The sequence below is a fragment of the Cyprinus carpio genome, chromosome B10, assembly GCF_018340385.1.
Source record: "Cyprinus carpio isolate SPL01 chromosome B10, ASM1834038v1, whole genome shotgun sequence".
Lineage (NCBI taxonomy): Eukaryota > Metazoa > Chordata > Actinopteri > Cypriniformes > Cyprinidae > Cyprinus > Cyprinus carpio.
Window position 1 is genome coordinate 8,829,411 of NC_056606.1, and position 144,179 is coordinate 8,973,589.

General features: G+C 35.7%; 5 protein-coding genes, 1 long non-coding RNA gene and 1 pseudogene across 14 annotated transcripts; 6 read left to right on the forward strand and 1 right to left on the reverse strand.

Annotated features, from left to right (window-relative positions):
- The first annotated feature begins 227 nt into the window (after positions 1-227).
- Positions 228-24,769, forward strand: LOC109097301 (serine/threonine-protein phosphatase 2A 55 kDa regulatory subunit B alpha isoform). The gene is made up of 11 exons (XM_042732352.1): positions 228-468; positions 1,584-1,715; positions 4,087-4,164; positions 6,236-6,333; positions 6,422-6,587; positions 9,383-9,495; positions 10,384-10,561; positions 10,696-10,860; positions 10,989-11,158; positions 14,740-14,831; positions 23,500-24,769. Exons 2-11 carry the CDS (start codon positions 1,709-1,711, stop codon positions 23,777-23,779), a joined length of 1,347 nt encoding a protein of 448 aa, XP_042588286.1. The 5' UTR covers positions 228-468; positions 1,584-1,708; the 3' UTR covers positions 23,780-24,769.
- A 1,110-nt stretch (positions 24,770-25,879) lies between these two features.
- LOC109097302 lies at positions 25,880-35,552 on the forward strand (annotated as a pseudogene).
- Positions 35,553-51,420: 15,868 nt separating this feature from the next.
- LOC109097186 (dihydropyrimidinase-related protein 2-like) lies at positions 51,421-64,157 on the forward strand. Its single transcript, XM_042732353.1, has 13 exons — positions 51,421-51,571; positions 51,767-51,951; positions 54,775-54,939; positions 55,083-55,144; positions 56,528-56,608; positions 56,968-57,036; positions 57,127-57,247; positions 57,586-57,742; positions 59,239-59,380; positions 59,598-59,768; positions 62,046-62,225; positions 63,196-63,361; positions 63,528-64,157. Exons 1-13 carry the CDS (start codon positions 51,552-51,554, stop codon positions 63,617-63,619), a joined length of 1,611 nt encoding a protein of 536 aa, XP_042588287.1. The 5' UTR covers positions 51,421-51,551; the 3' UTR covers positions 63,620-64,157.
- A 4,938-nt stretch (positions 64,158-69,095) lies between these two features.
- Positions 69,096-76,343, reverse strand: adra1ab (adrenoceptor alpha 1Ab). 4 transcript variants are annotated; one of them, XM_042732357.1, is made up of 4 exons: positions 75,893-76,149; positions 72,619-72,686; positions 71,573-72,504; positions 69,096-70,009 (listed from the first exon to the last, which is right to left on the reverse strand). In XM_042732357.1, the coding sequence occupies exons 3-4, from the start codon at positions 72,489-72,491 to the stop codon at positions 69,612-69,614; spliced, it is 1,317 nt and encodes a 438-aa protein (XP_042588291.1). In that variant the 5' UTR covers positions 72,492-72,504; positions 72,619-72,686; positions 75,893-76,149; the 3' UTR covers positions 69,096-69,611. The 4 variants fall into 4 exon arrangements, with proteins under 4 accessions (XP_042588291.1, XP_042588289.1, XP_042588290.1 ...); XM_042732355.1 differs by lacking the exon at positions 75,893-76,149 and adding an exon at positions 76,180-76,343 and having other exon boundaries at positions 69,097-70,009; XM_042732356.1 differs by adding an exon at positions 76,180-76,343 and having other exon boundaries at positions 69,097-70,009; positions 71,573-72,686; positions 75,893-75,942.
- A 1,493-nt stretch (positions 76,344-77,836) lies between these two features.
- Positions 77,837-78,975, forward strand: LOC109097307. Its single transcript, XR_002019087.2, has 3 exons — positions 77,837-78,189; positions 78,329-78,379; positions 78,517-78,975. It is a non-coding gene; the product is annotated as an uncharacterized LOC109097307 (long non-coding RNA).
- Positions 78,976-81,608: 2,633 nt separating this feature from the next.
- LOC109097308 (transmembrane protein 230-like) lies at positions 81,609-83,456 on the forward strand. Of its 3 annotated transcripts, none has more exons than XM_042732360.1 (4): positions 81,609-81,626; positions 82,373-82,501; positions 82,581-82,703; positions 82,775-83,456. In XM_042732360.1, the coding sequence occupies exons 2-4, from the start codon at positions 82,403-82,405 to the stop codon at positions 82,913-82,915; spliced, it is 363 nt and encodes a 120-aa protein (XP_042588294.1). In that variant the 5' UTR covers positions 81,609-81,626; positions 82,373-82,402; the 3' UTR covers positions 82,916-83,456. The 3 variants fall into 3 exon arrangements, with proteins under 3 accessions (XP_042588294.1, XP_042588293.1, XP_018966476.1); XM_042732359.1 differs by lacking the exon at positions 81,609-81,626 and adding an exon at positions 82,001-82,222; XM_019110931.2 differs by lacking the exon at positions 81,609-81,626 and adding an exon at positions 82,004-82,222 and having other exon boundaries at positions 82,301-82,501.
- Positions 83,457-85,025: 1,569 nt separating this feature from the next.
- Positions 85,026-114,549, forward strand: LOC109071159 (protein turtle homolog A-like). Of its 4 annotated transcripts, none has more exons than XM_042732363.1 (22): positions 85,026-85,523; positions 90,496-90,580; positions 90,711-90,905; positions 98,341-98,490; positions 101,141-101,292; positions 101,729-101,846; positions 103,102-103,243; positions 103,332-103,477; positions 103,987-104,129; positions 104,389-104,529; positions 105,194-105,310; positions 105,881-106,031; positions 106,293-106,404; positions 106,757-106,944; positions 107,414-107,631; positions 107,764-107,848; positions 108,549-108,716; positions 108,881-108,917; positions 109,027-111,243; positions 112,683-112,846; positions 113,405-113,592; positions 113,663-114,549. In XM_042732363.1, the coding sequence occupies exons 2-21, from the start codon at positions 90,523-90,525 to the stop codon at positions 113,560-113,562; spliced, it is 4,860 nt and encodes a 1,619-aa protein (XP_042588297.1). In that variant the 5' UTR covers positions 85,026-85,523; positions 90,496-90,522; the 3' UTR covers positions 113,563-113,592; positions 113,663-114,549. The 4 variants fall into 4 exon arrangements, with proteins under 4 accessions (XP_042588297.1, XP_042588298.1, XP_042588299.1 ...); XM_042732364.1 differs by having other exon boundaries at positions 113,405-113,571; positions 113,671-114,549; XM_042732365.1 differs by having other exon boundaries at positions 85,027-85,523; positions 109,030-111,243; positions 113,405-113,571; positions 113,692-114,549.
- Positions 114,550-144,179: the final 29,630 nt, after the last annotated feature.

Here is a 144,179-nt window from a genome sequence, read left to right on the forward strand (position 1 = left end):
TATATATATATATATATATATAATATATACACACACACATAGTTATAGGCATTTCACTATGTTTACACAAACATTCAACCACATTATGATAATACAGGCTATATGCTGAATGCCTTGTAACTTCATAGCCGCCCACACAGCCAGGCAGAATCCTTGTAGTTACGTCACTACCCCCCAGCATCCATTGATGAATGGCCAGTGCCGATGACGTCACTCCAGGGCGGGGTTGCGCCATTTTGAATGTTGAGAGAACAGAGAAGTGTAGGAGGATAGAGCTGTGAGGAGGGTGGGTTGCAGGAAGAAAGACTTAGGATCTTAAGATTAAGGCGTAAACGAAAGGACTACCGAAAAGAGCTTCTTCCTGAGGTCCGTCTTCATCCATTCCCAGACGAACTGCGTGCAATAAAATTAATCCGGCCAAGTTATCTGGACAGTTCTGTTACCACAAATTAGCAGCAGCAAGCGAAGGTAAGAGCCGGAAGTGACGTAATAGCGGGCCCGAAAGTGTAATTTTCCTTCAAAATATAGCTAGATTAATCTAAGCTTTTAATAATGTTTAATATACACATCGTTATAAGTTTTAATATGCCTACATTTTAAGTATACATACTTTAGAGAATTATCTCAGTCTACTTTATTGTAATTGTGACAAAATAATGTCAAATAAAGACGTATGACAAAATAATGTACTTTTTTATGTAATGGAACATAAATATTTTATTTTCAAAATGGTGTAGCCCCGTTTTATACGGTATATCAGTTATTTATCTTATCTTAATGTCATTTTTTTAATAATTAACAGATTTAAGGCAGATTGATTACTGTAGTAATTTAATGTTTTCAAAAAATATGATTATATAATATATATATAATTAAAAATAACATCTAATGTTGGCTCATCATGCATCTTTATGCATCATTAGATATAATAAAATGGGCATTGCTCCCCTGCACTGTGGCAATTAAATCTAAACTCTAGAGATGCCTGTCATATGAAGCTCTTTGGCATCATTTACCTTAACCATATCAATATGTCAGTATTGTTTACCACTAATATGTTTTATATGATAAATAATGTATCAGTTCCGCTGGCTGCAAAAACATCAGCAGTATTAAATAAAGTGCATGAATACAAAGGTACAGTAGAAAGTACAGATTTCCAGAAACATTGCATTGTGAAGATATAACCTGCATCCCAATGTGCATACTATCCACCCAATCTGCCCTAAATAGTATTGAAAATTAATAATATCACATAATTTAGGATGGATAGTATGCACACTGGGACTCAGGCATATAGATTATGAATGCATGTAAAGAGACAGGACCCTAGAAGTGCCTCCTGGAAAATTATTACGGGGAAGAAAAAAAAAACACGTGACTTTTGGTGCTTTGCAGAATAATTAATGGAATCGCTGCCTTGCAGGGTGGACAGGAGGACTTATGTCAGTTTGTTTTCCTGTGTTTACTTGCTTGACTAATTCATAGAATTCAGGATATCTAGCTGTTAATTTGATAATCACTCACTTTTAATATTAAATCTAGTTTTATGTTATTAATTGCATTTCTGTTCCATTTTTCAGAACATCACGTCCAAGCGCTTTTATTTTGAAAAACTGCATTTCCGGCGACTCTCTTGGAAACCTTGCTCTGGTGGCTGCCTTCACACTGCTCATCAAGACTAGGGTCCGACATCGCCACTCTCGCCATGGCAGGTAACTCGGCAAGTTTATGAGCTGCTCAAGGAAAATATTGTATGAAATCTATTATATTATAGCAATAGCTTCTATTTGTTAAAGTGAGCGCAGCGGTCGTGCTGAAGCCACCGTCGGAATTACTGCTCCACTGACAGTAGCCTAGCCACTTAGCTGCCTCGTTTCCCTCCAGTTCGCCCGCAAATCAGCAAAACTGATTTCGATCGGGCTTTACTCACAGTTTGACGATCATTTGAGTACTGAGGCACCTGTGTGATCACGAGTGGCCCAGAGGGCGAGGTGTTTTAGTGATGAGCTGCATTTGCGTGTAAATCCGTCCGGCTAAACCCACTCATCGTTTCTTAGCGGGATGCGCGTTTGGGCTAACGTTACGCGATGTCGGGTGTACAAATGAATGGGCATTGACTAACGTGTACCGCTTCTCTTTCTCTGTGTTTTTGCATCATCTGGCCTGGTGTACAAACGTGCTCGACATCTCGGCCTCTTTAAATCACCTCCACTAAAGCAGCGAAGTTTAACCGGCTTCTGCAGAGTCATGTGCAGTCAGACCGCCGCGCGCTGCCCTCCGTCACTTTAAACCGCTAAAACCACCTCTTTCCTCATGTATGAATCCTCAATATGTTGCTGGTTATGATATTTCAGTCTTCACAGAACAGAATCGTACAGATCAGTCGTTACGCTACGGGGTGGGAGGATTCACTTGGCACTGATTGGAAAAAATAAATAAAATAAACTCTCCACAGACACAATTATTGTCGATTATGGGTTTAATAACTTGTATATATATGTGTATGTATGTATGTATGTATATATATTTATATATATATATTTATTATTATTTTTTTTTTCATCATGTATTTATCAGTGCTGTCAAACAATTAATCGCATCCAAAATAAGTTTTTGTTTGCATAATATGTGTGTGTGTTCTGTGTATATTTATTATATATAAATACACATACAGTATGTATTTTGAAAATATTTACGTCTATATTTATATTCATATAATTCATATTATCAATATAAAAAGATACTTTCGGAAATTGACTCATACGTCTCTCTCTATATATAGCCAAGTGAATAATTTGTAACTTTAAATCATTTCTAAAAATGCAGCATTTATTTTAATTACTGTAAAATAATGATTGGCTGGGTTGCTAGTTATAATAGGATAAAGAAAAGTGCTGTTTTTATTTTTAAATCTTTGAGAAATGTCCTGATGACCTATGGCATGAATTTTATACTTTTGAGTTTACATGAATTTAAGGCTGCTAGGGATGCACCGAAATTAATGTTCTTGGTTGAAGAATTATTGGATGAAGAAATGAGAAGTGGGAAGAACACTGTGTGTCGAAGGCCGAACACTGATTTTTTCCCCCCATGTAAGCCTATTTTGCCTTTTTTTTTTTTCCTTCTCACCATTGCATAAATTAAATAGCCAAAATGTGCTTTTTACTGTTTTGTCCTGCTTTTCAAATAATAAAAAAATCAATGAAATAACTATTTAAAAATATTAACTTAACGCTCAACATTTTTTAACATTCTCGCAGACATTATACCAACAAAGCACAGTTTAACTTAAAATTAATAAGTTAGTAAAATAATATATTTTTGGCCATTTTTGAGACTTGAATCAGGCAGACTTTTATTTTGAGCGCAGTTAATCGCGATAAATCGTTTTGTAGCCCTACATGAAATTGTGGTGGAGTAAAAAATTGTTTTATTATTTTTTCCTTGTAAATGTAATTTAAAAAAGATAATTCATTCCATCAAGTAAATAGTGCGCTCGATATAATAATTTGTTCCCTCATATTGGTTTTAACAGAAGTTTCTCAGAATGATACTCAAGTATAGTAGTGAAGTACTGTTACTCAAATACTTTTCACCTCTGCTAGCCTTTTAACTCGTACTAGGGCGGTTGTTGTTCCTCTTATTGGGTCTCCTGTAGTCACTTGTCTCGTGAACAAACCCAACCAGTTTGACTGTGCCTCAAACGGCTACTCGGGAGTTGCCTCGGCCCGTTCCTCCGCTCTCATTAAAAAAATGATGCAAGACCTGTCATTTAAATCTGATATGGATTATTGCGATTATAGACAGTATTTTCATTGTTTTCTTTTTTGTGTGCTGAAAGGGCAAATTTTGGTCAGCTGAGAATGTGCTGCTCTGCGATGTATTTTTCACTGCGTGAGAACGTGTGTAGTGTCACTGACAGTGTAATTGTTTGTTGGGTTTAGCAACAGTAACTAAGGAGGTGGGTCCTTGCGAACGGTCAATTAAAAGTTCCTAATAGATTTGAGATTTGTAAAAGCATCAAAAATATGCTTTTTTAAATGTGGGCTGCAATAAAGTTTAACTGGTGTTTTATGGTTTCAGGAGCCGGAGGCGGGGGAAACGATGTGCACTGGTGCTTTTCACAAGTGAAAGGTGCGATCGATGATGACGTAGCCGAAGGTGAGTACCTGTCCGAATAGTCTCTTCCAGTCTAATCATGCGATTTATGGACCAGACTTTATGTGGAGAATCAAAAGTGTGCAGAAGACATTAGTGTCCCCAGTGACATGATAGGCACTATAGAGTGCAACAGATCCAGAAGTAAAAACCATCCTCTTTCTCCACAGGCAAATTGATTTTTATAATAGCTTATAAACCTTAAAGGCAGTTCTGCTTATATTAGCTTCACTGTGAAATATTCTTATGGCTCTGAGTTAGATTGTTGATGGTTAGGCCCATGCAGAAATTTGAGTAGATTTCTTTTGTCTAGAATAACTTAGATTATTCAGCATAGAGGGCTGGGTGATATAGCTAAAATCATCCTTTATGATTTATGTGTGATGATTTGAAAGGGTGTTTACCACTCAGTCATCCACGGTTTGAATCAAACAGTCAAAACACATTTTTAAAATAAATATATCGGTACAGCATTGGTTATGTGCCAGCATTATAGTGTGGGTGAGTTTCTCCAGTTGATATTGTATATTTAATTGTGCATGTGCATCTGTTAATATAATATAATTTAAGTTTTTTTTTTTTATGTTTTCTTTAATATGAATACTTAGTTATTTATATCAATATTTATGATCATACATTTTTTACAGAAAAAAAAGAATGTAATACTCCGCGTGGTGAATTTCCTGATTTTTTTCCCACCACAAGATAATCTTATTTCAGTGGGTTGATTAAAAAATGATTAAAAAGAACAGATTTGTTCAAATTATTTGAACTTGCAGCTCTCTGCATGTTTGCGCCCGAGACTTAAATCAGAAAATGGAAATATTCCAATCTGCTAGTATTTATAAGAAGCCTCATAAATAGTTTGGCTAATTTAATCTTGCTTTGTGCTGCCAGTAATGTAATACTTGCAGCTGTGCTTAACACGTTTAAATCCATTTTTCCATTTTTAAACAGATTTTCCTTCAAAACTATTGCAAAAATGCAGTAAAATGGTCCAGATGAGAAACTATTCTGCTGACAGCAGTCTATTTTCAGTAAACTTCATGACCCAAAAATGTCATACTATTCATGATGTTGGTTAATTATATTACAGACAAAATATAGAATATACAATACACTTGTCATGATTTAGTTGAAAACATGATGCAGATCTCACAACACGATACAGTACTAATAGTTAAAATGTTACTTTTTATTATTACTTCTAAGACATACAATAAACAGTTAACAAGGATAGAAATATTCATGGTTCTGCTTGACTAAAAATACCGAAATATGTTAGACACATATGCTTGCAGTCTCTCTCCCTTACAACATATGTTTAAAACGTTTTTGATTAAATAAAATCCTAAATTAAATGTCTAAACTTTCATTTTGGGTGAATTTTACACAATACATGTTGTCGTTTTCTTGCATTTTTGTGTTGCGACACAATATATTGTTACACCCAATTATATTAGACCGAAAATATCATAAATATTCAATATAGGACCCAGCCCTACTACTGCCTGCCATTTATAGCTGCACATTTTTAATATTTCATGATGCCACATGCATAATAAGAATGTTCATATGCAAACCTCAAGTCTAAGCAGATCTTCATCTCAAGTCTCCAGTTTGTATTTTACAGGCCTCTTATCAAAGTCTTCTGGATTGATTCAGTGACTTTGTTTCAGTTTTGGCCCCCGGGGAGGTCAGATTTAAACAAAGGGCTGTTGCATTCTTCTTTTCTTCTGCTTTCTTCTGCTCTACTGGTTTGTAAAGGGTTAAACTGCTGTGAGTCAGTCTACAGCCCATCGTCTCAGGATCATATATTGTAGCAGGAATCTGGGTTACAGATCTGCGTGTCACGGTGTCTTTTTATTTAAAGATTCATCTCGTTGAGTCAGTCAGCGACTCTGACTTTTGAGGCTAAATGTGTTTGAAGGAAATCGCACATTAAATCATGGCGGCGGAGGGTGTTTTTGGCAAGATCCCAGTGGCTGTTGAGATGGATCAGTTCTATGTATTTTTTGTGGCAACGAGGGTTGAGTAGATCTGACAGATGTTTCTGTTTCTGCCCGTCCTACAGCCGACATCATCTCTACTGTGGAGTTCAACCACTCAGGGGAGCTGCTAGCCACAGGGGATAAAGGCGGTCGAGTTGTCATCTTCCAGCAAGAGACTGAGGTGAAGGATCAGGCTGTTTCATAGTAACATTATCTCCGCTTTCATTCTCGCTTATGTCTCTCACAAAAATGTGCTTTTCTTTTTGCAGAACAAGAGTCAGTCACAGTGGCGTAGTGAATACAATGTTTACAGCACATTTCAGAGCCACGAGCCTGAGTTCGACTACCTGAAGAGCTTGGAAATCGAGGAAAAGATTAACAAGATCCGCTGGCTACCACAAAAGAACGCTGCACAATTTTTGTTGTCCACAAATGGTTAGTGGGGCTGTGTGGAGTCTTGCTGTTAGTGCAGACCAATCAAATCTCTTTATTTTACTAAGGGATGGAGATGAATATGTACAGGTGCATCTCAATAAATTAGAATGTCGTGGAAAAGTTTGTTTATTTCAGTAATTCAACTCAAATTGTGAAACTCGTGTATTAAATAAATTCAGTGCACACAGACTGAAGTAGTTTAAGTCTTTGGTTCTTTTAATTGTGATGATTTTGGCTCACATTAAAAAAAAACCCACCAATTCACTGTCTCAACAAATTAGAATACTTCATAAGACCAATGAAAAAAAAAAAAAAAACATTTTTAGTGATTTGTTGCCCTTCTGGAAAGTATGTTAATTTAGTGTACATGTACTCAATACTTGGTAGGGGCTCCTTTTGCTTTAATTACTGCCTCTATTCAGCGAGGCATGGAGGTGATCAGTTTGAGGCACTGCTGATGTTGTATGGAAGCCCAGGTTTCTTTGACAGTGGCCTTCAGCTCATCTGCATTGTTTGGTCTCTTGTTTCTCATTTTCCTCTTGACAATACCCCATAGATTCTCTCTGGGGTTCAGGTCTGGTGACTTTGCTGGGCCAGTCAAGCGCACCAACACCATGGTCAATTAACCAACTTTTGGTGCTTTTGGCAGTGTGGGCCGGTGCCAAATCCTGCTGGAAAATGAAATCAGCATCTTCAAAAAGCTGGTCAGAAGACGGAAGCATGAAGTGCTCCAGAATTTCTTGGTGAATGGGTGCAGCGACTTTGGTTTTCAAAAAACACAATGGACAAACACCAGCAGATGACATTGCACCCCAAATCATCACAGACTGTGGAAACTTAACACTGGACTTAAAGCAACTTGGGCTATGAGCTTCTCCACCCTTCCTCCAGACTCTAGGACCTTGGTTTCCAAATGAAATACAAAACTTGCGCTCATCTGAAAAGAGGACTTTGGACCACTGGGCAACAGTCCAGTTCTTCTTCTCCTTAGCCCAGGTAAGACGCCTCTGACGTTGTCTGTGGTTCAGGAGTGGCTTAACAAGAGGGATACGACAACTGTAGCCAGATTCCTTGACATATCTGTGTGTGGTGGCTCTTGATGCCTTGACCCCAGCCTCAGTCCATTCCTTGTGAAGTTCACTCAAATTCTTGAATCGATTTTGCTTCACAACCCTTTTAAGGCTGCGGTTCTCTCGGGTTGGTTGTGCATCTTTTTCTTCCACACTTTTTCCTTCCACTCAACTTTCTGTTAACATGCTTGGATACAGCACTCTGTGAACAGCCAGCCTTCTTTGGCAATGAATGTTTGTGGCTTACCCTCCTTGTGAAGGGTGTCAATGATTGTCTTCTGGACAACTGTCAGATCAGCAGTCCTCCCCATGATTGTGTAGCCTAGTGAACCAAACTGAGAGAACCAACTGATTTTGATGGCTCAGGAAACCTTTGTAGGTGTATTATTGAGTTGATTGGCATGTCACCATATTCTAAGTTGTTGAGAGTGAATTGGTGGGTTTTTGTTGAATGCGAGTCAAAATCATCACAATTAAAAGAACCAAAGACTTAAACTACTTCAGTCTGTGTGCACTGAAATTATTTAATACACAAGTTTCTGAATTTGAGTTGAATTACTGAAATAAAATGTACTTTTCCACAACATTCTAATTTGAAATGCACCTGTAATGTGAACCTTGAACCCTAGGAGTTCATAATAGAAATGCTGGGGGTTTATTAGATGTAAAATGCCTGATTATGTCATTTATAATTTAAAAGCAAAACAATATAAAAACGTATAATTCTAAATTCAAAATTGCAGTCCTATAACAGAAACTAATGTTTCATTAATTTATATGGCAATGCATGCTGGGATTTATTGTTGTTATAATTTGTTTAATCTCTTTTGAATTGAAATATAGAACGATTACTTGAAATCTTTGGGTTTACTTCTTTTGGTCCTATGGCTTTAAAAGTGCAGCACTATTCAGACTGATTTATACTTACAATACAGTCAATACCAAATCGATATGTTCAACTGGAGATGCATTTAATATTTAAAAGTGCAGCATGAAAGTGACAGTGACATTCAGCACAAGTATGGTGACCCATACTCAGAATTCGTGCTCTGCATTTAACCTATCCGTAGTGCACACACACAGAGCAGTGAACACACACACACACTGTGAACAGCCACACCCGGAGCAGTGGGCAGGCAGCATTTTTTTATGCTGCGGCGCCCTGGGAGCAGTTGGGGGTTCGATGCCTTGCTCAAGGGCACATAAGTCATGGTATTGAAGGTGGAGAGAGAACTGTACATGCACTCCCCCCACCCACAATTCCTGCCGGCCCGAGACTCGAACTCACAACCCTTCGATTGGGAGTCGGGATTTGTAATCTTTAGGCATTGGGTTACGATTTCTCTTGAGATTTGTTTTGATATCTTCTAAATTCTTCAGATTTTTCCCTGACTCACTGATGCGTCTCCATGCTGTCTAAAAATACGAACTCTCCGACGTGTTATGTAACCGGTGTGTATTTAAGATTTGAATAGACTGAGTGCACACTGGAGGAAGATATTTGTGGGACAGAGTTCAGATTAGATGTGGGAAAAATTTCCAGATGTTTTCAAATTTTGGTGAACTGTCTACTTAATTTATGGCAGTCAAACTACCTCTTATTACTCATGGAAAAAGGCTTTTTTTTTTTTTTTTTTTTTTGTGGCTCTCACAGTTATGTTTAGCATGAGTCAGAGGGCAGATCCCACATTAGAAGGTGACGTTATTCTGTACTTTCAATTGCAGATAAAACTATAAAGTTGTGGAAGATTAGTGAACGAGACAAAAGACCAGAGGGATACAATCTTAAAGAGGAGGATGGGCGCTACAGAGATGCTGCTACCATCACAACTCTACGGGTGAGTCATGCACACTTTTCCACACTATACACTCATGAACACAAAACCAAATATAACTATAGAGTTTATAGCAAAAAATAGATACAAATCTGGTATAATTCTCTAAAAAAAACTTTTTGCTTAAAAATAGCCAAAAACTGGCTTGGTGTTGGAATAGGGCTGGGGAAATGAATCGATGCATTGCAAATCGAGAAATAATTCAGCATCAATTCTGAGATTTTCTGAGTGCATCGCGATTCTTTCTCGAGTCGATTCTAAACTTAATTTTGAACAGCAAATGGCACTGCATTCTTTAGAAAAAGCCATACTTACACACACAGCCGTACTTGCACACACTTGCATATAATTTATTTTTTAATGAAATTGGGACTGCATTCTTTAGAAACAGCCGTACTCTTATTGTTTAATCTCACGTCATAAAAGCATTCTGAGCCGAGGTTAAATTACAGGACTCAGCCGAACGCACAAGTGCTCTTCAGCACTCTTCTTCTTGAGCATTTGAGTGTGCGGATAAAAACTAGATAAGAGCACCATCTGCTGTTAAAATCTAAACTAAATCTTTTCTATTTTTTTTTTTTCATATTGTTATTTTTTTTTTTTTTTTTGAACTGTATCAGCAACCATTACTCCAGTTTTTAGCGTTACATGGTCCTTCAGAAATCATTCTAATATGCTGATTTGCTGCTTAAGAAATTTTATCAATGTAGAAAAAAAGTCTCGCTGCTTAATATTTTTTGTGGAAACTGTGATATATTAAGTTAATTAGAAGATTCAAAAGAGTAGCATTTAAAAAAAATTGATGTTAGTTTGTGTTTTTGGTTTTGTTTTTTTTATATTAATGACTGTTATATATTCATAAAAAGAATTATGTTTGGCCTCTTTGTGCAGGTGCCAGTATTCAGGCCTATGGATCTCATGGTGGAGGCCAGTCCACGGCGGGTCTTTGCCAATGCCCACACCTACCACATCAACTCCATCTCGGTCAACAGCGACAACGAGACCTATCTGTCTGCAGACGACCTGCGCATCAACCTGTGGCACTTAGAGATCACAGACCGCAGCTTCAGTATCCTATAAAGGGAAATATGCATTATTTTGGAGGATATAAAGGAGCATTGTTGTTGATTTGGGTTGTGAATGTCATGTTGAAATGTCTCCTGACACCTCTCAGTATGTTACGTGGCTTTAACTCTGCATCAGACATTGTGGACATAAAACCAGCCAACATGGAGGAGCTGACGGAGGTGATCACAGCTGCAGAGTTCCACCCTCACCAATGTAACACGTTTGTCTACAGCAGCAGCAAAGGCACCATCCGCCTGTGTGACATGCGTGCATCAGCACTTTGTGACAAGCACTCTAAATGTTAGTTATATGTGCTGGCGGCATCATATATGCCACTTAATCCAATTTGATTGTTTTCCAAATAGTGTATACTGTGATGTCATGTGTTAGTCGTATAAAGATGTTTGTTTCTCCTCTGCTTTGTCTAGTGTTCGAAGAACCTGAGGACCCCAGCAACCGCTCTTTCTTTTCTGAAATCATCTCCTCCATCTCAGATGTGAAGTTCAGTCACAACGGCCGCTACATGATGACCCGAGACTACCTGTCTGTCAAAATCTGGGATCTCAACATGGAGAATCGACCCGTTGAGACATACCAGGTGAGTTCATAAATGGACAGAGTAGCTAGCTATAGCGATCTTCATTTCATTTGTTTTTTGCTCAGTTTTTCCAACTAAAATATTACCTAAAAAGCCACAGCAGAGCTGTAGTGCTTTTCCAAGCAATGCACAATTTTTAAATAAATCCACATTTTGAATGAATGGGTGAACCAATGATTTAATGGCCCATTCATAAACATTTACTTAATTCCTGAATGAATCGCCTGTTTAAACTTTAAATCGTGAATCATGAAATGAATGATTTAAGACATTTATTGCCATCCACTGGCAGTTTTTGGTTTTTAAATTATAATATTCTATTTAATTTATAAAGTAATAATTTCATATTTCCATCATAATAATAATAATAAAAGCATTAAAGGGAAAGTCACCTAAAAATTAAACCAATTTTATTTAATTTAGTGATTTTGCAACTGTTTACTATGTCTTGTCCAAAGAGGTGGACTTCTTTTGCAGCAAAAGATGATTATATTTGTTAAAGGGTTAGTTCACCCAAAAATGAAAATTGTCGTTAATAACTCACCCTCATGTCGTTCCAGCCTGTAAGACCTTCATTCATCTTCGAAACACAAATTAGGATATTTTGGATGGAATCTTAATATTACTGACCAACAACCGCTGCTCGTTATCCAAACATTAACCGCTAACTGATAAAATTAGAATAATAAATTAGTGTTAAATAAAAATAGAATGGACAAGCATCTGTGACGATACATTAAAAATACAAACAAATATTTTATTTTAACGTGCACCAGCAGCGCTTCTGAGAACAGAGACCAACAGAATAAAATAATATAAACAAAAAATAATAAAATCAGTAGGCCTACACTAAATATATATCAAATAAATAATTAACAAATTAAGATGACAAAACTAAAACACACACTGAATCCTTCTATGTGCTTCGAAGAATGGCATAGTTGTTTTCCCGTCAGACATAAAAATTGAATCCTTCTATGTGCTTCGAAGCTAAAGACCTGCAGCAAAAAAACATACCGTCAGTGGTTTATGTTTTCTATTCATGGCGTGTTTCGCAATATAGCCAATCATGTATCTTTGATTTCATGAACGCAATCCACTCACAAAAATATATAGCAAGTAACATGTCGACATGCTGTACGGATAGACTGGAGTGCTGCCTGCTAACTGTTAGACCTGCAGCAAAAAAACATACAAAAATCCTGTCAATTTGCGGTTCAGGACTTTTCATCCACTGGTCATGTGTTTCTATTCATGGCGTGTTTGCAGCACCGTTGATTTTTCTTTTACCATGCAGCAAAGTTTGCAGCACCGTTGAGTTTGCAGCACCGTTGAGATGTATGGAATATAATAGATGTCCAAAATACCGGCGTTCTGAATTCTACACATTTGCGAATTCTCTCATTAAAACAAAGTAATTGTAGACATAATGTAAATAAGAGATTAACTGTACAGTGTAAATCTTCCTTGATGCTACATAGCAGGACTGTAAAATTTTAATTAACATTTTAGTTTGTTGTAAGAGATTAACTGTACAGTGTAAATCTTCCTTGATTATTTTTAATTAATTTAATTGTGAGATCGCAATGATCTGCTAAATTTATATTAGTTTCAGATTTTTTGTGTTTATTAATTTACGTATTCTTCTCTCTGTGATTATTTGTCTGTTATTGTTTGTTTAATTTTTGTTATTGCCATTGTGTTACGTATACTACATCAGTTAACTAAGTGAAGGTGAAGCAGGTGTTTGTTTTTATGAATGTCACACGTGTCAGCATTATTTTTCTTTTACCATGCAGCAAACTTAATATGTCTGTATGCACGCCACACGTGTCAAAAAACATAAGGTTTGTGCTCTTGTAAAATAAAAAAAAAAAAAAACAAAAAAACATTTTTAAACCGTATAACTGATAGTAATAATCAGTTGTTAATATTTCTTACTTTCAGACATTTAAAGTTTAACAGTTATTATAATAATTAATTATTATGGGTGTTTTATGATCCTTAGTAGACAAGAATATTACCATGATCAACGCACAAAGTAGCAGCAAGGACATCGGTAAGAATTTACAGTTAAACAGTCATTATGAAAATACCTAAGAAAGTAGTATTTATTTCGTTAATAATATAATAATAATACTTTGTATAATATTTTTTCATGATCAACACAATAATAATAAGAAAAGAAGTGGCAAGGACATCGGTAATCTTTTTGGAGAGTACCTAAATAACGTAATCAACGTGAATGATGCTTTTATATACCGTCACCGTCATTGCCGCTAAAAGTATTGTAAATTTTTATTTATGTTTTGTTTTCGCTGGGTGTCTGTTTTACTTAATTTTGGAGAGTATTTTATTACAGTATTAATTGTTTTTATAGTTTTCTTTTTGCTCAGTGTATTCTCGTTTTTTTCTGTGATGTCACATGGACTATTTTACTGATGTCCTTGGTATGTTTTTGTGTGTTGATCGTGGTAATATCCTTGCTGTCTATGGAGGGACAGAGAGCTTTCAGATTCCATCAAAAATATCTTAATGTGTGTTCCGAAGATGAACAAAGGTCTTATGGGTTTGGAATGAGGGTGAGTAATTGATCACAGAATTTTTTATTTTTGGGTGAACTATCCCGTTAAATACCAATGAATTGACTGAAGTGACATTTTTGAAAGTAAGGCATTTCAATAACTGACTAATAATATTGTCGTTGCCATTTAATTGAAATTACTGAACCTCAACAGGAGTCTGATTGTAAGATGTAAGATGGATATCATTCAAAATATGTGTGTATGGATAGACACACACACAGACAGACTCTCTCACACACACACGTCATCAAAGAATCCTGGAAAAAATATTGTTTAAAAAAATGAAAATAAAATCACAGTTTCAACCAAAATAATAAGCAGCCAACTGTTTTCCGATCAAAATTCATAAGAAATTTTTCTTGCGCAGCAAATCAGCATTTTAGAATGTAATGTATATTTAATGTGGTAAATATAAATTGACAATACATTGGTATTTTGCTCTACAACACATGCCTATATCAAAATTGTGAATTTCGAAACGGTTATGTTCATTTTTTAAAAATGTATGTTTGTAATAAGCATAAACAGTATGTTTAGTTTACTTTTTACAACAAAAGATCTAAGTATCATCAAGTTATGTTTCCCACAAACCGTATTTTACTCATGAATTGAAAATACCCATAAAATTATAAAAACCCATAGGAAATCCATGGAAAAGTAGTCGTCTGGGTTTTGCTGTCACTCATTCAGCAATCTTAACAGAAAATTAAAACAAAATTCCAGTATATGTATGAAAAGACTACTTTAGGCAACATTAGGGGGCGCTACCTGCACTTATTAAAAGTGTAGGACTAAGGTTGAACCTACAAGTCAGCAGTTTTGCCTCAACTGATTGGGAGTATCTTGACACACCCAGATATTTCTGATTAACATTGATGGCTTTGGATGAGGTAATCATGGATTCCGAAGTAATTTTTCTGTACTTGAGCATCAGGTTGATTCATTGCCTCTGATGCAGCAGTGAAAGTTATAGTGTTGTGTGTTTGTCTTCCACAGGTCCACGAGTACCTCAGGAGTAAGTTGTGCTCTCTCTATGAGAACGACTGCATCTTCGATAAATTTGAATGCTGCTGGAACGGAAATGACAGGTTAGACTTTTTACGATCCTGTATTATATAATTTCCATAATAGAAGAGTGTCCTAAATTTTAACACAATTCAAGTTTATTTGTATAGCGCTTTTCATGATGCAAAGCAGCTTTACAGAAAATGAAAGATTCTACATTATATTTAGCAATAGCTTATCAGTGGTGACTATCTCAAATTGACGTCTATATAGCAAAATTTGGTAGTTTTGTATGTTGTCTGAGGGTTGGCATCATCTGAGGTCTTCTGGGGGGTTGGCATCATCTCTTCTCAGGTGTTTGTTCATCTCAGTTCTTTGTAAGGGCTGGATCCAGACTGAAGCTTGTGTAGTTCCTAGTGACAGAAACAGAGAAGGTAATTGAGAAATTTTAGCATAGCTGCTGTTCCAACTAAGCAAAAAATGATGTTCAACCTAAGCAAAAGAATGAAAATGTGCATTTGATCAGATGTAACTGAAGTACAAGGTTATGAGATACATTATGTGAATGCTTGGCCAAAGAGATCTGTCATTAATCTAGATTTAAACGGAGAGAGTGTGTCTGAACCCCGAACGCTTTTATGAGGGATGTTATTGAGTGTTTTGGGAGAATATTATGAAATATCTATATCTTTTTTTGTGGTCTTTGCTATCCTAGGAACTACCAGGAGTCCAGAGTTTTGTGACTTTAGGGAGCATGATGGATTGTAGCGTGATAGAAGACTGGTTAGGTACGCAGGAGCTAAACCATTTAGGGCCTTAAAAGTAAGTAGTAATATTTTGTAACTGATACAGAACTTAATAGGTAGCAAATGCAGAGACTGTAGTATTGGGGGCGTGTTTTCTATATATATGCATATTTTCTTGACCTGGGGGTACTCTAGCCGCTGCATTTTGGGCTACCTGTAGCTGTGTTTTATTGAGGATGCAGGACAACCAGCTAGCAGTGCATTACAATATCAAAAAACCAGTTCTAGAGGTCATGATTGCACATATGAACTTTTTTCTGCATCAGAAACAGGTAACATGTTTAATGTAGTTATAGCTTGGCAATGTTTCTAAGATAATTCAGAATGCGTGAGTTCAGTGTTGGACAGGTCAGGTGTTTTTTAAATTTGAATCGGTTCAAACATTAGTTGGAAAAATATGTAATTTTCAGTTTAATAGACAGAGTTGCTGTCATTTCATCAATATAACACACCAGATTTTTGACTGTAGAGAGAAGTAACTGCGTGAGTGAGTTGAGTGAGTGCGCGCTCTCTCTCTCTCGCTCTCTCTCTCTGCTCGTATATGCGCCCTGTTTCCGTCTAGATTCAAATTAATGTAAGCTGGCCCGTACGGTTAATGAATTACTAGATTGTGTATCGTTGTACATTTTTTTCGTTTCTAGAGGTCCAATATGCTCAGGTCTGTTTCCGAATGTTTTAATAGTATGGGAAAATGCTTTTTATTGGTCATCCAGATCTTTTTTACATTTTTGTAAACACACTCTGTTAGCTTTAGATAGGAGAAAAATTTAGAAGTTTCATCTGGTAATTTAGAAGTGCATCTGGTCTATAGTTGGGTATTATCAGCATAACAGTGGAAACTAATCCCATATTTTCTAATAATATTACCAAGGGGCAACATGTATATTGAAAACAGCAGAGGGCCTAGGACAGATCCTTATGGCACTCCATACTTTACTGGATTTAATTGAGATGATAGCGGTCAGAACGGTAGGATCTAAACCATCTTAAAGCCAGCCCTTGAATACCTGTAGGGCTGTGCAAATAATCGAATGCGATGATCATGCGCATCTTGTCAGTAAAGCCGGTTCTGTGATTAGTAGTAAATCTAAATCACATGCATTTAGATGGAGCAGCATTTACTACACAGAATAGTAGTTCACTGACAAGCCACGCAATATCGCGTTCATAATCGCAGGTGATACATCGCCGATAATGAACACGATATTGCGTGGCTTGTCAGTGAACTACATAGTTTTGTAATCGATCTATGAGTATGTTTCCTCCTGTGGTTTATAAAGTTGTTTTAATATCCAGTAAAACTAGCAATGAGATGCAGCCGTGGTCTGACACAAGAAGCAAGTAATTTGTAAATTTAACAAGTGCAGTTTCTGTGCTATGGTGGGGCCTGAAACCTGACTGAAAATCTTCAGATATCTTTTTTTTTTTTTTTTAAGCAGAAAGGAGCACAATTGAGCAGACACAACTTTTTATAAAATTATAGACACAAACGGAAGTTTTTAAATTGCTCTGTAATTTGATATTCACTAGGATCTAGTTATGGTTTCTTAATAAGAAGCTTAATAACCGCCAGTTTGAATGGTTTTGGGATGTGACCTAGCAATAAGGAGTTAATATTGAGAGTGGTTCTTCTGCTATAGGTAACAGCTTCTTTCAGTAATTTCAGTAAGCCAGCAGCCATATAACCCTGCAGCCCAAGACTGGTTGCCCACTGAAGCTAAGCAGGGCTGAGCCTGGTCAGTACCTGGATGGGAGACCACCCTGAAAAACTAGGTTGCTGCTGGAAGAGGTGTTAGTGAGGCCAACAGGGGGTACCCCAGTGTAGTGATGGGGACACTATACTCACAAAAAAGCACCGTCTTTCGGATGAGATGTTAAACTGAGGTCCTGACTCTCTGTGATGTCATTAGGGGTGCAATAACCGTCGCATCGTCCAGGATGTCAGCTCCACCTCGAGAAAAGAGTAGTGCTATAGAAATGTGTAGTGGGTACAACCCATGTTGTTGCATCCTGATGCCAGTTTATTTATTCGTCCTGTGTTGTAAAGCACAGCTCCTAACTGAATCCCCACTGATTCTAAATTGAAATATCATTTTTTTCAAAGTCATATTGAAATAAAGTCATCACTACTAAACTGTAAGGGAATATTTAGTTTGGGTGAAGTGTGATTATTTGTTTATCTAGCCTCTGTGCTAAATAAAAACCTTGGATTTTTGTGGTTATTTTCTATGAGTTTGCAGATAGGCTCAGCCCTGGCGGTTTTTAGAGCTTGTCTATAGCTGGACACACTGTTTTTCCATGCAATTCTAAAAACTTAGTTTTAGTTAGTTTTTCTCCATTTGCATTCAAGATTATAAGTTTCTTTCTTGAGAGAATGGGTATTGCTGTTGTACCATGGTTTTTTGTTTTTCTCTAACTTTTTTTATTTTGATAGGTTTTTTAATTTTATGGTGTATTAGGGTTGTTATTTATTAGAGAAGATGGTGCCCAATTTGCTAGTCATTTTGTCTTGTTCATGTGTATTTATGGGTACAGAGAGCGTTTTTTATTTGTGAATCTGACTTTGGTGGTTGGAACAATAGTTCTACCCGGATGATCGCACAGAGCCATATAGTTAATATAAGTTATAGGCAGCATGCACAATACAAGTTAGTGTTCAGTAACATTGTCACTCTGAGGTACTATATTTCTATATCATTAAGATTAATTCCATGCGATATAATTAAATCTAGTGTATGATTAATGTATGACTGGGTCTGGTTATGTTTTGCTTGACTCCAAAAGAGATCATTAAGTCTGTAAACGCAAGTCCTAACGCATAATTTATATTATCAACATGAATTTTAAAGTCTCTGACTATTAGTGTTTTATCAACATTAACCAATAAGTCTGAGAGGAAATCTGCAAATTCTTTTAGGAAATCTTTTTACGGTCCTGGTGGTCTATACACAGTAGCTAGAGCAAGAGATACAATAGATTTCTTTTACATATTTGACAGTGTAACATTAAGTAGAAGTATTTCAAATGAGTTAAACCTGTATCCTGTTTTCTGAGTAACATTGAGAATATCACTATATATTGTTTTAACACTGCTGCCATGACCAATCTGATGGGGCTCATGTTTATAAGAGTAGTTTGGTGGAGTAGACTCATTTAGACCAATATAGTCATTTGGTTTGAGCCAGGTTTCAGTCAAGCAGAGTACATCAAATCTATTCTCTGTGATCATTTAATTTACAATAACTGCTTTGGATGCGAGTGGTCTAATGTTTAGGAGCCCAAGCTTTAAAAATGTTTTTTTGTTCATTTATTTAGCATTTTTTAATTTTAATCACGATCAGGTTTTTTCTAGATCAAGCATTAAATTTATATTTTGGCCTCGCTATTCGGGGGAACAGACACAGTCTTTGACTGGACAGCATAAGTACTTCTATCATTTAAGCAGGTAGAACAAAAGCCATCATAGCAGTTATTTGAGAATTGGCTTACTAGTCATATGGAGCGTAGCGTCCTGTAGGGCTGTGCGATTAATCGCATTTCGAGACGTTACGGTTTTGCTAATCGCAAAGCCTGTGATGTGGAAGCGATATTTCTCTGTTCCAGAGCATATGCGTTACTGCCAGCCTTGAGTAGCAGCCTTACTAACCAATAGAGTGAGCGCACCTCCGTTCTCCCCGATCAGCTCTGCTCTAGCCAACTGCGTAAACACCCTACATTAAAAAAAAAAAAAAAAAACAACAAAAGAAGCACAGAGAGAGTGTGTGTGATTGTCGTCTACAGGGTCAGATCGATAGTTGGTAAATTAATACTAAAGAAAAACTTATGTAATATGAGATTACTTCGGCTTCAGAATGACAGACGCCAAACAAAAAAGGTAACGTTAATTTGCAAGAGCTGCGTCACAACACACATCAAGAGCTCCCTTATCGGTTCTGCTTTCAGTACTGGAGAATAAAAAATACATTCTTAGATTTTTTTTATTAGTACATGAACATTATCTTGCACATTTTATCTCCCCAACAGATTATAATTTTATTGGTTTATATTGTTTGTTAGGTTTTTATTGTTTGTTAGATATTACAAATTGAGTGTGTCTAGCGGAGGATTTTTTTTGAGGAGCCATTTAAAATTCTGTAGAAGTAGTAATACCATTATAATATTCCCTGCTGAATAAACAAACAAAAAACAATAGAACCTCTCCCAAAACACAATAGAAAATGTAATGGATTTATATATACTGGGAATTATATTGGCTTTAACGTAAACTATAATGGTGTCTACTGGTATTTGATGGATTCTATTGGTGGGATGTAATTTGGCAGATGGCAAACAATAGAACAATAGTAATTCCTATTGGAATAATGGCCAAAACACACTGCAAAAAGGAATTTTGTAATTGTTTTAATGGAAATCATAAGAATTTCTGTGATGGTTTTTTTTTCAGCAGGGTAACGATACCCATACTGTGCTTCACACTATTGACAAAGTAAGCTGAAGCTTGACCTCAAATCGCAATAGCTGTCAAAAAAAATCGCAATTAGATGTTTTCCCCAAATCGCAAAGTCCTAGCGTCCTGGAGATGTTGTCCGACAGGAGTTCCTCTCCAACTCTACTAGGGTACAGGCCATCAGCGCGAAAAAGCCTAGGACGCTCCCAGAAAAGATTCTAATTATTATAAAAGGGCAGTTTCTGTTCTTTACACCATGACAATACTATTTGTTTAAAGCAAACTGTCTACTGAATCTTTCATGTCCTCGTCAATATGTGGGAAGCGGTGCTGACATTATAATCGTCGTTGCGGGCGATGTGCTGCATACCGTCTCGATCAGGCTCCTGAAGTTCCTCTTCAGAGTCTCCGTCTGCCATGGCTTGGTGTTGTTAACCCCGGCGTGAAGCACGACTGCTCAGATGCTTTCGTCGCCCTTCAGAATTGTGGGTATCTGTGCAGAAACATCGAGAACGTGAGTGCCAGGGAAACAGTGAATGTGCACTTTACCTTTAGCAAGGGTAGCACGGACGTGCCAGACGATGTCTCTGACGATCACAGCGTCGCATTCCATCTGATTTTCATATTTTTCAGTTGGACTTTATATTCATCCAAGAATCTTGAGTACATATTACAAAAAATATTAAGCGGCACAGCTGTTTTCAACATGGATAATAATAAGAAATGTGTCTTGAGCAGCAAATCAGCATATTAGAATGATTTCTGAAGGATCACTGAAGTAATGGAGTAATGATGCTGAAAATTCAGATTTGGATCACAGGGATAAATTACTTTTGGAAATATATTAAGTACAAAACGGCTATTTTAAACTGTAATAATATTTTCACAATATTGTTTTTACTGTCTTCTTAAATAAATACAAGCCTTTGTTAGTATAAAACACTTCAAAAAAATATTTTAAAAATGTTACCAAACCCCAAACATTTAAAAGGTATTTCATAATAGGTATTTTAGCTTGATTATACTATAGCTGCATTGAAATATAGGAAGTCATCATTTTAGCTAGTAAATAAATTATGAATAACGAAGTTTAGGAGAGTACAGAAATATTTCTGGTTCTATTAAGTTAGCTTTATTGTTTGGTTTGCGTTTTTTGGGAAAATACAGCAGGGTAAAATGTAGAAGCAAGCGTTAAACCGCTGTGTATAGTTATATAATGAATTCAAGATGAAGTTGGAGTTATTGTAGGTACGTATGTAATAAAGGATCATTTTCTATTTAAGACATACTTCCTGAGATTTAAAAGCTGACCATAAGTCAGTCAGTAAGGTGGCAGTCAACATTTAGGCCAGCCGCTGTGCCTGCGTGACTCCGTTGGGGCCCAGACTGGCTCTTATCTGGAGGGAACCTCTAATCACTCTCAGACAGACTGAATGCTGGTCAAGGGCAGTGGAAGATTGGGTTAGCATGTCATGAAGACACATTAGTGCTATCGAACACACTCTTCCTCAACTAAATTAGTCACCAACTTCAATCAGGCCCATAATTGGACTATTAGCGAACCATCCTTCCTGTTCCATTCCTAAGAATCTGCAGTTTTCCCCATTACTAGCCTAGAAGTAGTTGAGGCAGCACTAGGGGTGTTGAAATTAATCATTACTACGATGCATCGCGATGCAGATGAGGACGATTCGGTATCGGTTGGGTGATTCAGTGATAGATTATAACGTATTGTTGCGTACTGTTTTTTTTTGGATTTTGTTTGATGCGTGCTTTGTCGCGGTAGCATACAATGGCGGAGAGAGGCGAGAAGCAAGTGCGAGTAATTAAAATTGCTCCAACTACTTTAAAAGCCGACATCTGGGCACATTTTGGCTTTTATGCACAACCTGGTAAGCACGACCTGGAGAAGACACCTGCTGTGTGTAAATCGTGTCATGCACAAATAAAATATACAGGGGGTGATACCCATAGAGATGTACAGATGCCCTATTTGACCGCTCCAGATGACACGTCTGCCATTTTGGAACAGTCAACTTGACGTCATTCACCATAATAATCAATGAATATTCAAAGATATATGTGCATATAACTTGCTGTTGTTGACGCACACAGTTTACTTGTGCTCTAGGGTTCGCAGACCGTTCCAAAAATGGCAGATGGCTTACGTATCGCGGCCCATAGAAACAGTCGCTAATGAGGCATCTACGTATATATATCTATGGTAATACCACTAACTTGAGAGACCATGTCAGCTGTTTTCACCCTGAGCTGTTAATGCCTGTGAGTGCCAAGGTGAACCCAGCTTAGACAAAAATTATTAATTCAAGAAGCATTTTTTCTTTGAGTAGATAAAATTAAAGGTTCAGTTCACATATCTGACTGCTTGTATTTATTGACAAAATTGTATGCTATACATGTGAAGTACAATTGAAAATTGAGGATGCAGTGCATCGTGATTTCGAATTGAACCGAATCGATGATATGATAATCGTAATCGAACCGAACCATGAAACCAGTGTAAGTTCACACCCCTAGGCAGCACTGTAACAAAAAAAATGTATATGTGAATTTTACTTAAAAAAAAAATTTATTAATTTGAATTAAGGATGCGGATGTAACGATTTTTATTTTTACCGATCCGATTTGATTTTGATCGTGATAGTATAGTATTAGTATTATCGGTATTTGGTTTGGTTTTGTCTTGTCTGACCGATACCCGATCCTGCGGAAAATGCCAGTATCGGAGCCGATACCGATACTGAGTATCAGATTGATGCATCCCTAAAAAGATGGCAGCTGTGGATGCTAGAACTTTACATAAAAATACAATAGCAGCTTTTTATTTTTTAAGTGTGACACATTTAACTTTAAGTATTTCATAAACCTAAACTTTTTTTTTTTTTTTTTTAGTTTTTTTATTTGATAGGTTTTAAGTGTTTTTTGTACATTTTGAGGTAGATGATGTTATATAGAAGGTGTGCTCGGTGTCATGTAAACGAACACAAAACACCATCATGGTGACAAACATGACACTAAAATAATGCAATAAACATTAATTTAATGCAAGGTGTATCAAAACACTAACTTACATAATTGAAAAATGAAAGATGATACTTATTTCAATGTAAAAGCATCAAATGTTAGCTGGGATTCAGATAATGTCAAATTTTTACATTTTGACACTGTAAGCTAGTGTGTATAAAATGTTAGTTGGGATTCAGATAATGTCTAATTTTTAAATTTTGATGTTAAATTGCCTAAAATGTCTCATTATAGATAGGGATATATAAATCATTATTTTATTAATACTTTTATTTAGCAAGTATGCATTAAATTGATCAAAAGTGACATTCATGACAAAATAATAAAATAAATGCTGTTCTTTTGAACCTTTTAACATAGCATTTTATAGTCTTTTACCATTAAAATTCCAATCATGTTTACAGTGAGGTTTATTAACGGTATTGTCTGTCCGGTCCTCCTCTTTTGTCCTAGTGTGGTGATGACTGGATCCTACAACAACTTCTTCCGAATGTTGGACCGCAGTCAGCGGCGGGACGTCACCCTGGAGGCTTCGCGTGAGAGCTGCAAGCCCAGGCAGGTCCTGAAGCCGCGCAGGGTTTGCGCGGGCGGCAAGCGAAAGAAGGATGAGATCAGCGTGGACAGCCTGGACTTCAACAAGAAGATCCTACACACCGCCTGGCACCCGCAGGAAAATATCATCGCCGTGGCAACCACCAACAACCTCTACATCTTCCAGGAAAAAGTGAACTAAAACTGTCGTCATGGGGAAAGAAAACCTCCGAACCTCTCTCTCTCTCTCTCTCTACGTGAAAATGAAAAAAAGACCTAGCAAAAATAATTTCTGTGACAGCCACCATCATCACATAACCAACCTTGGCCTACTCCAGGACAGAATGAACTAGTCGAGCCAACTAGCGTCTGCCAATACTGAGTAAACTGGTTCAAACTGGTCTGGAGAAGAGCGCAACCTGGCCTCGGCCTCTGTGGCACCATGACACGCGCCTTGCTCTGGTGATGTTGTGCCAACCTGTGTCTGTACCCTCCATCCCTTTCCCTTTACCCACAAGTCTGAGCCCAGGGACGAAATGGGCAACAATCTGACAGATTTCAACCATGCGCTTTTTTTTTTTTCCTTTTGTTTTTTGCCTTTGGTTTATTCAAGTTGTCTGTATAAAAACTAATTTGAACTCATGTGGATGTGTCCCTGTGTCCTTTAATCCTTCATATGTATTTTGTGCCATTGTAACAGTTTTTAACCTTCTCAGAGAAACTGCCAAGTTGTTTAGTTTGTTTTAATTCTGTTTCAAGAATAAGTGTTTTCTTTCTCTCTTTTTTTTTTTTTTTTTGGATTTATTTTTTAGATCACTACTTATTACATTTCATACTGTCCCGTTACACTCCATTAGAGCTACAAAAGGTTTCGGCTGTTACTTTTCAGATATCCACACTCACCATCACATCGGCCCAAAGAGCTTTTCCTGTTCCTTTTCTTTTTTGTGGCACAGACGGCATTGCCGTGTTTGCTGTAGTTGTTTAACATCTACACTTGTTCAAGCACATACACTCCAGTTGGACTGCTCGCTCATGTACGAGTCATTCAGCCTTACAGGGTTTATTTTCCTTTGTGATCCATGCCTGATTTCTGTCTTCACTCTCTCTATCTCAAGAGTTACAAGTTGAGAAAGATTATAGAGATTATGATATCAAAATGGTATTTATAAATGGAACAAACAATGAAAAACAAGAGTCATGTCCTCTTCTTTGAATTTGCAAAGCATGCCTGGTGCAAAACTGAAAAGCTTTTTGAGTGTGACGTCAAACTAATATAGGATATTAAAGGCTTTTGAGAACCACAAGGGATGTTCTGTAGTTGACCGTTTGCATATGATGATTTTAAACATTGCTTCAAGGATTTTGGAGCTAAATATCCACTCTCAGATTTATAAAATCATAATAGATTAACAGCATTGATAGAATCTTTTTAATACCGGATTAAACAAAAAAAAAAAAAAAAAAAAACAGCATGGTGAGGGCAGAAATATGCCCACCAAATGAGACCTCAACATGCCAGGGATGTATGGCAAGCTATTTTATCATTTCCGTTAGTCACTGGTACCAACTTTTAAGTTTTACTAAAAAATATTTTTATTTTAAAGTAATTTTGCTTAGTTATTCATTCTTTGAATGGTCTCAGGGGATGATTACACACTTTTTTTTAACTAAAAACTTAAAACTATGGGTTGTTATTTTTTTGAATTTTTTTTTGGGTTGATTATTAAATTTTTTTTAACTAAAAACTTAAAACAAATTTATATTATTGATCTAATTGTGAACGAATCGTACATGCATAGCTTTCTGCCTTCATCCAGTCAGCAACCAATTTAGTGCTAGAATCAAGTGTATATTATTAAGTTTTTTCGAAATGCCGTTTCACTCAAGTATACGTCAAAATATGGGACAACAGTTGCACCATAGATGCACATAAATTTCGATGGCTAAAGTTTGCAATTTGCTACCAGTATCAGTGAAGGGGGAAATCACAATTGGGGTAGTGACTAGTATAATGGAAAAGTACTAGTGACCAAAGAAAAACATACTTCAAATGAAAAGTTACTAATGACATTTTAAAAGATAGTGGTCATTATTGGATGACTTGCAGGTAATTATAAAAGTATCAGCAACAACAATAGATGCTAGTATGTTTTAAAAAATAAATTAATGGGGCTTACCATACGGCATTTTAGTATATTGACATAGACTGCGTTCATATACACGGTGCGATGTTATTATAAATAAGCAGCCTGAGTCCATTACGTAATGTAAGTATCTTTGTTATCAGATACGAGTCCATTTGCGTCATTTTAGCGCTGCAGGAAACCTGCGCTCCCATAACAGTTCTGAGGTCAGCCACTGAAAACAGTTATTAACGAATTTAAAAGCACCCCCTCCACAAAGCGTCCGATCCGTGATCAGGCTCCGTCATGCCTGAGCGTGCAGGTCCAAATGTGCGCGTGCGTGCGTGCGTGCACAGAGTGTGTTCGTGCGGCGCTAACAGTCTTGTGCAAGCCGCCCTACACAGAGCCACGATGTCCGACGCTGCTGCTCCAGCAGACAACAACGGGGAGCCTGGGTTAAACGGTATGTACAGCCGTGGCACCTCGCTGTATTGCACTGACATCTATAAAATCTTTTAGATAAGCCTTTGACTTGTATGTTATTGGTGTTTTTGATACTTTTTATTATTTTACTTCATGTAAAATGCTTGTTTTTTTGTTTTAGTTCCAGTCAACATTTTTGAGCTATAAGGAGGGCGGGGTTTGCTGTAATACTACTGCGTCATGTTTATTGGGACGGCTGTTCTGTCCAATGGCCGTTGAGGTTTTGTGTTGAGGCGGGTCTTAAAAAAGCGATTTGACTTGAATTTAAACCAATAGTGTGACTATACGTTTTCAGTAGGCTGGCCTAAGCCGATGTCAACAGGCGAGAACTAGAGCAACTCGATAATGGAGATTGTGGATGCTTGAGGAAACCCCATTTTTATTCGTGTAATAAATATGTAACACATACCAGTGTTTCTCCGGTGTGTTTATAAGAAGAGGCTCAAAGAAAAAAAAATGTTTTTGTTCATATTTGTTTGACATGTAATGCATGACATGGGACAGCAAATAAGGTCTTTGTGTGAACTGCGAGATTGCAAACAAACTGATTCAGAAAGTGGCCTCTGACACTTAGATTTAACTCGTTAACTAATGTTTAATTGGCGTAGTAGACGAAAAACCACATGAAATGCATTTAAAAATAACCTGAAAGCGAAAAAAGTAGACAGACAATAGTTCATTATCATACAGTATGTGTGGATTTGCTAAAAACATTATTTGTCAACCTGCTATTTAAAATCCATATCAGTTAATTCGTCGTTATATATACAATTTTTGGATACAAATAGTGGGGATTCCTAAAGATGCGCTAAAGTTACAGGAGACTAATCAGTCTTGTTGAAATTCCTGGTATGCTTTCTGAAATGCGAAGAGCAGACAGTTAAATCTCGCTGTCTAAATATTAAGACCACTGATTTTGGGCAGTGTACTTAAACTGGCATTCACTGTAAACAACCAATATTAATGTAAGCTGCGTGCGCACTGTGACCAAAGCTAGTTAAGCGTCACTAGTCCTTCACAGCTGTTGACCCTAGTTCAGGACGCCAATTAATACATTCTACCATGGAAAGAGTGACTCATGAATATTAATTAGCAGTGAGCCAGTACGCCTTACTGATTGGCTGAAAGGCAGACATTGGCAAGCGAACGTTAGTAAGCTGGCCAATTACCTAATGGCGAAGACTCGCGTAATTAATTTAGAATTAGGCTACGTGACCAAAATGTGCAGGGAAGTTAAAGCGGTCTCAGAAGAACATAATTAATATTCATGGGCTGCGCGTTCACCATAGTAGAATTCGTAATTCTATTTGTAGCGGCAGCGAATATGGTCAGGCTATGCCTACGTGTGGAAAGTGTCAGAAGAAAGCCAGGAAAATAGGAATTGGGAGTGTGAGTTTAGGGCGGTGAGTCATGATATTTTGAGATCGTGAAGTAGCAGCGGGTTTGCTTCATGTATGAAACAGGTAACTCTTGAGGAAGGCTGGTGGAAAATGCATGGAGATCTCGGCTCATACAGAACATTTTGATTTGCGTGTCTGATGTTTCCTATCTTTCATTTTCATATATATTAAAAGTGTCCTAAAGGCTTAACAGCAAAATAAAATCAAATTAAGTATCATTTTAGCCTTCACGTTTAATTCTAAAAAGGGAAAGAGCATGGAAAACGGCAAAATTATGGTTTTTAATGCTCAAGGATATTAGAAAGGAATAAAATGATGTATATAAAATTTATGATATATATATATATATATATATATATATATATATATATATATATATATATATTTTATTACATTTTAACAAGAGATGCCTGTAAATTATTATTTTTTACAGGGGTTTTATCAGCTAAAGCAATAAACCAATTTCTTTATTTGAAATATGCATTAACTAAAATGAAGTGTAGTTACATTTCTCATTTTAAGTTAAGATGAAATGCCCCTAAAGTAGACTAAACCTAAAAACGTAAAAAAAAAGTAGATGTTTTAAAATTTTTTACAAAATGACAAAACAATACAACAAAATTGATAAAAAAAAATAAAAAGGGTGATTTTGTTTCCTCAATATGAATTTTATGGCGTTGTGTTTTATACTCATTCACTGAGATTACTGAAACTGTATCATCATCACCACAGCTCCATTAACTCATAAAACTTCCCACAGATGAGACTGACTTTTTTTGGCCAGTTTTCAATGCAGTGATTTGATGACCACAGCTTTCGCACGCACTAGTTATATAGGGGAAGTGAAATAACATCTTAATGTTGGCCAAGTTCTTTTAGTGTAACAGATGGGCAAATGTGGGCTCAGCTTAACAGTCTTTGTTTGACCATTTGGATGCATCTGGCTGTGTACTAGACATGATGAGTGCTAGCTGGAGGACGTGTGAAGAGACTTTGCCCACAGCCAAAGATCTAATACAACAAATCTCTCAAAACCAGTCAAGAACATGTCCGGTCTGACTGGGTCATAATTCTTCCATAAAATCAAAAGCAGGGACGAACTTTCGTGGCGATCTTGTTTTAATGAAAAGTTGATAATGTTCTGTATTTGTTCTGAATAAACAAATGTAGTTTGGTAATCAGCAGTTTAAGCATAAATCATGGCTTTTTAAATATAATGTCAATTGTCTACAATTACTTGTCTCGTATAATGTGTATGTGAGTGTGTGAAAGATAATAAAATAAAAATAAAATATAAGAAATACTAAAAAATAGCAACATGTCCAGACTTAATTTTTGTCCTTTTTTAAATATTTTATTTTTTTAGTTTAAGATTAAATATGGCCTGTTTTAGTAAGTTTCACCCAATAGCTTATTTGTCTACCAGAGCCACACATTGATCACTCTGCAGCCGTGATGCTTTAGCGTTTCATAAACGAGCCTGTGTAATACTATCATCTGATCTTTTGATCTCTATATATTCCCTGATGACAGCCAAAGTAATGTTCCACCGTTGGCCAGAATGTTCAGCTTGTCCGCCGCTACAGCAACACTGTTTGTGTCAGTGGATTGAGACAAAGGTCAGTCGTCTCTAGCAGCGCTAGAGGATGGGACAGAGACATGCATGCTCATCCATACTGACAGGAAGATGTATCCGAGTAGAGTTAAAGCAGGCCCTTGTCACATGATCCATGTTTGCTCAACCCAAGGAAGTCATGCTGACCTTCTTTGTCTTCCTCTTTTTGTTTTCCTGGAAGTGGCCCGCGAGGCATTTGGTTAATACTTAGCTCATCCTGGTTGGTCAGCAGCATGCGCTGGGGAACCAGAGCGGTGTGTTGAGCCGGTGGATTGACTGTGCGATAACACAGACGTTTGTGATGAGACAGCACGGCAGATGTGGGTGAAAGGGGAACATGGGAAGCTAAGTGCACATCCCTGACTCGTGGATAAAAGGAGTCTGTGTGTTTGTGTTGATCAGGCCATGCGTTCAGGAGTGTGTCCCTGCTCAGACTCACGTAGAGCATGCAGCAGTCGGGTCAGGTGTGACTCATGTATCAGTGAGCTTGTAATGAGTCTGAGAGGGAGGCATTTACAGCCCGTTCACCACACAGTAAATAGAAGTTGAGCCAGACCACCAACGATTTACAGTGAATCCCACTGTCTGCCACCGTCTGCCTCGGTTTGTCTCAGTGCCTTACTGAATGGTGGATATACACTGGATGCAGTATCATTACCAGGTCACTTTTCACCTCAAAATCAGATATATTAAAGAACATTAAGTCTACTTTTATGACTTTTTTTTTGTTTTTGTTTTTTTGCATCACAACAACGTTTCTTTTATTTTAAAGTATATTTCCCTATCAGGCTGTCTTTGCAAAAATCAACCTGACATTTTACTTTTGTAAATGATTACCTTTTTTATTAATTATTTTATTTATTTATTTTTACTGTATACTGTACCTTTAAAAATTCAATGCATGCCAATATTTTTAAATTTTTTTTAATGGAAGTCCAAGGAAGTTTTTGACATACCTTTTTATCAAAAATAGGAAAAGATCCAAAGTAAATATATATAATATATTATATTATGCTCATCAAGGCTGCGTTGATTTGACAAAATACAGTTAACAGTAATACTGTGCAGTGTGTATATATAATATCTTAGTGGCTTTTTTTTTGATTCATTCATTTTTTTCCATCTTTGATGTGTGTGATGAAATAAGAACCCAATAGTATGTTCTTGGATTTGGGTCTATGCATAATTTTTTGCAAAACTAAACACCCAGTTTTGTTGAAAAAAAAATATAATATATATGTAAATAGATATATATATATATATATATGATATATATAGATACTTATATAAATATATATATATCTCATATATATATATATAAATAAAAAAAATAGTAAAATAAAGCTTTATGATTATGTTATTTGGATTGTTATGTAATCTTTTTTAGGTCATGGTTAGAGTTGTGGCGATGGAAGCAAAATCCACATCTCTCTCCTTCCTCCGCTGCCCCGGGGGTTCAGTGCCGCCCCCTTTAGCCCAGATAGTGAGATGATGATGATGGGATGTTCGGGGCTCGTTGAACATGTTCCCTCATCATCTTCCATCCACAATGGAGACATGGAAAAAATCCTGCTAGATGCCCAGCACGAATCCAGCCGCAGTAACTCCTCATGCGGCAGGTAGACACCATATTTATGTTATATATATGCCACAAAACCCAAAAACCTTACTAACCCTAAAAACGTAACACATGCCAAGCATGTATGAGAAATGAGTGCAAATTAGAAAACATACAACATGAAAGGACACAAGACACAATTGTTATTTTTGGGTGAACTATCCCTTTAAGATGTTGTTTACATAGTCCACGTTTATATATAGTGAACAAAATTATAAACGCAACACTTTTATTTTTGCCCCCATTTTTCATGAGCTGAACTCAAAGATCTAAGACTTTTTTCTATGTACACAAAAGGCCTATTTCTCTCAAATATTGTTCACAAATCTGTCTAAATCATGACACTTCTCTCCTTTGCGAGATAATCCATCCACCTCACAGGTGTAGCATATCAAGATACTGATTAGATAGCATAGTTATTGCACAGGGGTGTGCCTTAGGTAGCCACAATAAAAGGCCACTCTAAAATGTGCAGTTTATCACGCAGCACAAGTACTTACAGATGTAAAGCGAAGTTTTAGAGAGGAAGCATGCAATTGGCATTTTGACTGCGAGTCTCACCGACTGTTGCCCGTGAATTGAATGTTCAATTGAAATAGGCCTTTTGTGTACATAGAAAAGTCTTGAATCTTTTGAGTTAAGCTCATGAAAAATGGAGTGTTGCATTTATAATTTTGTTTCCATTCATATATTCAGCTGATAGGATAAAGACATAAGGCCCTTATCTGCTCCGGCTGAGTGAGTTTACAGTAGAATACAGTGTTCCTCTCTCCAAATGTACTCAGACTAATGTTCTCTCAAGCACTGTTCACACAGAAATGAAAACTGCCCGTTCCTAAACCTGTATGAATGTCTTTGTGCTGGGGAACACAAAAGGGAGATTTTAGTAGAATATCAAGCTGCTCTTTTCCATAAAATGAAGCTGTTGGGACAAAAAAATGGCAGCAAATGATCAACAAGTACCTTCTTAAGTCATACAAATGTCATGTTAATGACAATTCTTAGCTTTACTTCAGAAGCTGCTGTGTCCCCAGCCCTCCTCGACCTCACACTCCTCAGGATGAAGGCCAGATCATTTTACGATGTGTACATGAGGAGGGGACAGTCAGGTACTTCCTCTTGAGAACATTGTGGATTTTTCTAATTGATGGAATGTACTCTGGCTTATATATACAATCTACAAATGTCACCTAAGGTGAGTTTTTGGTATGAGTGGAGTGTTCCTCTCTCATATGTACACAGACTAATGTTCTCTCAAGCACTGTTCAAACAGAAATGAAAACTGCCGTTCTAAACCTGTATGAATGTCTTTGTGCTGGGAAGCACAAAAGGAGATTTTTAGCAGAATGTCCAAGCTGCTGTTTTCCAATAAAATGAAAGCTGTTGGGACAAAATGGCAACAAATGATCATAAAATTACCTTCTGAAGTCATACAAAGGTCATTTTAATGACAATTCTTAGCTTACTTCAAACTGCTGTGTCCCACAGCCCTCCTCGACCTCACAGTCCTCAGGATGAAGGCCAGATCATTTTCGACGTGGACATGAGGAGGGACAGTCAGGTACTTCCTCTTGAGAACATTGTGGATTTTCTAATTGATGGAATGTACTCTGGCTTATCTTCATTACCTGGCTGAGCTTGTGTTTGGGTGTGTGTCTGTGTCCACTCAGGAGGAAGTCATGGAGGAGATCAGAGATGAGGACATCTTAATGAAGGATTCAGACTGGGTCGCAGACTGGTCAAGTAGACCTGAGAATATTCCGCCTAAGTAAGCACTAGAGATTACTGTTAACTACTATTATAGTATATATTACTATATATTACTATACTATAGTATATAACTACTATTATAGTAGACATATTTTTATGTCTATTTTCATTATGTTTTGTTTGTTTTAGTTTTGTGACACACCTATGGTGTTTTTTTTTTTGTTGTTGTTGTTGTTGTTTTTTTCTGGCTCAAAACAAAGTTTGCAGGCGGTAAGATGTGTTGGATGATTTATCTTTCTGCCAGGGAAGTTTTCATTTCCGTCACCCGCTGCGTTCAGCAGTGACTCTCAAAAATGAGGAAGTCAGGAGCCATGAAGAAAGGGGGAGCATCTTCTCTGCTGAGATTTCCTCAAAGGTTTTAGCCCCTCGCCTGCTTCTGTCCCACATCCTGGTCCGTGGTCTCGGTAGACACTTCTTAAAAACACCAACACACACTCCACACCATGTGTAGTTTATTCCCGCCTTCAAGCGCTAACATTTTGGGAGTACACAAAGCAACCCGTGACGTGTTAGTAAATAACTTGTTTCCTCACATCAGGGCCTTGAAAATAATTGTCACACGCATTTAAATTACAAAATACTTGCAAAATTATTAATTATAATTCCATTATAATTTTTGAATGATTGTTAGTTCTAAAGAGAGAAGAGAGAGAGAGATTCGCTGCTCGCTGATCGTTTTATGAGATTTACGTTTATTATATGATATTATAATCATAGATCAGTTTTTTCCCACAGTGTGTTCTAATCAACACTAGGCAATTCATGCGTATGTATAATTCACTTGAATTTCCCAGATCGTACTACAAGGTTTTGCTTGGGTACTCCTTTCATTCGTACTCAAAACTTCTTGTAAATACAGGCTACTTTCTGAACGCCAATTGAAAGGATGATTACTTCGACTACAAACGGCCCATCAACACTCACATATCCACCTTTTTCCTGAGTACCCAATGACGCTCACCATTATTGATTCTAACTTCCTTTGGATTTTCCGGTTCCATAGAATCCTGGTTAAGGGGATAAATTAGATTGACAAACATTACCTGTAAACAGAAAAGTATATAAACTATTACACTTAAGATATTACAAAATGTGTGCAATGTAAGCATCTTTCCCGCTTATGCAGGTGACACTACGATTCTGCGTTCAGGAAAACAGGTCGGGATATTGACAGCATACCTCATGCAATTTTGTCAAAGCTCACAACTAGTTTTTTTCAGACTAGCTATGAAACACAACTCTCATTCCCAGTGAAACAATAAATAAACTCAAAACTGTTGAAAAATCTGCCTGGAAAATCTTTGCCCCAACCCCAACCGTAGATTGCATCACAAAATCTTATTCCCGTCAATAATGGTGTAACAGTGTTCATATTACACCACCGACGACTAACACACCACTGATTAGTATGTATCTTAAAGGAAAGTTCACAGTTCAAATGTAGTCATCATTTACTTACTCCCTCATATGGAAGCCTGTTTGCTCCACTGAATAAAAATAAAACAGGTTATTGCGACTTTTATCTCACAATTCGTCTTTTTTTCTCAGAATTGTGAGATATAAACTCGCAACTGCAAGTTATAAAGTCCAATTTTGAGGGGAAAAAAGACTATGTTCCCAGAATCGCGACTTTATATCCCACAATTCTGACTTTATAACTCGCAATTGAGAGCTTATATCTCGCAATTGTGATTAAAAAATTCAGATATGTGAGATAAAAAGTCGCAGTTACCATTTTTATTATTCAGTGGCGGAAAAGGGTTTCTATACCCTCATGTCGTTTTAAACCTGTATGAGTTTTATTTTTTTTTTATTTTATTTTTTATGTTAGACACAAAAGAAGATAGTTTGAAGACTTTTGAAGAAACAAACAGTTGTTGGTCTCCATTGACTTCCACAGTAGGTAAGAATTACTATGAAAGTCAATGGGAACCAACAACTGTTTGCTTCTTCAAAATATTTTCTTTTGTGCTCAACATAAGAAAGAAACACATACAGGCTTAAAACGACATGAGGGTGAGTAAACAATGACTAAATTTGTATTTTTGGGTGAACTATTCCTTGAACAACAGTGCAATATTTCACATATGAAGTGTTTGACTTTTGAATTCCTCTTTCTTTTGTCTTGTATCTCTAAAACAGGGTCTATATTGGGAAAAGACTGACAACTCCCCCTGCAAGCTCCATTTGAACACAGATCTGATCAAGTGCCTCAGGCATGGCGCAGGTGGATTAGGGAGAAGGTTGCAGTTTGTACGAAGAAGCCCCCTGCTGCCCCTTTCTACCCCTTTTAGTCGTTTCAGCAACATTTCTCCCTTTTTTAGTAATTCCTTTAATTAGCCTTTCCATTTTGGAAAGCGAAGTAATAAACTTCTCCTCATTTCAGGTCCTTTTCTTTCACGTTACCATTGTCTGTATCCCTTTCCAGTTGTGAATGTTCTAACACCCCTTTAGTAGTACTATTACATTTTGGAAGTATTTGGAGTATTGCATGAAACCAAATGCACACATGCTAGCTCCACACTAGCTCGATTCAGCTAGGAGGCAAAAAACATCCCGTTTTGGTCCACTCAGATGACCCAAAAGGTGATAAAGAATCCCCCCTAGTTTTCCCCCCTTAAAATGGAATCAACCAAAATCTATAAATTATTGAAGTTATACGAGCATGCCTAAGCGCATTATTTATTTCTACAAATGCTACCAATTTAGTTTTTTTTTTTTTTATTGACTTCAAGGGCGGAACGCCAGGATGATGGACTTGGAAGTGTTTTGGGAAGGATAGGGCTCTCCGTAGACCCCAAACTCACTTGGTGAGGATGGAAAATTTAATAACTCGGACATTATATGTTTATGACTGAATCACATGCAATTTTATACCAAGGTTTGCATAATCTTTTACACAACCCTGACAGAGACAACACCTGTTACTCTTTTTTTTTTTTTTTTTTTTTCTGGAACAGAGAAACAAACAACTGTTTAACTTCTTTTTTGTTTTTTTTTTCATACTCATGAAACATAACGATAAAAAAATAAAAACCAGTTCTAATGGGGCTGACGGAGCCCTGTATGAAAAAAAAAATAAAAAAAAGTTATGGTTTTATCTGGTTTTATCTGTTGGTTGTGTGTTGTTTTTGTAGTTTCCTTCCATTAAAACATAATCAGGGACCTGTGGATTGGTACTTAGGCATCAGGCCATACTTTTGCACTATGCACAGTTAACCTTAGCTTCAGACTGAGAGGAATTCTTGCTACAAAAGGGGGGGACCTGGTCCAGTTGGGTCAGGGGACTTCTTGAATTGGTTTTACCACCAAACCTTTTCAATTACTCATAAAACAAAAATTACATTTCTGTCCATATTTACTCAAAAAACTTATGTGTTTGGCAAAACCTATCTTGGATTTTCTTATCTGTGGTTTTTACTTCCACAAAAAAAGTAGAAAGCTTGAAGAAAATGTCCGTGCTACTTCTTTTTTCCATTTGACAAATGTGTGGGATAGTAATTTAGGACGATAAAACTGGAAAACAAAAGAGAAGCTTGGGGGTTTCTTCAATAATATCTCTAAAAAGGTTGGAATAATGATGGCAGGGGAATTTGGAAATTATTGGGCGTGGGAGGATTTACTATTGAAAAAACAAACTTACACAGTAAAACAGTCAAGCACCACAATTTAGTTGAAGAAAACCAACGAAAAACACTCCAGCACCACAGGTGACTGTGCTATCCTGGACATGAACATCCATCTTTGAGAACAGGGTTTAATTTAGAGTGAATTATCCTCAAGTCTAGCTGTGTTTTTGTCTCTTTTTAAGTGTGTTTTGGATGTGTGAGCACATTTCCTTTGGTCTATATGAGGATCCACTTCTCGAACACAGCTGCCAAAACCAACTGAGAACTCAACTCTTATGAACTTTGTGCCTCGTTTCCTTCATCATGTTTGATAAGGCGTCCTGTCATCATTTCCTGTCATCATGTGCGTGTTTTGTGCCACAAGCTCGTTCTTTTTGTTGTTTTGCACCATCTTGGTGAACATGAGTTTTGGAAGGTTTCTTATATGCTTTGGATTTTTTAAAGTCTTGAACAATCAAGGCAAACTAGAAGAGAAGGTACATGATAGTTAAAGGTTTAAGTTCTTTCTTTCTCACAAAGAAACCTCCTTTGTGGAAATACTTCTTTAGACTTCATTCGATGATTAAAATTAATTGTAAGTTATTGATTTGTTAATAATCTTTTTTTCTTCCCCGTTGGACAATGATAAAAGTTTTCGAAAATTAAAAATTTTAAAGAACAATCTGCATTGTTTTGTTTTGTTTGTGTCACAGTTGTCACCAACATCTTTTTTTCATGTTTGTGAGACATTTCCAATGTGCTCAATATTTATAAATATTCTCTTTAAAAATATTCAGGAACCATGTTGTTAACACTGGTTATTAAGGGAATTTTGTTAATGTACCTAAAAAAAAAAAATAACTCTGTAGGCAGCTTCCAGTCTCATGTCTTTTTATTTTTTTGTAAGTTTAGTTTAATAAAAAAATAAACTTTATTGTTTAAGGTCAAGCATCACTATGACTGTTGCTCAGTGTCAATCTTTTTTTTGTTTTGTAACAAATTTACTTATCAAAATGCATTATAAAATTTAGTTTTAATGCATTTAAATTAATGCCTTGTAAGACACCTCCTAAGACATATAATACTTGTAACCCCCATTACACTTATCAATTCATTGGTAAACTAAGCCATTTTTAAACATTTGGTTATAATTACGGCACAACAAGATCTAATGTAGTCCAAAGCACGTTATGAATTACTTGTATGACTTTTAAAAACCCTTTATATACGCATTATACTTGAAAGACTTTAAAGGTGCCCTTTTTTGTATACCAGTATCTAAGCATCCAGCAATACTCGCAACCACATCAGAACGACAGCATCAGCCCATATTTTATCTCCTCCAGGCTGGGAAGGTCTGGGGAATTCGACCTGGTGTCAGCATCTTGTCTTCCCGGTACCTATACAAGTTCACACACCCAAAGCCGATCCCGTTGTTGCACGACTTCCGTGAGATGGATTACTTTTGGATCCCGACTGACACCAGAGACAGGATCGAGATGGTGGGGAACGTCATGAAGGTCCCGTTTCAATCATAAATCAGTTGTCTATAATACACACAAACTTCCAAGTTAGACATCGATCTCAGCCCCATTCCTCCCCATTAGTATGTTGACTTAATTCTCATTGACATGTGATGGTTAAGCATGCGCCAGTGCTCCTCCTAAACATGAATTACGAACCATTCTGGCGACCTCTCCGGCAACACTATCTTACATCTTAAATCATGTTAGCCTTGCAACGAGTTCATGCCATCATCATCACTATTTGTGGCTCATGTCAATTGATTTCTGTCAATTAGTTCACAGTCTCTTGCTGGCAGCTCCTTAGTGAGTACTCACGGAGCGTTAACAATGAGCACCACAGTATCAATTATGAAGGCCCGTTATATGATATTCAGTTTGATGAAATTGCTTCATCTTCCCTTTGATTGGTTATTACTAGTCAACTGTTCGCAGAACAGCTGATTATGTATGGAATCGCATGTCATCCATTGGTTTTTGCTTGCACAAATTTAAATGTTGGTGCCTATAGGACCTATTATAACCGCTCGGCGCATTTACCCAGAGCTAAGAGATAAAACACCTATTTTACCCGACCTAACGCCTGACTTGCCTTTATGAAAGTTCACCATGGCTTTAATTTAATTAAACGAACAACGAGTTTAGATGCTTTGACAGTCTAAAAGCGATACTTCGTCTGCCCTCTAGTTGCGCAAATGGGAAATTAGGGTGTGTCCCTCGTTTTCTGGCTGAAACACGCACTGGGTGAGGAACGACATCATTGTAATTCCAAAACGTTGGTGTCTGTTTATGGATACGTGTGCCTACAACTACACGTCTTTTTTTCCCCCAGTTTGCCGCTGTCAGGTCCTCATCACGCTTTTAAATAGCATTGCAAAGCCAAATTTGATGATCAGCAGTTGTTGCAACACCTGCATTGGCGTTTCATACTGAGCCAGAGGATGCAACATTAATCACAATACAGTGGAAATCCGCAGAAGTACGTACCATGACGTTGTTTTGCCATGATTAATTGCATCTTATTTTATCCAAGTGTGCCATATTCACACAGCTATACAACAATCAAAAGTATCCGAGGTTAAATGTTCTAAATAATTTGTCACATGTAGCGACTTTGTATGTAAATTTAAGCTTTTTAGCAGTAAAATAAGCATGCTCCTTCAAATAATATAGGTAATAAAGTGAGTTCCTGTGAGTACCATATTCTACCGCATAGGCTGTAGTGGGAGGAGCTGTGATTGAATTCCCGTCTGTGTGATTGGCTGAAACAGGTGTTCGGAGGTTCCGTAGTCAATGATGACTGAAGTATGCATGCTTATTGATAGTATGTGTGTGTGTGTTGTGGTGTGTATGTGTGTGTGTGTGTGCTCCCAAAAGACCATTATCTAAGCCACATAATGACTTCTGTTAACCAGGGAAGTGGTTTGGAAGTGTCTGCTAAGTTCTCTCTTTGCAGCGTCAGTTTTATGTATACAATTTTTTATGCATACAGTTTTTATGTCTGAGAATTGAATGAAACGGGTTGATCTTTTGTGGGACAAACTGTCTTTCTCACTTTCTCCCCCTCGGTCCGACAGCCTCAGAGACAGTAGCTAAAGCAGGAACTCTTTTGAGTGTGAGGACACATGCTGTTGTTATGGAAACTGGGCTTTTGGAGCTATTATTGTGTGGCTGCTTTGGAGAAGCAAACAGAACTGTGGGTCTCTAGTGAGTGACTCTCCATCGAAATGTTCCACCGCCTAATATTTGTTTATAAACATACACAGCAAACAATACCAAATGAAAAAATAAATAAAATGTGCGAAAAAACGTCTTAGCTTTTTTACTTTCTAAGCGAACTCTGTATATTCTCAGAATAATTAGATTACCCAACGAATGACTCGTGTGTTTTGATTCTTTTTAATTAATCTTTGTTATAGTTCTTCTTTTTTAATGCTATCGTCCAGAACGATGACTTAACGTGATTTGGTGTTTTGATTTTTAATGAATCTTTTTCATGTCTCGTTCTGAAAAAGAATGATGTCAGCCGTTCTTCAGTGCAGTCGACTCACGCGAGCTAATGAATCTTATGAGTCCGATCTTCCCAGAGGTTCAAAACATGGCTACTAGCACGTGACCAGTATTCCGATTTCTGAACACGATGAGACGGTTCTTTTACCAGCTCAAGAAAAAAAAAAAAGAAAAGAAAAACATTGAATCAATTAGAGCAGTTACTGACTCTGCTTAGACTCACTGAACCACATATTATTATATATTTATCAGTTTTGTTTCGAATCTAATTGCAAAAAAACTGCTAATGTTTTTTTATTTTTGCCCGTGACTTAGGTAGCTTCACTGAAAGTAGGCTATTTGGCTAATTGGTTAATACATGTCAACATGTACAGACACTGATACTAAGGAGTTTGCTGGTAACTATTTTTATGCATATATATATATATATATATATATATATATATATATATATATATATATATATATATATATATAAAGAACAAGAAATATCACCATATTTTGTTAATTTAGTGTTTTATGTATATATATATATAGTGAGGATCAATATGCTATTTAGCACATTTGAATAGAATATAAAATATACAATTAATTTTATATATATATATATATATATATATATATATATATAATATATATACATATATAGATATAGAAATAAACTTTATTTTCTATAAGCGCGCCTTTAAATTGGAATCTCAAAGCGCTTAACAAAAACAAATAATACACTTTATAAAAAAATACAACAAGCAAAAATATGAAAAGAAATACAAATCAAAACAACAACAACAAAAAAAAAAAAAATAAATAAATAAATAAATAATACCCTACAAATGTTCAATTAAAAGCTAGCTTGCCCAATAAAAAGAATTAGTTTTATAAGGCAGAGATTAAAAATATATCTATTTCAGTTTTAGCTATGCACTTTTTATCTCAACACGAAAGTAAAAGAATTCCAGGGACAAGAACACAGTTTATATATATTAAATTACAAAAATGGCTTACCGACATAAAAAACCAGATGAAAACACCACAAAATAATCTACAGAAAAAAAATGTTTTCCAATTTTAACATTAACAATTTTTTTTCTTTTCCCCTCTTTTAATTATTAATTCTGCTTAAACAACACTAAACAAAAAAAAAAATATATTTTTTTTTTAATATATATATAATCTAAATTGTCCCCATAATGTAGCTACAGACAGTAAAGGTAATAGAATTACATTTCCCCCAAAAATATTTTCCTCATAATTACCAAAATAATCCAGAAAAAAAATAAAATAGAATCGTTAAATTCCCGCTCTTTAAACAAGACGTAACACGGCGGCCAAATACTGTACATATCAGCTACTGTACGCCCATCTGACACATGTGTGCATAAAAAATAATCCAGATGGAGCATAGAAGCATACGCGTTCCTGTGAGGCTTCCACTCATAACCCAGATCATATAAACAGTGGATCATTCCTATAACCTCCGCGCGTGGTGCTGAACGGACAGCGCCCCTAACTTTAACCTGCATGGGCGTTTGGCTCTTCCAGCTATCGACGGGGACGGCGAACTCAGGACCGCGGATAAAAATAAATAATAATAAAAATTAAGAGTCATTATCTGTTCTACAACGCTGCACCGACCATACATTTTCTCTTTGTGTACCCACATCCGACCCACCAGCGCGTGTTCCCCAAAAACACAGCGATTGCTTACAAAGGAATCTCTCACAGCCAGGCATTAAGGGTGACCAAGTCATCCGGGGGAAAAAGCCCTCCAGATATGGACACATTACCACATCTTTGCAACTCCCTCAAAACCCCGCATCGCTTCCGCTGTTTCTCCTCTCTCCTCTCTCCAGCAGAGCGTCACCTCATCCTCCGTCGGTCTCGCGCGTCTAATAAATAAACGGTAACATCTCTGGATTTTCTCTGAATGTTTGTCATCGCTTCAGTAGATATAATACTATCAAATCATGATGTGTATGGTTTAATAACAACATCATTTGCACGGTGCACATTTATTTGCATTCGTTCTTTGTGTTATTGTATTATTCAACAGATTGTTCAACATGAGTAGGCATCTTTTCTAAAGGGGTTTGCGATCAATTGCATATTAATATGCAGGGCTGAATGGTGTGGATAATAAAATGTATTGTTTTGGCGACTCATGTAGTAAAAAATCCTGAAGAAATGCTAATGGATTGTTTTTATTATTTCACTTCATTTAAATGTTTACATTCCGTTAGTATTCTTTTAAGATTTCTCTGACATGTACAGGAACCTCCTCGCCCTCCACATACAATGTTGTTTCTCACCTCTAATGGGAAAACTAACATTTAGTGTCCACAGAGCTCTCAGCCGGAGGTTTACACGAATTTGCATCCATCTGACAGTATTCACTGAGAGAGAAATGTCTGCTGCGGAGATGTGCCATTCTTCCAGAACATGGGGAGCTCCAGCCCCCAACCAGCCACGGCAGAAATTCTGTGGCATGTTCTGCCCGGTGGAGGGGGCTCGGCTGAGAACAAGACGCTGGACTTTGAACTTCGCTGTCCTCAGGAAAGGTCAGTGAGTCGTAGGAGGCAGAAGGATATCTCCCAAACCACGAAAGGTGGAGAGATCAGGAGAAGTACTGGAAAAGAGATTCTGCCAGAACCTAAGCGACGAGGTAAGAGCTGCAGGGATTGTGCACTGTCGTGTGGGTGGAAACATTAACACTGTGCATGGAAAACATCTTCATTCAGATGCAGCCTCCTTTGATTATAATAACAATCAACCAGACAAAAAAGCTGTGATTTTCAAAAAAAGAAAAAAAAAAAAAAAACCTTGCTTGGAGTATATTTATGTATCTAGATTTGAAAATATTTCCATATTGTAGCTAAAAGGGGAGCTGTAGAATTCAATTATGGTTATACTGGTTTACAAATCATTCTAAAAATATTTTAAATTTTTTTAAAGTTGACACCCTAAATTGTTTAATGATTGTTTTTGTACTTATTTAAAAGTAGTACTTTTTTATGTTCTACTAATTTGCAGTCTATATTACATACACAGCTAATAATTTGCAGAATGCTTGATTCTGATCGGTCAGTCGCAATGTTGTTGTCAAATATTTATGCACAATAACCTCTAAACTTTATATTTGACTCAATCAATCTCCTAAACTGCTAGTTTCACTCTGCACTCTCTTTCGTCTCATATGACAGAATAATTTCAACTCATTGTCTATTTACTGAGTATGTAGAAATATGTGACAATGTACAGTGAGGTGATCACTATCATGAAATATGTCCCTTTAGGATGTTACAGAATCGGATCACCCTGTCTGGGCTTATTTTGTGATAACCAGCTGACTTTGCAATATTTCTTGTTGAAGTTGAATAAAATTATGAATATTTTAGGCTTGAGATATTTGTTTGTTCTCAAAAAAAAAAAAAAAAAAGGTAAACTATACATAAAAAAAAAAATGAGTCATTATACATAGTTTAGAGACTTATTTTATTTAGAAATCCAGGATGAAGCCCTTCTAACAAACAGGTCATTTTTCAAAATAAGTGTACTAAACCTTAAAAATGATGAATGATTAAAACATTCAATAAGGTTTTTTTTTACAGTCCAGTTGTTGTTCCTAAGAGCCCGAGTATTCAAGAGGCTGTATGTGTGTGGGCCTGTGGATCTGGATGCAGTAACCATAGTTACAGTGACAGTGATGCTGAGCTGTGATTGAAGTCACGCCCCAATGGGGCTGAATTAACTTGGGACCTTTATTTCATATTCAGGAGACCAAAAGAGGAGAATAGTATATAGTCTTTTCACTGAATGTTGTCAGAATGATATGAGCTTTTATACATGGTAACATGATCCTACACAGTCAAGAAAAATGTCTCTGTCAGCCAATATACCATGCAGGAAATTGCTCTATGTTTGGCAGAAGTGTGATTTAAAGTCACTCTTTGCTTCTTTTGTGTCATAATTAGGTTTTGTTTCCTTCACTGATAGGCCCTTATGACTGCAGGAGATATCAATACTGTTAGGTCTCCTGCACTGAGCCCAGATCAGCCGAAGACCCTGGATATGTGACTGTATGGTTGCATGATTAAAAACTAAGATTTGGGCAAAAGATTAACTTTAAGAAGGCATTATGTGGGGTAGTAACTACTGTTCTAAATTTGGTAAGCGCTAAACTTGCAAAACATAAATTGTTGTGTTGCCCATCACAGTTTATTTTTTTTGTTTTTATCTAAATTTAAATGTCTTTAAAGAGTCACATTTTATTGATTACTGTGCACACAGCTTATCGAAAGCACTTATTTTCAAAACATAAGAGTCAAAGTAGAAAAATGATTTGACACACATCCTTGCAGCCCATGATACAAGAGAGTTACTTAGGGCTACTTTTAATTTGAATACTAACACAAAGCTTTGCAATAAACTTTGTGAAATTGTCTTTCTCTATCGTATTAATTTATTTTTATGTTTATATTGTATTATTGACTGTGTGTCGAGATTATTAAGGTTGTTTAGAAAAAATATATTTTAACATAATTTATACCTATATCTGACAATGAATAATATAATGATAATACAGTAGATATATATATTATTATATATAATATATATATATATATATATTATTATATATAATAATATATATCTATTATATAAGAATACTTATTTGTATAGCCTACTATACGATTTAACCAACTTACATTCCCTAAGATCCATATGCCTTTTACTTTATATCGTAATATATATATATATATAGTATAGATATTATATATATATATAATATATGATTATAGTAAGAGAATGATGTTAATCTATTAAACACATTTTAATGTATTTTTTAATTAATACTCAATACAAATGCCAGGTCACTGACACTCGTATTAATCTCCATAATCGTTTTTGCATGCAAATTATGTTTATTATTCATCACACAGTTTTTGTTTTCCGTCATTTTCGATCAGGTCATGCAAACACTGATCCGTGTGTGCCATTAAACCCATTGTCTGAAACACTGGTCACCCTCTCTGTGGACTCAGAGGAGGAGCTGCAGGCTATCCAGGGCGGGGTTGTGCGCATGCGCGCGCTTTTGCTCTCCGCTATGAAAATCTCTCGTTTTGTCTCAGACTGTCTGGGTGGACTTGGTGCATCAGTGGAGAGGAGATTATTGGGCACTGGGTCCTTTGTCCTTTACATTTCTAGCGCTTTTACCTCCTCAGTTCGCCTCTTAATCCCTAAAGGACTAGAGAAAACTGTCCTAAACCAAAGCCATTTCCCTCCCAAACAGATCGTTGCATCCATTCTCACAGTGATATGGCGGTTCATCAAAGGGAATAGAGCATAAAGAAGATGTCTGGCTATCAGGGCAAGAAGAATATTCCCCACGCATAACCGTGAGTTATGGAATATCTTCTTTATTATTTACTTAGTATAAAGAATGTTTTATAAATAGTTAAAATATTGTGATAATAAATGCAGCTATTTGATTTGCACGAACGCTGATCTAAACGCAACACTCGCTGATCCCCTGCTCCCGCGTAGCTGCGTTTACATTACGTTGCTCAGGTGCTTTGGAGCCGGTAAACGTGTGATGTTTTAGCGAAATTAAGCTGTCAAAGTGTTTAATGTATGTCTTGAAGCAGTACTGCAGCACGGCATTGCGTTCTAGGACTCTGATGAGATTCACGCCCCATCTCCAACCGCGACGCAACAAAACCGGAACGCTTCCCGTTTAATTAATGAAGCTGTTTTTCTGCTTGCGTCGCGTCGCTCGCGTTAAGCGTGACAATGTGTAGCGAATAAACCGAAAACGTTCCAAACTCTCTATTTAATAATTGCATTAAATCAAGCAGTTAGCGATAAATGACCATCACTGTGACCCAATTGTGACTGACGCGAACACAACGTGTTTGGAAAGAGAACGTACAGGATAATTGGAAACGCATGGCAAACCAGGGGGAAAAGTAGCAGAGATTTCCTTCACGCACTCTAAGGCTTGTAGGTTTGAATGTATAATAGCTGCATGGGCCCATACTTCTCATATAATGTTTGTTTGCATTTTGCTTAAGCCTTGTATTGAAATGGAGTTGTCACAATAGAATGAGACTTTTATCTCTGCTTCCCCACCCCATCTGTTATAGCATATCCACGCATGACATCACAATGCTTCTAATTTGATCTGTGTTAGAGTAAAAACATGCTGAAATAGCTGGCGGGAACGGAATCGGTCGAATGGAGCTCCACTCGGCTCGGCTGGTGGCGGGTGTGCCTTTGTTTCTTTTCAAAGGAAATCTCTTTGGCGCTGCAGGGAAATTTCGGGGGAGAAGCTTTAGGACACCCATTTTAGATTCCCCTAAGCGATGTTGAATGTCTGCTGAGAGTAGGTGGGTTGTGGTTTTCCATCCAGCATGTTGAAGAACCGCATCCACTTCTTAGTAGATCTAGAGAGGTTGGAGATGAAACCATCGGAGAGTTGCACGTGCAAAAAAAAAAAAAAAGACCGAAATGTGCCGCTGGTAGCGAAAACATTCAGATGGTAACAAGGGAAAAAAATAAGCAAGAAGAATGAGATATCTGAGAGAAATGCTTGTAGAGTTGCCTAAAGCTGTGTGTGTGTGTGTGTGTGTGTGTGTGTGTGTGTGTGTGTGCCACACCATCTGAGAGAAATGCTTTTTTTTTTTTTTTTTTTTACAGTGGCCTCTATTTAGTGTCGCGTCTATGGCACATCAACGTTTGGGAAAGTAATGGGAATGGAATTTGACTCACTTCCAAATGGATCTGTTGACATCAAATAGCGCAGCGGTCACTCGGTCGATTTTTACTTGTTGCGTCCGTTCTAACTGTAGTCACAGCTTGGCCCCGTCAGTCATCACCCCTTGTACTGTAGTGGAATTCATGCAGACCTCCCAAGCACACTGTGACCCAAAGACCTCATGCATAAATATTGTCCTCCCGGCACAATTAGGTGAATTGTTCGTAGAGCGGATATTTAAGAGCAATTGGCTGTGGAAACGATGGACTGTCCATCTTAGATCTGTATTTCCTGTGATTTTGTCTCCTGCATAAATAGACCCAGGCGTGGTTTGGATGCACACATAGTTGACACACAAGCATATGGCAGTGTAGCTGGTCGGCTGGAGGGCGGCTGGGATGGTTAAAGGGTGGGTCGGTGTGAACCAGCTGCATTGGTCAGCTGGCGCAGACAGGAGGCAGAGGGTGACACCTTCTTGAGCCTCATTAAAGATGAATGTTAGCTTTGATTCTCCACCTGCCTGGTCACTTTCAGCTGTAGTTATGAAGGTCAGACATCAGAGAAAATTTTTACATTTCACAACATCTTTGACTGTATAGTCAGATTCACTTGTTTTCATGTTAATCACTGACTGGCATTGTTATGTCACCACTTATTGCTTCTGCTTTCTGCATCAGACCTACTGTAAAAGATAAAAAGATAAAAATTCATGAGTAAATAAAGAAATCGAAAATGAGTAAACAAGTGTTATTTTGGTATTTATTTATTTTTGTAAATATTTATATTCAGTGTTTATTTTGATATATTTATTTACTAAACAAAGATGAAAGTTTTAATATTAATGCATCTTACTTATTTATTCATTCAGTCATTTATTTTCACTTTACTCAATTATTTAGTTACTACAGAAATTGAAAGTTTTAATATTAATGCATCTTACTTATTTATTCATTCAGTCATTTAGCTTACCTAATGTAAATGTTTTACATACATATTGATTCACAATGGGAATTGTATTATTATATATGTGTGCTACTTTAACTCAATTATTACTTACTACAGAAATATATATATATACTATATATATATATATATATATATATGTTAAATATGTTATATATTTTCTTTTGGTAAATTTAATAAATAATTATTTAAGTAACGACCAAATCTTAACACAAACAGTTATTACAATTGTAATTTTTGTGAAAAAAAAAGTTTTTTCGAGTAAAATAAAACAATTTTGGTTTAATTTTGTAAAAATATTTGTTACATAATATGCATTATGTAGTATGTGTAATATATTTGTATTTAGCAATATGTACTTAATTTAAATTAACTATTATATATTAATTTAGTACTCATTTATTAATTACTCAAGTAATTGTTTATTTATTTACATGGGAAGAAGAGCCTTTATTTTTAAATATTTACTTCTCTTTCCTGTGGTGCTTAATTGCTTTAATAAATAAATAAATATATTAAAATATCCTTTTTTAATTGAATGAATACATATTTAAGATAAACTATTTTACGTATTAAATATATTTGATTATAAATATTATAAAATATTATATTGTATTAAAGTAAACCTTCATATTTAATTAATTATTTACTAGTATTTATTAATTTATTTAACAGATGATATAGTTTATTTTATTTACATATTTATTGCGTTACTCATTTATATCATTTACTTATAATGTGTAATTACATAATAAGATAATTTATTTAATTAGTAATGAAAGATCATCTTTTGTTGAAAAGTACATTAGTATGTAATAAAGTAGAGTAAATTGAATTTATTGCAAATAAGTAAAAAAATTATTATAAATAAAATAAAATATGATCTTTATTTAATAAATAATTTTAAGTAAATAATTTTAATTTATAGATGTAATTGTTTATGGATTGTAATTATATAAGAAATGTATATAAAAATAAATAAACAAAAATGTTTAAGGAATTAAATATTTATTAAAAAGAAAACTACATCATCTTACTTTTGCATGTTTTTTGTAGTTTCGATTGTAATACAGTGTAAAATTCTGTGATTCCAAAAAAATAAAGCCCTCCTCAGCCCCGTTGTCTGGTTTCCATGGCAACCGCAGCAGCTCCAGTGCAACCCAGTAATATCCCGCCAGAATGCGCTGGCTGACCTGCTGTTGGCCTCTCTTATCACCCCCCACCCGCAAGCCCGATACCCTCTGACTCGTATCACATTCTGCCCGGAGTGTGTTTTTTCTTACACATACAGAATTCCATTCATAACGGCCTATCATTTGTTGTCTCATAGGGAAAAGGCACCAAGCACGCAAACAGTCAAGCCACACTTTCGGTTTTCCTTTAAGAGGATCATAAACGGATCGACCTGGCAGCTAGAATCCGGCTCAACTAAATCCGTTTCTAAACGACCGAGGGATGGAATCCCAAGCGGTTAAACCCAAAGCCTGGAAGTCAGTCAATATGGATTATTATTAAGGCGCAAATTTGCTTCAGATCTTCAGATGTGACGTCCTTTTATCGGTTTGATGTTCATGGACCACTAATAGTTGTCCTGTTTAAACTTCCATTATCATTTTCACGGCATTCAGTAAAAAAACTGCTGACCTGAAGACTTCCTGTCAGTATCCACCACTTTGGTCTCCTGGAAAAGATCCAAAACAAAACACCTAGTTCAGGTCCTAACGAGTCCACATTTTCCTCTAATTCCAACATTTTGTTTACAAAAAACACACCAACCTTCGAAAATGGCCTAATTCCTTAGCCCAGCACTGATGACTCTGATTGGTCGGTTTGTGCATGCAGACAGAGGAAATGGATGGCAGTGATTGTCTGGGTTATGTAATGCATGTTATGAAGGCATAGCTGTTTGAGTGTGGGCCAGACCGCCAGAAGACCACTCGCCTGGTCCCAGAAGCACAAAGATCTGGACGTGAAAAGTAGAAGGCATTCTTCTTCTGTAGAAGCTGGTGTTGGTTTTTCTATAAATTGAAATGGTATATGAGAGAGATCTGGACGTGAAAAGTTTGGGTTCAGTAGTGTTGTTTTTCTTGTTGTGGGATGTGTAGTAGGAGATGTCAGGTCACTGGAGTATTTGCTTTCATCGCTAAGTGAATCAGGGCAGGGCTTGGGAAGCCACCCAGGGCCTCATGTTGCTGGGTTGCCAACAAGCACGCAAAGAGGCAGAAACGCAGACAGAGCTGCCTTTGTCCCCGTGCGGTGCAGAAGGCCTTGTGACTGGAATTGTTCCACCGCTCCCCTTTCAGAAAAATGTCCGTTCTTCTGGGGCCCTGAATGTAAAGAGATTCCTGGGTGGTGGCGGCGGGGTCTGTGCCAACTTAAGCCTTCATACTGCATGATGCTGTGGGGAAAGATCAAAAGATACTATTTTCATCTAATTCACTTATTGCTTGGAAAATGTAGAAAGCGCACAATTCAGGAAACACGTTCCTGAGGACATGTTTTGTCATTAAGATAACCCAATGAGTGTTTTTGAACTTTTTCCGTTCTTTCTTGTTTTTCATTCACTGAAGCATGAGACTGATTTCATGCCTCTAAAGCCTGAATATAGCACAAATCAATAGCATTTGGGACCATGTTGTGAAGAAGCATTTTACTGGTTAAACCTATTAAACAAACACGTTCCCTTCACTGAATGAGACAGTTTTTTATTCTATATAAAGATGATAGCTTGTTTGTTAATTATTTACTTAATTACTACAGAAAGGTGAATGTTTTATTATAAATATTGATCATTTTTCTGTAGCAATAAAGCAAATAAAGAAATATATATGTGTATATATATAAAAGAATTTTATTATGTATATTTTTTAAAAATATAGATATAGATGGTGTTTGAGAGTATATTTTTTTTTGGTAGTTAGAGTGTTTTTTTTTTTAAATAAGAACCGTAGTTAAGAGTTTTTTTTTTTTTTAATAGATAACAAGTAGATAGAGTGTGTTTGTGTTAGAGGGTGAAGTTTTTTTTTTTTAGATGGTGTTAGTGTTTTTTGTTTTAATTGAATTTATATATAAATATATATAAATAAATACTTATTAAAGCGAATATATATAAAAATTATCTAATAAAATATATTTATTTAGTAAATAAATCAATAAACATTTATTTACAATAAAACTATTACATATATTTAGTAAATAAGTAACAATTAATTCTTGTTCACTTCTTTGTACTGTCTCATATTTTTCATTCACTGAAGTGTGATTGCTTTTCTGACTTTTTCCGTGTTTAAGTGCTATAATCGTGTCTCTGGTGCATCTACAACCTAGAAAATGTGACATAACGTTTCTGCTTCCACTCAAAACTGATTATATAATAAATGATATGTGGGGTATTTTGAGCTGAAACTTCACTGACACATTCTGGGGACACCTGAGACTTATATTACATCTTGTAAAAAGGGGCATAATGGGTGCCCTTTAAATATGCATACAATTATCAAGTCTTCTTGGGTTTTTAAGTCTTGTGTTTTATCAAATAAGTTGAGTGCATGATTCAGTAACTCACTCATAACACAAACGATTCTCTTGCCGCAACACAAGGTAACCTATGGTCACTGAATGAATCAGAATGAATAACTTTGATGAACAGCTTTGAAAGGTTTGAGTAACTGAGATGTATCACAATCCCCTTCATTAATACAGTACACATTATACTAGAAATAGCAATCAGCTCAGATTGTAAGGGTGAATCATTGTCTTCCAGGTTCAGTTGAGCACATTGTAGTGCAGTGACAGATAAATGTTCAATGGTGAACATGTGTTTTTAATTGTAAAGACCAGGGATCCACTGATGCCGCTTATAAAGAATGTGGGTGATGCTATACAGCTGCTTTATAAGCTCTGATTTACTGGCTCCTGGATACATTTGTATTTTACTTGAGTCTATATTCACAAAGAGTCTGTATTTATTGAAGTCAAAAGACAATTTGCACTTGTACTGCAATAGGATACTAAAGCGACCTTTCTCTGGTGTTGCAGAGTGACCGTCTCTTGATTAAAGGGGCGAAGATTGTGAACGATGATCAGTCGTTCTGTGCCGACATCTATATGGAAGATGGCCTGATCAAGTGAGTGTAAAATATATTAGCTGAACTGTTCCTTTAGTAGTCTAAGATTATAAGGTTAATGTGTGCATAATATGCCCTTAAATCATGTGACACATGAAGAGATAATGAAATAGCCCTTGAAATTTGTCCCTTAAAATTAAATTTAGATTGCTCAGATTGTATAACTCATATTTCTTTTTTATATCTCACTTACAGGCAGATTGGAGAGAATCTGATAGTGCCTGGCGGGGTGAAAACCATCGATGCTCATGGGCGTATGGTGATGCCGGGTGGCATTGATGTGCACACACGCTTCCAGATGCCTGACAGGGGCATGACTGCTGCCGATGACTTCTATCAAGGCACCCGTGCTGCGCTGGCTGGAGGAACCACCATGATCAGTATGCATCCAACTGTGCTTAGTGTGATGAGTATGCTGAAGAAACTGAGCCAGGACTAGTTGCTGTTTGCATATCAAACACCCAGAACATCATAGCAGCAACTTAGCAATGCCATAGCAACCACTCAGCAAATGTCATTGCAACTACATACAACACATAGCAACCATCCAATAATGCCTGTGCTACACCCATGGCAGCCATCAACAATACCATAGCGACACCCTAGCATCCACACACAATGCTATAGCAACACCCCAGCGAAGCTGTAGCAACCAGCCACAACACCATAGCAACCACTAGCAATGCACTGGCAACTGAGCATAACACCTGTGCAAACATATAGTATTTCGTTAAACCATACTCAAAACAACTCAGAAACATCTTACATCTGTGGACTAGAAATTCATGGACTTCAAACAATCATATGCCAGTAAATAATGCCATAGCAACCATCTACCAAATGCTATTGCAGTGACCTACAACACATAGCAAACATCTAATAGTCCCCTAGTTACACCCTGACAACCAGCCAAACAATACCACAGCAACTGCGTAGCAATTCCTGATCAACCAACCACAACACCATATCTGCAATCTAGTAATGTCCTAGTAACACTCTGGCAGCCACTAACAGTGTTTTATGAACAACCCATCCCACAATAGCAACCACCTAGCAATGTTCTAGCAACCACCCTCAACACGAAAGCAACATCCTAGCAACCACCCACAATTCCATTGTAACACCCCAGCAATGCACTAGCTACCTCCCACAGTTACCTAATCACCAACTTCAACACCATACAACCAGCAATACCCTGACAACCACCTACAATTAAATAGCAATGCTCTAGAAACCACCCACAATAGTAACCACTTAGCAATGCCTTAGCAACCACCTACAATGCCACATAACAGCAACGCCTTGGCAACCACCTAGCAACTGCCAACAATGCCTTAGCAACCACCTAATAACACCCTGGCAATTACCCACAACACTGGAACAAGTACATAGTAATGCTTAAATGATATTAAAAACACTTAGCAACTGCTAATATATAGTTATCAGAAAACCATAGACCTTTTCTAGTAAGCAATGCCCTAGAAACCACTCATGGTGTCATAGCAACAACAGCAATGTCATAGCAACCAGCTAGCAAATGCCATTGCATCTACCTACAACACTTTGCAACAGTATAATGACCAGCCACAAACAATACCATAGCAACCACCAACACCACCATAGTAACCACCTAGCAATAATCTAGCTACCATCCGCATCACCATAGCAACCACTTAGCAACACTCTGGCAACCACCCACAATGCCACATAGCAGCAACACCACCTAGCAACTACCAGTAATGCCATAACCTGACAACTACCCACAACATCTGAACAAGCGCATAGTAATGCTCAAATGGTATTAAAAACACTTAGAAAATCACAGATCTGTGCCAGTAAGCAATGCCCTAGAATCCACTCACAGTGTCATTAAACCACAACAGTGCCATAGCAACCTCCTAGAAAACGCCATTGCATCTACCTACAACACAAAGCAACTGTCTAATGACCAGCCACCAACAATACTATAGCAACCACCTACGCCACCATAGTAACCACCTAGCAATAATCCACACCACAACAGCAACCCTGACAGCAACCCACAATATCGTAGCATAGGGTAACTTCATGAGCATTTTACCATTTCTTTTAAGAAAAACAATCGTCATGTTATATACAAACAGAAACTTGAAGGTCTTCACAGCAACCTGTCAAAATAAAAGTTTGGTTTAACTTGAAGAATCCGTGACAGAAAAAATACTTAATGTAATTAACTACTACTACTAATAAAAATTATTATTAAAAACATTATTTTTGAAGGAATATTTTTCAGAAGAAGTATTTACTAGACATTTATTTAGCAGAAAAAAATGTAACACACACACACACAACACACACACAAAAATAAAAAAAAAAAAAAAAAAAAAAAAAAAAAAAAAATATATAACCTATATATATTATATATATATATATATATATATATTATATATCTATATATATATTATATATATATATATTAAATCAGTTGATTAGAGATGCTTTGGATTATTATTATTTAATGAAACAATTAAAATGGAATCTATAAAATTAATAGAAAACAGAATTTGGTAAAAAATAAAACTTAATTTGAGAAAAAAAAAACATTTCATTGGGCCTTCAAACGTAATTTTTTCTTAACCTTTTAATAAATTGCTGTTTAAGATGGTAAGTTTTATGATTTTAATTAATTATACATGCTTTTTTTATTAATACAATTTAATTTTACCATTAAAACAGAGTCTAAAATAATAATAATAATAATAATAAAAAACGGAATCTAGAAAAATTCAAAACAAAACCAAAAAAAATAAATAAAATGAAATTTGGGAAAAAAAAAAACAGATTTCATAGGGCCCTACATAATATGGATGTCAATGGCTACCAGCAACTGACTGGTTACCAATTTAAATTTTTAGGTGAACTATTCCTTTAAGCTATGATTAGAGCAGCTTTTCACAAACTATGCTGCCTTCTCTTAAGTGTTATGAAAGCTGTATTGTTTTGCTGAGTCACCTGTATTGTTTATGATGCAGCCGTCATCAACAGTGCCTGACAGCAGTGCAGACAGGATGGAGACAGTGTGCTTAAAATAGCACGAGACAGTTTTAACATCTCCGTTGTCCTCATTTCAGAGCAGCATTTTTAACTGATTTGAGGTACCTATTAATCCGTAGGAGCTCTTTAATATCTGCCTAACCCCCGTGTGTGTTTGTGTGTGTGAACAGTTGATCATGTGGTTTCTGAACCCGGGACGAGTCTGATGTCGGCCTTCAATCAGTGGCGGGAATGGGCTGACAGCAAAGCTTGCTGTGACTATTCTCTTCACGTGGACATCACCGAATGGCACAAGGGTGTTCAAGAGGAGATGGAGGCACTCGTCAAAGATCACGGTAAACCACTGTCAACATCTGTATCTGCTGTACAAGCCCAGCAGAGCTGGCGAATACTGCATCGCTCAGGAATTCTGCTGCTGCGCTGTTTTACTGATGTCTCACGGACTCTCTCTAATTTCATCCCCCGGCTTTGTGTGCAGGCGTTAACTCTTTCCTCGTCTACCTGGCTTACAAAGACGTTTTCCAGCTCACTGATTCCCAGGTATGGCTTCCTCCATGCAATCTTCCTACTAACATGTATCTTACGATTAGTCTCATCAAACCTGTTAAAAACAAACCCAGGTCATATTTAACCACAAAATCAAAAGAGAAAAATAAAAATGATGAAAATTAAGCCTGTTTTTTGGAACAATAATGCAAAATATTTGAATGGTCCTAAAATATACTTTATATATTTATATACAAATAAATATATTTTATAATTATTTACATTTTATATATTTAACTAATATTATTCAGTACTTAAATGTATAATCATACTGTAACAAGGACACCTTAAAATAAAGTGTAAACAAAATATATAATATATATATAATATTTTGGCTTAGGGTTACTTACATTGTGCATAATTTCTTGTTATTATAATAGTAAGTACATGTAACGTGTAACAAGGACACTGTAAAATAAAGTGTTACCTATGTATTTTTTTATTTATTTTGCAATTTAATGTAACTTTGCCTGCCTGTACACTTACAAAATATCATGGTATTACCATAGTTTTAGACATGCACCATGGTATTTTTAAGTACATTCATTCATTACACTTACAAAATATCATGGTATTACCATAGTTTTTCGTCTCTTTCTTTTCTTTCTTTTCTTTCTTTCTTCTTTCTTTCTTTCTTTTTCTTTCTTTCTTTCTTTCTTTCTTTTATTTATTCATTTTATTTTATTTTTTTTTATATTTTTTTTTTAACATATATTCTTTTTAAATTTTTTTTTGTAATTTTTTTTATGTTTTTTTGGTTTAGTGTGTTTTTTTTTTTTTTTTTTTTTTTATTTTTATTCATTTTTTAATTCATTCATTCATTTGGTCATTCATTTAGACATTTAATTTTATTTTTATTTTTTGGAAAAACCTGACAACAAAAACTACCATAATAGTACAATGGTTTTATATGTACCATATTGAAACAGCTGTATTTTTTTTTTTTTTTTTTTGAAGTATATTACACTATTGTACTCCAGTGTATCTAAAAAAATACCATGATTTCTCTCAGAGAATACCTTAATTCGTATCCGTCAAGCATGGAATTTGGCAGTCAAAATGTTTTTTAAAATAACAAAAAATTCTGCCATCTGTTAACATCACAGTACCATGGTAACACTTTTAGGTGGCACAGTACCAAGTTTTGGGAGGGTTGGGAGTTTGTGTTGTAATTACTAATGACAATTGTGCCAAAAAAAAAGAACAAGAACAAGAAAAATTTAGAAATCTAAACAGAGTCCCTTGGCAATTTATAAACAGATGATGCTTGAATAGTCTGCCAGTGACCGTTGCATCTGTTTTAAGCATGCTTCGCCATTTGCCATTCCTTTCTGAGTGTCAGCATTTGTGTGACTTAAACTGTGTGTTTATGTGCAGATCTACGAAGTGTTCAGTGTCATCCGGGACCTCGGGGCCATCGCTCAGGTCCATGCTGAGAACGGAGACATCATAGCCGAGGTGAGATCTTCAGAGAGGCTGCACCGTCCAGCACTGAGCTCCATTACTCAGAGTTACTATCAACAATAAACTGTTTGGAGATGTTAATTCAAAACATATGCTCCACAATGAACGCTCAGAATTTATACTGGCAAGCAAAACCAACACAAATATTCCTACGTGAGGCTGATGTAATTAATTCAGATGACTTTTGGCCCACGGTTATGTGTATTTGTCAAGATAAGCAAACTCTTTGTAATGAAGACATTTTTAATATGTAGAGTATATATTGAGACTATGACATCATTATTGAAAGATTCAGCGATCTCATGCTACTCGTATCAACCCATCCTGCTTGTTTTCTGTCTTTCTTTCAACAGGAGCAGCGCAGGGTTTTGGAGTTGGGGATCACTGGACCAGAGGGACATGTCCTCAGTCGTCCAGAGGAGGTGAATGGCAGGGAATTCTGGGAAAAGTCGTCCATTTTCTCATGCTTTTCCAAGAAAAGGTGTGCTGACTTGGGTTTGTCGATCATTTAGGTGGAGGCGGAGGCAGTGAACCGCTCCGTAACAGTGGCCAATCAGACCAACTGCCCTCTTTACATCACCAAAGTGATGAGCAAGAGTGCCGCTGATGTCATCGCCCAGGCCAGGAAGAAAGGTGGGACCCAACTCCATTTTCAATATGGCGAGACTTCAATGGATCCAAACCTAGTGGAAACATTCAAGGTTGAATTACCACCATGGAAGAACATTCTGAGGCGGTTTGATCTAATTCCATTAAAATGAGGTATTATTATTAAGTCTGGACAAGCAAGGCAGGTTTTATGAACTGGGATGCATTGCAGCCTGCAAAAAAATTATAATAATACAGCATCTATGACTCAGCTGTTCTTGGCTAGACGGCAAGAAATGACATCAGGCTCCAGAATCAGGGCAAGGGAATTACAGTGAAATTATATATGCCTATTCCTAATTCGGTATCTTTGAACCATTTAGGCACCGTTGTGTACGGAGAGCCAATCACAGCAAGTCTTGGTACGGACGGCTCGCACTATTGGAGCAAGAACTGGGCCAAGGCCGCCGCCTACGTCACGTCTCCACCCTTGAGTCCGGATCCCACCACACCGGACTATCTCAACTCGCTTCTGTCATGGTAGTATAATGTTTATTTGTAGCATGCATTACTGATTTGATTTGCTACGGTGGTGGAGCCCTGTAATAAGTGTACCATAAGAAATGAAGCTGGTTCATTTGTGGGATCTTAGAGCGATTCATTTAAAAAAAAAAAGAAAAAAAAGAAGTGGCTAATGTGTGTATGTTCCATATTATCTCAAATGACTTTAAAGTGAACTGAAGGGTTGACTTTAAGATTAGGAGTTGACTTGAAGTCTGCAGTATAGTTTATTTTTAAAGATGTGTTAAGTAAAAAAAAATAAAAATAAAAGTATTATTATCGCAAAATAATATTTAAAGTGAAAAATTAAATTAAATTAAATATCGTTTTGTTTTTGTTTTTATTAGAAATATAACAATTATTATTAATACATGTTATTTATTACATACATTATATTTATAATATAATATGTATTATTAATATTATTATATTAATAATTATTATAGTATTTTATCACGAAATAAATTAATTACAAAATAATATTCCACGTGAAGCAAAAAATTTTTTTTTTGTATGTATATGTATTAGCAATATTAATTATAACAATTATTATTATTAAGTATAAAATTGAACACGCAAGGTATATTACAAAATAATATTCTAAGTCAAGAATTAATGATTAAATTAATGAAATAGACTGATGAAATTATTGTTTTGTTTTTTTATTGGCAACATAACTACTATTATTATCATCTTCTTCATCATAATTATTATTGTTATTATTATTACATATGTTTATTATATACATTGTATTTATTTTATGTAATACAGCATACTATTAATATTATTAATTGTATTATTTTAATGATTATTATAGTATTTTATTACGAAGCAAATTAACTACAAAATAAAATTATTCTATTTTTGTATGTGTTTATATTAGCATATTAATAATAATATTAATATTATATTAGTAGTATTAGTATTAATTGAAAAGCAATAATAATAATAACAATGTATTCTATTAATAATTTTTATATGATTGTAATACTTATTAGTATTTCATTTATTGTTATCAATTTAATAGTGCAAATAACTATGATATTACTACTACTAATAATAATAACAATATCCAGATATCCAATGGAATAACCAAAATATAATCTTAAATAATTTAATAAATACCCATTATTAATATTATTTACAATAACAATTACAGTATTTTTATTATTATTATATTTTATTACAATTATATTTTTATTATTATTTACAATAACAACAATGACATTATTATTATTATTATTATTATTATTATTAATAATAATAATCATAAATCTGAGGCACTTTTAGGGCCAAAAACAGTGTGAATTAAAAAAGTGGGATTTTAGAACATGTTTGCTCTGAGATTCTTTCATTTAAAGAGGACACTATTGTGAAAAGGGTTCGTTAAGTGGATAAATATAAATGTTTGTACAATAGACTCAATTGTTTGGTCCCAACTTGAAATTTGTCTTCTCACCCACTTCCTGCTTCAGTGGAGATCTGCAGGTAACAGGAAGCGCTCACTGCACCTTTAACACTGCCCAGAGAGCTGTGGGCAAAGACGACTTCACCCTCATCCCTGAAGGAACCAACGGCACTGAAGAACGGATGTCTATCATCTGGGACAAATGTGTGGTGAGGCAGAAATACTAGTATGCAAATAATAAGTGGAGACATTTAATCACAAGCTGCAACAGTGCAGCATCTACACTTCCTTCAGTCATATAAACAAAATCAGTCAGTGGTCATGTGAGTCTAAATAGTCCCAGCCGAACAGACAAGCACACTCAAGTGAACACAAACACAACCGAGACAAACTGTCATCTCTCCCTGTGGTCCCCCTCGTTCGTAGGTAACTGGAAAAATGGACGAGAATCAGTTTGTGGCCGTCACCAGCACCAACGCCGCTAAGATCTTCAACTTGTACCCGCGCAAGGGCCGCATCGCCGTGGGTTCAGATGCCGATCTGGTTCTGTGGGACCCTGATGTCACGAAGATCATCTCAGCGAAGAGCCACAATCTGGTGAGTTAGTGTGCAGGATTCATTGGTGTTTATGTGATTTACGTCCCCCCACTGAGGAAAGTTGTGTTCTTGTGAAGGTGGTATGCAGTCCTGACCAGAGCACTCTGGTTGTTCTGACCGAATGTTGGGTGTGGGTTATGTTACTCATGCGAGTGATGTCATTCTCAGCTCTGCTGGGTAATTGATGTCTCCCTCCTGCTTTGGAGGCGTAACAGTGCACACAACACACAACCATAAGGATCTTTTTTTAATGTCTTCTCTTTGTGTTTGTGAGATTATAACACACTGGCTTTCGAGAGTTGTGTTCTTTTGTTTGGAGGATTTTGTTTAACTATATGTCTAAATATTAGTTTAGAAGCAAAAGTGTGTTAGATAAATATTGTAAATAATGTATTAATATAATATAAATATTAAAGGGATGGTTCACCCAAAAATTCTGTCATTAATTACTCACGCTCATGTCGTTCTAAACCCGTAAGACTGAACACAAATTAAGATATTTTTGATGAAATCCAGGATCTTTCTGACCCTCCATATACAGCAATGTAACTACCACATTCAAGACCCAGAAAGCAGGCAAGGATATGGTTACAATAGTCCATGTGACGTCAGCGGTTCAACCTTAATTTTATGAAGCCACTCAGACTATTTTAACAATGTCCTTAATACCTTTCTGGACCTTGAACATTTCAGTTGCATTGCTGTCTATGCAGAGTCAGAAAGCTCTCAGATTTCATCAAAATATATTTTTTTACAAATATCTCAAAAGGGATGGTTCACCCAAAATGAAAATTCTGTCATTATATGTAAATGATACCTGTAATGTATAAATAATTTGTATAAACATTACAGGTATTATTTACATTTATAATTAATAATAGCATTACTAATTAATTCATATATGTAATTTATAGTTTAATATATTTATTTTTTAAAGCTGTTTAGATTTAATATCAATAATCAATTTACAATAAGTAATGTAATGTATAATAATGAATAATATAAAATATGCTTGTTTTTTAAAATATGTCTGGAATTATTAAAATATATATCTGGGCTTTTTTTATCACATATACAAATAGTTTTGTCCCCTTAATTTTAAGCGTAAACCTCACTAAATATTGTAAGAATTATGCTTTAGACAAGAAAAAAAATGTTTTCTTTTTTTTAATGAATAAAACAGAAAACTATTTTATTTAAGATACAGTATAATCACTGAAAATACACTACTGTTCAAAAGTGTGAGGTCACTAAGAGTTTTTAAAAGAAACTTTTACTTTTATAAAGCAAGGATGCATTAAATGGATCAAAAGTGGAAGTAAATATTTTTACATTGTTACAGAAGAATGTTTCACGGTGTCCACTAAAATATTATGTTAAGGAAAAACAATGCTTTGATTTCTGCACTTATTATTATTATATGTTTTTCTTGAGCAGCAAATCAGCATATTAGAATTATTTCTGAAGGATCATGTGACACTGAAGACTGGAGGAATGATGCTGAAAATTCTATAAAATAAAACATATTGAATAAGAAAATAGTTATTTTAAATTACAATAATATTTAATAATATTACTTTTTACTGTATGTTTTATCAAATAAACAGCCTTGGTGAGCATGAGAAACTTCTATGACTTAATATATACGCAATTCTGCTTCTCAAGTAAATTTGTATTGTTTATTTTGTTTCATAAATGTCTAGAAAATTTTCCTGGGAAACAAAACAAAAGTCCTGATTAAGAAAATTTTTATTTATTTATTTATTTTTATTCAGAACTGTGGTGTAGGTGTGTTAGCATGTGTGTGTTGGTTATCAGACTCTGTTTTTAGGTCTTGTGGGATGAACTGTATTGCTTTTAGCGAAGCTCCAGTAGCATTTAGAAGGGTGGTCACACTTTTGCCAGCACACACACACCCTGTAAACTTTAATGTACTTCCTCCCTCATTCGCTTCCTCTCATTTCCAACATTCCTTGTTTTCTTTGCACTGTATTTCTAAACTGGTCTGGGTTCTGACAACTTGTGTTTGACATATTGTTTAAATAGCTGTCTGAAAGGATCAATAGTGATTTCCGACATGGAACATCACTTTCATTTCCACTGGAACATCATGCTTCAGTATGCGGAAGGGATTTGGATTGTCTGTGCAATGATTTCTTGCTTCTTAACTGTGGAAAGCTTCTAGAATGCTAGCATGCATGTTGGAAATGTTTGTAAATCAGCAGGAGGTTCTTGTTCTGTGCTGTTAGTGGGATGTTGTTGCTTCTTGTTTTCCAGGCGGTGGAGTACAACATCTTCGAGGGCACTGAGGTGCGTGGGGCGCCTCTGGTGGTCATCAGCCAGGGAAAGATCGTCCTGGAGGAGGGGAACCTCCACACCACTGAGGGGTCCGGCCGCTACGTGACCCGCAAACCCTTCCCTGACTATGTCTACAAGAGGATAAAGGCTCGCAGCAGGGTGAGTTATAGATTCGACTTACTTTATTTTATCAGCTTTTCTGAAATTTATGGATAAACAGTATATTAGTGACCATATTCTGTCATATTCTGGTTATTATTACTAGTATTATTATCAGATTTTTTTTTATATAATGTATATATACTGTATAGTGCCGTGGAAACGTTTTTGCACCCTTCCTGTTTTTTTTTTTTTTTTGCATATTTGTCATACTTAAAAGATTCAGATCATCAAACAAATTTTAATATTAACCAGAGTAAATACAAAATGCATTTTTGAAATAATGATTTCATTTATTAAGGGACAAAAGCTGTCCAAAAGATATTTTTTGGCAAATGTGAGACGAGCCTTTGTGTTCTTTTTGGTCAGTAATTTTTCACGTAGGGCCAGGTAGGTTTGGACAGCTTTTTTCCCTTAAAAAAAGAAATTATCATTTAAAAACTGCATTTTGTATTTACTTGCATTATCTTTGTGTAATATAAAAATGTATTTGATGATCTGAATCTTTTAAGTTTGAAAAATAGGCCGAAACGGAAGGGGGCAAAAAACTTTTTACGCCACATATATATATATTGATTATATTGGGATATTGATTATTATTACTAGTATTATTGTAATGTATTATTATGCTTGAATATATATATACTTTTATTTTTGTTTATTACTATTACTATGAGTATTGCTGCTGTATATTTTTGTTCATTATATATCATTTTTATTGTTGTTTTTTATAGAATACTGATTTTAAAAAATATAAATATTTATTTATTTATAAATAAATAAATAGATTACCCATTTATTCTGTAAATATACTTATTCATAAATTAAAATGTCATGCCTGTTAATATAAATATCAATTCATTTCTATGAAATGTTTTCTTCATTAATGTTTAACTGTAGGTTTCTAAATGTTCGAGGTTATCAGATCAGCTGTGTTTTATTGACAGTATCATGCACTGTTGTTTTGTAGCTTGCTGAACTGAGGGGCGTCCCACGGGGTCTCTACGATGGGCCGGTCTGTGAAGTCTCAGTGACACCCAAAGCTGTGACCCCTGCTTCCTCTGCCAAAACATCTCCTGCCAAGCAGCCCTCTCAACCGGTCCGCAACCTGCACCAGTCCGGCTTCAGCCTCTCCGGTGAGCACTTTGCAAAAATCAAAACCAAAAAATCAATAGAGATGCATGATATGTCATTTCCATATATATATATATATATTTAAATGAATCATTAAATATAAATTAAATAAATTAATATTTTTTATGAACAGTGTGGTTGTTTTTAATTTTTTTTTGTCTTTTTGGTGCTCTCAGATTGATGACAACATCCCCCGCCGTAACACTCAGCGCATTGTTGCGCCCCCTGGTGGCAGGGCCAACATCACCAGCCTGGGCTAGATGCCCTCTTCCAGCCGACAGGAAAATAGGGGGTTGGGGGGGAGGGATGTCTATAACGGAGGTGTTTGCTGAGGCCACCGTGCCACATCAACAACCCTCCACAGGGCCTATGATTCTCCACTCCCTAATCTCCCAACCCCTGAGCTCTCACCCGATCCCCTTGTTTTTCTTTCCCCAACCTTGCACCACTTCCTAAAGGAGACATCTATAGAGAAAAAAAAACAAAGTATTTGCCTCATGTGAAGAGAGAAGGAAAAAATGTAACATCCACATTTGAGCACTTCTGATTGTATGATTTTTATACTGTACTTTCTACCCACAACAAGTCATGTTATCATTTTTGTATTTAACTTTATTTGCTTTTTGAAATCAGAGGGATCAAGTGCGTGTATTAGAAAAGCTGTTTATCATTGTTACTTATTAACAAGGTAAGGGTTAGAGTACTGGCTTTCTTGTGTCGTTGTGGCTAAAAGTCTATTATATTAGGAATGTTGTTATTTCTGGGAATCTTTTATTACGTTTTTTATACTCAATCATTCATTTTGTTTAAGTATGTATGAATGACTGGTATTATTCCGGTGGTGTTTTTTTGGTGTTATTTGATGTGATTTTTTTTGTAGTAGATAAAAGAAAGCTTTTCCAGTGGTCGCTGATTAAAAACCATGTGTTGTTACACAACTAGAGATATTTAATTAACACTGCTAATGTTGCTGAAGAAGAAACCGCATGTAAAAACAAGCAGCTTAGCAAAGTTGGAGAAAATAAGAGAGGACCACAAATGGTTATAGCTGGAAACCTCCCCTGTTATGGCCTTTTTTTTCTTTTGCGCAAGTTACTTTAATACGTAAAGTTTAAGAAGAGGATAAAGTCAAGTTTGTATTTGGTCATGAAAAAAGTGAGCTGTTTGGCTACTGAAGTGAGATAAAAAGTTGCAATTTCTTTTTAGCTTCCAAAGTTAGCTAAAGGAAATGCTGTTACGTCACTTTTAAAGAACAACGTGAATGTAACTCCATGAAATTAGCAGCAATTTCCTAATGCACTAAAGCCCAAAGTATACTTAAGTCTTAACGTAAACACTTGCCGAATGTTTACAGCCGAACATGTTGCCTTTCAAAGTATATTTCATTTCATAGCGTGTGCTGACATAGATGGTGGATGGATGCGTGGTGAGTATTGTTGTAGTAAATTGTTGTGTTGTTGACATTTTGTGGAAAGTGATTAGTTAGACGCTGGACGAAAGCATTTGAGATGATATTTTAGTGTTTACTGTTTGTTATGAGATTTTGGATTTACGCATGATTAGTAAACTTTGGGCTGAGAGTCAAACCCCCAGGTGGATGGTTCTGTAAGTTTGGTTGCAGCGCAAAACAAATGTGCCATGTGCGTTATGAGATCTGACAGAGTGACTATGCCGCTACTTTCTATGTCAACTAATGTGATATCGCAGACCTTACGCTAATGTGTCTTTTGTATCTTTAACTCCAAGCTGTGCCTCAGATGTGCTGATCATGTTGAGTACTTCTACAAGAGCTTGTTCATGTTTTTTCTTCGAAACAACTCAAAGGCTGTTAAAAGTCAAATAGCCGGTTAACCGATACAAAGGTGCCAGATTTTTCTCTTAACTCGTCATAGTGCTTTTGAAAGGCTTTTAAAAGAATGAGTTATCACAGCGCCATTTTTAATGTCGACATCCATTTTAGTGCTGTAGTAAAATGCTACATACTGTAATAATATCATAAAAATAAATGTTAAAAGTTAAAGGTGATTTTCAACAATTGCACCTGTGGCAGCTCCATGTTTTTGTGGTGTTATTTTATTTGATCAAAGAATGAATGAGTTTTTTTTTTTTAAATCTGATTGTTTTTCTTTCAATTTTCTTCCAACCTAAAAAACATGTCCTAAAAAGCTAGTACTCTAGGTTAGCTAATACAGCTAGCACAGTATTAGTTTTCTTCTGTGTTTGACACATTTCCTTTTGAAATGGATACACTGAAGGGATCATCTCTTTATTTGAAAGAAGCAGGCTTTAGGTATGCCAGTCATTTATAATGATTTGGTATTTAGTAAAACTAGTTGGTTGCTTGGTATTGGGGGAGGGACACTGTCATTCTAGAGAGCATTTGATTGGACAAATATCAGTGTAGTACAAGATTAGTCATCAATATTTTTTAATTATTTTGCTGTTAGGAGAAAGATGTTTGAAGTGTTTTATCTGCTTATGAGTACACTTTGTTTTATTTATATATATCAAAAATATTAATGTTATGGTAATGATAATTTTGTTTTTGTTGATGAAGCTTATGTTTCAGCTCAGACAAAGAAGGCATGGTAGAAAGGAAAAATGGTAATAAAAAGACATTAACTGGTTTTAATGTGCCTTGCTTAAATCTCACTATGGATTAGCAATGGCGGGACTTTTTTTTTGTATAGGCTAGTCTGTTTTTCATTTAGTAAACCCGTCCTCCAGCTGTTTTCTTTTCCCTCATGCACATCGGCAAAATCTTGGCCGGTATCATCATTCTCCATTGCTTGCCTTTTCCTCTGTGACTCAACAGAGAAACACACACACACAGCACACACACACACACACACATACTCAATTGCACACACACACACACACACACACACAAACACACACACACACACACACACACACACACACACACACACACACACACACACACACAGCACACACACACACACACACACACACACAAGCTCTGATTCATTCCAGCGCTGACAGGGTTTAAACTTAAATGTTTAGTGCTGCTTGGTTGTTGTATACTTATTGTGTACTGGAAGACACACAGCTGACTGTTCCAAACTGAGGATATGGAGCTCCTGAATGGACTTTGTGTTGGGGGAAAAAAATGAGCTGGGGATGTCAGTGTTTTTTAATTTTTGCGTTCCCCAGAGAAACTTTGCATTCACTTGTAAAACATAGGCCTAATAAAGTTTAGTCAAATGTGGTTGGAGGAGAAACTATTTTATTAATTAATTTTATATATATATATATATACTTTTGGGCAAAAGCAAATAGCCTATTTTAAGAGCTAATGAAAAATTTATCTGGGAATGCAATAGGCTTTTTGCGAAGGAGCGCTAAAGTTTATGTGTGTTAAAGTTAAGTGAATACAAAAGTATTTAAATACAATTTTTCTTTGCGCATATTTTTTCCCCACTATAACATGTCCTCTTTGGGGCGCTGTAGGAAATTGAAAAAAAAAAATTTTGCTCTACAGTAAATATGTTGCAACATTCATAAAAGCAGACTTCCCTTGTCACAGAATATAGGGCCTACGTTTTTCTTTATTGTGTAAGCCTGTATTAATAGGGTAAGAAAAATGCATTTAATTCAAAATAAAAGTTATAATTTCTTACAGACCAACCCTGTACTCACTCAAATGTCCCATTTTAAATTAGTTTCAGTCATGTCCTTTAGGGTCATTAAAAAAATCGTGAAACTACATCAAGAGAAATGTCGGGTCGTCGTTTCACCTTGAGTCTTTGTGCGCTGTCGGAATGTGCCTCTCAAATGGAGGCGGGTCACGCGAGGTTATAATGATTCATTCGTCTGTTCGCACGGACTGATGTGTTAATAATGGCTGTTGCAGGCCCCATAGAGTCTATCACCTCATGATTGTTATGATTGTTTTCTTTCTTCCTGTTTCTTGTTCATTTCTTGCTGACCTCATTGCTTTTCCACTGTTACTATGACGACTGTCCCTGCTAGACAACAGGATCTAACTCTTTTATTTGTCATGGCAACACGTTACACATCGGAAGCATGCCCTTAGCAACCCTTCTGGGCCTGGTGCTATTAAAACAACACTGAATGGATGGATCATTTCAACTAAGTTGTGATTACAGTGTAACACAAACCATATACAGTAGCCTACCCACTGTTAAAAAAAAGACATCGTCCTTTCCCGCCTTTCTTGCATGGTGGCACATTCTAAATTGTATGTTGATGGTTTGAAACAATTTTCTTCTTTATTGGTATTTTTGTCTTTTAAAAGAAAAAAAAACCTTACTAAGATAGAAAACAGAATAAAAAAGTTAAGGTAATAAATTTAATTCAAGATAAATTTTTTGTGTTTTTATGTTTATCAGATTTGTGCTTCTCCGATTTAAATGTAATGATTAGTTTAATTTTTATTTTAAAAAACAAGTCAGAAATGTGAAGATATTTTATTTAATTGAAGTTGGTGTGAAGATATGGCATAAATTGAAAACAGAATTGTCCTATGTGAGATCTCAATGTCTTTTCCTTATCGATCATATGAGCATATGCAAGAGTTCAAATGAAACATGCCTTAAGCATTTCCTCTGATCCCAGAGCAGCTGCTGGCACTAACACTACACACACACACACACACACTTTGCTATATACGCTTGAATGTTCTTCTATGCGTGGTATGTAATCTATGTAAAATGCAGATGGGAACTGAAAGATTGTTCAGTCTGAGACTGCCAATGATTTATAATCCCAAACCCTCTCTTTCCCCACTCCAGAAGTGAACTTGTCGTGTGCTGGTGTTTATTCTGTTGGCTGTGCAGTTTGAGGATGTTTGCTTGCTATTGAAAATGTGTCAAAACTCCTTGGATGGTGATGTTACAAAAAAAAAGGAAAATTAATAAAAGGAAGAAAAGACATTTTTTTCTTCTTGGTTCTTACATTTCAGCTATTTGTACAATTTATACAATAAATACTAATGCATCAGGAATTAGAATGCACCAGAATTAAGTAGATTAATGTAGAATTAAGTAGACATCTTACATACATTGGATCCTTTCATAGTCTGTTAACATTATATCATCAAATTCGTCATATGATATCATGAGATGTGATGTTTGAATCACACACACACACACACACACACACCTGTTAAAATTATATAATCAAATTCGTAATATGATATAATGAGATGTGATGTTTGAATAAGTCTTTAGGTTTAAATGTATTTTTTTTATTTAATGTGTGTTTAAAAATAATACAAAATATAAGCATTTCCACTGATTTGGACTCTATTGTACACAACAATTAAATAAAAATTGTGTGGTGTGACCAAAATGTAGAAGAAAACAAACAAAAAAGAAAAGCAAAACAAACAAAACAAAACACAAACAAGCTTTTTTGTTTTGTAGCTTTCAAGTTGCTCTTAAAGCTTGTTTGTACTTTCACATTTAAACAGGCACATTCAATCCTTAATTAATTTGCCATTATATTCTTTCATTATTTACTAAAAACAAAAGTAATATTTTAACAAAACAGCTTAATATTTGAAAAAAGTTGTGTAGTGTGTCCAAATACACAAAAAAAGATTAATATTTAAAAACGCAAAATATAAAACAAAAATCTAAACAAAACAAAAGGCACTAAAATTATTTCATAATTATTTTATGACAAAAACAATGTTAGTTCAGGTTGGAAAATGTCATGTGGTGCGATTCTAAAAAAAAACATGTAACCATATTTACAAATGAATATTGTACATTTATAAATTAATAAGTACATGTATAATATAATATTTGAATAATACTATTGTACACTCCAAGAAAAAAAAAAAATCTGTAGAAAAATTAATACTGTCCCGGCAGAAAATAACAAGTACATTTTCTATAAGTTTACAACAATTCATTTAACTCTAAAACACAATACAATGCAATGCGTAATTTAAAATATGCAAAACACGTGAAAAATCAATACGTGAAAAACTCCTTTATATTAACAAAGTACATTGGACTTTTCTTAGAGTGTGTCTGTATTTGCACAAGTCAAATAACTTTTCATTACCAAGCTAAATTTTTACACTCCAAATTGTGAATCTTCACAGTTAAACTTCACAAAAGTGCAGATGCATGTTATAGACGTTGCCACACGGTGGTGCTCCTGTATACAAGAATTAACTATCCCTGGTCATTTTTGTTCCATTCCATAGTGGCTTTGTAAACTCCTTGAAAGGTTGTCTTTTATTCTTTCTAAAGCATTTCATACAGCCTCACCGTCCATCTTGCATATGGAAACCTGATGAACTTTCATTGTCAGAGATGTTTCAGGTGCATTCAGAGCACTGCTGCTATGTGCAGTATATGAGTTCTTATTAGTTATAAATGATGCATTAGCAGGCTTCCAGGAGTCAGTAGATGTAGAAAGGAAACCCTGTGCAGATTTGGGGACATGCATAGGGTCTCGAGCAGAGGCCGGAGGGCTCCAGGTCCTGTGTGTTCTGCTGAGGCAGTGGCCACGGAGAACGTTCTTGAAGGCCTTCTTGAACTCCTGACTGAAGCAAGGGTAGATAATGGGGTTGAGGCAGCTGTTGAAGTAGCCCAGCCAGAAAGTAATTTTGAAGACAGTTTCCGGGGGTCTGTAGGATGGGAAGTTGGAGCCTTCGGAGACACAGAAAGAATAAAAAAAAAAAAAAAAAAGGAAATTACTATATGCTGCAAGAGATCTCCATCATTCATAAGGGTCACCTCAAGACGGAGGGTCAAATGGTTTTGGATGTTTCATATTTTCAAAGGCTTTGCTTTGATTTCCTTCCATTTATTTTGAAAGCTTTCAATCCGACGCACAAATGACTGACTCATAGCATCTTAGCTGTCCAATTACTAAACACACAGACTGATAAATAAGCTGTACTTCCATTAAACATTCAATGAAAGCTCAAATGATTCTACTGCAAACACATGTGGAATCCTTACAAAAGACTAGGGCTGCTGTTTAGCATATAAAAGCCTCTTTTCTAGGTTGAAACAGAGTGCAATACTTTCTCTTTCTTTCATAATTCATTCTTTTGTTGTAAACAAGCTCGTTTAAATGCAATCTAAAAGGCCCAGCAAGGATTATGTCAATGCTGTTTACGCACATAGACGTATTGTGGGAGAACATTGGGTCGTTTGGAAACATGGGTGAGAATAAACAACAGAAGATTAATTTAATGTTTTGCTGGAAAACAGTGTGTCTATCAAATGCGCTCACATACCTCATTTAAAATAACAAACGATTTAGAGCAGTATGTTCTTTGAGTTATTGCAGTTAAAGGTTCAACAAAAACCAGTCATTGTTTACTCACCCTCATGTCGGTACAATTTAGATGTTTTCTTAGCAATGCAAATGAATGAGGAGGAAACAGCTAAAATGACACTTAGGCACTGTATTTCTGCTGAAGCTGTACAAAAGATTTGTATGAGGAACAGACCCAAATTTAAGCTATTCATTTGTGGCTGTTGATATTTATGATCTCCCCTCTGCAGTAACTCTTAAATCTCATCTCATATTTGGCATAATCATTTATCATCTTTATTTTGAAGAAAAACAAAACTAATATTTAAAAACAACAACAACAACATTTATATTTGAAAAAAAAAAAAACAACAATTAAATAAAAATTGTGGTGTGACCAAAATGTAGAAAAAACAAAACAAAACAAAACAAAACAAAACAAGCTTTATTGTTTTGTAGCTTTCAAACTAGTAGCTCTAAAATCTAATTTGTGCTTTCACATTCAAACCTTAAATAATTTGCCATTATATTCTATCATTTTTTACTAAAAACAAAAGTAATATTTTAACAAACCGCTTAATATTTGGGGGGAAAAGCAAAGTTGTGTAGTGTGACCAAATACAAAAAAAAAAAAAACAAACAAATAAAAAAAAAAAAAAAAAAAAAACAACTAAAATAAAATAAATTATATAAAACAAAAAGCAAAACAAAACAAAAATTCACTGAAAATTTTACATAACTGATTCTTTTTTGACACAAGCAATGTTAGTCCAGGTTGGAAAATGTCATGTGGTGCAACTCCATAAAAATGTAACAATTATTTACAAATTAATATTGTACAATTATAAATTAATAAGTACATTTATAATATAATATTTTAAACTATTTTATTTTATTTTTGGATGGGATTTGCTATATGTTCACAAAAACATTTAGCTTATACTCACTTATGGGCAGCACTAGGAAAAAAGGCAGCCAGCAGAGCACGAAACATCCCACCACAATCCCCAGAGTCTTGGCCGCCTTCTTCTCCTGTGAGAACTTAAGCAGACGCATGAAGGCGAAGTGCGAGTTCTTTGAGCGCGCTGCTTCCTCCTTCCCGGCGGCCTGCTGGGCGTTGTGACAGTGGATCCGCAGGGTCACTCTGTGCTCATTAAACCCATTCGTCTGCCTGCCCTTACTCACAGAACGAGTCTTTTGCCGGGCCACCACATAAACCCTGCAGTACATTACCAAAATCACTGCCAACGGCACGTAGAAGGAGCATGCGGCAGAGAAGATGGCATATCCTGGCTCTTCGTTCACTTTACACACCGACTCGTCCTCTGGCATGGGCTCTCTCCAACCGAACAGCGGACCGACGGAGATGGCAGCCGAAAGAGCCCATAGAGCTGCCACTGCGGCCAGAGCCCTTCGACCTGTAGCCAGAGAGGTGTACCGCAGCGGGTAACTGACAGCCATGCAGCGATCCACAGAGATCATGCAGAGGCTGAGGATGGACGCCGTGCAGCACAGCACGTCAAGAGCGGTCCAGGCGTTACATAAAGGACGGCCGAACACCCAACAGCCCAAGGCTTCAGATGCAGCGGAGAACGGGAGCACCACAGAGCTCAGAAGCAGGTCTGCAACGGCCAGATTGGCGATAAAATAATGCGTCACGGAATGGAGGTGGCGATGGCACACCACAGAGAGGATGACCAGGATGTTGCCCATCACACCGAATACTATAAAGAGTACCAGCACCAGGCCCAGAGCCAGTGTCTTGGTGATGTCTATGTCAAATGCAGGTATCGCAGTACAGTTGGGACCGGTCTCAGGGAAAACGGTTAAACTTATGTTATCTTCTGCTGGAAGCACGTTGGTCATGATGTGAGAATCTCTGTGTGCAAGTTATGGGGTTGAGAGCTATTAATAACCATCCATGACTTTTGATATGTTTGTGGTTTCAACACAAACATGCTAGTAGTGTCACACTTGAAGACATTTAAATCACATTTCATCTTCTCAGGTATCTATTTTGATATCAGCCATTAGACATCATAGTTTTTATGATCTTGCAACCTTAAAAGAAAAGAAAAGAAAAAAAAAGTAAGCACTGTTTCTGGCAGGACCAAAGACTACTGAGTTAATTTGTGTATGGTAACATGCTAAAATAACAATGTTAGCTATTTTCCCCATATTTTTTGTTTCCAACATTTTTTTTTTACCCTAACCCTAACCTTAATGAATTAGCATTGCAGCATTGCTTTCCAGAAGTACAAATAAAACAGTTCTTGGCTTGAGTCAAGCAAAATAACCTGTGGTTCAGTGAGCGAATGATCCAGTTCAGTGAGAGAGTGAGTTGTCTGAATGATTCATTCAGTAACTATGCTGTATTTAGACTGATTCACTAATAAATTGGAATGAATCAGTCCATGATTCTATTCAGATTGATTCACTAGTCTTAATAAAAAGCAATGTTTCTGACAGGATTTAGTTTTTTGCACCAACCCTCAACAGGCAGTTTGGTGTATGCTAACATGCTAAACCAAAAAATAATGCTATTTTTCAAAAGTTTTTTTTTTTAATGTTTACTTTTTTATGCAATCCTGTGGATATGTATCTTTACCTACAAGTTGACATATCAACACTTAATAAATATCTACAGTGATTTAAGTTCCATTAACCTTATGAATTAGCATTTTAGCTTTGCTTTCCAAACAGTGGCAGTTATTTGTCATCGGTTTCATTCCATATCTTAATATGGCAGAAAAATTCTGAATTCAGCCATTGTGTTCTGTTCAGACTGATTCATTAGAAGGAACCATAGACTGACTGATTACAACTGAAAGTTGTGTTTATTTTTAGTATGTATTATTTCAAGGCACTTACCAATCACAATCTCACAATTCAGATCAAATATATACTATTATAAAAATGTCTCAATATCTGGCTGTTTTTAGCTCCATGCGGTTGATTCTTAACCCCTCTGCGATAAGTATTAAGATGGAAAAGTGCCAGTTTCTTCACGTTACTGTTTCGGTTTAGCAGTCGTGTCCTGCGGATGTTTAGGCGCCTCAGTCCACAAAAGCAATTTAGGACTGATCTTTGTGTCAATATGGTGTAATGAACTAACTGCAGGAGCTCATATACAGGCCAAAATGTATTTCACTGAAACAGAACTAAGTACCTGTTCCAAAAACCTTGGGAAAAAGCCATTTAAGGTGTGTTGCCAGAAATCATACAGAAAAAGCTTTTAAGCTAATTAAGCAAAGCTTGGGGAAATTTATAGAAAGATTTATACACAGCAACACTGACATCTATAATGTCTTGGCAAGAGCAATATTTCAACAAACCATGGCAACATGGAAATTAATATGCCCTGTGCTTACAAATAAAACCTAGATCAATACATTCAAACCATAAAATGTCTGATTAAACAAAAGTCATATTTTGTTTAAATCAGGTGTGTGCTGACTCGGAGTCTGTCTATCATTCATCGGGTGCCCAAAATCTTAAGGATAATGAATTTATTATATTATTATACAGTTTAATGTTTGACAAATTATGGACTGGACTGACCAAAAGGCTTCCTGTATTATATTTGTTAGAATCAAAGGCATTTAAATGGGAAGTTGTCACAATGGAAATTGTTATTTGGAGAAAAAAAACAAAAAAAAACATGATGATACTGTAATTATACATATATATATATATATATATATATATATATTATATATATATATATATATATATATATATATATATATATATATACATGTGTGTGTGTGTGTGTGTGTGTGTGTGTGTGTGTGTGTATACAGTGTTGGGGGTAATGCATTACAAGTAACTTGAGAGTTATGTAATCAGATTACTTTTTAAATTAACTAGTAAAGTAACACATTACTTTTAAATTTACAAGAAAATATTTGCAGGCTGACCTTTGATGATCCAGTTCAACCACACTAATAAGCAAAAATGACTTTAGATAAACTAACAATTGTGCTTCATTGTTGAATTTACTTTTCCTTCAGCCTGTTTATTCATTACAATTTTTGGTGTGAAAGGGCTTTTACATTTGCTATAAATAGAACTTCTTATGTTAAAAACAATCAAGCCCTGCTCATATTTAAAAAGTAATGCAAAAGTAACGTAATGCGTTACTTTACTTAAAAAGTAACTAAGAAAAATAAATAGTTACTTTTTAGGGATTAACACAATATTGCAATGCATTACCCAACACTGTATATACATGTGACCCTGGACCACAAAACCAGTCATAGCACAGGGACTTGTGTCAACCCTAATGGTTTTGTGGTCCAGGGTTACATATGTGTGTGTGTGTGTGTGTGTGTGTGTGTGTGTGTGTGTGTGTGAGTGACCTTGGACCACAAAACCAGTCATAGCACAGGGATATTTGTAGCAATAGCCAAAAATATATTGTATGGGTCAAAATGATCAATTTTTCTTTTATGCCAAAAATCATTCGGATATTAAGCAAAGATCATGTTCCATGAAGATATTTTGTTAATTTCCTACCGTAAATATATCAAAACTTAATTTATGATTAGTAATATGCATTGCTAAGAACTTCATTTGGACAACTTTAAAGCCAATTTACTCAATATTTAGATTTTTGCACCCTCAGATTCCAGATTTTCAAATAGTTGTATCTCAGCCAAATATTATCCTATCTAAAGGAACCATACATAAATCTCAATTTTAAAAAATTGACCCTTATGATTGGTTTTGTGGTCCAGGGTCATGTATATGCAAATTCTGACCACATGACCATAGCTGTTTAATTCCAGTTGTAGCCTCCAAAAGATGATGTCTGTTAAAGCGCCATAAAACACGTGTAGGCTATATGCTTTATTATTAATGTTGTAGTAAAATAAGTCATTATTACAAGACATCACATTTGTGAGCCCAACTTTAAATTGGCAGATTCATTCACATTACGAAAATCATAATCAAAGTATTTTACATTAAATGCAACACAGTCAAAGTAAAAATAAATAGCCTTTGCATGTTTTTGGTTGCAACTTTCCTTTTCATCGTATGGAGCTACTTTGGAATTTCTCACCATCTTTCAGTATGTGACCAGGAATAACTTTTAAAACTTTTCAGATGCAGTTTTATTTCGACTATCCACGGAGTGAAATGTTCTCAGCTAGAATAATATGGGGATTAAAACAGTTAAGAAAACGTGTCGTTTTCATGCACCAAAACCACTCCAAGAGAAAGCATTTGTGTGACTGAACATTATGGCAGTTGTGACAACTTACCCCGTCAACACCAGTAGCCTGCTAGTTCTACCAACTGTCCAAAGATTAGACTGTAAACAGTAATACAGTTTGAGCTAAACAAACTGATACAAATTCAAATCACAATTTTAAACGAACTCGAAATTGATTAATTATCATACAGCTCTTCAGGTAGGAGATAATCACCAAGCCTACCATAATAATTGCGTGCCTCGTTCGCGATTATTCATTCAATCAATCAAACAAACTATTTGCGTGTGTTTTCTTCATTCCGAATAAATATCCGTCTCAAAATAAATTACACTTACCATCATTTGGCGCAACATCTGTGAAAGCGTATGAGTTTTATTTTCACTCGCCCGTGACTTTTGAAGCAAACAATAACACGAGTCTGATGAGGAACCTGATGGGATGCAACAGTGTTTGTGCAAACATCACATAGTCACTTCCATCTCTCTCTCTCTCTCTCTCTCTCTCTGTCTCTCTCTCTCTCACACACACACACACACACACACACACACACACACACACACACACACACATATTCACTTATAGATGATTAAAAAGATGAATCTTATAAAAAAATGTTTAAAACACGAAGGGGTTTCTTAGAAATACTCATATCTTGACATTTTTAAATATTTTTTTTTCCAAACAAACAAATATATAGACTACTAATTTCCACAAAAAAGTTCACTTTTAAAAGATGGGTATACAATGTAATCATTAATTAAAACGTTTTCAAACATGTATTTAGTGTATGAACAGACATAAACATTGTAAGCTATATTTCAATTAGACACATTAAATACAGACATATTAAACACACACACACACACTATATTTCAATTAGACACATTAAATACAGACATATTAAACACACTATATATATATATATATATATATATATATATATTACATACATTTTGAAGAAATAATAATAAATGATTATTTCAAACTAGCTTTGACATTCTTTTTTTTCAAGAATATGAGACTTTAAGTGAAACATTTCTTTTCTTGCTATTACACAAATTAGTTTGACAAAGATGATCAAAGTGAATTTTTATTCAAGTCATTGTCTGTAGTAATTGCACTTTTAATGTATTATTTGAATAACAATAAATATGAACTAAAAAAAAAAAAAAAAACGTTATGTCAGTGATCCATGTGCATTTTAAAACTGAAGTGCTTTCTTGGGCCTCTAGGACTTAGGTCTTTGTGTTGTGTCGTAGAAGGTGATTCATTAGATGTGGAATTTCCCATCCACGATCGATTCTCACTCGGTAACTGTAATAATGAATCAGGTAAACTAGAAACTGACTTTGATGATCTTCTCGAAGAAGCGATTCAGAGGAACTAGAGCAAAGAAGTCAAAAGACAAAAGAAGAAGAAGAAACGTGGGGGAAACATGACAGAATCTCAACTGATGGAGCAGCAGGAAATGTTTTTAGAATAAGAAGAACAATTCAACTTATGCGAAAACGGGAGGATTTGAATAAGAAAATTATGAGAATGCTGAAAGAAATGATTGAATTGGTGAACTTTAATTTTGAGTTACAATCTCTCGCAAATGATATTAGAACTGTGACATTGCAAACTTCTGCCACAAAACCCGAAAAGCCTTAAAGAGTTTGCTCAACAGTTAAGACTGCCACATATGTATACTTTTTGCTAACTGTATCATGATTGTGCACGGAAGTGCATTTTGCAATAACGTTGCAGAATGGACCTTCTTTCTTAAAGTGTTGTATTGTGATATGTTTTATCTTATCTTAAAAGAAATGTTGCTACGCAGTTTAGAAATATTATTTGCTTAGCCTACGCCTTTAAGATTTTGTAATTGTTTAGATTTTAAATATAGATTTATTTTATTTTGTTTTAATTATGATGATGTTGCTTTTTCTTAATTTGTGTTTTTGTGAGTTTGATGTTTGTTGTTGGGTAAGGGTCATGCTTCCTGTGTACGTGTATGTGTGTGGGTGTTCATGTTCACCGAAAAAGGAATTCGGAAAAAGAAGACGTATTGTTTTTTGTGACTATAAAATGTTATGGTTGAACGTCATCATCAGTTCGGAGTGAAGACTTCATGCTATTTACTTTCATTGCTATTTGCTTAGGAGTTATTGTTTTTAATAAAGCGAAACCATTTGATATGGTGATGCGTTAAACTTATTTTAAACAAGTCTCTGAGTAATTTATTAAGGGTAAATCTATTATTTTACTTTATACCTGAACCTGCATCACGAGTTCCATAGCGGCATCTGGACACCGGTGGGAAGAAGTACTGAAGCTTCTATTGCATCTGATAAATAGCAGAGGTAAGAGCCATATTTATATATGCTTGTGGGAAACAAAGATGTGATTAGAGGGTTTATATATATTCTTTAATCGGAATAAAAATTTTGGATTTTTTTTTTTTTGACCATCCTCAATTAAAAGGAATTTCTGCATGAACAGTCCGTGGATAATGGTGTAATTCATCAGCACTGATCATTGACATCCCTGAAGGTCAGCTTTGGTAATGAATGTGAATATCACTGCCAAAGAAAATAAATGATTTATGTGGCTTTGTGAAATGGCAATTCCACCTGTGGCTGTGAATGTCGCTTTGTATTTCTCTAACCGTCCATTGCTTTCTCTCGAAGATCCATCATCATGATTTGTTTCAGAGTTCTTTCCACAATAATCCATGCCCTTAATCTATGAAATGAACAAGAAAAGTCCTGCAGCTCTTCAAAAGATATGTGCCTCTATTTTCACTGCATGGGAACATAAACTGCCATGTAATTTTTGTAAGACTTTCTTTAGTTACATTGATGATGTTCTTTAGGAGTTGACAGCTTCCCATCAACTTCCATTGTATGGAAAAGAGCAGCATTACCATTCTTCAAAACATCTACTTTTGTATTCAACAAAAGACTTTTTGAATGACATTAAAATTCATTTTCATTTAAACATTTTCTCCAAAAACAAAGAAATTAAGAACATATACTCTTTGTTCTCTTTTTGTTTGTTTTTTTGGCTACATGCACCATGTCCATCATAAAACGTTTATTCATGCAAGATCATGTGTCCATGAGCTTTAGTAAAATCAATACAATGAACACTGTCCATCTATTGTTTGTTTTCTTTCTCGGGTTCTTCATATTCCTCCTTGCTGTGCTTGATGCAGAAGTTTAATGCAAGCATGACTGATTGCTTGCACTGGTTTTGAATGCCTTGGCATCCATCTCCTCCCTTAAATATTTAAGCTATTGAAGCACTTGCCTCAAAGCTGCAGTCTCAAGACGTGCTGTGAATGTTAAGGGTCCTTCATTGTTTGGTTGTAGGGTTACTCTGAAAGCCAGCCAACGTCAGCAGTTGCACAAAATCATAAAGAATATATAGGAAGGAATGAATCTTCGCTTAGACGCTAACAAACAACAGATCAAGCGAATGAGGTTTTGCACCTGAAAAGTGTCTTGGCCTGTAGAAAACACATCTGGTCCAATGAATCCATTACAGAATATTAGAATAAGCAAAAATACCAGTACATTAGTGTTTATATTCTCACTGTATCAATATAATAAAATATAATATAAAAAGCTGTGAATAACTGGTATTTTAGTGCAAGAGCTGGTGTTTGTCCAATTCATTTCACACTGAATCTGCATCTGATGAGCAGTGTGAGGTAAAGCCTTTCCACACACACTTACTGTATGTTACATTTTATTTATTTGATTTATGTTAAATGTATTTTAAATGATTACTATTACTGCTGTTATTATTATTATTATTAGCCTATTATTATCATAATTTGGTTTTTATTATTATTGGTCTAATCCAGTATCGAGATCCATGGCAAAAGCAGGTTAATTCTCATATCTAAGTCCATTTTAAAGTCTTTGCTTGTTTATTTATAAAAAGAATATTTATACTGTTTACTCAACTGTATATCTCAACGAGACCAGATGAAACGTCTAAATTATCTAAGATAACAGAGTGTGTTAAAAATGTAAAAGATTGTATGACCAATGATTTTCTCCTATTAAATTTGGATAAGACCGAGATATTACTTATTGGATCAAAAAACATTACACAGAATCTCTTGGATTACAATTTGCAACTAGACGGATGTACTGTTACTTCCTCTACTGTCAAAAATCTGGGTGTTATATTAGACAGTAACTTGTCTTTTGAAAATCATATTTCCCATGTTACAAAAACAGCATTCTTCCATCATAGAACCATTGCCAAGCTACGAAACATTACCTGTTTCTGATGCAGAAAAGCTAGTTTATGCATTCATGACCTCTAGACTGGACTATTGTAATGCACTGCTAGCTGGTTGTCCTGCATCTTCAATAAACAAGCTACAGGTAGACCAAAATGCCGCGGCTAGAGTCCTTAACAGGTCAAGAAAATATGATCATATTACCCCAATTCTACAGTCTCTGCACTGGCTACCTATTAAGTTCCATACCTACAAAATATTATTACTCACCTATAAGGCCCTTAATGGTTTAGCTCCTGCGTACCTAACTACCACGCTACAATCCATCACGCTCCCTAAGGTTGCAAAACTCTGGACTCTTGGTAATATCTATGATAGCAAAGTCCACTAAAGGAGGTAGAGCTTTTTCACATTTGGCTCCCAAACTCTGGAATAGCCTTCCTGATAATGTTCAGGGTTCGGACATACTCTCTCTTTGGCCAAGCATTCAAATAATGCATCTCATAATCTTGTACTGCAGTTATAGCTGATCAAATGCACATTATTATTCTTAAGCTTGGGTTAAACTAATTAATTTTACTTGGTTGGAACAGCAGCTACGCTAATTATGTCTCTATTTGTTTCTCTGTTTCTGCCCCACGATTGACATCCAGCTCCAGTCTGGATCCAGAACACCTGAGAAGAGATGATGGCAACCCCTCAGAGGACCTCAGATGATGCCAACCCTGAAACAACATACAGAACTACCAAATTTTGCTATAAGTTTGATTGCATCCTATAATAATTGCTGTTAATAGTGTTCATCGTCTGTTTGATTACATCTTTGATTGATTTTTCCATACATTTCTACCATATGCACATAAACAGTCATCACTGATAAGCTACTACTAAATATTGTAAAAACTTAATTTTCTGTAAAGTTGCTTAGCAACGATTTGTATCATAAAAAGCGCTATACAAATAAACTTGAATTGAACTGAACTGAATTAAATTATTGTTTTCTTCTTACATTTGTCTTTGAAGTATTTTTAACCATAAAATAAAAATGCTTCTGGCGCATGTTTATTAATTGTAGCCTAATTATAGTTTTTTTTCTAATGAACTTTTTATCGATTTCATGTGTCATTCTTTAATGAAAGTGATGTGACATTCAGCCAAGTATGGTGACCCATACTCAGAATTCGTGCTCTGCATTTAACCCATCCGAAGTGCACACACACAGAGCAGTGAACACACACACACACACACACACTGTGAACACACACCCGGAGCAGTGGGTAGCAGTTTTTATGCTGGGGCACCCAGGGAGCAGTAGGGGGTTCGATGCCTTGCTCAAGGGCACCTAAGTCATGGTATTGAAGGTGGAGAGAGAACTGTACATGCACTCCCCCCACCCACAATTCCTGCCGGCCCGAGACTCGAACTCACAACCCTTTGATTGGGAGTCTGACTCTCTAACCATTAGGCCACAACTTCCTTTAATATCTTAAACAAAAACGGTCATTTATTTATTTACTTTACTTCTTAGATATCTGCGCGCAGGTAGGTTATAATATTGTCTCTGCATTGATTCAATACTTAGGAAGGACAGGTTTAATATCTAGAATATAATATAGAATATAAAATAAGGAAGTATATAGGAAACATAAAGGTATTAGTGTGCACGATGTATGTATGTATGTGGACAGGTATGGAAGTGCAGAGTTATGTTAGGTTTATTAATATGAATGTTAGCAGAGATGATTCTCTTTCTGAAATGATGAGGCTGCAGGATGCTGGAGGTGCAAGCAGAGGAGCTGAACACGCTGTTGTGGCAGATTCTACATCCCCTAATATTGGTAGGTTTAGGAGTAGGTGTGGGGGAGGGGTTAGGATCAGGGGTGGGGTTGGGATTTAGGCAATCAACTAGCGATTTCAACGAGGGGATGCATAATCTGTCAAGGGTGCAGATTTCGGCACAACACCGGGAAGGAGAAGGGACTCTGATAAGGAAAGTGTTTCTGATCCGAGTCACCAGCAGATGGCAGTAATGCACTGTTGAATGCGGTAAAAAGAAAAGAAAGAAAGAAGAAGAGAAGAGTGGAATGGGAATAAGGAAGTAAACAATGTCCACACAAGGATGAGAAGTGTTTTCAAGTGTAAGACACGAAGTTTTGCTGCACTAGTTGTGATGCATGTTAAGTTATTATAGCCTAAACTTTCTCTCTGGTTTCCAGAATAAACCAAATCAAAAGCGGGTGCACTCTTGTATAATCACGGTGTAACATTAGCTTGCTACTTTTCATCAGCTTCAAGTGCCAATAAGCTTAAACCTCATCATGATGGCAAGCCGAAACAACACAGCCAGTGCTGCCCCAAACAATAAGGTGAAATACTCCAGGCTGGCAGATAGCGATGAAGGATACATTGATCTACAGGTGAGGAACACCTATGCAAGAAAATATTTAAATTGTATTATATTGTTTGTAGCATAAATGAATAAACACTGTTTTATAGTTCAAGAAAACACCTCCTAAAGTACCCTACAAGGCTATTGTGCTGGCAACATTCCTATTCCTGGTTGGGTCTGTATTGATTGTTGTTGGATCCCTTCTTTTGGCAGGATACATTAATGTTATGGTAAGTAAAAAAACTGCAGTATTGTACATATCTGTGAGTATGTTAGACAGTAGTGTATGGTCTTGTTCTAGAACCCAGATCGCACGATTCCAGTTCTCATCATCGGCATCCTGATCTTCCTTCCCGGATTCTATCATCTGCGGATTGCTTATTATGCTTCCAAGGGTTACCGTGGTTATTCTTACGAGGACATCCCAGACTTTGATAACTGAATGGATCTGGTCATACTGAATGCTGTTACTTTTGTGTGTTTTCTGCAGATGTTGCATGATTTGCCTTTAGACGTTCATTCTCTGTTTACTCAGAGTTTCTCTAGGAGAGAAACTGTGGCACACTGTGCTTTATTCATTTTACCAAAAGAAAACAGAAGTGCAATATTAAGCAAAATAGAGTATTTATTTAGCTAAATACATAAAAGGCCAATGATAAATATGCTGATATTTTAGTAGCTTTTATAAAACTTGAAAAAGTATTGTTTTAAAAGCTAGAAAATGTATTTATCTGTAATGAAGCTGGTTATTTACTGTTTATACACTATCAGTCAAATGTAGTAAAAAAAAAATGTATCCCAGTATGCACCTTGTGAAGTCTAGAGTATCCACATTATTTTACCCATAAGAGCGAATAGTGCAAGTTTCACCGCTGATTGCACTTTGTTATTCTTCACGTTATTTCCCTGCAGCGACTAATGAACAGAAAACAGCTTACTTCCACGTTGAAAAATAAGGTGGATGGATACAGAGGTAGAATCTACGCAAGGGGTGGTTACATTTATATTTATGTTGGTTTTTTTTTTTTTTTTTTTTTTTTTTTTTTTTTTTTTGCTTACTACATTTGCTCATATACTTTTATTTGTGTTCCCATACTTGCATATTTGTTATTTTGTAATTTTAATGACCTTACCATTATTTTGAAGTGTCATATAATTTGAGCAGATAGGTAGTTTAGTTTCTATGCAGTTTTGTTTTTGTGGAATAAACTGGTTTTATTCATTTTATTGAAAGTGTTTGAAGGAAGTATTAATGTTCCCCTTCTAGTGCTTCATATTTTTGAGGGAACAGTAAGTTATATTTTGAGATCCACTGAAGGATATGAGAAGTAAACATTTTTTGATATCTTTGTATATTGATTCATTTATTTTAAGTGAAGCAGACGAAGGGTTAATATATATATATATATATATATATAAATATATATGATTCATTACGAAGGGTTATATATATATATATAAATATATAAACATTAGACTCATTATGTGGTGTACAGTACAACTGTACTTCTCTTAATGTTTTATGGTAAGAGAAGTATTGTATTCTGAGCAAAATTAAATATTAAACTTTTATGGAAAACCTGGATGATTTACTACTATATTTGTCGAAATGTGAAGTATGCTGTACAACAGAAGGCAGAGAACTGGGTATCCAATAAAACAGATTTCAGTGTTACTGAACCAGAGGTAATATCAGCCTTCATATCTTTCTTTTCATTGTATCCTTGTTGACTCATTACAGTTTTTATTACCAACTTTAAAACTAAATATAGTTTGCAGAATTAATCATGCAACTAAATGAGGGCAACATAGCATACTGCTGTATGGAACGTTTATTGGTGCATAATGCATACTGTTTCACATAATATCATTAAGTATATACTGTGAAATATGCAGCAGAGTAGTGTTCCTTTCCGAATGTGAACAGCGAAAGACGCTTCCTGTCTTGAAGAGAAAACACGAGAAACTCACTGCCCTCTAGTGGGCAGTAATTGAAAGTGTGTGACCCACGATACACAGCATGTGATCTGCCACCGCCAGGGGGCTCGCAAACTACTGTTTGATCCGATCCCATAAATAACACTATAGAATTCAAGATAAACTTTGAAGACACTTAGGCTAATTTATAATAGGCCTATAACAATTAATCATTAAGCTACTATTATTATTAACCGTCATGATAAATAATAGTAATAATAATTTTGTTAAGAAGAAGACAAAGTTTGTCTTGAATTATGATCCTATGCATTTCATTGCATTTAAAACAGTAAGTGTTTGTGTTTTACAATACAGCACTTAAATACTATGGCTTAGCTGCACTGAAATTCATGGCAAACTTTCACTTAAGCTATCATTTTTATCCACATCACATGCCTGCTCTTATCGTGAGTCGCGATCACTAGTTAAAACTGGGGTTTTGCAGTCTCACGAGTGATTTCCGTGTGCCCAGATGACAAACAAGTTTAGAATCTTGATCAAAGTACAACATCAGACACACCTCTGCTCTTTATTAGTAGGTCAGAGTTATAGTGAAACACACTACGCTGTAAAAATGTAGGGCTGATGAATAAAACGTTTTTCTGTATTAAATGTCAGTTGTTTTGCGACTGGTAAAACATTTAATATTTGAAGTGTAACTTTCTTTAGACGTGACAGCTGATTATGTGTAAATGTGTGCACTGGTCCATTTGTTTCTCCGTGTGCGCTCTGCGCATGCGCGCCCGTGTTTGCATTCGCTTGGTGGAACAGCAGCGGGAGGAGTGAGAGAACTCAACGCGAGAGCTGCGCTGATGCGCGAGCGCAAACCTATCATAGAGACAAAGTTTATGCGCTTCGTTTTCCTCACTACATTCATAGAAACAAGAACACAACGAAATATCACTGGCGATATATCGAAATGTTTGAAGTTGTCCTTGAGAATTGATTGTGATATGGAATTAACGCCGAGAGAGTATACATTCTTACTTTTGGAATAATTCTCATCGTGGTATTTTTCCGTCTTCAACGCAAAACAGCGCTGCTTACCACAGCTGATAGATGAAGTGATACAGGTGAGTATAAACAACAGTTTACTCTGACTTAAAACTTCTGTCCTTTAAGATAGACTAGGTTAGAAAGAAGGAAAATTTATATTACAAATGTTTTTTTTTTTTAATATATATATATATATATATATATATATATATATATATATATATATATATATATATCTTCTGTCCTTTAAGATAGACTAGGTTAGAAAGAAGGAATGTTCCAAAGTAATCCATTTTAAGCAACAATTATATGCTCATTTGGCTCTATTGATACAAAGTAGATTATTATTTTTTTATTTATTTTTTTTCTGTTTGAGTAGTGGGGGATTTTATCTAGCGTTTGACTGTCAGTGTCAGTTCGGTGAGGACGAATTAAAGGGTTTTAATTGCCCCTGCAAGGGGTCCAAGTGGATTTGTGGGGGCAGGTTGATCAGAATTTCCAGCATCTACCCAGCAGAGGCTTGCAGGATGTTGTTGATCAAATTCTGACCTGTTCATCCACAATACAACATAGGGGTGAATTCAGGTTGATTGGGACACTTTTCCCCAGTCACTTCAATGGCAATAAGTGTCCCAATCAACCTGAATTCATCCCTGTATTTGGACATTTAATCTTGTTTATTTTTTCCCTCTTGGGTTAGGTAACTCTTTTTGAATTGCAATTATTGAAGTACATTAAGCCTTCATTGATCAAACTTCGCTAATTGAGTGTAAACAGTCCTTATTGAGTGTAAACAATGGTTGTGACAATGGATTTTCCTTTTGGTCAAATGTTAGCCCAGTGTGACTCACGTGTACATCCTGAGTCAGTCGCATGCGTAAGGTAGTCAAATTCACAGTACACCACAGTGAATGTAGGGACATCGCTCTTATTTACAGTGATATTAATCGGTCACTTTTTCCAGGCTCACTGAAGCCAGATTATCCTGGATTACACTGAGAGTGTTTCTGATCCCAGCTGTCATGAATCAGTGAGCATTCATGCATAGCACCATGCAATGTATGGATTATGATGCTTGCATATGCAATGGTGTTAAATTATTATCAGTGGATAATCTGTAATCAGCACAATCGTGGACATGGCACTTTCTCTCCTCACCAAACATCTGATGATGAGGGTTTGACACTTTTGAATTTGTACGTGCTTATTTCGGTCACTGTTAGTTTTGTTTGTGTTTGCACCACTGCAGGAATTTGCATGTTGGTAAGGACTGACAAATTCATGGCCAACTTTTGGCTTTGACTGAATGTTTTTCCTTATACAAACAGTGACCTCATTCCTTTAATTATTATTATTTTAGATTAACAGGTTTATAATAGACTAAAGCAACCCACTAATAGCAGCTAAATCTCAATTATCATTCTAAAATGTGTTTGGATGTTTAAGTGCACATCTGGCTCCATCATCTGTTGAGTTCATGAAAAGGGTATTGTTAAAGCTTTGTAAAATAAGGAAAGTTGGTCCATTTGGTGGATGAAATCCGTGAGCTCCGGTGTAGCTGCGATCACGTCAGCAGGGAATCTGCTCTGAGCCTCAGTTTCAGGTCCAGCTGCTGTAGATGATCTGTTTATTTGCTCTAGTGAACAAATGCGTTTGTAAAGTAGGACTTGCTTTCACAGTATGACGTGACTTCTGTTTTAAAAGCTTTTGAAGAGTAAATAGTTGCAGGTTGCTAGTGTGGATATTTCTTGTTTGTTTCGTCCTTTACAATGTTTTCTGTGCTTCTTTGAAGCTCAGGTTAGTTTATTGCTTTGCCACATCTCAGAGGAGCACAATTGTGTGAGGTTTTGTTACCTCATTTAAAGTCAACATGAAGCCCCCTTAGAATCCAATTTTACTTTCATGAAGTGAAATAGAATATTCAGTGACACAATATTACTAAATGGGAATTGAAACATTTAAAGGGGTTATTATATAGAGTTCTGCAGCAAAGATTTTTGGAGGCATAGTAGCATCCCCCTGGTTGCCTCTACAAAAAAACAACAACAACAACAACAACAAAAAAAACAACAACAGGATTTTACCATTGGCTTTTTGGATTATTGACGTATCATTCATCATGAAAATCTTCACAAATGAACACTACTTTTTTATTATTTTGAAGCCTAAATAGAATCACCAGATGTAAAAAGCTAAACATACATGGTCATAAACAAACTATACCACAGTCGCATGATTTCAGTGTCACCTTCACTAAGCATCTCTTTCAGTCTTTATTTAAAAAATAAAATAAAATAAATACAGATTCTGTTATTAAAACAGTTTGTGAGAGTGTGATTAAAAAACACAACAAGGCTGTGAAAGCAACTAGTGAATAGAAGTTTTTCTGAATAAAAAAAGACAAAAAATCCCCTCAACCTGTAGCAGATTTTGCTTTAACAATCACTAAATGTGTGGCCTCAGCAGAGAAAGAATGTTAGAAGTGCAAGTTATTAAATTTTTACAGTCATAATTAGAGTTACAAAAGCTAATAGTGAACTAAAAAAAAGTTTTAGTGTCAAGTTTGGTTTCTTGTTGACTTTAAGATTCTTTATCTGGTACATTAGAACATTTTTACAGCCCAGCTTGATAAAACAACATTTCTGAGTTTCATTGTCATCCTTTTTTACTTGAATGCAGAATAGGTCAGATATGAATAATTGAATGACTGGTGATCCTTTTGCATTAAGCTCAAGCTTGTAATGAATGGTCTACATTTAGCTTTCACGCTCGGTTTAGCCCAGTTCCTTCTCATCACAGCCAGATTTATAGACTGAGAGAAATTTGTGACACGAGTTCAGCCTGTCCTTTGTTAACCCCAAGAATGAATGGACTGCCAAACCGAACTCTTTCAGTGCCTTGAATTACCATATCCCACAATATGGTCCCCAGTTTGGTGTCATTTGAAGACAGAAAATGGTATAATTCAAAATTTGCTCCCTGGTTAGATGAGATTTATAATGATCAAGTGCTGTAACCCTTGCCCTTGAAGGTTAAGAAACTGGATTTTACAGCCGCTACAACAGTAAATCAAAAAGACAGCCTTTGTGTGCTTAGTAATTTATGTAGGACTTTGGTCTAGCTGGGATGGTGTTAAGATGTTGTTAACATTCCCATTAAGATTGAAAACATTATTTCTCAGTGTTTTGTGAATGTTTAAAATTAACATTTTGCCCTAGTTATTAGAACCGTATAGCCTAGAAAATGTAATGTTTAATTTGATCATTTAGCGAATATTTTGGGAATGTTACTTTTGAATGTTCTCTAAATGTTTTGAAACAAGTAGTAAATAGCAACATGAATGCTAGTCAAAAAATTTACAATGAATGATGTATAAACAACATTTTGATAATGTTATTAAAGTCTAGATAACTGTTCTATTAACATTACTGGAGGAAAGTTTGTTCACAACAGTAACAGAGCACTTACCTACCAGCTTTTGTCAGAGAAACAGGTTTATCAGCATCCCATGTAGCTGATGCATCGCATTTGTACAAAAATTACTCAGGTTCTCATGATTTTGAACCACATGTTCTCTGAATGGCTGAATAGACGCTAACAAAGTAAACAGACTGGTAGCTGAGTGTGCGGTGAGAAACGTGTGACCTGTGGGATTGTCTTGGGACCCCTTTCAGGATTCTTCAAGAATGGCTGTCCCTCGTTGCACGGGGGGTAATGAGCAGGCCTTTGCATTGTGCGCTGGTGCGTAGCGCACAGGCTCACAGTGAGCTAAGTCAGTGGAGCGCTAGCTTTAAGTCACACGCTTTAGTATTTCCAGCGGCACCCATTGCTTCTTGATGTGTTAATGATTTACTGGAGACATGACTCAGTGACATTCGGGCATTCACTGAGGGCATATTTACAGTGATCTCACCACTTCCTGTCTACCCACATGATCATTATTGATGGTATTTACATTTATAAAGTCATCATTACACAGGTTAAGTAGATCAGTATCTATATATGAGTAGCTAACATGACATGTCAAGAATTGACACCAGTGTCCTGAACAGTGTTGGGGAAAGTTACTTTTAAAAGTAATGCATTATGATATAGTAATGCTCAATAAAAAAGTAACTAATTGCGTTACTTTGTTACTTTTTATGGAAAGTAATGCATTACATTACTTTTGCATTACTTTTTATCACCTGAGCTTGGTTTATTTATTTCTTTTTTAAAAACAAAACCCCCAAAAGTAAAATTTTTGGCAAGTGAAATAAATAGTAGTAAGTGCATCTACCTCTTCGCCTCACTCCCAATTTCTCTCAACATGTTACTTATTTGAAAAAATAGCTCAGATATTTTCTTGTAAATGTAAAAGTAATGTGTTACTTTACTTTTAATGCGTTACATGCATTTTCTGTGTTGTAAAATGTCATTTTTTGTGTCTTACACTTAAAGTATTCAAGTTTTCAGCATAATATATATATATATATATATATATATATATATATATATATATATATATATATATATGAGTGTGTTATTTAGATATTGGATATATAATTGAGATTTTAAAACAAAGGGGTATTTTCATTGGAATTAGATCATAATGCAAATGTAAAATTTTGCATAGATATGTAATAAATGAGACAGGCTTTTAGTAGTTACAGTGTATTTTGTCACATTTATAGCTGGAAAACTCAATTTAACTGACACAGTCAGGAGCGTCCTCTCATGAGTTTAAGGCATCACATACTGGACTGGAGTTTACTCATTGCTTATGATTCAAACTCATTTTACAACTTTCTTTCACCACGAATTAGTTCAATTCAGAGATGTTGTTGAGCTTACTGTGAATATATAATACAATGTGTACATGAGATCCCATAATCCTCCTGTGTGCTCTGAGATTACTGGAACAGGCAAAGCAAAGGAGGTGTGGATGTGTTTGTGACATACTATATGGTTTAGCTCATATCCACTAGTCAGGTCGTGTTTAGCATAAAGCTTTCTGTGGTTGAGGTTTGTTTGCCTGTCGTTTGATCTTGTATGTTTGATGTTCTTCAGGTATGTGAATCTGTATGAATACCCATCATGCTACTGAAGAACCTTCCTCTGTTGGAAGTCATTGTTGCAGTGCTGTCCCTATTCAGTGAGTATTATACAGTAATTACTTTACAATTGATATACTTCTTCTCTTTATTAGTCACTAGTTTAAATATATATATGTATAGTTTTTATTGTTATTTAGAAGATTTCCATATATTTTCTCGTAATCTTAGATCACACAAGTGCAGCTGAAGTCCACGTCCGTGCCAAAAAAGGGGACACTGCAGTGTTGACATGCAGTCTTCCAGCCCTGGTTGAGGGCAGCTCTGCTCCTCAGCATGTCATAGAGTGGGTGCGTCAGGGCTATGATATCCCCATCCTCATCCAGTTTGGAGTGCACGATCCCAGAGTGCATCCCAACTATGACGGTGAGTGCCTAAACACTGAGAGCTTTTTACAGGGGTCAACAACCTCAGGCACATGAATGGTTGGATTTTTTGTAACTGTTACATCAAAAAAAAAAAAAAAAAAGAAAAGAAAAAGAAATGATAAAATAAAAAAGTAAAATTGGATAAAAAATTATGAATGGATGATATATATTTATTTTTTTTTTTTGCAAAACTGTTACCATGCATTAAAAATAAAATCTATCAAATTATAATAAAAAAAAAAAAATCATTTGGAGTACAAGTTATTAATGGATAATAAATAACAGTGTTGGATTTTTCGCAAAACTGTTACCTTGCATCAAAAAAAAAAAAATGTATAGTAACACTTTAGGAAACACATATTCACTATTAACTAAGTTTTTCCTTAATAAACTCCTAATTTGCTGATATTAATTGTTAATAAGGTAGTTGTTAAGTTTAGGTATGGGGCAGATTAAGGGATCTAAAATATGGTAATGCCGAATAAGGCATTAGTGTGTGCTTTATAAATACTAATAAACAATATGCTAGTAATATGCATGCTAATAAGAAACTAGTTAGTAGTTGTCACACAACGCTGCTGTTAGGGAGACAAAGGCACGACGAAGATCATAAACAAATCCTTTTAATTGTAATCCACAATATGAAGAGGGTCTAACACACAGGGTAACATTCACAATACCAGACGGAGGAAGACAGGACAGACTACACTTTACAGTAAATACTGGAGCAAATGAAGATAATTGACGACACACTTGAACCAAATAACACAATCAAATATGAGGGAAAACTAGGTCACTGAGCACATGGGTAAGGAAAACATGACAAAACGTCCATGGGTGTGACACTAGTGAGAATTGGTCCTTAAAATAAAGTGTAACCAAATGTATTAAAATGAAATGAAATGAAAATAAAATAAAAATTGGAATAAAAATTATGAATTGATAATAAATAGCAGGGTTGCAAATTAAGCCTAAATTGAGCTTTTGCTCAGTCAATAATATCTAATTTTGGATTAGATGCAGTATTTCATTATTATATTATTATTATTATTTCATTCTTACTCATTTTTTATTCCTAATTCTTTTTTGTTGTTGTTTTAAATTGAGCTTGACAAATGCAGAGAATATTAAGGATATTAAAAGTGATCATGTATTTGTTTTCCCATCCTGCTGTCGAAAGTGTCCAAATAATGTTATTTTATTTTGGGTGTCTCACATTTTTCATGTTACATTTATATATTTGTGTATATATATTTTTTTTTTATATTTGAAAAATCATGCAGTAACAGGGTTGACTTCTAAATGTGGATACAGCTTTTTGTTAATTAAAATTGGTCAGTAATTGCAGCTCATTTTTATTACAATGAACTGAAAACCATTTCAACAGATTTTATTGACATTTTGGTCTTTTATTTAAATGCCTATACTGTTACTTCACTGAGTTGGGACAGATATAGTGCTTTTCAAAAAGCTTGTCAAGCATGGACTGCCATGTTGTAAACCACATCCTTCTATGGACAATACAGTATCTCTCACCTCTTTCGTAATTCGTTCTCCTGAGTGCCACTTTGGTCAAAGCTTGTCTCAGCTTACAGTAACTCTGCTCTTTTGTGTGCTGTGGGACCTGCTAGTTTCTCCCCCTCTCACTGCTGAAGTCCCTATTGTGACTTTGGGAGCTGGAATACAAAGGGTGTCTATGGGGAAAAGAGTCTTTCAATAGGCTGAAGATACTCCCTCCCCACATTTTTAAAAATGCAATGGCTCTAATACAGAAAGAAACGGGCTATCTTGGTAACACTGCAAGTTTTCTGTGCTTGGATGAGCCACACCTTCCAGGCAGTTAGCGGGCGACAGGTTCAGCCCTGCAGTTTATGCATGAGTGCAGTGCGTCCCTGCGCAATTAAACAAATTCTCAAAGGCAGCACTGCACCTGTTCATCGCGATGTTGCCCATGGAATGCAAACCTACTGAGCATTAGCAATAACTAGTTAAGTTAACTTATAGCATGGTTCATTGCCAAATTAATTTTCTCATGCACCAAGCAATGGTCTATGTGGTACAAATTTGTTTACAGTGACATTCCATAAACAAATTTGTTTACTTGTGAGCAAGCAACAGTTTATAAGTGAATTTGTTTACTTTACTGTTTACACAAATTTGTTTACATGTGCAACAAGCAACATTTTTAAGTGAATGTTTAATCCAATCTATTTACTTGTACATGAAAGAACAGTTTGGTGAATCTGTTTTCTTGCGCAACACACAACACTTCACGCACAAACTTGTTTACATCTTCATCAAGCAACGTTTTTTTAAAGTGAATTTTCAATGCTTTGGAAGCTAATTTATTTACTTCTGCGACAATCAACAGTTTATAAGTGAATTTGTTTATTTTTCAACATGTAATAGTTCATACACAAATTTGTTTACATGTGCAACAAGCAACATTTTTAAGTGAACTTGCAGTGCTTCATAAGTGTTTTTTTTGTGCGAAAAGAAACAAGTGAATTTGTTTACTTGTGAAACATGCAATGATTCATACACAATTTTGTATACTGTACATGTGCAACAAACAACAGTTTTTGGTGAATTTACTGTAAGCCAATTTCTGTTCTTGCACGACAAGCAATAGGTTATTTAGTGTATTCACAATGGTTTATAAACAAGTTTGTTTTCTTGGACAAACAAATGATAATGTAAGTAAAATTGACTCATTTAACAAAGCAATAGTTTATGAACAAATTAACTGACTCTTGCACTAAACAATTGTTTATTAGTGAATTTGTTATGTGGCAAGCAATGGATTGATTACCCACCACTTTTTTTTTTTTTTTTTTTACTAATTCAACAAATAATGGTTTATGAACAAATTTGTTTACTTGTGCGACAAGCAATGTCTGTTTACTTGTGCAAGATTCTGTTGTTCATAAATGTTTGGTTAATAGTGGATTCACATCTTTTAGCTTGTGTTAGTATTTTCTAGTAGCATTTTCAGTGGTTTTCGAGACTGAACACCACTAAATATTGATTTTATTCACATTCCTTCCTTGTGAACTGAAAGAAGGAATGAATGGCCTCATGTAAACCAACAGCCCAATAAAGGTTAGAGGGCGTCACAACTGTCGTTTTTACGTGATGAGAAACAAAGAAGAGAAACAAAAGGTCTAAAGCCGGGAATTTTTGTCAGTGAGGGGGGCAGGTGCAGCATAGGAAGAGGTGAAGGGTGAGCTTGGTGTGAATTTCGTCACCTTAGGCTATATAGTGTCTCATGTGTCCACTCTGGAGCTCATAGTGATATGCCATAACTGTTACATGCCACAAAATCAGGCACATTTAGGGTTTGCGATGGTATTTTTATACACATCTTAACTAAATAGAATCTAGCTTGCTATAAAACCTAAAACTATATTGGCAGTAAAGTAGAAGCGATCTATAGATTGCAGTGAAAAGCGTGACCATCAGTGGACTTTTTACTTACGCTCTCTGTTCCAAATGACCCCCATCCCCCTCATCTGTCAGCATTGAGAAACTCAACTGAGTCAAAACTCTTTCTAACTAGCAGCATGCTATCTTGAAAGGCCATTGGTCCGATCAAACCAAGCAGCTTCCCAGTAGCCTGTCGTGATGATTCAAATTTCAAAAGATAACAGTGTCATGAAACACAATAAAAATAATACAGCTGATGACTATGGTGTGAAACCCAATCCTCGCTTTCCTGAGCTGAAACTGGAGAGTCTCTACCTGGGAAACCTATGCTAAAAGGTGACACAATGTCTCTGGGATACAAGGCAGCGGATAGGATTTAGACTCCAGGTTTCATAGCCTCAAGTCACAGACTTGTTGAATACAACCTCCAACTAGCAACCTTTGAACCTCCAACTTTGAACCTTTTTGAATTTGAATAGGTGGATGTGGTGACTTGAGTGTTAGTATTTATTTGGATCCACATCAGCCGCTACCAAGGTAGTGGCTATTCTTCCTGGGGTCCAACAAGTAAAAAACAAAATTACATTAATCCATAACAATAAAAACCAATACAATAATCAATTTACTGTATACTGTGCCATTAATTATTTATTTAACAATTTTTAAAACCTCATTTTACTTATTAGAAAACATGTAATATTCGATGGCAAATCATTCCATATTTTCATTCCTCTATACATTAAAGTCTATTGCTTTGCATTAGTTTTTGAAACAGGAAGCAAAAAAAATATGCTTTTGATGCATGCCTGGTGTTAAAATTATGACTAGCTATACTGTACAAAAGTTGACAGTACAGTACATGCCTGGTGTTATAGTTTTGTATAGTTATAATGTAAAAAGAGATTCAGCCCATTTATGTATTTCATTCGTATTTGATTTACATTCAGTTGAAAATTCTCTACAGTTAACTTTCAATTCATCCACCTCCTTCTAAATGAACTGGAGACTTATTTTCAAGTCTTGTACCTCCTTCATGAGCTCATCTACTATTTGATTCATAGTAGTATTTGTGTAAAAGTTTTATAACTGTGTTATATACTATACTGAAGGCATTCTTCCTAAAGATGCATAAGTTTGTTTTTAAACATGATTGAACAGCTGTAAAACACTTCAAATAATTGCAATTCTTTTAGCAAAAACCTGATGAAGTAAGTGGATACAAATGACAGCATATGTTACTTCATACGATAAGCAGTCTAATATTAGTTTCTCCAGAGATTTGATTCGCCGTCGACTAAGCAACAGAGTGAGCGTTTGTTTGTCAGCTGCTGTGGGAAATGGTTAGTCAGTCATAAACAAGTGAGTTTGTACTTGCGTGTGAAGACTTTAGATAAATCTTTGCTGCACTAGGAAACAGGTGAACACACACATATGTTGCTTTTTGTGCTTTAATGTATTAGAATAACTATAGATGGTTGTTAAGAGACATTACCTAGTCCTGTTTTTAGTTATTTATAGATGGGTATTAACTCATTTTTTTTCCTCATAAAATATACCCAGAGGGCAGTTTTATTGCTCTGATTTTATTTCATAGATCTGGAAATAACTTCTCTTTGTTTGATTTACATCACATTTGTCTAGATGTTTCTCCTTTGATCTGCACGTAAACAACGCATGTGCTGCGCCTTATTTACATTGAGAGGAAAGCACGCACATGTGTCATGTTACTCTCCAGAATGGGGCCAGGGAGACCCTGAGGAGATGACTTGTTGAAAAAAAGTCGTAATCTTTGTTTTCTTTGCGGACAAATGTATTCTCGTATAACTTTGTAAAATACCAGTGTCCTTACTACGTTTCTGTGCTTTGATCGTGGTAGTACATTTGCCGTCTATGCAGGGTCAGAGAACTCTTGGATTTCATCAAAAACATCTTAATATGTGTCCCAAAGATGAACGAAGGTCTTACAGGTTTGGAACAACACGAGGGCGAGAATTTGAATGACAGAATTTTCATTTTTGGGTGAACGAACACTTTAACTTTTAAAAAGCAAGTTCATGTTTTACCAGGAAAAGGAGTGGTTTTGATGCACAAGTTGCGTTTATCGTAACTTATAACAAAATATATACTGTTTGAATGACAGCTTTGTCATATATACATATATACTTTGAATGACAGTAATATGTTATGGTATTACAGCTGTGAAATTACAAACAAAAATACACATTCTGAGACATACACTGAAATTAACTGTGAATTTTATTAACATTAAATCGTCCTCCTCCCATTTTCATCTCAGAATTTTGGGGAAGCCGTGCCTCCCCTGCCTCCCCCGACGAGCCGCCACTGAATCTGTGAAGCAGAAGTCTCAGTTTCCTCTCATTTAATCTCACTGATCTTTTTTAGAAACAGTAAAGAGATCTCTGTGATTTCCCTCCTACTATAGCTGGTCTGAAATTTCAAAACTAAACAGTTTACTTTCTCCTCAGCTTTTTTTCAGGAGTGTCTAGTAACTTGAGAGTTTAAATCCCTCCTAAACCCCGCCCCCGAACTGATTTTAATCCCTGTCTCCACGGCAACTAAATTCAAATCCAAACCACTGGCAGGAGGGACCATGGCAACATTTTAGTGCCGGCTTGTACCCTGGGTGTCTGGGCTGGACAGGAACACGTTGTATAGCCCAAATCCCCAGGGATGATGGTGTCCGTGTCCCTTTTTCCGTGACCTCCGGCTTCCATGTGGGTAAAATAAACAGGGGCGGATGGACCGTGATGCTCTCAGCTGTTATCTCAGGCTGAGTTCTGTTTCCACAGTCACTCCTCTTGGGAGCTCTGTTAATGATTACTGTCACGGCCTATTTTCATAAACACATCATAGCTATACTCCATGCATCGGCTGCACACGTGTTTGCAGATGATGGATTTTCAGTTTTGAGTCCATTTTATCTTTGATGTGGCTTCTGTGGTGGAGATTTTGACCGCAGGTCTCTTTAAATGACTTAGGAGTCTGAGAAACAAACAAGTCTTTGAAAAGCTTTTTTCATTGAATGAAAGAGAGATAAAGACAGGCAGAGAGAGACGAAAGAAGAGGGAGGGGTGAGTCAGCAAACACCGTCGCTACAGGGTGCAGTCACCTGGCAACTGAGAGATGACAAGATCTAGACTAAACACTCAATCTGTCTGTGCCTTCTCCAATGAAGCTGAATAGTATAATGGACACTGAAATGTCCAGTGTTTATTTTAAAATTGTAATTATTAAATTTAAAATAATAATAATTTAAAAGGTAAGTTCCTTTACAACTAAGATAAATGGTATATTGGACACCTGTATATAATGTACAATATCTATTTTAGAATTTGAATTAATTTATTAAATGTAAATTAAAATGTTGTTGCATTATTTAAATTGATTTAAAATATTATGTTTTTAAAATTTAAATTAAATTTTAAACTTAATTTCAATGGACATTATAAATGAAAAATATATATATTAAAACTAAAAGCAAAAGCATTTACGTGTGCTTATACTTCTAAAACAATACTGTAATATTTTAAATATATTTTTTTTAAGTGTGAAGCGTGTTACAATAAATTAAAATGTTATAATTCAGTGTATTTTTCAAAATTGAGATTAAAGTTGTGAACTTAAGTTACATTTGCTTATAATAATATAAAAATACATTTATTAATGTACATATACGTACTTCATATTTACATGTTTGTATGAACTTGTTTTCTTGTAGCTTGTTGAAATTATTTACATAAAGTATATATTTATTTACATTTTTATATTAACTTGTTTTCTTGTAGCTTGTTGAATTATGCAAATAAAGTATATATTTGAGAAATATGCAGTCTCAACAGATATGCTTTTTGTGTACAAACTCATGAGTGCTCATGAGTGGATTTGAAATCAATATTAGAAAATTAGTCTGCAATAAATATGCACCTCTCTTGAGTTTTGTACATGTTTGTTATTTATGACCCTTCCCCTCTCCTGATCGTGTCCAGGTCGAGTGTCACTCATCAGGGGAACATCCCTGCAGATGAGGGGGCTTCTCCTGGAGGACGAAGGCTGGTATGAGTGCCGGATTCTCCCACTAGACAAAACCACAGATGAGACTGGCAGCAACGGGAGCTGGACTCTACTCTCCATTACAGGTGAGACCTACCACCCAACGAGTAGACCTGAATTATTAATAGTAAGAAAAGATATCCAATTTTACCTGTAGTCTGAATCAGAACCATAACAGCAATTCTCTTTATGTAAGATCAGCAAGACAATACCATTATACTCATCCCACAGTCTCCAACCCAAACACGACTCCATTCAAACATGCAGTGAACAATGAATGAATACATGCACCTGTTACCAGGCTGTGCTTATGCACCTGTTCAAGAGTATGCTCTGTCTCTGTCGGCCACACCTTTAGGCCATTTTCTGACACTCAGACTCATTGTTGGCCAGATTACAGAAGCCACTTGAGGTCTGTGCTGACATTCGGTTCAGTTTTCAACTCGTTAGTTCTTTGAGCCACAGGACTCCAAGCAGAAAGAGCATCTTGCAGGCCTGGCTGGACTCTACTGTGGCTTTCACTAAAGTAAAGTAAATAAAAAAAAAGAAAATTGAGGGTGCTATTTTAAAACTTTAGCTTTCAATCCAGTAAGATACTCATGACAAAGTATATACATTGCAATTTAAAATTATGGTTTTGTATTTTAATATACTTTAAAATGTAATTTATTCCTGTGATGAAAACCTGAATTTTCATCAGCCATAACTCATTGTTGTTTGTTACTGTTGTGATGCTTTGTATTTTTTTGAGCCTTAAATCTATTATTTTTTGTTACTTGATGATTAATAGATGATTTTTTTATCATTCATGTAAAACAGAAATCGTTTGTAACAATATACACTACCGTTAAGTATGGGGTCAGTAATTTTATTTTATTTTTTTATTGAAAGAAATGAATACTTTTATTCAGCAAGGATGTGTTATTGTAAATTGATAAAAAGTGATAATAAAGACTTATATTGTTAGAAAAAAATTATTTTGAATGGCAGTGTATATTTATACATGTGCGTGCTTGTGTATACAGTGTCTTGCGAAAGTATTCATAGTTTTCACATTTTGTTATGTTGCAGCCTTATGTTAAACTGTGACTTTAAATTTACAAAATATTTAAATTTACAAAATGTAAATTGTATTAGTAAAAAAAATTAAAATAGTACTTTGCTTAAGTAACTTTACATCCTTAAGTATTTTTGGGTATGTTTAGATAATCTTTTTATTATCTGCCATTCTTCTCCTCGCCTCTCCACCTCTCAAGCTCTGTCAGGTTGGATGGGGCCAGACACACATTTTCAGGTTTCTTCAGAAATATTTGATTGGGTTCAAGCTGAGGCTGTGGCTGGGCCACTCAAGGACATTCACAGAGTTGTCTATAAGCCACTCTTGCTGTTTGTTTAGGGTCATTGTCCTGTTGTAAAGTGAGTCTTCTGCCCAGTCTGAGGTTCTGAATGCTCTGGACTGGGTTTTCATTGAGGCTATCTCAATATTTTGGTTCATTGAGCATTTCTTCTACTCTGATGTATTCGTCAGTCCCTGCCGCTGAAAAACAGCCCCACAGCATGAGGCAGCTACCAGCTCACTTTACTTTTGGGACGGTACTCTGCTGGTGATGAGCAGTGCCTGGTTTTCTTCAAACATGATGCTTGGAATTGAGGTTCATTGGACCAGAGAATCTTGTTTCTCGCAGTCTGAGGGTCCTTTAGGTGCTTTTTTGCACCATTCCAAGTGTGTTTTCATTTGTCTTCACTGAGGAGAGGATTGAGTTTGGCCACACGGCCATAAAGCCAAGATCGATGGAGTGTTGCAGTGATGTTTGTCCTTCTGTAGGTTTCTCCTATCTCCACATATGATCATGGGCCTCAACTAGAGTGACCATCAGCTTCTTGGTCACCACTCTATAAACCAAAGCCCTTCTCCATCAGTTGCTCAGTTTGGCCAAGAGGCCAGCTCTAGGAAGAGTCCTGGTTGATACACTTGTCTTCCACTATGGATAATGGAGGCTACCTTCTTCTGTGAACCTTTAATGCAGCAGAGTTTTTCTAAACTCTTTCCCAGATGTGTTGTTTCAGCTCCTGTCTCTGAGCTCTACAGGCAGGTCTTCTTTTTTTGACCTCAGTGCAAAAATTCACTCTAACATGCATTTTTTAGCTGTTAGACCTTTTATTAAGATGTGTGTGCCTTTCTGTATCATACCCAATTAATTTAATTTGCCACAGGTTAGCTTTACTCAAAGTCTGGTAAAATTTACAAGCAAAATGAATGCTCCAGAGCTACATTTCAGCTGCCCCAGATTAGGGTATGAATACTTATGCAATGGAATGGTTAATTTTTTTTTTTCTTTAATAAATTTGCAAAGATTTGCTTTACCATTATGGTGTATGTCGTGTAGATTGATGTGGAAATGTTTTTTTTTTAAATCAGTTTAACATAAGGCTGCAACATAACAGAACATGAAAAAAATTAAGGGGCTTGAATACTTTCGCAAGGCACTGTATATATATATATCATAAAAATACAGGCTTGGTGAGCATTTAAAATTTTTAACTAGAGTATGTGATTCAAAATCGAATCAGAGAAGTAGGTCTATGCCTGTGGTTAAAAACTAAATTAGTAACTCTCCAACAGGAAGAATAACTAATTTATGAACTGCTCTTTATAACATCACATTTGATCGTAAATAAATCTATTCAGTGTATTTGAAGATCATGACTGTTTTCTTTGCTTACTCCTGTGTCTAGCGCCTCCTGTGTTTACGGAGACTTCCCCTCCTGGAGTTGAAGTGTTTGTAGGCAGATTGGTAACCCTGAAGTGTGCAGCTCAGGGAAATCCACGGCCTACAATAACCTGGTCTAAAGATGGACGACCTATAAATCCTCAAAGCAGAGTAAAGGTGGGCTGTCAGTACTTAAAAACACTATGAAATGGTTGACAAATGCTTTTATCTTCCCAGTGTTGATATATTTCCTACGGAAAGTTGGGTGGGACATATCAAAGTGCTTGTCCTTTTTAGTTTTCCATTTAGTTTACATCACAGCCTGGAAAAAGAAAAATATATATGATTTACTACTTGCATGTGCTCATTTTGGAGAGCATTTGATTAGAAAAAATATGTATACACCCCTCCAAACATTATTAGTCATGAGCCTTCCTGGAAAAGGAAGAAGTTTGTTTTGTCAACTTTGGGGCTGTACTCACTTTGACCTTAAAGCTAACAGACATGGATTGACTTTATCAGATTCACAAATGCAATGGAGGATCAGATCTAGAATACATTGATCCTCCACTCTCTTTTCACACACTTCATATCTCTCATTTTGATCCTACAGATCATGGATGGAAGTTTATCTTTCCATGCTGTAAGCAGAGAGACATCAGGCAAGTATCAGTGTCACGCCTCCAACACTGAAGGAAATGTGACTCACCTCACAAAGCTCAAAGTCATTGGTAAGTCAGCACTGATGTTTTCTCCTCATTTAGGATGATTATCTGTATTGCTCAGGTTAGGTACATTGAAATGATTTGAGAAGTGTTGGGGAGACCATTATCTGATAACTGATTGGCAGACGTTTCTGTTTTGGTCTTAAAATATGGTTATTGCCCCCCCAAAAAAGGGGAAAGGGGACAATTTTCACCCTAGTTGCAATAGGTTTGGCTCATGCCATAGTATTCTACATGAAAATTATAAGCTTTTCTGATTGAATGGCGCCATCTAGTGGTGGTGTTTTATAACATAACATTCAAGCACACTTCCTTTTCAAGTGTCTGTAGCTCAAACAGTACAGCAAATTCCAGCAATGGCAAACTCATGGGTTCAATTCCCAGGAAATGAACGTGTAAAAGAATACACTTTGCATTTGCTAAATGCTTATTTGTATTGAATTTGCATCGCATTTGTCATTTACAGTACTTAAAATCTTAAAAGTATATTTTAAAATGTATATGCGGTTAATACAATATTTATGAATGGCCACTTAAGTGTACTTAGAGTACATTTGGATGGCTAGGTTTCTGAACACACTTAAGTTTAAAAAGTGCACTTTGTAATAATGTCATATTAAAAATTTACTTTAAAGTACTTTTAAATCATTATGTTTTAATAATCTTTTGTCAGGCTGTATAGAAGTGCACTTATTTTGGTGTATTGACAAACATGCTAAAGCATATGAAAAGTACTTGATTATAATTTTAACCGTAGTGTGTTTGATAATCCATTTTGTAAGTTAATATATTTTAATTTAACAAATTGCAGCTTTATCATGTGTAATTACAAAAAAAAAATAATAATAAAGTAACAAATAGAAATAACATTATATTAGTATAAAGTATATTAAAGTACATTTGAGTTTGTCATTGCTTGTCAGTACATTCAACAGTACACTTTAATTTCAAAGACTAAGTAATTATGAAATTACATATAAAGGTGCAAGTCCTGTGTGTGCCAAAAAAGTCCTCGAAAGTTTAAATAATTGCTTTTATTATAAATTTAAATGTAATACATTTCTATTTAATTGTAAATAAATGCATTTAAGTGTCTGAAAACACTACATTTACTTTGCACAAGTGTATTCTTTTAAAGTATTTTAGTGTGATTTTTATATTCTTTTTTTTTTTTTTTTTACAAGGAAAAGCAAGTGAAACATATTATTCATATTGCTGCATTATGGAACATTGTGGGTTTTTTTTTTTCTTCAAACAACAGGCCCTCCAGTGATCGTGATTCCTCCAACGGACACTGTTCTCAACATGTCCCAGGATGCCAGTTTGAAGTGCCAGGCTGAAGCTGATCCACCCAACATGACCTATGTGTGGCAAAGACAAGGAGAAGATATTTATCACATTGAGTGAGTCCTCTTCTAAAACTGTGAACCTCCTCCCTTTTATTTACAGGTAACTTGTAGCTTATGCAGTATTCATGTGTGTTTGATTTAGGTCTCTGAAGTCACGTATTAAGGTCATAGTGGACGGTACACTTCTCATATCGGGTTTGACTCCAGAGGATTCTGGGAACTACACCTGCATGCCCACTAATGGACTTCCTGTCTCCCCCTCTGCCTCAGCCACCCTCACTGTGCAGCGTAAGAGTTTCACATATCATAGTGCAAAATGGAAATAATGAATTTGCCGTTTCCTACACTCGTATAAATTTCACACATTACTATACTCCATGTTTAACAAGAAACAACACTAGTTTCAACCACATTTATGTTCAAATGTATATATACATGAGATGTAGAATATAGACATATATATACAAATATGTATAATAAATGCTGTTCTTGATTAACTTTCTGTTCATCAACGAATCCACAACCATTGATATTGATTAGCATATTGGAATGATTTCTAAAGGATCATGTGACACTAAAGACTGGAGTAATGATGCTGAAAATTCGTCTTTGCATCACAGGAAAAACATTACATTTTAATATATATTGAAATAGAAAAAAAGTTATTTTGCATTGTAATAATATTTCACAATATTACTTTTTTTATTCTATTTTTCATCAAATAAATGAAACTATAATGAGCATAAAAAATCTAAATTTTACCCCAAATTTAAAAATAATATTTAAAATAATAACAGACCCAGCACAGGTGATGAAGATGCCCTCGTTGACCTTCCTCCCCACTGGCCTGAGGGGCGTCATTGCATGCCCTGTCAGAGCCGAACCACCATTATCACATGTCGACTGGATCAAAGACAACAAACCACTCGATTTAGGCATGGTGGGTAACTTGCTTTTCTCACTATCCATACAAAAAACTTTTTAACATTTCATATCTACATTTTATAAGTACACTGCTACTCCTAAGTGCTTTCCTGAGTGCTTTTTCTCTCCTTCTAATGCTTGACATATTGATTTTAATTCGGTGACACCATGTTGTGCTTACAATTACACCCCTCTCTTGATGACGTAACCTCACTTCTTTCCAAAGAGCATTATTTCAGAAAACACTCAGAATAACTGTGAATTTCTTTCAACAGTATCCTGGATGGACACTGACTTCAGAAGGCTCTATAATCATAGCAACAGCTAATGATGACACTGCAGGTGTATACACGTGTACTCCCTACAATAGCTTTGGGACAATGGGCCAGTCTGAGCCCACCACCGTTATACTACAGGTGGGGCTCTTACTTTTACAGGAGTGTTGCCATTTTCATTTGTATTCTGGAACAAAATAATTATTTGAAAAATTATAGATATGTAAAAAAATAACAATAAAGATATTAAAATATGTAAAAATGCAAATGTTTATAATTATGGAAGCCCGTTTTTGCCACAGAATTTAAAAAAAAGGTAAATAATAACTGACTTTTTATCTCACTATTCAGACTTTTTTTCTCACAAATATGAGATACAAACAGACTTTTTCTTAGAACTGCGTGATGAAAACTCACAATTGCAAGAAATAAAGTCTTAAATTTAAATTTGCAAGAAATAAATTGTGAGATACAAACTCGAAATTCTAACTTTTTTCTCACAATTGTGAGATATAAACTTGCAATTGCAAATTGTAAAGTCCAGTTCTGAGGGCGAAAAAGACTGTCTTTTTTCTTAAAACTCACAATTCTGTATTATAAAGTCAGACGTGTGAGATATAAACTCGTAATTCTGAGGAAAAAAGTCAGAATTGTGAGACAAAAAGTCACAATTACCTTTTTTATTCAGTGGCAGAAATGGCTTCCATATATAACAGATATCTGTCTTAGAATGTTGTGAGGAAAAAGTGATGGAGTGAAATGGAAATACAATTAGATATGGTCAGTGTGCATTTTCATCTTTTAGGATCCTCCATCATTTAAAGTGTCACCTCGTAAGGAGTACAGACAAGATGTTGGGGGTATGCTTGTTATTCCATGTCAGATGGATGGTAATCCGGCTCCAAAAGTCAGCTGGAAAAAGGTAAAAATCATTACACTGTGCCTTAATATTTACATTCTTGGTTCACTTGTCAAAGTGATTGTACTCTACCATATATTGTAACACAAACAAAGTAACAGTATTTACAATAAAAAATCCCCGTTTTTCAGTTCTAATAACTAATGGTAATGGTAATAGCTAATGGTAATTCTAGTAGAAATACCATGTTAAGTTTATAAAGAATTTTTCTGTTTTAAATACTCCATAGACATGTACATGTTTTATGTTTGTTTTTTCAAACTAGGGGACAAGTTTAAATTATTTTCTGTGGTAAACAACAAACCACAGATGCTGCTGATTGAGCTAAACACATATTTAACCCAGAACATTCCTGTACTGTTATGAGGTGTAATGCTCAGCTGCAATAGTTTATAACTGCTTATGTAAAACTGTGCTGATTAACATTAGAAAAAATAGCATCAGTCCTGTGCACAAATATTTCTCATTTTCTCCAGATATTATAATGCACCTCCTTACAGCAGGAAATCAAGTTTTAATTAAAATTGGTGTTTAATCTCATTATATGCTTCATTATGGCACTGCTCCTCTTAGGTTGGCACAGCCTCTCGCTCACTGTTCATTGCAGCAGCGAATGGCTCCCTCATTCTGCGTCCTCTCAGTAAAGACCACCAGGGGGAATGGGAGTGCAGCTCCACCAACCGAGTGGCCACTGTATCTGTCAGAACAACAGTCCTTGTGCTGGGTAAGACTTGAAGCATCTAGATCATTACTACCGCACTTGAGCCATGTGATGTTTACTGTAACAGTAAGCACAGACATCTTCTGTGTTCATTTTGGGCTTGAATTTTAGCTAAATAAAAGCCCTAAAGGGGCTAAAGGAAATCTTGTTTTGTGGCCCCTGAGATAGTTGAGTCCTCATCTAGACTGAACTTGCAACTTGCTGTCACACCTCATGTATCACACTACATATGTCACACATATCTTGTTTCCTTCTGATTCACAGGTACAAGTCCACATGCAGTGTCATCAGTATCTGTGATCCCAGGAATGAACCAGGCCAATGTCTCCTGGGTAGCTGGCTTTGATGGAGGATATGGCCAGAAATTCACTGTCTGGTTGGTGTCTGTCTTGTTAGAGTTCATCTCTGTAAATCTTAAGTATTTATCTAATAAATGTACTCTAAATGCAAAACAATGCAAAGTAGAGTCACAACGCTGCATGCACAATACAAATCTCATAATCTCAAAATAAAAAATAGCATTTTGTTGTGCAACATTGCTATTAGTTGGTAAAAATGTCACTTTATTTTTTAGCAAATTTTACACTACTGAAAAAAGTTAGTAGTGTTGTTGCTACTTTTCACTGGATGGTTTAAGCTTGTCTTTACAAATTTATATATATATATATATATATATATATATATATATATATTTTTTTTTTTTTAATATTTTTACATTCTTTTTTCAGGTATAAGCAGGTATCAGCAGAAAGGAAAGAGGAAAAGCAAGAGTGGTTGTCTTTCCCAGACCTCTCCACTGAGAACAGTCTGTTGGTCACCAATCTTCTTCCTGCTACTGAGTACCAGTTCAGTGTTATGGCCCAAAATAAAATTGGCACTGGGCCCTTCAGTGAGATCACCACCATCAAAACTCTGGGTAAACATTAGATGTGCATAAGAAACTTTCAAGACCCTTTGAAATGGTTTTATGAACCTAGTTGTCATGGCCGTGAACCATGATTTGTTACATTTTGTTGCTATTAAGTGACATGATATTAGGAGGATGGCATTTTATTGAGCAGACTATTGTACATAGAAAGAAGAGAAAGCATGTACATTTAAATTTGATTATCTTATAATTTTCATCAATTTTAATTAATTTTGTCATTTTCTATGAATGCTACAAGCATATAGATGGCCTCGAAGCTAATAGACATGGTCTAAAAGCCACAGAACTCACAGTTTTGATTTCATTGGGTCTTTAAAACCACTTAGTCTTGTGTGCTGACTACCTCATGCAGACTCAAATTAATGTTAAACCATCTGTATTTATGCTACACATTGTGAATAATTGAATAAAAGCAAGCTGCTCATTTCAGTCTCTCATTTAATATTTATTTTTACAGATTCACTTTCTGTTGTGGGCAAGCTGGTACCACCTACAAATCTCTCGATCAATAAGAGTTCAGAGGGAATTCTTCTGTGGTGGTCAATGCCTCAGTCCCATTCTCCTAACATTGACAGTTTTGTCGTACAGTCACGCCTTGAAGGAGGGGAATGGATTAATCTGAAAGAGAACATTAGCCCAGTTGAGAGTCAAATCTTTCTTCCAGGGTTATGTAAGGTAAATGTTCTCGAAGACATGATCAGAGATTTTCACGAATCAGTCAGCTTGTCATTTTTGATAAATGCAACCCTTTCTTCTTTGCTTTCATCCTGATTTTGTTATTTTTCTCATGATGTATCACTCTCTGAAGACTGCAAGTATGAACTGAGGCTTCTCTCTCAGCATGGAGATCAGCTGAGCATGCCCAGTCCATCAATCAGTGTCTCCACCATTGGTTAGTGCTTCACACATCCCATGTTCTAATCACCGGCCTGTAATATTTCCTTAAGAAATTGTTAGAATTTATTACTCTAAGCTATAGACAGTTTCATCGGGCACACGTTTGTTTATCAGTCTGGCTATGGCGCAGTCTACAAACACAGTTAAAGTTAAGGTGATGAGTAGACTGAAGTTGGGCTCAGGTAGTTGTGCTGTGGGATGTGTTTCCCATACATTTATTTATTTGTGGCGCTCACAATATCAAAACTGACCGATTTTCCAAAAGGCTTCGTTGAATAAATATGAGCACGTACTGCACATTTAAAAATCAAAATGAGGCGCAGGTGTTTTTATATCACTGTATTTATGTAAGACTATCAGTAAGACTATCATTAAGACCAGCAGTTACTGGGGAAACCTCTGTTTCTCCTGCTTTAAAGCACCTTCTGCTGGCAGAGAATGAATTTGCATTTTCAGTAAGTCTGATTTACGCAGCAAACATATTTTGCTTGTTATCAAAAATAATCTACTCTAGAGGGACTACTTAGCTGTTGCAATTGATTCTATTTGGAAGTCTACCGGAAGTTAAGTTAGGGCCACAAAAGTGCGCATGTGCAGTAATGTTTGTTTATGTTGTTGCCGTTGAAACCGTCTATAAGAAATATATAAGTCTTTTAACATACCCAACCATTAAAACCTTTTTTTGCGCTACACAGGAATGAATATGCACCCAGCCAGTTCCCGCCTTCTAGACTTTCCTGACCAGCTAATGGCTGGTGTTATGGGTGGAGTAGGGCTCCTTTGTCTTGTTCTTATCCTGACCCTGGCAATAGTCTGTTTCATTTTTCACAAAAGGACCCGGAGGCGTAGGCAGAATGTGAAGGGTAAAGAAACAACACTTTGAACTGCTTAGAACTGTTTTAACAGTCTGCCTCGATGTATTCATCTTTGAAGATGCTTTCACTCCTTTACATTATATTGTTATTCTCCATGCATGATAATTTATCCTGTCACTCATTCCATTGTAAAATTGGTTCCCTCCTTTCAGATCTCCCTCCTGCAATAAATAATAACCCTTCTGAAAAGTAAGTTCCCCACCCCCGCCTCATAAAAAAAAACCTTTTACATTGCCCAAATTTTTCCTATTCATTGTAACCATTTTGGAATGTACTAAATACCTATCCTTGACCTTAGCAGCCCTGAAAACACCCTGAACCAAAGGCTTCTACCAGCTCGTCCACTCTCCTACACTTCCTCTTCTTCCAATCACTCCTCCCTTGAAAAGTCTAGTCACAGTGATTTTCATGCCCAGCGGCAACATCTCCTGCCTCAAGCTCACCCTCCATCCCACCATTCCCTCAATGAGAGCCATCTCCAACGGGCATCACTTGCCCCCGTGTCCTCTGTGGAGTTCATCCACCGAGGTCTTGACGGACGCTTTATTGTCAATTCTTGTGAAGACGCCAGTATTGTCAGTTCTCAGATCAAGAGAAATCCAAGTCAAAACTCCCATCGGACATCAGAAGGAAACAGGAGCTTCAGAATCCAGAAATCCCAGTCTTTGAGATCCTACAGGGACGAAAGAAAAAAGCCACCTTTTGTCCTTTCAGTGGATCTTCCACCTTTCTCATCAGATATCCCTTCTTCTAGCAGAACACGAGCTATGGCTAAGCACCTCTCGTTGAATGGCCATTACATGCCCATTCTGGAGCAAGAGATCTTGGATGGACCAGACCAGACAAGTCCCTCATCAGATAGTAGTGGCTCTTTTGTCTATCCTAATTCAGAAAGTACTTTGGGTCAGCAGTCCGTGAAACAAGGTACCAAACACTCTACAGCCAGTACCCTGGTTTTGCAGATGGAGCATGAGAGGGAACAAGGAAACCTAAGTCGCTGTTTATCTTTAGCTCGTGAGAGAGAGGAGCTTGAAAAGGAACTACGCAAGTACACTGGTGATCGAAATCCATATAGTCATGAACAAACAGATGATGAGTATGGAAGAATCTGGAAAGTCCAAGACACCTCAACTCCTCGGGGTAACTACCAAGCCATTAGACAAAGCCTTTTATCTGAGAATGCCAGCATGTTGAAGGGAAGAGCTGCCTCTTGCATTCCATGGGAGGAAAGACACAGGATTTCTTCTGCAAGCTTGGTGCCCCTACATACCTCTCATGGAAAGGATACCAAGTATAGGCAGAATCAACAAGGTTACTATTCCATCCAGAGATCTAACTACCAAAGGTCTCGTAGTCTAGACAGAGAGGAACACCAAAAATCACAAACATGGGACAGAAGACGAAGCAGAACTCCTGTTGAGTCAAGTCTTGGTCGTGTAATGGATGAACCCTTAATCTACAAATTGGAGAAGACCCAAACTGATGTAGGGCATAGAGGCCAGAGGACCTCAAGCAGAAGTCAACATTATGTTGACCCTTGTATTTATTCATCCTCAGACAATCAGCAGAGGCAGACCATAGAAAGAAGCACTAGACAGATAAATCCAACTAGTGTTTATTCAGAGATGAGTGTAGATGGCCCTGATCTTGAGAACCAGTCTCCATATTCAAGGTCCATGCTGGGCTCAGATCACAGTTATGAGACTCTAGATTATGACCGACCCAGATTATCAGATCTTGTAAATGACAGATCAGTAGAGTCAGGACATGCAAGTTTAAAGAAGCAGCAGATGCTGAACAATTGGTCAAGCAAAACTGTATCTCAAATCAATGTCTCTGGAACAATGCCTCGGAAGACAAAGGGTCTGGGGTCAAACAATTGTAATCGCCACAAGAGTACCCAAAGTTTAGACTCAAAATTATACAAGGACCATTTTTTGACCCCTGATGCCTGGATAGACTCGCTGACACTTGGTCGAGACTCTACAACATCCCCCCTTGCATGCAGACCCAACTCAGTGGCAGATAAGCCTAAAAGTAGTCCTAGTTTGCAAACAGATTCATCTGTGCCTTTAGAAAGTCAAACACAAGACCCCCATCATCAGGCTTCTAAATCATATAATGGCTCTATGAATAACTCACAATCCCGCAAAATGCTAGTGTCGGGACATCGCACTCAAGCTGCCTTATCAACAGGGGGTTCTAGCTGGCCTCGGCCTTATTGCCCCTCTCTGCCAGCCTTGCCATCTGGAAGACAGAGCCAAAGCCAAGAGGGGGAGAGAGAGGAGGAAGATGAAGATGGCCAGGAGGTTGATGTGGAAATGAACAGATACAGGAAGGGTTCCCGAGAGGGAAGCTACAGAAGTTATGCAAGCCAAAGCAGTGGCAGAGGCAGCATGGATGCCCCTAACAGCAGGCAGTTCTCTCTCAGCCCTCCACTGACCAGCTCTCCAGAGACCACAGAGGACAGTGACAGAGATGAGGTGGTTCTACAGGAGCCTGAACGGCATGAAAGGTACAAGTAGCTGTTCTTTGCCTTTCTCCATATATTTATCTTAATCTGTTTCTAATGTTTTCAATTGATTCTTATGATTGATCCTCTTACAAAAAGTACTATGGGTACTCTTATGCCGCTTTTCCACTGCACGGTATGGCTCGGTATGGTTCACTTTTGGGTGTTTTTCCACTGGGTACAGTACCTGGTACCTGGTACTTTTTTTAGTACCACCTCGGTTGAGGTTCCAAGTGAACCATACCGTTACCAAAACATGACGTGTAAACTCTGCTGATCACGGACTGAGAATCGTCACTACCTGCATCATTGAACTTGCGACACAAACACAAACAAACCGCTAGGTTTAAATCAGCACAGTCAGCGAAGTATTGAACGCAACTGTTTTGAATGAGCACACCTTTTTTTAACAACAAAAAGTTTCATTGTCTTTTGAGGAAGTACAGATGTTCCTCTTGTTGATAGCAGAGGAGCGGATCCAGCGAGAGCTTGATGGGGCAACGCTGAATGAAAACGTTTTTTTAGGAGTCGTGGCAGTAGAGGTGACACAACTATAATGACATGTGAATAATCCCGCCCACTCTAAAGCGATACTAAACTGCAGTGGAAACACAAACTGTGCCAAGCCGAGCTGTGTCGTACCGTACTTAGCCGTGTTGAGGCAAGCCATTAGTTTCTGCATTAATAAAACCAGGTTTTTTTTTTTTTTTTTTTTTTTTTTACAGAAGACCATGGTATTGCCATGTGTTTCTGGACTTGCATTTAATACCACAGTTTCTGTATACCATGGTAATTAGGGTGGAAATTTATGGATCGATTCTGAGATCTTCCGAATACATTCTCTCTGTAATCCATTCTGAGTTAAGATTTTAACAGCAGATGGCGAATTTTATGAATGATTATTTTAGGTTTAAGTGTGTGTAAGGATTTGGAAACAAGCAGAGTACAGCTGTTTCTAAAGCATGCAGTGCTATCTGCTCTTCAAAACTAAGCTCAGAATCCACTTGAGAACGAATAGCGATGCATTCAGAAAATCTCAGAATCGATGCTGAATTATTTCTTGATTCATGATGCATCGATTTATTTTCCCAGCCCTAATGGTAATACCATGTTTGGCAACTTCTATGATAATACAATAGGTTTTTTGAATAGTGTATTGCCCCAGGACTTTTTTTTAAGGCAGGGGACTCCAACCCTGTTCCTGGAGAGCTACCATCCCACAGATTTCAACTCCAACCCCAATCAAACACACCTGATCCAGATAATAAAGGTGTTCAGAGCAGAGATTGTCTTATTATTGGGAGATATGAGGGTCTGTATTACTTATCATTGGAGAAGTCTGCTGGACAGTAGCTCTCCAGGAGCAAGGTTGGAAATCCCTGATTTAAGGTATCCACATTAGACTTAACTATATGTCACATTCCTTTATCTTCTGACTTTAGATCTAGAAGAGGCTCTGTGGATGGGAGTTATGAGTGGGACTCTGCTTATGTCGCAATGCATCCTGTGGACCCCAAAGTGTCAGGTCTAGGTCTACAGAGCCAAGAGAAGAAGATCAGCTCTACTAAAGATTATGGAAGGCCAGATTTAGACCTGAAACAAAAAGGTAAGAGAAATGTTTGCTCTGTATATTGTAACTCAGCAAAAATGTCTTACGGTTGTGAAAATGTATATTCAGGGATACCAAGAAAACCTGTTTCTTCACTGTTGCATGGTGGTTTATTGTTATTGTGATATCTGTTTCAAATTTTCCAAAAAGTGAACTGTGGTTGATATGTTTGTCTTGTTTACTGTTATCCTTTGATCCATTTTAGCAGGAGATTAATTAGTAAATCAGATTATCCAGCATTAATTGAAAATACAAGAAATTTCTCAGTAATTCCAATTAGGTTGTATAGCCCTCCTATTTTAATTGAGTCAATTTTTCTTGTTGTTGTTGTTGGGGATGTTACATTGGTAATACCATGGTTTTATGGACATGGTATCATCATGGTGTTCTTTAGAGTTTGGTAATCATGATACATTAACAATGAAGCACTTTTTGTAAGGATTGTGACTGTGAGAGTTAAATTATGAAGACCAGTTCAAAGAGTCTGAACTATAGTGTATTCAAGGCATTCTGCTCTTTCTGGTTTCATTCATCTCCATTGTCTTTTTAACCCAGGTCTTTACCCTCCGGCTGGTTTGAAGGGATCTGTTCCGCTCTTTGAACTTCCCAGTATTCTTCCTCCTCACTGCGAGCAAGAATCACTCCTTTCTGAGGAGATTCGGAGGAGCTTCACGTCATTCCCAGACCCAGAACCCGACACTGTGCTTTTCTGATTAAGGACAGTAAGTACACCATTCATGCTGATTAGCATGCACTGTTTTCATTTTAGCTTGTATACGCTTAAGTAGTCAGAAATTGTTAAAAACACTTAAGATGATTAGATTTGTTTGTCAAAACTGCAGGCAAATGTTAGCATGTTCTCAAACCTTGATTGGACACAGCATGGTTGCCGTCAACACGCATCTGAATGGCCAGCATGAGACAGAACACTGGGTGTCTCTATTAATTGGACATCTGTGGACCACTCAAGCACAATACAACCTAAGAACACCCACTGCTCTGCCCAGCTAATGGAAATGACATTACCTGATGGATGGGCCAAAGCACAGTGAAGAGAACTGTCATTTAAAAGAGCTTACATTATGTGCTAGAGCTGCGAATCAAAGAGGGAATAAATAATACAGGACTTTGCTCTCTGCACCCTGCAGTTGCTGATGAAACCGAATTTGCAATAAAAATGTTCAAGCTCAATGTCAAAGTTGATTTTTGCAGAGGCTTTCGATTGTTCTGTAATTCCTATTTTGACAGTAAGTGCACATTATAATTTGGAAACCTCATCAAAGCTCTTTTATGCTTGGTTACAGGAATATTTTGTTGTGCAAAGCAGGTGGTTGAAAAATATAATTTGTAGCTACCTTCAAGTTGTCAAGCGAATTGGAGTTGCATTTAAATTCCCCTATAAAACTTGTCAAACATTTCACTGAAAATTGTGATTGAAGTACTGCTTTGGCAGCAACTTGACAATCATTGGTCCTTCTTATACCCATTCATACCTACCTCATACATGCTACAATCCCAATGACATCATTCATGTAAATTTCACACTGTCATTCACATGGAGAAAAAAAAAATGCATACTGATCACTGTATGGTGCATCATCTAGTCCTTGACAGACTGACAATCGATAAAAACCCTTTGAAGGTTTAACCCTTTAACCTCCAGTAGAATTTTTTGTACTGAAGTTTCCAATTTTTTTATTTTTGTTTTTTTTTTTCTTTTTTTTTTTTTTGTGAGTCTTTTTTGTTTCAGAGTTTGTTAATTTTTTGTGTTTTTTAATGAGCCTTAGTGTCTGACGATGACGTTTGAGCCGTTTAATGAGAAAAGAAAACGTATAAAATTGGTTGATTTTCTGCATCAGTGTCTTTTTTTAGGAAGAATCTAATAAGCGGATACTCTTTCAGAGTGCAACTGGAAGGAAATGATTAAATTCACTGCAGGTCATGGGAGTTAATTACATATCACAGCACACTGTGGTCTGGCCATATCCTGAGCCTGACAATTAAGAGTTATGTTAACTAACAGAGCTTAACTGTTTACAGTTAAACACAACATTTTGTCTGTTCAAATGCTTTTCTTTTAATAATTAAGAATGCAATTACACAATTAAGGTGAAGCTTTGTATGGATGTTTTATTGCTTCAGAATGCTAAACACACTTGACAGAAATCTTTATTTTCTGTCAGTATGAAATGTGTCTCTGTATCTACTGCCTACTCTGAATGTAGAATCTTTGCCAATATGTGTATATGTAATTAATTGTTATATTTCAGCTTTAAGCAAAGTCTATTCAAACAAGACTGTACAAATGAACTCCTTTTTTTAGTAGGACATGAGAATTGTTCCAGATGTTTGCAACCCAGTTATTGTTTTTCGGGAAAAAATTTGTACTTGAATTGTTACTTCATCAAATTATGAAATGTATTTCACGTATGTGGATTTATACATTGATTAAAGACAACAAAACATTGTTTTTTTGTTGTTGTGTAGATACTACAAAGCCAAACCAGAGTTGAGTTCCTCTATATCCACTAGGATGTGCTGCACTTTCACAAATAGTCTTTTTTCTGAACTAAATAACCTTGAAAGCAGTGTAAGCATTCTCTAAACATTTTAGAGTTTTATTATATACCTGTTTTCTAATATATAAAACATAAGTCACTGACATTTTCTAAAGTATTCTAAAGCGATTATTGTCACTTCCTGACCACAACGTTTCCTCTGAATGTTGTGAACTGTGGGAACAAAGAAATTATTATTATTTTTTTTTCTCTGTTGAGCTGTAAGATATGGACCTTTTTCCATTTGTGAACTCTCTTTTAGTGACTGAGTGGACTGTGAAATCCTGACAGGTTATAGGCGGACACATTAGCGTGTGTTCTGAACATAAGGAGCACAGTCTCCATCATTATCTAAAGCTTGCAGCAGTTCCACATGCTACATTAATCACAGCTGAGGTGAAGGCAGAGATGTGTCAAAAAGCACACATACTGCATTTCCCTCCAACATTTTGTCGGTTTCCGATTCTTCTAGTCCTCTTTTTTTTTTTTTTTGAGTGTAATATGGCAGGCTTAATTAGTATGCATGAGTTGTAACAATATAACATTAATATTTAACCGTACACATAATGACTAAAGACCCCTCCTTCAAACATGCACTGGAATTGCTGTCTAAAAGATTCATTGTGAAAGGAATATGCCACAATTCGCAAGGCTACTTCATCAATTCATACATTCTTTACCCAAAATGAAACCTTACCCTCTTGTAACCATTTGGACTATCTTTGATTTTTCAGTGGAACACAAAACTTTACAATTCTGTGTAATGCTGATGGCTCTTTTCTGTGCAATTACTTTTGCTGACATATTAACCTAAATGCAAAATGTCAGTAAAGTGGCCATTTGCCATTTTGTTTCTGTGCCCTAAAACCAATTACTATCCAATTGCCCTGTGACATGTCATTCTGATAATAAGAATATAAGGCCTTTCTGTTTGCATCAAAAAGAGAATCCAGTCAAAGTATTTAGCAAGTTGATTCTTTCCCTCTTTGGCCACACACACACATTTAGGGCAAAATGAGTAACTGCGGTCATTGGGTCATATCCAAAAAAGTCATGCCAGATTTTTGACCTGAGACATCAAGTTTAGTCCTATTTGCAACTTCTTCCCAGCTGGAAGGTTTTGAGAACTTTAGCTGATGTTCTAGAAAGGTTCTTTCCAAGAACATTCAGAGTTATCTGGGGCGTCGTTAAAATGTTGCAGAAACTGTCCTACATTTTTGATCATTTCTCAAATGTGTGTGATTCTGAGGAAATGAACGTATTTCATTTACTATTCCAGACTGCAGATGATCTTGAAATTGTATGCAGCTGAATGGTTTCAAATCTCTGCCTTAATTGTAAACACTGCCTAATTAATATCATTATAAAAGCGCAAGTCAGCGTCTAAATAGAATTGTGTGATTTTCAAATACCTGCAGTACTCCGACTCTCTGCCACAAGGAAAAGTGTGTATGCCTGATTTAGACCCTGATGTGGTGCTAAGCACTTTTCCACATCACAAAAAAAAAAAAAAAAAAAAAAAAAAAACATGAATGTTGGCGTGGATCAAATTCTGTGTATGCATGTTTTATTAATGAGCCTTTAATAATGTTTTCAAAACGTTAGCACAATATATATATTATATATATATATACATACATATATATTGTACTTTATTGTATATATATTGGACCTTTTTGGCATTTTAATGTTCTTCTAACTTTATTTAAGCATAAATACTTGTTTTTGATTGTTTTGAGAACATTCAAAAATAATTTTACCATAATATTAGCCCATAATGTTCCCTTAATGTTTTCTTTAACATTTACATAACCAAGATGTTTTTATGGAAAAAAAACAAAAACAAAAAACAATAACTGGAAACTTCAAACATTCAGGGGGAAATTTATGGAAACGTTAGCAACATATTCTTAGAACATATTTTTGTTAGCTGCTCATCTGGCCAGGAATTACCTACTTAGACAGGAAAAGACGTTTAAGATGTTTAATTAACATCTAAAGTACTATAAGTTGTTGTATAGCTTTTAGTCTAAGCAGTTAATACTGTTATGCTAGTGAATATTATAAAGTGAATCTTAACTTTATATGCAGAGACCAAATAGAAACAGCAACAAAAGCTTGAATCGTACCACTTAGTATGATGTCTCCACACAGAATGTGAGATTGATTTATATAGCTAAGTGTGACTATGTCAATCTCTCTTAAAGCTGTCAGGTCAGTACTTATACAGGCAGCATGCACAGGCAGATTTTATAGTTCAGCAAAGTAAATTGAGGTCAGACTTTTTGATAGGAAAAATTACTCAGCGTCCACTCCATTTTCTTGCAGAGAAAATTCTAGTGTGTTTGCTGAGATGTAGCTCCATTCACCATATGGCTCATTGTAATTATTCTTTTCGGAGCAGCCTTGGGTCCTTTCTAAATCACATTGTGTCAAGTAAGGCATATGGTATAGTGCAAGACATAAAATATAGTGTGAGCATGTCACTGAACAGATGCCTTTGTATTTTTTTTATATTGTTTAATTTACTTTTCATACAGAATTGCCTCAGCAAGTGGCTCTTCATGGTGAGTATATTGAATGAAGTATGAAGAAATGCATAGGTGAAAACACTGTGAATATCTAGAGGCATGCTTATTTCAAAACTGTGAAGAACTTCGCAGTGCGACTCTATTGCAACTCAAGAGCCAGACTTGTGGAAGACTGTGAAAGTGCCTCTATAAATCCAAATATAGTTACTTGCATGTCAATATTCTCCTACCCAGGTTTTGTAGAGCTAAAGCTGGAAAAGACTGGCTCCCAGTATGGGGCTTCCGGGTCTTGGTGTCCTGTGGGTTTGGCTGATTAAATAGGACTAGAGAATGACAGTCCGTCTGTTTCTGTTGATAGCAAACCTCATTCAGTGACTATTCAATTCACGGACATACAGAAACTAAATCTACCAGATCCACTGCCTCCTCTGATAACTTATTGAGATCCTGACTGCCTGCAAAGGCTTCGAAGAATGAATTGGCACTGAATATAAATAAATACAGACATGTACTTTTTTAAAGAGAGCCCAGTCTGTGAGTATATTGCTGGAGCAAGGTCAGTTGCTCTGTTGCAATGAATATGCAGGAAGCAATGATTTAAAAACTTTTTTTTTTTTTTTTTCTCTCGGTATATTAAATTGCAGCAAGAAAAGACGCTATATTATTTAAAGGTTATTCAGTGTGTCTCATGTTGACCTTAATTTTTAGTAACAATCATAATCTTGAGGAGCGAGAACAGGTGCATACTGAGATAGGCCTAGAAAATGAGAAAATTCATAACAGAGGTAAATTAAGTTCACAGGCTGTAAGTGTAGTGTGACAAAAAATTATACAGATTTGGAACTGAGAAATTATGGATTTATGAAGTCAGTTTGTGTTATTTGAACACTTCACATTATTATTAGGGAAAGTGTATGTCTAAAGTGATATGACTTTACTTGAGGGGGCCCAATCATTATTAATTCATAGTTAACTACCTTACTGCGTCTGGATGGCCAGTGAACTGTTTCCGGGCATTTTTCCAGGATTTTTCTACAAATGTTCTTTGTGGATTTTGAGGTTTTATTTTTATTAAGCTGTTTATAAGTCACAGCAGGGTGAGCTTAAAGGGAAAGGGAACAACACAAAACAGAGAAGATCAATCATAAAGCTGAAGATGTCAAAAGCTCAAATAAAGTATTTTACATGATTTTAATTTATTTCAAAGTGTTTCATATTCTTTCTTAAAAATACTGTTTGATTTAGTTTACCCAAATGTTAATTATAGCGCATTAACTATCAAACATGTACTAACATAATTAAGCCTGCTCTTATTCATGCGTGAATCCATATGACTCCAGCTGTAAAGGATAGCACTTCAATAATTCATGATTAGTTAACAACTTTAATAATCATTAGTATTTTATGAATTAAGTATTAATTTAGGCATTAATTAATGATTATTCAGGTACCCATATTGTAAAGTGTTACCGAGATAATAAACATTATTATTCCATCTTCATTATTTATATGCTTAAATATATGTATATTAAGTAAACTGAGGACATACACAGCTTGTTATATCAGCTCTCTTGAAAGAAAATGTTTTTCAGTTCTATCATGTAAAGTCTTTCACATATAATAATAATAATAATAAAATATTATTAATCATCTCTTTATTATATATATATATATATATATATATAAAGGCCTGAAATGGCAGACAGGTGTCTCTGTGTTTATGTTAATGAGCTGAGCTTCATTCCCAAAGGAACTGTAAAATCGTTGCTTAATTGGCGCAGTAGAATAAACTGCTTCCTTTATTTCCAGCACATTCTCTCTACTCACCATCCAAAAAAAAGTTGTACTTTTAGGAGAACTGCAGATGTTTTTGACTATTCAACTAAATGAACAGAATGCACAAATTAAGACTAATTAAAACCAAAATAAATACAGTCTGCCAAATATATTATGCATTCAGTCCTTTGCAGACAGATGCACCTTTGGATTTATTTCACAGTGCTACTTTGAAGGTTTTTTAAAATGAACTTCCCAAAAATGTAGCTATTTTTTTTTTTTTTTTTTTATTTTTTGTTTTTCTTCCTATAAATAATTGATTTTCTTATAGTTTTCTTTTTTTTTTATTATATTTTTTATTCAATTGTTTTTATCAACTTCAATTAGCACAGGTTTTGTATTTCTTTTTGATTTAGATTAGTTTTTGTTTTTATTTTTATTGGATGATTGACTTTAGTTTTTGAGTGAATATTGCCAAAAATTATCCAAAAAATAATGCTGAACTTCATAAACTCAAATATTATGACCAATCAGTTCCAAAATAAAACACAAAACCTATGCTAATTGAAATAAAACATGCTGACTACATTGAATCCAAGATTTTGTAATAATACAGCATAAAGAAAGTTTACTGATCAGTAATATTTATAATTTAATCTGATAAAAAGTCAGTGACACCTTATGCTTCAACTTCCCTTATGGAGCGATATGCAGTAAAAATAAACGTTCATCCTCTCTCTTTCCGTCTAGGGCCCCATACTAACATGAGAATTAAAAATACAGACGATTTGAATACATTAGTACTAGAAATAAGTCTCCTGTACTCCTACACAATCTCGGCCTGTCGCTGAACAATGAGATCTCATTATCGCTGTTGTTTTCTCGGTCTGTTGACATGCCAGTGCTGTCCGTGATTCCTCCACCGCACGTCAGATCTACTGGCGTACACGAAGGATGGCTATTGCATAATGGCACAGTCCTTTCTGTCACCTCCATTCTTCTCCCATCATTCCCCACGGAGCCACAGGGGACTGGCACATATGCCAGCCGAAAAAGTAAGCGAAGGTACCATCTTGTGGGTGTACTGTCCTCTCCTGTCTCTCTCTATTTCGGTCCCACATCCGGATTGCTTCAGAGAGAGGTACCCTGTCATCTTCTGAGTGGGATCTCAATGTAAAGGCCCCTTTTTAGACGCAGGCTCAGTCATTGATTTAATGGCGAGTGACCTCGTGCCTCGCCCCCTGGAGTAGCTAATACACGTTCGTTACAGACGTGCACGTGCATGCTCACTAGTGCATTTACTGTGTTCAACTATGCATACATGTTATAAAATAATTAGAAATGGGTTACAAATGAGAGAGAGTGTTTCATACATGTCATATCGTCTTAATAAATATAATTTACATACAATAAAAATGCCCTGAAATGCACTGCACAGGAAGTTTTTTTCTTTATATTCTTATAGAAGAAAACTGCTTTGCATCCCATACAGCAAAAATATATTTTGTTTATGACCAACATAATAGGGATGTAAAGGTATTATCAATATCACGGTATCATTTTCGATGCGTTTCGCTGGTTTCAAACTGAAGAGTTCAGGCAATCAGCTCATGATCCAGTGTTTTCTGCACCTCAGAATGCTCCGTTCACAGTGAATGAATGCAGAGAACTCGCTTATTTCATGTGCTGTGAGTTTAGTGCACATTTGGGAATGTAACGGCCACTAGTTATGCTTTATTTTCACGGCCGATGATTATTAGATTTCACTAGATTTGTAGTGAGACCAGGCAGCAACCTTCTGGTCTCTCTCGTGAAACCAACACGGAAGGGACTAAAACTGCAATTCATCGACTGGAAAAGGGAGTCAGTCAGTCCCATAGGCTCCCCATGTTAAAATTCCCAACTTTACAGCAGAAAAAATATGATTACAGCCTGGTACAAAAAGTGATTTTGGTCTATATAGCTAATTTTGCCCTTCATGACAACTGTGAGGGAATGATTTTTTTTATAACTCATCCTATTAAATTCTATTAAGCCTTAAAATTCTGCATAATTAAGGGCGTGACCACTTGAGTGACAGCAGGATTGCCGCTGTTGTCACCACCGATGATGATGATCTGAGAGAGAGCAGGGGGACGTGAGGAACATGATTAAGAACCGCTGCTAGAACATTGATTTTAAAACTTGTGAATCCATTATAATCGTTAAAAGAAGTTTTTTCATGCACCCCTAGTTTTGACAGCATGGCCACAACTCTTCCTCTTCTCTAAAGCAGCGCCCACTTTGTTCAGTTTAGGTAAATTTCAGGGTTTGTGATGTCACCAACCTGGGAAGAAGCTCGTTGTAGTCCCTGCCAGCCGTATTTGTAGGCATTAAACTTCCATAATTTTGAAAGACAATATCTCCATTTGCACTGAACTTTAAGCGTGGTAACTTTGCAGATATTGTTTATGCTCAAACAGTAACAAAAAAGTGTTAATAAAGTTACAAAAAAAAAAGTGAAATCACAATCAACTACCCCTTTAAATGCAGTCCAAAATATCTCTTTTAAGTGTAGAAATTAGTAAAGAAGTATTGTAGCTAATTTCTCTACTGTAGTGTAAAGCAAAAATGAAATACATATGAAATATTCATTTTCATTTTTTTTACAGTGCAGTTGTTTAACAATATGGCTATTACTGTAATAGGAATAACAATAATATAATTAATTTTTGTTATTATTATTATATTCTAATTTGTTAGCCTTCATAAAACACTTCATGTTGTGAATGTATTTAGACAGACAGTATACCACAACTAAAAAGAGGGTCGAGTCCCCTACAAAGTTCATGTACAAGTCAATTCACTGACTTTTCCTGACTTAAGTTTTCTTAGTTAAGGGCATGGGTTGGAGCTCTTAATTTTGAACTCTCAAAGTAGATAAAATCATTTAACTTTAAAATTTACACAATTTGCATTGAGATTGCATTGCATAGAGAGAGAGAGAGAGAGAGAGAGAGAGAGAGAGAGAGAGAGAGAGAGAGAGAGAGAGAGAAAGATTATTTATTTGTTTGTTTATTTTTATTCAAATTATATGTTATATGTTTACATCAGACAACATGTATTTTCTTGGACTGAAATATAAAGGGCAAATATTTTTAAATGATTTTAAAATACATATACTTAACATTTATTTTCAAAATATATATATATATAAAAAATGGCTAAAACATATTGGTATACAGCCTATTTGTAACATTTTCGCAAATATTTCATATTTTTTCATCCATAACGACTGAATATCCACAACGGTGACGACTGTGACATCCGCGCTAATTTTAATTAATGCACAGCAGATTTCTGATGCATTCTATTGAGTTTTAAGTGCAGCATTTGGACAGCAAAACTCCGGTAGAAGATTGGATCTAACGCCCTCGGATGATACACAGAAGATCTGAGCTTTGCATGAACGTAGCCATAGCTAATCTGAACTGACAGCAATACACTCACCGGCCACTTCATTAGGTACACCTGTTCAATTGCTTGGTAACACAAATTGCTAATCAGCCAATTACATGGCAGCCACTCAATTCATGTAGACATCTAGATGTGGTGAAGACGACTTGCTGAAGTTCGAATCGAGCATCAGAGTGGGGATGAAAGGGGATTTAAGTGACTTTGAAGGTGGAATGGTTGTTGGTGCCAGACGGGCTGGTCTGAGTATTTCAAAAACTGCTGATCTACTGGGATTTTCACGCACAACCATCTCTAGGGTTTACAGAGAATGGTCCGAAAAAGAGAAAATATCCAGTGAGTGGCAGTTGTGTGGACGAAAATGCCTCGTTGATATCAGAGGTCAGAGGAGAATATGCAGACTGGTTAGAGACGATAGAAAGGCAACAGTAACTCAAATAACCACTCGTTACAACCAAGGTATGCAGAATACCAACTGTGAACACACAACACATCGAACCCTGAAGCAGATGGGCTACAGCAGCAGAAGACCACACCGGGTGCCACTCCTGTCAGCTAAGAACAGGGGGCTGAGGCTACAATTCGCACAGACTCACCAAAATTGGAAAAACGTCTCCTGGTGTCTCGATTTCTGCTGTGACATTCAGATGGTAAGGTCAGAATTTGGCATAAAGAATATGAAGCATGGATCCATCCTGCCTTGTCTCAACGGTTCAGGCTGGTGATGGTGGTGTAATGGTGTGGGGGATATTTTCCTGGCACACTTTGGGCCCATTAGTACCAATTGAGCATTGTTTAAATGCCTCAGCCTACCTGAGTATTGTTGCTGCCCATGTCCATCCCTTTATGACTACAGTGTACCCATCTTCTGATGGCTACTTCCAGTAGGATAATGCACCATGTCACAAAGCTCAAATCATCTCAGACTGGTTTCTTGAACAGGACAATGAGTTCACTTTACTCAAATGGCCTCCACAGTCACCAGATCTCAATCCAATAGAGCAGGGGAGATTCGTATCATGGACGTTCAGCTGACAAATCTGCAGCAATGGTGTGATGCTATCAAGTCAATATGGACCAAAATCTCTGAGGAATGTTTCCATCACCTTGTTAAATCTATGCCACGAAGAATTAAGGCAGTTCTGAATGCAAAAGGGGGTCCAACCCAGCAAGGTGTACCTAATAAAGTGGCCAGTGAGTGTATTTCGCTGCTGTGTGAACGAGGCTTGTAAATTAGGACACTGAACCCCCTATTAAAGCCAATTTATGTATTTAAAGGAAAAAATAAATAAAATAAAAGTAAAACAACATGTACATTAAAAAGTCGTTGTTCTGAAAACATACTCCAACCTTTCAGTTAAAATCTGCTTTCATTATTGTATACAAGTGGCTTGTCTGATAGCCTATGTCAGTGTGGTTTTATACTGTTCACCGAAGAATGAAAACATGATATCTAAATTTTAGTTTGGATGACAGAATTCATAAATATGTTTGCTAGATGGACAACCCCCAGTCTTCCCTGCAATTCAAAGTCACAAGGCAAAACTTGTGTTCTTGTCTGTGAAGCTGTTTGTGCTTGCGATGACATTTACAGTGTTTACTAACAGCTTTAGCTATCTGCAGAGATCATCTCTGTCCACATTAAGAAACCTGTATATTTACAACCAGACATTCAGTAGTTAACCCAAATGCATTTTAGACCATTATGGACTGTGGCAGCCTTTACAGAAAGTCTACAGTAAACACAGTAACATCAGCAGCTAATTGGCAGCAGCTAATTATGACTCTGGTATTAAAACTTTGCTGCACATTTCCATTTAACAAAACAATGAATGTTTGTATTATTTAAAAAAAAGGCAAAACAAAAAAACTTGTATTAATAACTATGTGGACTTTCTAAGATATGTCTGTTACTACATAAATACTTCTACAAAAGGCTCCAAGGATCATAATATTCTCACCAGCACATCTTTTCCCACTCTTTTTGAATGACATTGGCTGACCTCTTCTATGTTTTCTTCCACAATCTCATTTGGTGTTATTATAAATAGTGTGAAATATCATAAACATAGTCTCATGCAGAGAACATTGCATTGAATAACAGGAAGGCCCACGCAGAGTAAAACGTTCCCCTCATGTTTTGGCTCCAGTTGCATCGAGCTTGATTCCATAGAGCGATGCTACTTTAATTGTCTCCTCACTGAATAGCTGTCATATTTAGAAGCATTTACATAATCAGAGTCATTTGCATATGGGGCAGTGGAGTTTGCTGTAGGAGGAGAACTACAGCAGATGTGAGTTTACGGCACTGTTGTCTGTGGTGCTATTAATTTAACTCTGTATTTGTCAGTGTTGAATGATGGGATACACTCTAACCTCCAAATGCATACCTGTAATTTGGAGTGCAATTCTAGATGGCAGCATCTTGGGAAAATAATTGCTTATGGCAAAGTGCAGTACATTCTTTAAAGACAGCTGGAAGGAAGCTCTGTAATGTAGGCCTATTCATTAAGCAAAATTCCTCTGCTAAGGGCTAATTTTATCACTGGTATTTTTTTTCTTTCGCTTACACTTATATTCTTATGAGATAAATTGACTTCTTCATAATATCATAAATAAAATCACTAGTTATGCTAATGGACAGGAAATCCCAGCGCTGCACTTTTACTTTTACTCCATGGAGTGCTTTCTGAAACTGTGCAGATAACTGTAAATATTCTTTATAATGATATAAACAAAATCCATTCTGCAAGGATTATTATTTAGCCTACTGTTTAAAATGATAAAAGGAAAAAAATAGACTGAATGTAATCATTAACTATAGGGTACAACAGCATTAAAGGCTCTCATTTTGTTTTGTTCCGAGTGTACCAAAAATAACCACAGCACTTTCCTAGACTTTTTCCCCCCTAGTCTCCTAGTCAAGGTCAATAAGTCTTTTGAAATATGCCATGGTTAGTTCAAGTTTTGCAATGTTATAAATTAATAGTATTTGTAAAGAATACTTTTTACCTTGAAAAGTGCACTACCGTCCGAAAGTTTGAGGTCAGCAAGATTATTATTATAATTATTTTCATGTTTTTATTCAGCAAGGATATATTTAATTAAAAGTGACATTTAAAGACTTTTACATTGTTACAAAATCTATTTCCAATAATGTTGTTATTTTGAACACTCATCAAAGAATCCTGAAAAACGTTTATCACTGTTTCCACAAAAATATGAAGCAGTACAACTGTCTTCAACAAAAGAAAATTAGCATATTAGAATGATTTCAGAAGGGTCATGTGACACTGAAGCGCAAAATGGAATTTTAAAATATATTCAAATAGAAGTATCCAAACATAAATATTTTAAATTGTAATATTTTACTATATATCTGATGACTGTATATTTAATCCAAAAATTCACAATATATCCAAATTTCCATTCCCATTATTTTGAAATTATTACATTAGGGAATTTAGAATAGACACAACGACCTGTGAAGCTAAATTGTTTAAATATTGTCAAACAGTAGCAATGCCATTGATTCAAATTGCTTTTCTTTGTCTCCTAAGGCATGCAACAGCATTCAAAGTATAAACTCATTTAGTTTCAAGGCAATGGATGCTGAGAGCGCAATCATTTAACTATAGATAGAACTCTGCAGAGCTGTGCAGTGATCATAAGTCTCAGTACATGACAGTAAAAGCGTAATCTATGGTGACCCAGTAGTGCACAACACAGCGAAATTTCCACAACACAACGAAATCGCCACAACAGAATGAAATTAGCACAACGCAACAAAAATAGCCACAACACAATGGAAATAAGCCAAAATACAACAAAATTAGCACAACACATCGGAAACAAGCGCACAACACATCGGAAACAAGCTGCAACAATGAAATTAGCACAACACAATGAAAACAAGCTACAACATAACTACTGAGTAGTTAACTATTTTAAGGACTTAAAACTAAGGACTCTGGTCTAACGAAATCCAACTTTTTTCACTGTAGTACCATTTAAAAAAAAAAAAAAAAAAAAAAAAAAAAACATTAGCAAAGTCAATTATATGTGAATTTAAAGTGTCATTTAAAAATATTGGTGCAGTAAAAGCTCGCTAAAAGTAGTAGGCCTTATGTTGTTAGATCATTTAAAAAAAAACAAAAATTAGCTTTAAAGCATCGTTTACGTGGCCGCAAGAAACAGCTACATGAATTCAACAGTAATTATGTATATTTTCAAGAGTCCATAAAAAACATTGGTATGGTATTTGTATAGTAAATTGTTTAAAATTAGGGTTTTGTTAGTCCATTACCATTATTATAAAGCTTGCTTGTTTGTTTTTCGCATTTAATCTTCAGCAATTTACAGTGTAAATAAGCTAGTATATTTTAGCTGCTGTATACACTTATTGACAACAGAAGTATTTTATCGATACACTGTTTACAGTAAGTGAAAATAGCAATAGATTCTATTTACACTATGTATTTTCTTTCTAATAAGTGTAGATCATTAGATATTATTTATAGGCTATAAATGGTGGCAGATGTTTGCACCTTAGTTCTGATCTGAGGCTATGTGTTGGGGAAAAAAGAGAAGAGTGAGTCTGGCATGTCATTTTTAATTTTGTGTGGCCCATATGTCAAAAAGGCTGGCTATTCGCACTTAATTTAAATAGACACTACGTTATTGAAATGGTGCCGTGATATGGGCTGATATATAGTATAATGTCCCATAGAAACTTCAAGGGTTTTGAAAGGCTTATGAATATATTCAACATACTGTATGAAAATATATTGGTATAAAAATATATTATATATAAAAATTTGGATTTTTGTTAGATCATTAGACCCTGCATTAAATCCTTCGGCTCATTCAACTGGAACAGCGCTTAAAAAGAAGAAGCACCATATTTGTTAAAGAGAAGCTTGCACGTTAAAAGGTAGCAAATATAACTTATATGTTTGTGTGCAAACATTGGACCATTTCCATTGTGTTGTGCTAATTTCGTTGCGTTGTGTTAATTTCGTTGTGTTGTGGCTTTTTTATTTATTTATTTATTTTTATTAAGCTTTTATTTGGTTCATCTTAGGTCAAACAGAAAGTAACAACGTAAATATAGTAATATGCTATAAATAATAGATATACACATAACCACAAAAAAACATGCAACCACACATTAATTCAGAAGAAGAAAAAATAAGAAAACAGGCAATCATAGTTATACATTCAAATAAAGAAAGAAAGATAAAAAAAGGAAGAGAAAAAAAGAAAAATAATAAATAAATGAATAAATAAAAGAAATAGACAAATAAAATAAAATTAAGATACAGTTGTCTCCTTAAAATATTTCAAAAAAGGGCTCCAGACTCTCAAAAAAAGTTTAGGCTTTTGTTTTATTGCAAACCAAATCTTTTCCAACCTGAGAGCCTGTAAAAAATGTTTAGGCTTTTGTTTTTTTGGAGGGGGAGTTTTTTACTTCCTGTTAGTATGTATAAGATGCCTAGCCAGTAGAGTTGCAAAATCTACACTATCAGCCTGTGATATGCTTAATTGAACAGATTCTGGCAAAATGCCAAACTGTTGTGGCTTTTTCTGATGTGCAGTGGCTTTTTTCCATTGTGTTGGGCCTTATTTCCGTTGTGTTGTGGTTTTTTTCTGTTGTGGCTTTTTCTGTCGTGTTGTGGCTTGTTTGTATCGTGTTGTAGCTTTTTCTTATTGTGTTGCAGCTTTTTTCCATTGTGTTGTGGCTTTTTCTGTTGTGTTGCAGCTTTTTTCCATTGTGTTGTGGCTTTTTCCGTTGTGTGGTGCTAATTTCATTCTGTTGTGGCGATTTTGTTGTGTTGTGAGGGTTTATTTGTGTTGTGCAATACTGGGCCACCGTATGAATCAAATAAAGTGCAAAACAGAAAGTAGGGAAGCCAGTTTGACTTGTTTACCCACATTGCTTGCCATACAGCTGATCAATAAAACATGTGCACAAACAGAAGCAGCTAACAAAGGAAAAGGTGGCAGAAGTCAGATGCCAAGGTGCCTGCAGTCATCAGCTCTGCTCTAGTTAACATATCCCCTAAACTTGGTTGGCTAGGTTTGGCGAAGCAGAATGAGGAAGTGTAATATCTGGTAAGTCAGAAAGATGTATTTCAGCTACTTTTGCATGATTCATGTTTTGTCTTGGGTGACAAAATAAATCTGCAAAGCTGACCTGACACGCAATTGCAAAACTGAACCTTTTTTGTAGAGATTAAAGTTCTTCCAAAAAGAAATCTGGCATGTAGTCACCCTTATGTCACAAACTATTCCTTTAATGTGCAAATGGGTACAGTAAAGGAATTTTCTGGGTTTAATAAAAGTCAAGGTCAGTCAGCAGCATTTGTGACAATGTAGAATAAAAATAAAAATGTTTCTTCCAAAAAAAACAACAAAAAAAACATAAAACTGGGTAACACTTCTATGGAAGTGAATGGGGCGGATATGTAAACATTACATTACTCACTCTTTAATAGTGTAGCTACAAAATGTAAACAATATTCATGTTAACATAATTTTAGTGTGAAAAAACTAAACTTTTATGTGCAAAATCATATCCAGTTTTACACAATGCAATGCCATAAGCTTCAAAATGACTGTAAAATTATATTTCACATGCTTCACAGCGTAAGTTTTAAAAGAACACTTAACGTAATACTTTTATAAAATGATAAGCTTGACATTTCTGCTTCTAAATCCTCTAAAATGAGCTCATTTCCTTATTATTGTAAGTGCCTCAATGTTACCTTGATTTTAGGAACAAGATTAAATTATTTTTGGTAATAATTGGAATAATGCTACAAATGCTGTCGGTTGAGCGTGAGTTACATTGAACCATTTAAAGGAATAGTTCTCCCACAAATGACAGTTTGCCGAACATTTATTCATCCTCAGGCCAACCAAGATTTATAGGTAGAAACGTTCTTTATCGGAACAGATTTGGACAAATGTAGCTTTACATCACTAGCTCATCCTGTTCAGTGAATGGGTGCCAGAATGAGAGTCCAAATAGATGCTAAAAACATTACAATAATCCATCACTGGAAGAACGTAATAATGGATTATGGACTTGCATTTTGGCTAGAAACAACAGTTTAAAGTTGAAATGCCTTAATGATGGTGTTTCTTCTTACAAACAGCTTTTCACTTCACAAAACATTTACTGATGGACTGGAGTCATGTGGATTACTTTAGTATTACAGTGATGTTTTTGTGAGCTGTTTGGACTCTCATTCTGACGGCACCCATTCACTGCAGAGGATCCATTGTTGTACAGAGATGTAAGATGGGTAGTAACTGATTACATGTAATCTAAATTATGTAACCAGATTCCAAAAAGTAAGTACTTGTAATTAGATTAATTTACATTTTAAAACACTTGTAATGAGACTAGAGTTACTTTTTTATTGATTACATAATTTAATATTACTCACACACTAACAATAAATTATTCATCATTTATTGATTTTCCCTAATTCCTCATTTTCATCTTTTGAATGCTCCTTTCTTAAATAGCCTGCCACTTATATACACTCAGAAAGTCTTCCAGTTTTGTAGACATTCACACAAAGACCCGTCATTAGTCAGGTGGCTACACAGCATTTGACCACTGGTTTTACAAAAATAATTTCAGGCTTAAGAAGTGTTTCAACATTGCATCAGCTACTGATGAACACATTTTTATTTTAATTATCACCCAGTAAATTATTTAACCATGTATTACTTTCACTTTATAATGCTTTTGTCTTTCAAACACATTCAAATGCACAAATTCACATTATTTCTTATTTGCATGTGATGCAGGCATTCCCAAACTTTTTTTTTATCATGTGAAATATGTTGTACTTGAAGTACAGTAGTCAACATTTGAAGTGGATCAAAAAAGTTAATCAAAATTGTCCTAAGACAAAAACGCATATTGGTTTTAGATTTTAGGACAACTTTGATAAAAGGTTATGATCCACTTCAAATGTTGATTAGTTTATTTAAAATAAAGTTAAATTTGTCCAAATCTGTTCCAATAAAGAAAGTTTCTACATCTAGGATGGCCTAAGGAGAAGTAAACTCATTTACATATTGGATAGCAATATTTTCATTTTTTGAGTGAACTATTTCTTTAAGAGCAATACAAACATGTATCACTAAGCCTGCTCTGCTACTGGAGAACGTTCATTCATGTGAGGATTAATATCTCTTAAAAGAAATAAGCATCTTGCCAATTTGACCTGCAGCTTGACAGCCATATGCCTACTCATAAAATAATTTATCAAAGCAGAAAAACGACTGCAGGGGTGGTCAGGAGGAGGATCGGTTGATGTGGTCTGTTACTTCCCAGAGAAATAATTGTCTTTTAAATGTCAGAATGATGTCAAACCAGCATTTCTGTAAGCTAGATTCAGCTTCATCGGACTGGAATGCACGTTTAATGCAGGTCTATATTCACACATGTATGCAAATACATTTGTTACAACCTAATGAGCATTTTCAAATGAAAAATCAAATTATGGATGTCTACCCAAGCTTGCATATAGATTTGTATGGAGTTGTCAGTATAGGTTTCTTCCTATAATGGCCCACATGTTCGTATGATCAATTACCTGCTTGACATGTTTGACTAGTCTCGTCTAATTAGCAATTTTCATCTTTCTAATTAGAGTTATCAATCTGAACTGAAATGAAAATAGACTGAGAGGAACTACTATAGCGCTCACCCACATCAGATGCATTGTGAAAAGCTTTTCTACAGGCACTAAATCACAATCAAGAGGAATGTGAGCACATTATCAGTTATGAGGTGAAGTGCATCCTGTTTTGATGAAAAATAATAAAAGATTATTTTTAAACTCAGGCTGTGTGTAACTTACAGTGTTAAGGAGTTACTACGTGAAAGTAGCAATACCACAAATGCAATTTTTCAGCAGCATGACAGTTCAGTTCAGCTGTTGTCAAAACAGAGTAGCATTACATGTAGGAATATAATGAGTTAAATGTGTTTGCCTAAAATGAACACTTTCATATGATGCATTGGGGAGTTAAATAAAATATTAAACAGCACAACTGTTTTCAACATTGATAATAAGAAATGTTTCTTCAGCAGGAAATCAGCATATCAGGCTGATTTCTGAAGGATAATGTGACTGGAGTAATGATGCGTCACAGGAATTACATTGTAAAATATATTAAAATACTGTATAACAAATGGTAGTAATATTATAAATGAATATATACCGTTATATGCATTTGTATATACAGTATATTGGGATGCTTGGATATATGGATCTGGCCTCTTTTGAGATATAACAATGTGTGTGATATGAAATGTGTGTGTTGGTGTGAAGAAGAATGTTTGCTTCAAATTGTTTGTATAAAAACAAGACAATGCACTCACTTCTCATCATTTTTTGAACACCTGAGAAAGCCTGTCGACTTGTCCGACTGAAGGTTTGTGGGGCTCTGTGACACTAAGAGGGTGATATTGCCCGTCTCGATCAAGTTCGGGGAGAGTCATTTTGACTTAAACTAAACTATGCTGCCTGACAGCTATGTTTGTGGATATAATGAACTATGTTTAAATCATGAAGTTTAGAGCACACGTTCCGGCTGAAGTGCAATAGGATCTGTCTATCTATCTATTTGTCTGCTTTTTCAGTCACCCACAACACCCCAGAAACCATCTAAAACATCCCAAAAAAACACAAAGCAAACTGTTCTAGCAAAAACATACATAAGAAAATCTATCTTTAAAGGAGTAGTTTACCCAAGAATGAAAATTTGCTGAACATTTACTCCCTCTCAGGGCTATCCAAGATGAGTTTGTTTCTTCATCAGAAGAGATTTGGAGAAATGTAGCATTACATCACTTGCTCACCAGTGGATCCTCTGCAGTGAATGGGTGCCATCAGAATGAGAGTCCAAACAGCTGATAAAAACATCACAATAATCCACAGGTAATCCACACCATTCCAGTTCATCAGTTAACATCTTGTGAAAAGCTGTGTGTTTGTAAGAAACAAATCCATCATTAAACAGCTTTAACTTCAAACTGTTGCTGAATTTGTTCATTTAACAGAAAAACACTCAAAATGTTCATTTTACAGTCGACCTTAAATCAAAAATAACCCTTTTTTTTCCTTCACTTTTTTCACTCTTATTGTACATGATTTACCAGTAAAAAGTTTGCCTTGATAATCTTTTGTCAGAATGTTATAAAGTAACTGCCTCCTTTCCACTCATTTCTCATGACAGCAAACAAGTTAACATGTCCTTCATCCTTCCCTTCGTCTTACAAGCTAGCAATGTAAAATTAAACCCAAAAGATGAATAGAAAGATTCGTAGAGGAACTGTAGGATCTTAAAGCTGAAGGTCCAAGGGAGTTTTGCACAAAACCTGTTTAACGCTTACCTGACATCCAGTTTGGAAAATAAGTGGTTTTAACAAGAGTAATTAAATTGCATTGTTGCTAACGTGTGTAATATTTCACAGAACCACTTTTGAGGATTATACTAGAACTGAACTTTGACCTGAAATAAAAGTAAATTCAAAATGTTGGAAAGTTTTGAAAGCTTTGAAGGCCAAATCCTCTAGATTAAATGGACAGTGTTTAGGCATACATTAGACAAAATACCTCAAGGTCTGATCATTCTATTGATATTAAAACTTAAATTTTTTTGGGAAGGATATAAAATCACTAAATGCGGATCAAAAATGTTGTTAGGCTTCATAAAAACTGTTTAATTAGATTATTTAAAAGTATTTAACTCATAAATGACCCAATTAATTAGTGAATATTACTGTGCATTGAATAGACCAGGCATTAAATTAATTTGACACTTCAAATGTTTTTGTTTAATTAATTGTTTTACACATTCAGTTAGTTTTTAAGGAAGAAAATAATGTGTAGGTTTTGTGATTTTGTAGTGCTGAACATATGTGCGTGTATACAGTATGTATACATTCATGGCCAAAAATATTGGCACCGTTGGTAAATATAATCAAAGAAGGCTGTGAAAATTAATCTGCATTGCTAATCCTTTTGATCTTTTATTTAAAAAATTCTAAAATCTAACCTTTAATTGGATAATAAGAATTTAAAATGGGGGGAAATATCATTATGAAATAAATGTTTTTCCCTAATACACATTGGCCACAATTAACCGCACCCTTTTATTCAATACTTTTTGAAACCTTTATTTGCCAGTTTAACAGAATTTAAACTTTCTCCTATAATGCCTGTTGAGGTTAGAGAACACCTGACAAGAGATCAGAGACCATTCCTTCATCCAGAATCTCTCCAGACCCTTCAGATTCCCAGCTCCATGTTGGTGCTTCTCTTCAGTTCACCACACTCATTTTCTGTAGGGTTCAGGTCAGAGGACTGGAATGGCTAAAGCAGAAGCTTGGTTTTGTGCCCAGTGACCAGTTTCTGTGTTGTTTTTGAGGTTTGTGTTTGGATTATTGTCCGGTTGGAAGATCCAAACATGGTGCATTATAAGATTTCTAACAGAGTCAGTCACTTACTGATTTTTATCTGTTGGTATTTGATAGAATCAAAGATGCCATGTATCTAAACAAGATGTCCAGGACCTCCAGCAGAAATATACAGTAGGCCCACAACATAAAAAATACAGCAGTATATTTCATTGTACACATAGGGTACTTTTTATCCCTGTGTTCACCAAACACATCTTGAGTATTTGCTGCTAAAAAGCTAATTTTTTTGTTTCATTTGACCATAGAAGCCAATCCCATTTGAAGTTCCAGTCATGTCTGATAACTGAATATGCTGGAGATTGTTTTCGGATGAGCTAGGAGAATTTTTCTTGAAACCCTCCCAAACAACATGTGTTGATGTAGGTTCTGTTTGACATTTATTTATTTATTTATTTATTTTCTTAGGTTTTCTGACCCCAAGACTTTTTTGTGCAATTATCCAGCTGTGACCCTTGGAGAGTCTTTAGCTACTCAAACTCTCCTTCTCACCGCACATTAGGACGATATAGACACACATCCTCTTCCAGGCAGGTTTTGTAACATTTTATGTTGATTGGAAATTCTTAATTATTGCCCTGATGGTGGAAATGGGTATTTTCACTGCTCTAGCTCTTTTCTTAAAGCCACTTCACTAATTTGTGAAGCTCAACAATCTTTTGCTGCTCATCAGAAATGTATTCTTTGGTTTTTCTCATTGTAATGGATGATTAAGAGGATTTGGGCTTTGTTTTCCCTCCTCTTTATATTTCTGTGAAACAGGAAGCCATGGCTCGATTATTTCATATTCATATTCACCCTGGAGTGCTTAAAATTGTGAATATGAATGGGAATATACTTCAGAGATATTTTACTCATAAGAATTTCTAGGTATAGCAATAATTGTGTCCAACATGTATTTGAGAAGAACATTTATTTTATAATGATACTTTTCCCCATTTTGAATTCTTATTAGCCAATGAAAGGTTAGATTTTTGTGATTTTGATAAATAAAAGATCAAAAGGATTAACAATGCAGATTAATTTTCAGAGCCGCCTTTGATCATATTTACCAAGGGTGACAATATTTTTGGCCATGATTGTAAAAAAAAAAAAAAAATATATATATATATATATAATATATATATATATATATATTATATATATATATATATATGCTATAAAATGATGCTAAAATATGTTTAGTGTAAAAAAGAACATATTTCTTGACAATGACAAGCTCCTCTTCAAAGTCGTAGTCTTCAAAGCTGCCAAAACACTAATAAACATATTCCTTAAGGTGTGTGTTACTGTATCTCACCTAATGATGTCATACTGTTAAACAATGAGAATATGCGATGATTAGTTTCACACTTTTTGAAAATCCTATAAGTGTCATTGTTCCCAGTTTCCCGTGAGGTGTAAGTTGGGAGAAGATCACCTCAGGGAGTGGGTCATTGCCAGTATATAATTGGTAAAAATGCCAAGGAGAGAATTGTTCTTTTTCACAGCCAATTATTAGGTCACAACCAGGGTAGACTTGGTTTTTGTGAAAAATAAATTGACCTATTTATTAAGTGCACAGCTAATTCCTGTAATGATTTGAAGATGATTTCCTATACAAGAAGATTTTTAAAATTAATTTTCACTAACTTAAGTGCCTTAAGTTTTCCATCTGGGTTTGCATTATGAAATCTTTGCAGAAAACTTCCTGGCATTTAACTCACTTACTGTCAAAATAGCCCTAAGACTTAAGCTCAAATTGTTTAAATTTTGTACATGTCATGCACCTGCAGTTATCATTTTCTGATACTTGACAGTATCTGTCAACATCCTCCACATGGAGGATTCACTCTCCTCAAGTTAAAGAGGCCACACTATCCAGCTCACATGGATCTATGCAAAGTAAATTCATACTATCATATTTGAGCCTGCATCAGTGAAAAATAATTATGTCTAAGATGACAAAAAAGAGAAATCAATTAAAACAACGCAATTCAAATGCAGGAGCCAAATTCATATAAATGGTAGTGTTTATGCTGGTTTTATACATTAAAAAATGTTTTAAATGTTCTATTAAATGTAATAAACATTTTTAATAAACATTTAAAAGTGTTTATTACAAAAGTATAATTATACATTTTAATTATATATTTTAAATAAATAACTAGTCATATTCTGCCAATATATTATTAATTAAGTTAACATACATTTCTTTTATTTTAACGTTAAAACAAAATGCAGTGCATAATTTAAAATACTGTATGGGTAAAACACCTGAAAAAGTTAATATGGAAAATTCTTTCATATTAACAGTACATTAGGCCCCATTTATTTATTTTTTTTGGCCGAATTTCTAATGCCAGTTTTTCTGGAATTTCATCCATAATTTTAATTTAATAATTTTTTCATCCATCTCCATAAATGTATTTTCAAAAAAATTTTCTTTAAACCCCACAAAATCTAAATGACTTTAGCATGTTATTCAAGTCATTGTCTGCATGAATAACATTTTAATGCATCTTTAAATAGGCTAAGTGTCACATCATTGAACCACGGTGCATACAGATTGTAATGTAATAGACTCCGAACTGTACACATTAAAGAAAAAAAAAAAAACATTGGAGTGACGGAACTAAAACCACTCCATGATTAATGTTTCCCTCCCGTGTGCTTTTCACTAGCAGAACAAAAGGGTTTGACGTTATGAGAAAACGTTTTTTATACTTAGCTAAAGTGGGTATTGGAAAAGATGTGTTTGAGTTGGTGATTTGAGTGAAGGATTTTTATTTGCCATTGTGTTTGAAACATCCTCTTTTGGCTTGTCCCGCTGATGTATGAGCTCTCAAGCAGACCTCTTGTGCCAGTGCCCAGGAATCACACAAAGAATGTTTAATATTAGACGAGGATGGGATGATACCGCATATAGGCTGCTGTTCTCTCCGGGACAGACTTTACTCTAAATTCAGCAAAATTGTGCAATAAGTCAGAGGGAAGAACTATTATACTTAATAATTTAATAAGAGGTATTTGTAAAACTGTAGCCAGAAACAAACTGCGTTAATCATTGTGTCAATTTCTCAAACTATGGTATCCACCCTGGAATTGAAGAGCCCATTAATTTAAGTATGTATATTGAGCTGCTGTAAAGAGTAGACTTGCGAGGCTGATTCTGAGGGTGTGAGAGATCCATGAGTCAGTCAGAGACTTTTTACATTACTTAAACCGCAATGGTGACATGCCCCTGTTGGTTAATGTGCTTACTGGAACACAGCTGGCAGTCAGAATATATCTGGAAAGAACTGATAATAATAAATAAATATGCAGAAAACAGAATGCATCACTGAGTGCCAACTTAAGCATGCTTGTTAGTGCTCATTTTAGATCGAGAAAATGGTGCAATCATTTTAGCAATTAGAGGCAATTATCATAGAAATGGTTTGTATGTACTTTAATAATTTTACCCTCTTATCAATTGCATTGCGTTTTTATTAGGCCCACAAATGTTACCTGAATGAGATAATGTTTTTAGACTTGTACTATTTAAACATTAAACAATGGGTTGTTATGTTTGACCCAGGAGCTGTAACACAAATCTACCCAAACACTGAAAAAAATAACCCCAAAAATGCCCCTAAAGGCTCAACATAGCATTTGGGTTGAAAAAATAACCCAGGATAAAAAAATAAAATAAATGAGTGCATAAAAGTGTAATAAAATTTAATATTTAATAAAAGTAATGTATGTATGATAAATAAGTAAATAAATAAACCATTCAGTCAGTCAATGTAAGATCAGTATTTGTGCTTTTCCTTTCCTGTAATTTACACATTTGAGAGATATGGAGTGCATTTCTAAACAGCTTTTATTTGTATCTTACAAATATAGTCAAATTATGTCAAAGGTTAAGATGCATATAGCACAAGAAAAGTAACAAAACGTGTTTCAACACTTCCAGTGTCCCCTAGTACCACTGACAATAACCATGCTTGATGCAGAAAAAAACCATTGTGTGTAACGTGTAATGTTAAATAATTTAAGAAAGATGTAAAAGATGTACATGAATTTAATGGTTTTGAACTAAACATTCTTAAACCATGTAGGTTACTACAGAGAAATGATCAGCTATATCTTTGAAAAATGGAAAGTTTGGTTACACTTTATTTAAGGTGTCCTTGTTACAGTGTAATTATACATGCAAGTACTGAGTAATATTAATTAACTACATGTACTTAACTAACATGTAACCTTTAGCAAATTCAGTTGAATGGGTATGATTTTGAAAGGCACACACGTCTTAATAAAAGATCTAACAGCTGAAAATGCATATCAGAGCAAAAACCAAGCCCTGAAGTAAAAAAAAAAAAAATTGCCTGTAGAGCTCAGAAACAGGATTGCATCAAGCCACACATCTGGGGAAGAGTTCAGAAAAAAATCTGCTGCATTGAAGGTTCACAGAAGCATGTAGTCTCTGTTACCCTTAATGGTTTCGCTGGTACTTGTGACTAGTGACTAAAGGGCTACTACTACTAGAAGTTTGAAACAACCAGGGCTGCGTTTCCCAAAAGCACTGTAAGCCTAAGTTGATTGTACTGTAGCTCCATGGTCAGCTGGTGTCTCTACGATCAACTTAGGCTTACGATGCTTTTAGGACTCTTTCTAGAGCTCGTCTCCTGTCCAAACTGAGCAACTGATGGAGAAGTGCTTTGGTTAGTGTGGTGACCAAGAAGCTGATGGTCACTCTAGTTGAGCTCCATGATCATATGTGGAGATAGGAGAAACTTACAGAAGGACAAATATCACTCCAACACTCCACCGATCTGGCCTTTATGGTGGTGTGGTCACCAAAAGAAGGAAAAATGTTACAAAGGTTTGGAACAACTTGAGGGTGAGTAAATGAAGATGGAATGCTCGTTTTGGGGTTAACACCTAAAGGACCCTCAGACTGTGAGAAACAAGATTCTCTGGTCTGATGAACCTCAACTGCAAGCATAATGGTTGAAGGAAACCAGCTCTGCTCATCACCTGCAGAGTAGCATCCCTAAAGTAAAGTGAGCTGGTAGCTGCCTCATGCTGTGTGGCTGTTTTTCAGCGGCAGGTACTGAGGGACTCATCAGAGTAGAAGAAAAGCTCAATGCACCAAAATATAGAGATAGCTATTATGAAAACCCAGTCCAGAGCATTCAGAACCTCAGACTGGGCTGAAGACTCACTTTACGACAGGACAATGACCCTAAGCACACAGCAAGAGTGGCTTATAGACAACTCTGTGAATGTCCTTGAGTGGCCCAGCCAGAGCCTGAGCTTGAACCCAATCAAATATTTCTGGAGAAACCTGAAAATGTGTGTCTGCCCCCATCCAACCTGACAGAACTTGAGAGGTGGAGAGGCGAGGAGAAGAATGGCAGATAATTGCCAAATTCTGATGTGCAAAGCTTGTCGCATCATACCCAAAAATACTTGAGGATGTAAAGGTGCTTCAGTTAAGTACTGGGTTATGGGTATGAATACTTATGCAAATAACTTATTTCAGGTTTTTTTTTTTTTTTTTTTTTTTTACGAAGCTGTGACAATGCTGCTTTTGCTTTGTCATTATGGTGTATGGAGTGTAGATTGATGTGGAAAAAAAAAAGAGTAATTTAAAGCAGTTTAACATAAGGCAGCAACAAAACCTGAAACAATAAAGGGGTATGAATACTTTTGCAAGGCATTGTATGAAAAAAAGCAGTTTTACATTAACAGTGTTTTTCTATTTAAGTAAAACCATTACATTTTTTGTTACAAAAATAAAAAAAAAAAAGCAAAAAAAGATGTTGCTAAAGAAACATTAACTTGTGGTACTAAAACAGCTTAAACTAAAAGAGAAAATGTATAAAACTATGTAGACATATAAAAAACAAACCAAGTTTTATATATATATATATTTATTAAACTTCACTCCCACATTAACTGTTAATTAGACTAATTCCAAAATAAATTTGTTAATAGATGTCTGTCACTCAAGGTGAACAGAAATAAACAAGTGCTCTTGCATTTCAATTAAAACCTGCTTGAAGCTTCTAGTTATTAAAAAAAAAAAAAAAAAAAAAAAACTTTTCACACAATTACTACATTATCTTGGGAGACCAATTAAGTGAATTTCAACATAATTTTTTTATGAGTATTTACAGGCAAAGTTATAAATGACACCAACCTACAAATGTTGTTTGTAATTAGTTTTCTCATGCAGAACTGAAACCACAAAACGAGTTTGTTTAAACCTAGTTTTAGGAAAAGGGTGCTGTTTTTATTACATTTTTAATCAGTAATTAGTAATCCTGAGCTCAGATGCATTGTGTCCTGCAGTAATGAGAACCACAGAGACACATGATGGACAGTTCTAACACATCAATGTCTATTTTACATCTGTATCACCCTGTGTATAAACTTGGAATAGATGAGATTTTAATTTATGCGAATCTTTTTAAACAGATCAGTCCAACTGAATTATTGATCCAAAACAAAAGAAATCCTCTAATCCCTATTCAAGAGAATGTTCTTTTAATTGGTCACAACATGTGGCCACCATATTTTGAGACACACTTTCTGGATTTAAAGACAGCAGATAACATATTTATTTTCTTCTTTTGTAATGCATTAAATATTCTAAATAAAATGTATGTTGTGTTGTTGGTTTTGATGTGATTATCACGTAACTGATGGCTGAACAATATTTAACAATAAACTCAACAAGAGATAATCCAACTGAATAGCAGATAAACATAATAAACATCACCACGCATGATAATCTATGAATGAGATGAGTCACAGTCCATCCAACTGCTCCAAAAGCTACATAAAATGTAAATTTAGCAGTCTGAGCTGTCAAGGGAGCAATTTGATGTGGAAATCAAATTGTTTGTACAGTGCCTTTTGGGTAATGAGATAATTATGTTATGAACGGTGAAGGAATGTGAGCACAACAATGCAAACAAAATGCTCTGTTTTGATGGAAATTAATATCCTTCACACCTTGTTGTTATATTAACTCATTCCCTAATAGCTCCCAAAAGAAAATATAATTATATTTGAACCCCAGAAGCATTTTTTATAAGGATTTGTTTGTTCATGCCCTCAAAAGTCAACATTTTATCTGATGTCGCTTATATTTGATTACAGCCTTTTGAGAAGAAGAGGTTTGGCAATGAATGTATTTCACATCTCTCCCATGATGCTTAGCACTCTAAACAATGTTTATAGAGCACAGCAGTCAGCTTTTGGAAGGAAAACCTATTCATTACCTGCAAAGAGAAACAGATTTTATGTGATAAAGTATAAATTACCAAGACAGATGTACCATGTGCCCTGAAGTTAAGTGATGATATACTGCATGTTTCTTTAGGAACTTGTTTCAACTTCATTAAAAAAAAAAATAAAAAAATCACATACATACCAGTGGAGTTCAAGTGGCATATGAACAGATCATCTCTTCATCTTTAAATGTTATAGCATAAAATAAAATTGAATAAACATCAGAAGGTATCTTGTTTCAATCGCAGAAAGATGCCAGTACACTGTTTTTCAAGTTTAAGACCACAGATGTTAATCTACTCTCCTGTCTGGTTTCTTTGTCTGACAAAAATGGCAAACTCAGTGTTATAATTGGTCAGATCGCCTGTCAATCAAACTCCCTGCAAAGGGTCAATTACCCAACCCATATATACACAGTATATTAGATACACAGTATATTATACAATATTATATGGTATCTTTTACTTATCATTTACCTTTATGTTTTACTGTTATTTTTTATATGGGAGAAGTAGTTTATTCCCCTAATGAAAGGCAACCAAACTTCATACTTTTTTTTGTTTGTTTTTACTTCAAATCAAAGTTTGTTGTGACTCATCTCAGTGATAGATGGTCTGCTTTATGACTAGAACTCTTCATTGAAATGTTTTAATGTCTCGGAGGAAGATGAATGAGAAAAATCCTTCCGGAACCAAGGCTTGTTAAAATGTGGGCGGTCACTTCTGTGCGCTATTGACGAGAGGATAACAGTATGCTGCTGCTACTGGTGCGAACAGCTTTTTGTGTTTTATATTTAGATGTTAATCTAAGAATGGTCTTTTACACCATCTGCGATGCACATGCTTCTTGAGAGTGGATGAGTTCATTTTTAAAAACGCAGGGATGAATTCTTCCTGTGGTTAGAATTCACTGTATAAAACTGCACACTGTCTTATACAGCCTCACAGTAAAAAAACAAGCAGCCAAGCAAAATCCCCACAGATTTACGGCCACCATCACTGGATCAACCTTACACGCCTCTCGCCTCCACCGTGAGCTTATGTTTTTGCAATCCAGGGATGCTGCGGACAGCAAATGCATTGAGACTTTAACCTTTCAAGACAGTGTTAGTGGATACATGACAGCTTCATTTCTCACTACAGTTGTTTGTAAATGGCTTTGTACAAGCCTTTTTATCCCAAGACTCTTGCCACAGTCACACTAGAGTTGATCTCGGTTCTATATTTAAACCCTTGTCATTTCAAACTTGAGGAAGATGACTGCTTTGTATAATTGGCTCTGCATGCAGAACAAGAAAAAACGGCTTGATTTATAGTCAATTGGTGAGTGCTATGAGGGAGGAAAGGCCCTTGGAAAAATACAGCTCAGTAATAAAATATCACCTCTACAGGGCAATATTCTGTGAAAGAGATTAGTAGGAGTTTTATAAAGAGGTCAGTGCTGACGTGAACTGCACATGCATTAGGTGTTGAATAGGGGAGCTAAAATCTCTGGCTTTTCTCCAATCAGAGGAGTTCTTCTAGAAATGTGCACAATCTGAATTAGATAACATGCATGTTAAACCGCTTCCTTTCATTGACTTGAGCTGGATTCTGTCGTTATGCTGTAATGATGAATAATCTTGTCATAGTCATGTGGTTATTGAATAAATCACACGAGTCCATAGAGATCTAATTGTAGCTCCAGGTTTCTTTGTTGGCTGATTTTTTTTTTTTTTATCTTTTCAAAAGTTTAACAAGCATTTACTGTATGTTTAAACATTTAGTTTCTATGTATGTTCATACATTTTTGATAGCATGTCACAGTGACATCATGTCATTGTGCTGTGCATACTGTATGTAGTGTACGGTCACTGGTTAACGTTTTTTTGAAAAATAAATGTATTTTAAAATTTCATTTGTAAAATGTTATACTTACAGTTGCTTATTATCAGTAAAATACTTGTTGTTATGATTGTTTTAACCCCTTCAGTCACAAAATGGAAAAGAATAGGAATAGTTCCGGGTTTTTTTTTTTTTTTTTTTTTTTTTTTTTTTGTATGGTGCAGTGTATAGTTTTCACAGTACAGTTAAAAATGTTGGGGTCTGTAAGATTTTTTCATGTTTTTGAAAGAAATATTAATATTAATGCAGTTTAAAATAACTGTTTTCTTTTTTAATATATTTTAAAATGTAATTTATTCCTGTTATGCAAAGCTGAATTTTCAACAACATTACTCCATTCTATAATGTCAC

Bases quoted from the DNA above. Each gene is read 5' to 3' on its own strand.
- LOC109097301 (XM_042732352.1), top strand. The intron at 10,861-10,988 runs GTTAGTTATATG...TGCTTTGTCTAG, and splicing joins TTGTGACAAGCACTCTAAAT to TGTTCGAAGAACCTGAGGAC. The intron at 11,159-14,739 runs GTGAGTTCATAA...TGTCTTCCACAG, and splicing joins GACCCGTTGAGACATACCAG to GTCCACGAGTACCTCAGGAG.
- LOC109097186 (XM_042732353.1), top strand. From the start codon at position 51,552: ATGGAAGATGGCCTGATCAA. The intron at 51,952-54,774 runs GTATGCATCCAA...GTGTGTGAACAG, and splicing joins TGGAGGAACCACCATGATCA to TTGATCATGTGGTTTCTGAA. The intron at 59,381-59,597 runs GTGAGGCAGAAA...CCTCGTTCGTAG, and splicing joins TCATCTGGGACAAATGTGTG to GTAACTGGAAAAATGGACGA.
- adra1ab (XM_042732357.1), bottom strand. From the start codon at position 72,491: ATGACCAACGTGCTTCCAGCAGAAGATAACATAAGTTTAACCGTTTTC. The intron at 70,010-71,572 runs GTGAGTATAAGC...GTGTCTCCGAAG, and splicing joins TTTCCTAGTGCTGCCCATAA to GCTCCAACTTCCCATCCTAC.
- LOC109097308 (XM_042732360.1), top strand. From the start codon at position 82,403: ATGATGGCAAGCCGAAACAACACAGCCAGTGCTGCCCCAAACAATAAG. The intron at 82,502-82,580 runs GTGAGGAACACC...ACTGTTTTATAG, and splicing joins AAGGATACATTGATCTACAG to TTCAAGAAAACACCTCCTAA. The intron at 82,704-82,774 runs GTAAGTAAAAAA...GTCTTGTTCTAG, and splicing joins CAGGATACATTAATGTTATG to AACCCAGATCGCACGATTCC.
- LOC109071159 (XM_042732363.1), top strand. From the start codon at position 90,523: ATGCTACTGAAGAACCTTCCTCTGTTGGAAGTCATTGTTGCAGTGCTG. The intron at 103,244-103,331 runs GTGAGTCCTCTT...TGTTTGATTTAG, and splicing joins GAAGATATTTATCACATTGA to GTCTCTGAAGTCACGTATTA. The intron at 108,918-109,026 runs GTAAGTTCCCCA...CCTTGACCTTAG, and splicing joins AATAATAACCCTTCTGAAAA to CAGCCCTGAAAACACCCTGA.